General features: G+C 40.2%; 4 protein-coding genes across 5 annotated transcripts in view; 1 reads left to right on the top strand and 3 right to left on the bottom strand.

Annotated features, from left to right (window-relative positions):
* The window catches only part of PLEKHM1 (pleckstrin homology and RUN domain containing M1), a 44133-nt gene extending 38814 nt beyond the window's left edge, over positions 1 to 5319 (bottom strand). Inside the window, exon 1 of one of the 2 annotated variants that reach the window (XM_027872778.1) lies at positions 5211 to 5319. The gene's annotated coding sequence lies outside the window, so the exon portion shown is untranslated. The remainder of the gene's footprint in view (positions 1 to 5210) is intronic. The other variant, XM_027872779.1, reaches the window with a different exon arrangement.
* A 12439-nt stretch (positions 5320 to 17758) lies between these two features.
* Positions 17759 to 95513, bottom strand: LOC114050915 (leucine-rich repeat-containing protein 37A2-like). The gene is made up of 12 exons (XM_027872964.1): positions 93952 to 95513; positions 90775 to 90846; positions 87861 to 87932; positions 74978 to 75049; positions 73937 to 74017; positions 64745 to 64816; positions 63239 to 63313; positions 51481 to 51599; positions 49035 to 49125; positions 47402 to 48026; positions 46744 to 46848; positions 17759 to 17839 (listed from the first exon to the last, which is right to left on the bottom strand). The coding sequence occupies exons 1-12, from the start codon at positions 95511 to 95513 to the stop codon at positions 17759 to 17761; spliced, it is 3027 nt and encodes a 1008-aa protein (XP_027728765.1).
* A 147-nt stretch (positions 95514 to 95660) lies between these two features.
* Positions 95661 to 111961, bottom strand: RDM1 (RAD52 motif containing 1). The gene is made up of 7 exons (XM_027873166.1): positions 111863 to 111961; positions 110358 to 110537; positions 107587 to 107709; positions 107013 to 107178; positions 105539 to 105637; positions 98229 to 98305; positions 95661 to 96185 (listed from the first exon to the last, which is right to left on the bottom strand). The coding sequence occupies exons 1-7, from the start codon at positions 111956 to 111958 to the stop codon at positions 96108 to 96110; spliced, it is 819 nt and encodes a 272-aa protein (XP_027728967.1). The 5' UTR covers positions 111959 to 111961; the 3' UTR covers positions 95661 to 96107.
* A 31116-nt stretch (positions 111962 to 143077) lies between these two features.
* RPRML (reprimo like) lies at positions 143078 to 143937 on the top strand. Its single transcript, XM_027872625.1, has one exon. The coding sequence runs from the start codon at positions 143078 to 143080 to the stop codon at positions 143432 to 143434; it is 357 nt and encodes a 118-aa protein (XP_027728426.1). The 3' UTR covers positions 143435 to 143937.
* Positions 143938 to 144179: the final 242 nt, after the last annotated feature.

Consider the following 144179-nt stretch of genomic DNA (forward strand, 5'->3'; position numbering starts at 1 on the left):
GTAGTCTATGAGGTAATAGAACTCCAGGGGTGGCCAAGGGAGAATGGAGCCTAGACAGGATTAAGGGTGGGAAGTGGCCATAGGGAGGTAAAATGAGGGAGGGCTAGGCTAGATTGGGCACAGCCACAAAGAAAGGCCAGTTGATGAGATTATAGCCTTTATATATATATATATATATATAATTATAATAAGGCCAGAGATTTAGCCATGTGGGAAAGTGCAGGCTTTTTCCTTTTTGAGGTCTAGATCCTATTCTCATCATTCCCCCCTCAAACAAATGAGACCCAAATTCTTTTGGGGTAAGGGGCAAAGGTCTTGGCTTCTGAAACTGCTTCTTGCTGGCAAGGGGCATAGAGCTGTCCCTGCCTCGAGGGGGTCCCAAAGAGGAGGTTGACTAGAACGGAACACAGGCGGCATCCAGGGAACGATGGGGGGATATTGGCTGGTACCTGCTGTTTGCTACCAACAGTAGGTGAATGGCCTGTAGTCTGAAAGACATAAATCTGACAGAAAAGACTGCAGTGATGAGGATGGGAGCTAGACCCCCAAAAAGGAAAAGCCCTGGACTTTCCCACAAGGCCTAATCTCTGGGGTTCCCCTGAGGCTATGATCCCATCAACTGGCCTTTCATAGTGGCTATGCCCAATCTGTTATCCTTAATTTAGCCTGGTCCTCCATTGTCTCATCTCCTGCCCCCGCCCCCATTTCCCACCCTTAATCCTATCTGGGCTTCATTCTCCCTTGGCCACCCCTGGAGTTCTATTACCTCATAGACTACTTGGCCACTCCTAGATCCCACCCATAGTCTTTCTGTATATAAGGCCCATCTTCTCTCCATTAAGATGCTTGGTTTTTTTTGTTTTTTGTTTTTTTTTGTTTTTTTTTAGGCAATTAGGGTTAAGTGACTTGCCCAGGGTCACACAGCTAGTAAGTGGCAAGTGTTTGGTCTGAGGCCGAATTTGAACTCAGGTCCTCCTGACTTCAGGGCCGGTGCTCTATCCACTGCGACACCTAGCTGCCCCAAAGATGCTTATAATCTAGCCACCACTCAGATTTTTACAATCTAGCCAATAGCTCACATATGCTCCGATTCCTTAAGACTCTTGTTAATATGGCAGACCTTTAATAAACCTTGTTTTTGGCTGAAAAAAGGCTTAGGTCGAATTCTTTCAGGCAGGACCCACATAGGATTATAGCACCCCTCATCTCTAGACCTCATCAGCAGGGCCCAGATATAAAGCAGGAACTAGATTTAGGGCCCAACTTTGAGAGGATAAAACATCCTTGGCTCTGTTTGGATTCAGATAATTCAGTTTTCCAACTAGGCAGTATCAAATCCACCTCATAGCCAGACTCAGGAATAGCCAGGTGGGTAACGTTCTCTTTCAAAGGAACATAATGGGGAAACTGAGCCAGGAGGATCCCATCTTAGACTGAGGCTAAAATTGTCCTGTCAGCTTTTCCCTATGCTGGCTTCTAAAGAGGCAACAATTTCTAGATAACTCTCACTGGCCATTTCAGAGCTCCTCCTGAACTACTTCTGGAATCATTATGTTCCCCGTGACATCTGGTGAAAGGAAAAAAATAACCCAAACCCAAACCTCACAAAAAGAAGAACTGATCTCCAGCAGTCTCTCCGCCAATACAAGTTTCCATTTCCACAAGAGACTAATCTACAGTATGAACTACATATATCACTGTCTTCGGTATTCATCATTTCCCCTATTATCAGTGTTTAGACTCATTTTTATTCACTACTAGGTTGGCGGGGAGTTGGTGCGGGGTGAAGGCTAATTCGTTAAGCCAGAATGATGAACAAGTCGATAAGGCACTTTAAAATCACTCCTGTGAAATGTAGGCACCCCTAAGATATAGCATTAGAGTAATCCTTCCATATACCACCCAGATGCCAGTCAATAGGAAGTGAGTGACAGCCTGGTTTGCTGCCCCAGGCAGGGTATGCGTGACATGCTCCATGCAAAGTATTTTGATGACACCTGCCTTTACAGTGATTGAGACAAGAGATAATTTAGCCAGAAACACAAATCCCAGGACCAAGCAGATAAGAACTAATGATAGGTCAAACCCTAAAGCCAGTGCCCAGCTATGGTAATTTGACTGTTCTGGACCTAATCACAGACACAGCTGGGGTGGAGAGCAAACTTCAGGGACTTATGAGCTAGGATCAGAGCAAGTGTACAGGTGTGCTGGGGTAGGCAGGAGTTGGGAATCAGGAAATCTGTAAAGGAGAGCCATGAGGAAGGCAAGACTTAGCACGTATAACTGGTAGACTGACAAAATGGAGCAAGATGGGACTCCCTGGGTCTAGGCCAGCAGTCACATAAATTGATTCTCTTTTTATTTATTTTGAATATATTTATATATGCCCTTGTCTCCTCCATTACAATTTAAGTTCCTGGTGAGTCAGCATTGTTTCATTCTTTGTATTTATATCCACACTGACTAGCACAAAATAGGAATTTAATAAAAACTTGTTAACTGACCAAGTGATCTGATACAGAGGTTGGAAGGAGAATCAACAGATTCAGTACTGACTGAGGTGCTGTAAGTAGTGTTGGGTTTTGGAGAGAGTGATCTGAAATAGAGGTCCTAACCAGGAACAGAGCAAGGTAAGAGATGGGGAGTTTGGACCAAAGAAGGAAGGGATTTAAGTGGTTTAGATGGGGGGTGGGGGTAGGTGTGAAGTCATATTTCCAATATCATTCAAATGAAATTGCTCCCTCCAAAGTTCTGAACTCTTAATTGCCAAATCTATTGTCCTTTTCACAGTCCCCCGACACCATCCCCTTTTAACTTCTCTGAAACATTTGGCACTGCTGTTGACCACCTTCTCCTACATATTTCTCTGACTTTCTGTTTTCTTGCTCTCTTTTGGTTCTCTTCCACTTGTCTGACAGTTTTATTTCAATATATCACGCAAAATCTGTCTGCTGGATTTTTATCTAAGTCAAACCTACTTAACTGTGAGTACATTAAGTTTTCTTCTTTTCCCTTTATATTCACTTGGTGATCCCTCAGCTCACATGAGTTCAATTATTATCTATATGCAGATGAATATATATATATGTACATACATACATACATACATACATATATATATCTCCAGTCCTAGTCCTTCTCCTACACTGCCTATTGGACATCTTGAACTGGATCTCAAATTCGACATGTCCAAAACAGAATTTGTTCTCTTTCCTCTCAAAACTATTTCTCTTCTGAATTGCCCTATTACTATCAAGGGCACTACCATCTTTCAAGTAACATAGGTCTGCAACCTCAATGTCATGCTTTTGTTGCTGTTATTCAGTCAATTTAGTTGTGTCTAACTCTTAGTGACCATATATGGGGTTTTCTTGGCAAAAGTACCAGAGTGGTTTGCCATTTTCTTCTCCAGTTCATTTTACAGATGAGGAAATTGAGGTAAAGAGAGTTAAGTGACTTGCCCAGGGGCACACAGCTAATGTCTGAGGCCAGATTTGAACTAAAGAAGATGAATCTTCCTGACTCCAGGATTGGCACTCTATCCATTGCACCACCTAGCTACCCCAATGTCCCGCTACATCCCCTCATTCTCACTCACTCCCTCATATCCAATCAGCTAACAAAATCTGTCATTTCTATTGTACAACATCTCAGGCATAAATCCCCCTCTCTTTATTCTCACAAGCACCACACAAATTCAGCCCCTCATCATCTCTTGCTTGATTATTGCAGTACCTTCTAATCGGTCTCCCTGCTTCACTTCTCTCCCCTCTCCCTACTGATGTCAAAGTGATTTTTCTAAAGTGCACGTCTGAGCATATAACTGCTCTCACCCATCCCCCCAAATCCTTTGGCTTCTTATTACTTCTAGGATCAAATACAACATCCAATTTGGAATTTAATTCTCTTTATAACCTGGTCTCTTTTAATCTTTCTAACATTAATAATAGCTAACATTTACATGTGCCACAAGAATCCTATGGGAAAAGGTGCTATTATTATCCATATCTGACAGATGAGGAAACAGAGGTTAACTGACTTGTTCTAGGTCATGTGGCTAGTATCTGAGGCAGAATTTGAACTCAGGTCTTTGAACTCCAGATCCAATTCTATCTACCATGCCACCTAGCTGATTTTGATCATTATCTTTATCCCAAAAAAGCCCACCCCTCTTCCAAACTTCCCTTTTACTATGGAGGGCATCACTATATTCCAGTCACCTAGGCTCCCAACCTCAATGTCATCCTCTACTTCTCACCTATCCCACATGTCCAATCAATCAGTTGCCCCATTCCACCAACTCTACAGTCCAACCATAAGGGCCTATTTGCTGTTCTTCACACATGTTCCATCTTTCATCTCTGTGCCTTTGCCCTGGCTCTTCCTCATGCCTGAAATCTCTTCCTCCTCACTTCAGCCTCTTGGAATCTCTGGCTTTTTTCAAGACTCAGCTCAAGCTCCACCTGGGAAGGCAAGAGGCCTTCCCAGTCCAGTCCAGTCCTGTCCAGTCCAGTCCAGTCTCATCTTCATCCCTTCCTTCTCATCCCCCAGAAGCAAGTACCTCTGTATCTTGTATATACCCATATACTGCACATGTCGCCCCTATTAGAATGCGAACTCCTTGAGAGGCAGCCCTGTTTTTGCTTCCCTTCTCCCCAGCCCCAGCGTTTAGCGCTTAATAAACGTTTGGTGATTGAATTATTTATGAATGGGAGAATGGAGAACAGTGGTTGGTTAGGTTTGGAGGCTGAAATTGGTGGGGTTTGATAGGTAAGGTAGAAAGGGTAGACTAGACAGTGAAGAGTTCAAGCCTGTGTGGGGCGGGGGGAGGAACAGAGGGATGAGGAGGCTGAAAGAGCGGAAAGAGGAAGATGTGGGAACGAGGGTGCCGAGGGCTGAGGGAAACTGAAGGGAGGGATCACAGTGGGGAGGAGGTCAGGAAGGCAGGTCTAGGGGTGGAAAATCATGGGGGGGGGCGTGGTAGAGGCTGGAGCATAAGGTGGGGGGCTCGGGCATGAGGATGCGGGGACAGAGATGGAGGGACGGACTAGGGGGGTCCTGGGGGAGGTCCGGGATAGGGGCCTCGGCAACTGGGGAGAAGGCCAAGCGAGGACTGGGGTCCTGGACGAAGACTTTCTCTGGTGGCGCCGGAACCCGGTCTGAGCGCCCTCCATCCCCCGACCACAGCCCCACTCGAACCCCAGACTCACCTCAGGGGTAGATGAAGAGCACCAGAACTTGCTTCGGACTCTACCCTTCTGCCTCTGACCGGAAGCTGCGGCCTCCTGGCCGGAGATTACAGGAAACTACTCCGACCGATGATGACGCCATCACGTCATCCTTGCGTGAGCCCCACCCCCTGCCCCGTGCAGCCAATCCCCGGGAGCGAGGGCCCGTGGGGGTGTGGTCTGCGGTTCGGGAGGCCTCACGTGGAGGTAGGGAGGTTCAGTCTAGCCTGGGGCTCTGGGTGGGTTGGTGTCCTGCAGTGGTCGTTTGTCAGCCCCTGGGCCGGGAGAACCTCCGCGGAAAGGGCTCTTCTCACCCACTCCTGCAGACTGATTCGGCTGGAGCCGAAGAGCCTGCCTCGTCCCCTTCCCTTCTCAGGACCTCAGTTTCTTTCTGTTCAAATGATGGGGCTGGATCTGCCAACCAACCTTAATTGATTAATACCAACCTTGATTGATTAATTCTTTTTTTTTTTTGACTAGTCAATGAATGGGGTTAAGTGACTTGCCCAGGGTCACACAGCTAGTAAGTGTCTGACACTGGATTTGAACTCAGATCCTCCTGACTCCAGGGCCAGTGCTCTATTCACTTCGCCACCTAGCTGCCCCCGATGTAATTCTTTAGAGAAGCAGCCCTATGCAGTGGATAGGAGTACTGGCCTCAAAGCTAGGAAGACCTGGGTTCAAGTCACACCTGTGACACAGGCTGTGTGACCCTGGACAAGACACTTAACATCTCAGTATATATAATAAGGGTCAAGTCAACGAGAATTTATTAAGCACCTGCTGTGTGCCAAGCACTATGCTAAGGCCAGGGATACAAAGAAAAGCAAAATAAAACAAAAAACAGTCCTGCTGTCTTGCAGGTCCCAGTCAAATGGGGGAGATGGCAAACAAACTATGTGCAAAGAAGATACAGACAGGACAAAGTGGAGATAATCTTATAGAGAAGGCACTTTTAAGAGTTCTTAAACTTTTATGGCAGTTTGAAAAACCGAACCCTTACTCGGCTTCCAACTGCCTGAAGCTGACTTCTTTAGTGGTTTTCAAACTGGTTTGGTGGTGACATAGCATCATTCTTTGACATGAGGAATCACGGCACGCTGAACTTTTAAGTTAGAAAGACTAGAGATCACCAGTATAAGTTACAAGTTCTATGCAATTCTATAAGTTTCTCAGTGAGAAACTCATGTCACATCCTTTGAGAACTTTGAGTCTAGCAACTGCAATTGGCAGTCATTCCGGGACACAAAGAGACTGTTCTTAGTGTAATAAATAAAGGAAAAAAGTGTACCTCTTTGTATTTAACAATACAGTATTATCAGTAAAGACAACAACAATAACAACAACAAAACCCCAACCCTTGTAACAAGCATAGTCAAGTTAAACAAATGGACTCCTTTGGCAGTCTGGTGAAGACTTTGGAACCCTTCTCAGAAAAATGTTTTTCAATGCATAAGAGAAAATACACAGGCATGTAAAGTCCCTTCAGGACAGGAACAGTTTCACTTCTTAATTTGTTGTTGTTCAGTTGTTTCAGTCATGTCTGACTCTTCGTGACCCTATTTGGGGTTTTCTTGGCAAAGATACTGGAGTGGTTTGCCGTTTCCTTCTCCAACACATTTTACAAATGAGGAAACTGAGGCAAACAGGGTGAAGTGACTTGCCCAGGGTCACACAGCTAGTAGGTGTCTGAGGCCACATTTGAACTCAGGAAGAGTCTTCCTCATTCCCAGCCCAGCTCTCTGTGCACTATGGCACCCCCTAGCGGCCCTCTGAGCCTGATAGTAGGTATTTAATAAGTGCTTATTGGCTGACTGACCGTTTCCTTACCTATAAAATGATCTCTAGATTCTCTTCCAGTTGTAAACCTGATGATCTTATGATCTTTCTAGCTCTGGTAGTTCTATCAATCTAATATTAGGGACATAATCTAATAATGGGGAATAAAGGTTATCCTTTAACACCTCTATTGACCACCTGCTCTCCATCCTCCATCTTCTAGCCTGGTCTAGCTGTGCCAGCACTCCCCAGAGGTGGCTGCCTTTGAGCAGATGTGGAGGCAGAGAGGGAGGGGAGACTGAGGACCTTGGGCAATAATATTGTCAACTGGACCGAACCAGCCTCTAACCTGTGGATGGCCAGACCCTAGCAGAGCAGGCTAGAGACAGGAGAGTCAGGAATCAAACAGAAGTTTAATTTCAAAGTGAGGGAAATGGCTTGCAAGCAGGGACACATGTGCCAGGGCCCTGACTCTAGTGGGGGAACCCGAAGCAGTGTGGGGAGGTTTCATGCTTATACCAATGACTATGCAGTGAGCTGTAGCCCAAATGATGAGTGGTAACAGCAACCATGAGACAAGTTTGATCCATAGCAGGGCTTCATGACTGGAACATGGATACAGCAGGTGCTTGTCTAAGCTCAGAGAACACCTGGTGCTGGTCAAAGCAGTACAATAATTGTATGATTTTGCCAGAGGGTGAGATCATCCAGAGGGTGAGCTCAAAGGATTGTTGTTATGCCAAGCTCAGGGCACATCTTACTTACTGGACCTTAGCTCTGGAAAATAGGATGTCTCCTAATATCTTGACAATATATAATAATATAATATTCATTCTTCTAATTGTTAACCAATCAGAGTTCATTCTTGCCTGTCAGGAACACTAACTCTTCCAAGGGCATCAAGAAGCCGCCATGATCAGTCTTTGGTTCACAAAAGATGGCCAAATGACCAATCCTTTTATTAATTATCCATTAGCAATAATTAATAAAATAATTAATTACCCAGAAACCATGTCTTTCAAAATTTTTAGATGTCACACTATCTGTCTAAAGCTCCCTTTAGCTCTAATAATATTCTATGATTCTGTATTGAAAGCCAAGGAAAAAACTAAGTTTGTGTGACTTGTTTACAGCTAAAATTGCACATCAAGGAAACCTAGAGGGTAGGGGGTGGATACCATTTGGCTGGAAATATGGAAGCCCAATTTATTGGAAAGGGTATTAAGAGCTCAATCATTTCAAAAGCTCTGAACCTGAATGAAAGGGTTGGATAATACCCCCTCCTTTGTGTCTGTTGATAAAAATCAATCCTTTTAGTTACTCATAGAAAATCTGGGAAGGAAGTTTAACTCTCATAGAAACTTCCTCTTTTAGAGGGACTAGCTCAAAATGAGAAAACTAAAAAACATCATCTGTTAGTGAAATCAGCACCGACTGACCCAGTGAACATCACAGCTTTCCTCAGCCACACATAGCACTTCTAACTGAAGCTTACAAATGCCATTAGTCAAAGGAGAAAATGGAGGAGAAAATGTGGCTTATTCTGTGTGCTTTACTCCCAATACTGGAAGGAAAAAACAAACAAATACAAGTCCTAATGATAGCATAGCCCGTAGCTGAAAACCAGCTCAATTTTACCAACAGAAACTTCTACCAACCTTGTCTATGGTCCTTTCATTAAAGTCTCTGCAAAAGGGAAGACAGTTTCAGGAGAATAGTGCCTAGATGCTATTTATAAAACCCACAAATGATCGTTTTTTTGGACTATAATTTCTAAAGCATCTTGGTACTAGACCATTAATTTATCTTGAATGAAAGGGTGAAGAAGAGGTGAAGACCACTAGTAATTAACATTCCTTATCTTGACAACCGGAGGGACTAATATAGTTACTTCCACAGTGTTATTCGTCCTTCATTTTCAAGGAGAACAAATGACATCATTGAGTGATGTCTTGATTTGCTCATGAATTGGATTTAAGTGAGGCAGATTTGCAAAAGTTGTCAGCCTTTCTCTTCCTAAGTCATCAAAGTCCAGTGGCAGGACCAAAGTCAAGATGACTGTCGATGGCCTGAGATGCAGTGTGTGACTTTGATGTCTTCTACATCTGACAAAGCTCTCAGTGTTCTACAATTGCCTACTTAAGCCTCCCTCCTCAAAGTGAGAACAATTTGTTCACATCTGCCTATTCTGCCTGGGAAGTCTTCACGTGCTTGGTTAGATGGGTCTCAGGCCTGCTGGTTACCCTCAACCTGGTTTAGCCCATCTACCCAGCCGGTTTACCAGGGTGTGGCTACTCCAAAAGTACAGTTTCTCACAGCCGTAGGTGAGACTCGGGTAGCAGGTGGACACCAAAGGCAGATAAGCAGCTCTGAAAAGGACTTGGCAAGCCTTCACACCAGAGGTGCTAGACCTCCTTGAACACCCCATTGGTTGTTCAGTTGTTTCTGACACTTCATGACCCCATTTGGGGTTTTCTTGCAGAGATACTGGAGTCGTTTGCCTTTTCCCACTTTAGCTCATTTTACAGATGAGGAAACTGAGGCAAACAGGGTGAAGTGACTTGTCCAGAGTCACACAGCTAGTAGATGTCTGAGGCCAAATCTGAACTCAGATATGACTCCAGGCCCAGTGCTCTATCCACTACATCACCTAGCTGCCCTCCATACACCCCATATTTCTATATTAATATTATTGTTATTGTTATTGTTATTATTTCTTGGCTAGGCAATGGGGTTAAGTGACTTGCCCAGGGTCACACAGCTAATAAGTGTTATGTGTCTGAGGCCGGATTTGAACTCAGGTCCTCCTGAATCCAGGGTGGTGCTCTATATTAATATTATTAAGTAGAGTGGAGGAAAAACTCTGTGCTCCTGTCAGAGATAATTTATTAATACAGAAGCTTTTCTACTTGGAGAGAGATTCAAGCAAATAGGCAGTTTCCTTTTGCTAATTGGAATTATCTCTGACCCAGAGTTAACTTTTTGTTTTGCTTAAAGAGAACAATAGTTCTGTCTATGTCAGCACCATGGGGTGGGGGTGGAGGTGGGGAACAGCTTCAGAAACCAATCACTCCCTCTCTAATCACTTTCCTTTCTGGTCTGCAGTGAAAAAAAGTAATACTGCTCAACTGAAGTAATCAAAAGACACTGTCACTCTTAGTTTGGTCACCACAAACAAAGTAACTCACTCTAACCATCTTAGTTTTAAAGCCTCAGGATCCTTCACAGAACTGCAGTCTTCTATTTTAAAAGGTTTTCCTGGGGCAGCAGTGGCTAGAGTGCCAGCCTGGAGTCAAGAAGACTCATCTTCCTGAGTTTAAATCTGGCCTCAGAGGCTTACTAGCTGAGTGACCTTGGGCAAGTCACCTACCTCTTTTTGCCTCAGTTTCCTCACTTGTAAAATGGAGATAACAATAACATCTACTTTCTAGGGTTGTTATGAGGATCAAATGAGATCTGTAAAGTGTTTTCCAAAAAGCACTTCTTGTTCATTCATTTTCAGTTCTGTCTGACTCTTTGTGACCCCATTTGGGGTTTTCTTTATAGCTATTATATATTAAATGCTAGCCCATATATACTGACTAACCTCTGACCTTTCTACTAGGTTGTTGACCAAATTATAATTAATTACATAATTACTATAGAAAGCAGGGGGAGTTTCCAAGTGCAAATGGATACAGTATGCAGCATATACTTAATGCTAGTTATTATTTTATATTTATAATATAATTATGCATAATTATATTATAATATTAGTATAAGACCAGCCTATCTCATCTTAAAAATAGAAACTGAGGCCCAGATAAGTAAAGCAATCAGTAGGTGCTTCTTTCTTGCCTGTAGAATTATCGTGAGGAAACTGCTACGTAAACACGAACCACTATTGTTTTTCCATTTTAGGCAGCTATGTATAAAAAGAAAAGATTGTCTCCAAGAACCCCATTAACTTCTGGACAACAACTTCCCTTGCCTCAGATTGCACCCTTCAATATCACAAATGCATGCATTGGTCACAAGGTCATCAGCTGAGAGTGTGGACAGTTCAGTACCCACTACTGTGAAACTACTCAGAGCACATTGATTCTCATTTAACCAATACTCTTTGAGCACCTACTATAGGCAGCGGCAAGATTAATAAAAGATCTTCTACTTCTATACTATTTTAGGCTTCAGGAAGAAGGAAATGTAGACAAAAACACATAGAATGACTAATGAATTCATGAGTGCAGTCCTGACACCCAAAGAGGTTTATCAACACTCCCTCATCCACAGTGTGTATCCTTATGGGATGTGCTCAAGATTGACACATTCAAAAGTGCCTGGTAATCTGCTTCTCTTAAACTGATTCGTTTTATTTTCACTAACATCAATAAACATAAATTTCAATAAATACAGCGGATAAGAAGATTGTAAATGAAAGTGTGAACTGTTAGCATATGGTTTTTAAAGTGTATACTGAATGTGACACAACATTTAACAAATCAGTCCGGTTTACATGTGTCCCCTTCTGAACTTGCCCTGCTCTATATATCTGCAAATGTTTCATTGACACTCTTCTTTGCACAATGATCAATACTCACCAACTCCTTTTCCCAATCTCCTCTTTCCTCCTACCCCCAATTAGAAGTCCTCCTTGGCAACAAATTGTGTAGTCTAGTTAAACAACAACACATTGGTCATGTTTGAAAATATTTGTCTCATTATATACTCCTAGTCCATCACCTCTCTGCCAAGAGTTGGGAGGCAGGCTTCATCATCTCATGTATTGTAATAATATCCTATTATATTCAAAGACCATAATTTATTGATTAGTACATTTGTAAAAGGCTCTGGTTCCCTTTGTCTATCTTATTTTAGAGTCCAGACAGGCCTCAGTACACTAGGGTCACTCATCATGGGTCTATAATCTTAATAGAGCTGACTTCTTGGGTTGTAATTTCATGTGTGGCTTCATTTCCCAAAATAAAACCAAGACTAGTGCCCAAGGGTGGTGGTGGGGCAGAAGCTTCTATCTCCCTGTACCCTTTTTCTGTGAGTGAATGTTCATTTGTTGAGTTGTATGCTATCAACAAACCCTACAGTTAGATTAGGAATGGGTGTGGTTGTATTTCTGTTCCTTAAAATCCAGACATAGAATAATACAAGGAAGATAAAACACACTCAAAAGTAAGTGTTGCAAAAACAGCGGTTAGTGCGGTAAAAGAGATACTTACAAATTGCCCTAGGAGTCAGAGTGAGAAATGTTGTCCAGCTAGGGAGATCAAGGAAGGCTTCATACGGGAGGGAAGACGGCATTTGAGTTGAACCTTGAATCATGGGAAGGATTTTGACAGACAGAAATGAGGAAAGGGGGCATCCTAGGCAGAAGCAACAGAATTAGCAAAGATATAGAGGTGGAAAAGCCCAGGTCAGTTTTGGTACCTGCAAGTATTTCCACTTGGGCTGGAATGTAGTGCATGTGTGAGTAGGGCACAGGAGGTAAAGCTGAAAAGGTAAATTATGGCCAGATTGTAGAGGACCTTAAATGGCCTTTATTTAACAAGTAAAGAAATATCTTAGAGACACAACCCATACCTGAGAGTTTTCTTCCATCTGTAGTAGGACTGAATCTCACCTTTGCTAAAGTAGTAGCTCACCCAGTACATTGATACTACCAATCCCTCCCTAGCCCCAGGGAGTACTGTCCCCACCATCCCCAGGTCTTCTAGTCTGGGTAAGAGTTAAAGGCTTTCTTCCCTTAATTGCACTGAGACAAAGACTAAAAGTTGTCCCTGAAGGCAAAAATGACAACTGTAGGCATAAAACTTAGAAACAATCACATTTTAAAAGTCATTGAATTGTTAGCTCCTCTCTCACACTCTTGGTGATATCTACTAGAGAGATCAAACCTCTGCCTCTCAAACAGCACTTACTATGTGCCAGGTACTGACTATGCTAAGGTCTTTATGATCATTATTTCATTTGACCCTCACAACAACCCTGGGAGGTAAGTGCTATTATTCCCATTTTATGCATGAGGAAACTGAGGTAAACAAAGGTTAAGTGACTTGCCCAGGATCACATAGCTAGTAAATATCTGAGTCTGGATTTGAACTCAAGTCTTCCTGACTCCAAACCTGGCACTTTATGCACTGTGCTACCTAGCTGCCTTAGCACTGGTACCACCAAGATCATGTCCAGATATGCCATGACTTCCAAATGAGCACTCATCTCAGCTACCACTGAAATGGAGTCCAAAGGTCACTCCCCAAAGTCAGTTCTTGCTCTTCAGGGTAATGATGCTGGCTCTATAACCTAATCTCTAGAATGTTGGGATGTTGGAGCATTCTTCTAACCTTTCAAACTTACGAAGTTGTAGACTCAACTTCTTTCACTTAGATGAGAAAAAAAGATGAATTCAGAGGCCAAGAACTGAGGCTTATTTCATAGGGCTAGGTGGTATCAGAGGAAAGAAGATTCCTTTGACAGCATGGTTTTCTCACCCAGTGCTATTGATGGGGTTGGGATCTGGGCCCCAGAAAGGAAAAACCCTGGACTTTCCCATGTGGCCAAATCTCTAGCATTCCTGAGGTTATAATCCCATCAACTGGCCTTTCATTGTGGCTACACTCAATCCCCCTCCATTGTCTTAGCCCTATGTATGGCCCCCAGCCATTTCCCACCCTTAATCCTAGCTAGGCTCCATTCTCCCTTGGCCACGAGGTCCAGGTCCCAGGAGTTCTGTTCACCCCAGCTTACTGGCCAGTCCTAGGTCCCTCCCACAGGCTTTCTGTATATAAGGTCCATCTTGTCTCCATTAAGATGCTTAGATTCTTATAATCTAGCCACTGCTCAGATTCTCATAATCTAGCCACTGCTTACCCATGTTCAGACTCCTTAGGAGTCTGCCCAATATGACGAATGTTCTAATAAACCTTGTCTTTGGCTGAAAGAAGGCTTAGGTTGAATTCTTTCGGGCAGGACCCACATGTTACAATTTTGGGGTCCCAAAACCTCTAAACCGCATCACTATGAGTGAAGGAGTCACAACATCAGAAATAGAGCAGTTGAAAGGACTGAGACCCGAGAAAGATGGTGGACACCAGCTAGACAATCTAGAACCTCCCTCCACCTTGTGGTTAGCTGAGGGGAACATAGGTCACTCCTGTGCAGTTGAAGCACCCTCTAGTGAGCAGGAACAAAGACTGTAGCCTTTAGGAAAACCTTGCCCATGAGCACTAACTAACCTCTGATCCATGTACTAGGTGGGTGACCAAATTATATATTATATAACCACCCCTCCCCAAGCTGGTTAATTAATTATTTGATTACTAAGCCCACTACACTTTGTAGTGTGCAGACAGCAGGGGGAGAATCCAAGTACAGGTGGATATAGCTATGGTAGTGCTACCATACATACATGTCACATAGATCTCTGCCATTTTATCATCTCCTATTTTTCACCCAGCAGGTGAAAAATCTCTTGTCATGGCTTATTTGGAACTATCAAGGAACCAGGGGTACTTTCTATCAAAAAGTGAAGTGGTATGTGAATATATCCAACATGGAATTCTACTGAAGAGTGTCTTTCCTTAAAGACAGTTTGAATGAAAGGTTTGTCTATCTCTGACATGTAGTGACCTTCTCTTGGACCTCGCCACCGGAATTCTCTTATATACAACCAAGTGCTAAACCATTGAGTGACATTTGTGCAAGACCCAAATGATGATCTGGTTTCCAAACAACTCAATTTCATATAAAAATATTGCTCTAGGGGACAGGGGTTGGGGGTGGGGTGAGTAGAGTCAAGATGGCAGCAGTTTTACCATAGATCCTTCAGATCCTCCCCAACAATGACTGATAAAGAGCACCAGACATCAGAAAGCCAAGAAAAGTCTTGCTCTGAAGCCACCTCTACCCCATTCTATTGCAGAGGTGGGAGATGTACACAAGTGTTGTACATTGCACATATTTTCAGACTTCTTCCAATATATTGATCAATTATGCTAATTTTTTCCCTCTTTTTTGTCTAAAAAATACTATTTGTTATATGGGATGTTATATGGGATGATCTCTGAGGTTGGAAGAATTGGAGGAGGAACACTGGGACAAACTGTATTGATATAAAAACAAAATGCATCAATAAACACTTTTTTTTTTTTTAAAGTATTGTTCTGGCTTAGGTCAGTCAGGCTTTTATACAGATCAAACCAATGTTGCTGGGAGCTCTCCATGCAGCTGGCTCATTCTGCCCTGGTGTTATTGGGACCTTCTATTGCTTTAATAACATTCTTTTTGTTATTACTATACCAGGTTCCAAGACTGGACATTTGCGTAAGACTGTCCTCATTGGTGGAGAGAATGATTAGTCAACATTGTGAGCCTCTATGAAAAGCATAGTTAGCAAGAGATTAGGAGTAGAAAGATCCTTTTGCTTCAGAATTCTAGCTTCAAGAGAACACATACACAGTTCTAGGCTTTCCTCAAGGATAGGCCCCCTGGAGAGAGAAAAGGATTAGGGAAGAAGCTGTCATGGAGAAGAGACAATATCTTGAGCATGTCTATGATTTCTCCATCTTGCCACACTAGAGACATTAGAGAATTCCTCCTTAGATGAAATCAGGGACTGTCTTTTGGGTGAGCTAAGATTTCTCATCCACAGTGGGAGAACTTACTCAATTCGTGTTGTCTGGCATATTTTAATCTATATAATTTCTCTGATTTCCATTTACTATCAGCTTAGATAAAAGGGTTTATTTGCTATTCAATATTTGGAATGATCTTTGTGTAAATAGCATTTGATGGGGAGTCAAGTCTTCAGATACAGCTTGGGATACTCCTTTCCCATTAAGACATTGTGACCAGAAAAAAATCGCTTGAACCTAAAAATCATTTCCCCTAGACTAGGAATATTTGTTGTTGTTGTTGTTGTTTTTGTAGGGGTGGCAGCTCAATATAATTCTAGCCCAGGATCACCTCTCTGAGGAGAGCAGAATGGGCTAGGCTCAGAACCTCAATCTCCTATTCCTTTCTAGGCAAGAAACAAAATAAACATTAGAGAGAAAGCAAAATTTGAAAGCTATCCCTGTAAGCAGCATTAAGGCAAACCTATGTGAACACAGGCAAGGCAGAATCTATGCTACATTGTGGCTCTCATTGCTATGGTGTTCCTTATGATCCCGAGTTTAGCTCTCCCATGGTTTACAGTGAGGTTGAAAAAAGAGTCTTGACAGCTGCCTGAGGGGCCTGTATAGTCTAGATGTTAGGGGAGACAAGCTGTACCTATAAATACACAAATTAATAAAAGGTGGGTTGTGTTTACTCCCCCTAGCCACATGGAATGGTTCTTTGGTATGATCTAGTCACTCAGCCCTTCCATGTCAATTGACTTAATTTTCCTTCGGCCACAACCAAACTTCATAGAAAAAAGGTAATCAATCAAGGTTGGTGAGTTTTGCTGATTTGATATGGGGAGGTACACTTGTCAATGATGTATCTTACACAATCTCATAAGCTCTCCAAGGCTCATAGAAGGCATATTTCCATGTTGCTTCAAAACTGTGTTTGGATGCCCCAAGGCTTCACCAGTTTTCTGGCTTACTGAGCTCTGCTGAAGATTACTGTGCAGGGGCCATAACCACACTGAGATGAGGTGGGGCATTACTCCTATTAAGGAATGCCTGGCACCCAGTAGGAAAGTTGCCCTTATTCCCTGATCATTTACATTTTCATGTGATCCATAACTATTTCTGGTGTCAGGTACTGCCCCTTTCCTATATAGATTGAAAGGGCTGAAAAAAAGAACATTTGTGGAAGGAACACTGATAAAGACCGTTCAAGAAGAAATAATGCCTCTTAAATAAATTGTTGAGGGGAGACATAAATTGTTCTGAGAAGCTGAAAGAGAATCGACCCTCAGATAAATATACTGAAGAGATGCTGTTTGGAGGCAGAGCACTGAGAGAGGTCAAGACAGCTACTGTGTGCTATGTGGTACATCTTATTGCTTACATATAACTTGTTTCAGAGTTTTGAAGGTTATAATTGGGAAAGTATAAATAGAACAATTGTTTGGGAACCATGGGAAGATTGTATAAGGACTGGTAAGGCTATACCTAACAGAAACTGAATCTTTTGGTTTTTTTTTTTTTTAGGCAATTATTAAGTGACTTGCCCAGGGTCACACAGCTAGTAAGTGTCAAGTATTTAGTCTGAGGCCAAATTTGAACTCAGGTCCATGCTGATTTCAGGGCCGGTGCTCTATCCACTGCACCACCTAGCAGCCCCAAAATTGAATCTTTTCACTTTCATGATATGTTAGACATTTGTCCCTGCTTGCAAGGAGGCCTTGATTTGAGGCCTTAAAGGATAGGGGAAGAGTAAGAGATGACCAGATGAAGAGAAAAGCAGAAGAGGAAGCTAAGTTCAGGAAGAATTAGGGAAAGAAGGCATAAGAGGCAATAAGGGCTGCTTACTGAAAAAAGAAAAGAGTGGCTGATAGGAACTGATCAAAGTTAAGAGTCAGAATCTGCAGCTGTTATTCTGAAAATTGCACTGTTTGAAGAGCTGATTAGGAGAAGGCTACATGGCTCTAATGCTATCTACAGATTGAGAAGGAAACCCTTCTCAGAGCCTCCGAGCTTATCTGAAGAGTTTGGCAGTACTCCATATTAAGAGAATTGTTAGGGCCCAGCTCTGGACCGTGGCCTCCTGTGAGGGTAGTGAGACGCCTGGAGGTGCGAACCTGCCCCTTCCGGGGTACTGGGAACGCCTCAGTAACAGACGCTGGCTCCACCCACAGGGAGGAACATGGGAGGAGCTAGGGCGAGTATAAGAGCAGGACCCGGGGGTGTCTGAGAAGAGTTGAGTCGGAGGAGTCGGAGTTGGAGCAGGGGCCCGGACCATGGGAGGCAGGAGAGCATGTAACCAATAAATTGTGTGCAGCTGCCAGCTCGGGTGTTCTGTCTAGTCATTCCCCTCCACCCTCGGAGGGGCCGGAGACGTCCGAAGACCAGGAAGGGTAAGTATCCAAGCAATGGTCTGGGTGTAGAGACCCCGGACAGAGAATTGCTTATCATTGAAAGGGAATAAAACTTCAACACCCTGCCAACGGTAGCTGTGTGATAAGAGAGTTTGCCAATGCTTTAGTGTCCTATGAGTAACAGAGAAATGGCTTTGTCTTGTAGAAAGGGAGTAGAGTGAGAAGTGGTTTTGTCCAGCTGAGGTCAAGTGGTACAGCCTCTTCTCTATAGAGACCTAAGAAAATGAGGTAAGCTGTCCAAAATAGTGAATTACCCTGGGCACACGGGTTTTCCTACTTATGTACCTCCCAGTTAGGCTTCTTCTGTGTGTGCCCACTCTCCTTTACAGATGCTGTAGGCATTGGTGGGAGAATGTGACCCAGGATTATGCATGGACTATTATATTTTGATTGTTGCTGATCTTTTCTATTGAACAACTGTTATAATTATTCTTTCTCTTGCTTTATCATTTAGCAAATGTTTTATGTTTAAGAGTCAACAGTGTCAGGGTAGCTGTGTATAAATAGGAAACATGTTATTGGGGGCTACAGAGGTACAGTGATAGGGTGTAGGCCTGTGTCCTCACTATACAGGGTTATGCCGTGGACCCTAAGAGTTTAGTAGTAACCAAGTGGCCATGACTGCCGTCTCTCCCCCCCCATCCCCGAAAAACCTTTTGACCTGCCAGCATGAGGGCAGGTGAAGGTGAGTGAACCAAACTCTAAAGAGGACAAAAAGGAGATATAGGCACTATGATAGACTACACTAATTTCATGAGTTGCCCAGTGCCATGCCTAGGCTACCCTGTAGGGGCTGGGGCAGTTATGAGGAGTTTGTTAGTACTCTGGCTTCAGGGAAGTGCTTATCACTGAGAGAACATAAAATTTTTTCAGTACTCTAAGGGTGACTGTATGATAAAGCCTCTCTGCTTTGATGGCCCTAGGGGAATAGAGAAAAGAATTTGCCCAGCAGGAGAACTGTAAGGATCAGATGAGGAGCAGATAAAGAAGCAGTTTGACCCAGCAGTGGACAGGTAGTGCAAATTGTTCTGTAAGGAGATCCAGGATATCAAGGCCTGATGTCCAGGGTTGTAAGTTGCCCTAAGCACATGAGTTTCCTTACTTATGTTCCTCACTGCTAGATTTCTTTAAGTATGCCTGCTTTCCCCTATGGACACTGAACATGGGTGGGAGAGTGTGATACAGTTTTATGGGTGGACTGTTATTTCTGCTCTTTTTATTGAGTAAATGTTTTAACTATTTTTGCTGTTACCTTATATTGTATAACTTGGATGATTATATTTGTTTTGCTTTCTATTGAGTATATGTTATGATTATTCTTGCTTTTAAGCCTGATCATTTAATAAAATTTCCATGTTTTGAGTTGATGGTGTCATGACTGGTTTTGTATAAATGGGAAGCATGCTCCTGAGGTCTCAGAAGCTCCATTGATGAATAGTGAAGTAGATTGCTGCTTCTGCCCCCAACACACACACACACACACACACACACACACACCAGGGTTATCACTAAGACTCTAAGAGAATACTTGAGTAGTAGCCACGCGGTTGGGGCCATAACCGGCCCCGCAATCTTGGAAAATCCTCTAGGGTACAGTGTGAAGGCAGGTTGGGGTGAATGAATCAGTTCAGAGAGAAAGAAGTATGCATGTATTGGTGGGAAGGGGGGACATGCTACGTTGGATATCATGCATAGGTTACACTGGGATCTCATTCTCAGAACTGTGCCAAGGTATTTGTATACCATAGACAAACTTCCTCACGTCCCCTGCCCCCACTCCATAACAGTAAAAACATAAATTTATCACTTAGAAGAATAATTAATTTCATTTTACAGGTCTGGCAGTGGCAGTGGCAGCAAACACAAAGAAACAAACATTATAGTTATGGATCCCTATGAGTACAATTGTAGATTTAAGAATGATGGCCATACAGCCCTTCTGTCTTTAGGGGTTGATTACATCATCAAAATTAAGGTGTTTTGCGGCCTCACAGCCAATGGATACATGGCCAGCACTCCTTTTACTTTGCTAAATGGACAATGAAATTTTACTACCTTTAGTACCTTGTATTCACTATATATACTTTAAATAACTATGGTTTGTTTTCCTTTTTTTTTTTAAGCAAACCTGTTGCTAGCTCTTCACTGCCTCTAAATTAAAAAAAAAGGAATTAAAAAAAAAGAAAAATAAAACCCTTGTAACAAATATGCATGGTTGAGCATAACATTTCTACATTGGCCATGTCTGAAAATATTTATCTCATTATGCACCTTGATTCCATCCTCTCTCTTTCAGGATATACGTGGAATGCTTCATCAATGGTCTTTTGGAATCATGGTTAATCATTGCATTGAACAGTTCTTAAGTCTTTCAAAGTTTTCTTTGTTGTTATTGTCTAATGGGGGTGGGAGTGGTTCTTAACCTGGGAACAAGAATTTTAAAAAATATTCTGATAATTACCTCAATATAATTGGTTTCATTCATAATCCTTGTGTTTTATTTTATGCATTTAAAAACATTATTCTGAGAAAGAGTCCATAGGCATCATCAGACTGCCAAAGGGGATCCACGACACAAAAAAGTTTAAGAACCCCTGGTCTAAACCTAATTTCTGCTTTCCAATTTTCTCAGCAATATTTATTGAATACTGAGTCCTTACCTCAGTAGTTGGGTTCTGCAGGTTTATTAAGCAATATGCTGCTATGTTCATAAGCTTGTACATAGTAGATATGAATTGACTTTTCTGCTTTTTAACTAGTACCAAATAGTTTCTGATGATTTCTGCTTTGTAATATTGTTTGAAATCTGCTATTGCCAATCTTTTTTCATTTTTCCTTTAAGATTTGTAAATATTTTTGTTCTTCCAGATGGATTTTTAAAAAATTATAGTTTCTGTGTCTTGGTAGGTAGATCCCCAAATATTTTATGCATTTTGTAGTTATTTTGAATTGAATGTCTCCATTTTTTCCTGGTGGGTATTGTTAATAATATATAGTTAGAGTATGTTTTGGGTATATATACATATATTTTATATTCTGTTGATTTGCTGATACTTTTTTGCTGTGTTTTTAAAATTTATTTTTAAATAAATTTTTTATTGTTTTCTGTTTTTTACATCATCATAGTTATCCCAAACATCTCCCCTTCTCCCCTTCCCAAAGAGTCATCTTTTATAAAAGTATTTTTTAGAAAGAAAAAAAATTAGCACAACTGATGAATACACAAAAAAGTTCAAAAACATGTGCAAAACACTATATAACCTATGGGCTCTCCTACCTCCATGAGGGGATGGGTTGGGGAATGTCTTCTTATATGTCTTCATTTGATTCTTGCTTGATCTTTAATTACTTTATTACCTTCACTTTTGATTTTTTGGCATAGTTTTTCTTCCTATTTACTTTGTTACAATTATCATGTATATTGTTTTCCTGACTTCAGGTGTCTGCCTGTGGGCTCTAGATTTCACTAGACTGCCCCGGTCTATATGCTGGAAGTCTTCCATGTGCTGGACTTGTGGGCCAAGCTTCTCTGATCAGATGCTTGATACAATCACATCTGCCATTCTGTGACAACCCTCCCTCACTTCACTTCTCCCTGCACTCCAAGATCTCAACCTTTCCCCCCTTTCTGAACTAGGCATCAGTTCTTTAGGATAGTTATAGCCCAACCACTAGTTGGGCTCCATATTGACTCAAATTTATAAGAATAAGAACCCTCCCCAATTGATAAATGGTCAAAGCTATCAATAGTCATATGAAAAAATGCCTCAAATCACTAATAGAGAAATGCAAATTAAAGCAACCCTGAGGTTTCACATTACACTCATCAGACTAGCAAAACTGACCAAAAAAAAGATGATAAATGTTGAATGGGCTTCTGGAAAACCAGCACGTTGTTCTATCGGTGGGGACCTGGAGACAAGAAGACCCAAGCTCAAATCTGGTCTTTGACACTGTCTCAGTGACTCTGGGCAAACTTAACTTCTGTTCTCTTGTTTCCTCAACTATAAAATGTAAATAATAATGGTACCCAACTTTCAATGTTGTGGGATCAAATGAAATATTTGTAAAGCTCTTAGCATAGTGCTTGGCACAGAGTGGGAATTTAATAAATCCTTCCTTCCTTCCCTTTTTTCCTTCTGCCATACTGGCATACTTGCTGCTTCTCACATATGATGCTTCATCTCTCATCTTTGTGTCTTTGTACTAGATAATTCCAAAACTGGGAATTCTTCCTCTTTTCACCTCTCCTTTTCAGAATTCCTGGCACCCTTCAAGTCTCATCTCAAATCCCACCTTCTTCTGATCTTTCACAGTCTTTGAAAGAGCTAGTGGCTTTCATTCTAATGTTCCCTTCCATATATTCTATACCTTGTACCTATTTATATACACAGACTCTCTCTCCATTAGAATGTCAACTCCTTGAGTTCAGTTGCTTTTTCTTTGCATTTCTCAGCACTTAGCACAGTACACAGTCAGTACTTAATATAATACTTGATTAAATAAGGTTATAGTACCTGTGTACTCTGTCTCCATCAGATCACATTTGTAATACTGTGTTCAGTTCTGGCCACCACAGTTTAAGAACTTTTATATGGATGGAGATCATTCAAAGGATAGCAACCAGGTTGGTGAAGAGCCTTGAGCTCATGTCATGTGGGGACTCACTAAAGGACAGTTAGCCTGGAGAAGACTCAGAGTGGACAGGGTAACTATTTTCTTTCTTTTTTTTTTTTTTGGCTAGGCGATGGGGTTAAGTGACTTGCTCAGGGTCACACAGCTAGTAAGTGTTATGTGTCTGAGGCCACATTTGAACTCAGGTCCTCCTGAATTCAGGGCCGGTGCTCTATCCACTGTGTCACTTAGCTGCCCCCAGGATAACTATTTTCAAGGGCTGTCATTACAATTTGTTCTGTTTGGCCCCAGAGGTCAAAATCAGGAGCAATCAACAGAAGTTGCAAAAAAGGCAAATGTAGGTTTGATAGAAAAAAAAACTTCCTTACAGAGAACTAAGTCAAATTTATAAGGCTACATGTCATTCCCCAAATGATAAATGGTCAATGGATATGAACAGGTAGTTTTCAGATAAAGAAATTAAAGCTATCTATAGTCACATAAAAATGCTCTAAATCACTATTAGAGAAATGCAAATCAAAACAACTCTAGGTACCACATCACACCTATCAGATTGGCCAACATGACAAAACAGAAAAATGATAAATGTTGGAGAAGATGTGGGAAAATTGGAACATGAATGCATTGTTGGTGGAGTTGTGAAATGATTCAACCATTTTGGAGAGCAATTTGGAACTATGCCCAAAGGGCTATAAAAAATGTGCATAGCCTTTGACCCAGCAATAGCACTTCTAGGGCTGCATCCCAAAGAGATTATACAAATGGGAAAAGGATACACATGTACAAAAATATTTACAGCAGTTCTTTTTGTGGTGGCAAAGAATTGGAAATTTAGGGGATGCCCATCAACTGGGGAATGACTGAACAAGTTGTGGTATATGAATGTAATGGAATACTATTGTGCTATAAGAAATGATGAGCAAACACACTTCAGAAAAACCTGGAAAAACTTGTATGGACTAATGCTGAGTGAAGTGAGCAGAACCAGGAGAATGTTGTAAATAGTTTACAACCACACTGTGCGATGACTAACTTTCATAGACTTAGCTCTGCTTAGCAACGCAAGGATCTAAGACATCACCAAAAGTCTCATGATGGAAAATGCTATCCACATCTAGAAAAAGAACTATGGAGTTTGAATGCAGATCAAAGCATACTATTTGCTCTTTTTTTCCCTTCTGTTTTGTTTTGTTTCCTTTTTCTTGTGGTTCCTCCTATTGGTTCTAATTCTTTCTTACAACATGACTAATGTGAAAATACATTTAATAGGAATGTATATGCAGAGCCTATATCAGATTGCATGCTGTCTTGGGGAGGGAGGTAGGGAAGGAGAGGGAGAGAAATTTAAAACTCAAAAGTGTGTGGAAGTGATTGTTGAAAACTAAAAATAATTAATAAAAGAAAAAAGAAAAAATTTCCTAAAAGAGTTTAGAAATGGAATGATTTCCCCCTAACTGGAGGTCTTCAAGCAAAGAGTCTAAAAGTTGTATCATACTCATAGGTTTCTTATAGTAGGGATTCCTTTTGAGTCTGGGTAGGATTAGATAGCCACTGAAGTCCTTACTGACTTTAAAATTCTATGTTTCTACCCTTTGAGCCAGCAATACCACTACTAGGTCTGTATCCCAAAGAGATCAAAGAAACAGAAAAAGGACCTATATGTACAAAAATATTTATAGCAGCTCTTTTTGTGGTGGCAAAGAATTGGAAACTGAGGGGATGCCAATAGCTGAACAAATTATGGTATATAATTGTGATGGAATACTATTGTGCTATAAGAAATGGAGAGCAAGATGCTTTCAGAAAAACCTGGAAAACTTACATGAACTGATGCCAAGTGAAAAGAGCAGAATCATGAGAACATTGTGTACGGTTACTGCAAGTAACTGCAAGTTACTTTTACGATGATCAATTGTGAATGACTTAGCTATTCTCAGCAATACAATGATCTAAAACAATTCCAAAGGATTTATGATAAAAAATTCTATCCATCTCCAAAGAAAGAACTGATGGCATATGAATACAGATTGATGGATACTTTTGAAATTTTGTGGGTTTTTTTGTCTGTGTTTTCTTTTGCAACATGGCTAATATGGAAATGTTTTGTATGACTACACATGTATAATCTATATCAAATTGCTTGCCTTCTCAAGGAGGGGTGAGAAGAAGGAGGGAGGAAGAGAATTTGAAACTCAAAATTCTAAAAAAAAAAAGAATGTTAAACATTTTCTTTATATGTAATTGAGAAAAACTAAAATAAAAATTAAGTGAAAAAAATTATGCGCTCCTATGACAGAATCTGCTCTCAAACTGTTTGTCTCCTTTGTGGGATCATCAGCCATGTACAGCTACCTATTTGGAGATGTATCCCAGGGCTGTCTTGAACCCTCTTCTTTCCATCCCTATACTCTGTGATCTCATCAGTTCCCATGGATTCAACTATTATTTCTACGAAAATAACTTCCAAATCTCCATAGCCAATTCTCATTTCTCTCCCGAGCTCTCGGCACTTACTACCAACTGCCTGCTCAACATCTCTGCCTGGGTGTCCCATAGGCTTATAAAACTCAATGTGGTCCAGACCAAAATTAGCTTTTCCTCAAAATCTCCCCTCTGTTTCCCCTCTTTCTATTGATAGCACCACTATCCTTCCAGTCACCCAGGTCACATATCCAGAGCCATCCTCAGTTCCACTGTCTCCCTCATCCACTACATCTAATCACTCATCAAATCTCATTGATTTTACTCCCACAACATTGCGAGCATCTCCCCTCTCCATTTACATATCCACTACTCTAAGACCTCCATCACCTCTTGCTTGGACTATTACAATTGCCTCCTAATTGTTCTCCTGGCTGTCCTTCCCCTTTCCAATCTATCTTCCATACTGCTGCCAAAGTATATTCCTAAAATACAGGTCTGAGCATGTCACTACCCTGCCCAAATAGCTGTAGTGACTCCCTCTTGCCTCTATAATAAATCAATGCATTATGCATCTATGATCATATATTTAAAGCTAGATTTAACTCTTCTGTTTGGCATTCTGAACCTTTTACAATCTGACTTCAGCCTCCCTTCCATATATATTCTTCCCCTTCATGTACTAAACTGATCTACTCACTGTTTCTCACCTAGGCCACTTCATCTGCTATCCCTGTGTCTACAACAACTTCATCTCTTACAATCTCTAGCTTTCTTCAAGGCTTAGACTCAGTAGCACCTTATGTACAAGGTCCTTCCCGATCTTTCCAACTGCTTGTGCCTCTCCTCCCCCAAATTACCTGATCTTTGTTTTTACTTATGAAGCAGGTGTCTTCCTCTCCTTTTTCCCCAACTTGTGCAGCCAACATTCCAGTGGATCAATCCGTGAGCCTCCTGATGGGCAGCCAAGCTGAGAGAGCTAATGAAGATGGATGCCATCCCTGGTAAAAGAGGTAGTGGCTTCCCTCTGGTGTTCCTTTCTTGGCTATAGCCTTCCAAATGACAGAATGTGAGAGGTAATGGTGGCAGTGGCTGTTGCTGCCTGTGTGGAATGGGGACTCAACTAGCTGGACTCATAATGGGGTCTTTGCTGCCTTTATCTTTTCTGTGTGTTTCCCTCCTATAGCATCAACCATGTGATTATTGAAAAGTTTGAAGAGATTGTAGCAATAGCAGTGTTTCCCTGGCACCTGAGCAGCAGTGGAGAGAGTACCTAATTAGTTGCCAGAGTGGGCTAGCGCCAAGGTAATAGTCAGAATTAGACAGAGACCTTTGAAAGACTCAAGCAAGGCTGAAATGTAAAACGTGGCTAATTAGCAGTTTTGCAAAACTGTTTCATGTCCCAAAGCTTGAATATTAGCCTCTCAGCCGATGATGCCATTAGTAAAAAAAAAAAAAGTTAAGCTACTGAATTTTGTTCTAATCATTCTATAATGTACTCTATGATTCTTTTATGCTTAAGCATTCCCTTTTCAGCATAAGAACAAATGACTTGTTTCATATATGATTCACATTTGTACCCTGGTTATCTCTTTTTGTTTCTCCTTTCTTTTGGGGAAAACCTAGAGTCAAAATCAGTAACTTTTCCTGAAGTAGCCAGAATAGGGATAAGAAGCCAATGGATGTGAGATTGGGGAGCTTACTTCCCCCTGTTGAAGTCATGATTGCCCTAGCAATAAATTCAGTATACAATCCTTTAGCTGGTTACATATCAAGTGCAGGTGGCCAGCCTGGTGACCCACAGCTGACTGGTTGCATCTATACATGTTTTTTCCTGAATAAATTTGCAGTTCCTTGAGGGCAAGGATCCTTTCACTTTTGTCTTTTTAAACCTATTTCCCAGCACAGTGCCTAGCATGTAGTAGGCCCTTGAATAAATGAAAGTGATTGATTCATCCTTTTCAGGAATGGTAGAATTGATTCGATTACTATTTCCCAGAGTTAGAAAGGTAGAAACTGGGAGTGGTGGGGCAAATGAGGGGGAAGGGTAGAGTACAGGATCAGATTAATAAATACTTATTGATTGAAACTGATAAACTAAATTCCTTCTTACATTGGAACCAAAGTTAGCACTGACCTCAGGAAACACTGTGGGATATTTCAGTAAGACTAAGAACAGGCCATGGACAACTCTGAAGGTAGTCTTTGCAATGTTTTTCTTATTGATTCAACTGTTATGTCTCATTTACTGCTAATCCAATGTTAGCGTACTATTTATTTTTTGTCACTGATTGGATAAAATCATATTGAAGTGTTGCTTATTCACTGTTTATTTTCAAAATCAAAATGCCTCTCTCAGTGATGTGAATATTATGGTTTGATGTTTTTGTTTTGTTTTGTTTTTAGCTCAGGTTTTATTAGGTGTTTAAAGAGGTAACCACTTTCTTCTTTCTTATAATAAGAGATAGCTGGTCCATGCTAGAATCCCTCCCTTCCCTTTGGAGGGCACCAAAGGATTCCACTTTCCTTTTTACTTAACTCCACTTGATGTGAGGAATGGAAATTGAAAAGGATTGTTATTAGTAGATGAGGGTAGAACTAGCATCAGGCCAGAAAAACCCAGGTAAAATGAAAGACGTGGAACTTGGACCAACTTATTTTTAAAACCTCTAAACATATGATATCCAGACAAAACCTTGGGTTAATTCAGCTCCTCTACACATTCTTTTTAACTCTATCCCCCTTTCTCATTTTGTGCTTCTCATAGGTTGGGCTACTGAATCCAAGATGGGATGTGTGGGAAGCAGATGATAGTACCTTATACATAGGCATTTCAAGGGCCCCTGCCTTTTCTTACCCTGATCCAAAAAACCCCTGACAGATTTAAAAACAATCCCTTCTTTTTATTGAAAAGAAATAGATGTGATTGTTTCATTTTGTTTTCTGATCACATGACTGGAAGTAGGTGTGAATTGTATGCATTTAATATGATAAAAAATAGAATTTTACAAATATTGTTGAGAAACCAATATTCACAAAATAATGTTGATGAATTTCTGTCTGAGGCTTTAATCTTCATTTTTTTCCTTTCTCTTCTTTTTTTCCTATTATTTCATTCCTAGGACCAAAAAAAGATTTTTAAAAACACACTATTTCTTTTGGTCTCTAAGGGAATATTGTCTCTCCCTTTTCTGATTATGTCACATATGTGGAAACTCACTGAACGTACCCATTATTAAGAATTTGCCTTCCCTCGTTGTTGAAAATGTCATCCTCATCAGAGGAGTCCTGGTCACGTAGCTTTTGAACCATGTTCTTTTTTCGTGTAGCATCTAGTGGATGATACATATCCCTAAGCCAGAGAGGTTTTCCTTTTCTGTAAAAATTCCCATCCTAGAAGATACAACAGAATTCACTTTGCACGGGGTTTTTCTTGCTGGTGGCCCTTGCTAGGTCAATAAATACTCAAGTTTACCTCTTTATGACTTTTTCCAGAGGATTTCTTGTGCAAAGATGTTATAAAATTCCTTGAAAAAGCACAAAATGGTTAGCCATTCATATAATCTTTTAGTAATTCAGTTTTTCAACTTATTGATCAAAGGGGTGCTGAAGTTTCACTACCTACAAGATAACACCTTCCACTTGACAGCAGGATGATGAAAACAAGTGCAATGCAAGGAAGTGGCCTGGAGTATTGGTCACTTGCTTTTTGGTCTGGGACCTCTGAATGTCCCCAAAGAAGTCCTTAGATGGAGCCTTTTTCAGACAGGGCCTAACCCTAGGCCAAGCTGGATCTCCTACAGATACTGTAAAACAGTTCTTGTTAAACATAATCCAATCCAAATTGCATCTTTAGTGCTCAAGCCAACTTTCTGAGGTGGGAAGTGGAATGCCATTTACTTGGCTACTTTCATCAGTTCACAATCAAGCAGATGCCAAGATTCACTTAGCAACAACTTCCATGATAATGTTTGGCATTAACAAAGGGAACCAGAAAGAGCACCCTTTGTGGAGTCCCTTCACCTGGGTTCTTATTTCAGCTCTGCTACTAATTAGCTGCTTAACTTGGGGCAAGTGACTTAACCCTTTCTGTAATTCAGTTTCTTCATCTGTGAAATGAAGGGGTCAAACTACATGATCCTTTCAAGCTTCAACATTCTATAATTCTAACCAAGTCTTGGGAATAAAAAAGCAGAGAATAAAAGCTGAAGGATGAGATTGGCTTACCTTTTATTCTGCTGAACCTAGGCCAGGAAGGCTCCTCTCTCATCTTTGGCAAGGTTAGCTTATGGCCCATTTTACTGGAACAGCCCCAGCCTATGGCTCTGTTTGATGCACTCCTCCCCATCCCCTCTTTAAGGCCCAAATTCTATCCCCTTCAGACACACTGAAGTCCAAGTCCCTGCAAGGGTGTGTGGGGGGTGGGGTGGGGATGGAGGTGCGATTTTTTTTTAAAGCATTGAGGGAGGGCAAATTCTTAATGATAATAAGACTGATTTAAAATTAACTCAGTTTTGACTGATTTTGCTAGAGCAAAACACAATATCAAAATGAATGTATGAACATCTATTTCTTGTCAAATTCTGAGAAGTGGAGGGGAGCAAGGGCAGACCCTGACAGTAAAGCGGCTGTGAGTTTCTCTTGTTAGAGGCAAAGGATCACTACCAATCTTTCAGGCCTAACAGGCCTGTTAGACTGCCAAATGATGGTTTTTTTTCCTTTTCTTTTTTTCCTTCTGGCATCCAAGAACAGAAGAAGAAGCGGAAACTGAATGGGGGACTTGGAAAGGCAAATGGGACCTCTCTCCTGATAGGTGATAAGCAATAAGTAGCAATACAGTCTAATCTGAGAGTCAGTAGACCTAGGTCCTATCCCCAATTTTGAAACTAGTTTGATGTGTATTTGTAGCCAAGTAATTTCCCTAGCTGGGCCTTGATGAGCTAATCAGTGAAGACAGAGGAGGCTGAAGAGACTATTTTCCAGCTTTAGCATTCTATTAAAAGTATTTACAGAAATCAGCATAATCATCTTCTGAAGCAGACAGTGATATTTACCGTAAGTTGTATAAATATTTTTTTTCACCTTTCGAAGTTGTTGGTCTATGGGAACAAATCTGTTTTGGAATAAAATACCATTATCAATTTTTATTTCATTTTTAATAAGCATTTGTCAAATTGAATAAATATTAATTTCTGACTGATTTATCAAATGCCTGCTGAGAGCATGTCAATTTGTGTGCCTGTGATTGCAGATGGGTAGTCCTTGCCTTCTCTGAACTTCCATTCTCTTTTTAAGAACAGCACAGAATAGTGAAAAAAATGGTCAGTTGGAATCCAGATTCAGACAGAGGTTGTGTGACCCTGTACAAGTCAATTGCCCTCACTGAGCCTCACTTTCCTTACTAGTACAATGGAAATAATACTAATACTTGTATCACCTACCTCACAGTCTTATTGTAAGGATACTAAAGCATACACTTATTATTTCCCATGGTTTTTTTTTTAATAGCCACTTAAGCAACTAAAAAAAGTTTTGCTGTGGCCTCTTGTTTTAAATGCCACAGTTATTTCCCCTTACCTTAACCTACTTCTTCTCTTCTGCTTCACTCTCTTTGTATCCTTCCTCATAACAAGGAAAAACATCCATTTTCCAAAAGTAGAATTCCTGCTTCTCTCTTGACAGGAGGTAGGTGTGTTTCCTTGTTAGTTCTCAGGAGAAAGATTGCCCATTCCAATTCGTTGGACTTCAAATGCTTTTTCAGTTAAAACAACTTTCCAAAGGAAAAAAAAAAAAGGAAAGAACCTAACAAAGATTAACTATTATATGAACACTTTCCTTCACTCTAAGAATGGGACAAATTTAGAGCACTAAATTTTAGAGGGAGCAAAAATGATTTTTAAAGTGTGCAATTTAAAAATTATTTAAATTATATTTTGACAGTATTTATAGTAACTTAGCAGTATAGAAACAACTGAGCTTTAGAGTCAGCAAGAATAATTCATTAACACTTAAAGTTGCTAGACACTGATCCCCTGACAGCAGCCTCGAAGTGTTTTAGGACTGGTGTTTCAAAGTCTTTGTTCTCCCTCCCCACAAGGCCAGCATTAAGGTCTCCCTTGCCCCTTGGCAGACATTATCCTGGGGTCTTCCCCTATGGGTCTTGTACTCCCATAAAGATATCCTTTCCTGTTCAAATGAATCAGTCTTTATTGTTTTTTATATTATATTCATATAGCAAATTATAAAATAGATTTGGTGGCATGAGATAATTTAGAGATAGAAGGGACACTTGAGGTCAACTCTTCATTTTACAGTTTTGGAAATTGAGGCCCAGAGAGGTTAATTGTTTAAGATTACACAAATAGGAAGTGGCACAAGTGCTCTTATTCCAAATCCAGAAGGCATCAATACTGCTAGTTACATTTCTACCTTATTTCGTAATAGATATTTGTTAAAAGCATTTTAATTACCTCATATCCTCTTCATAAATTCTGTGACCCTTTCAAAATTTACCAATCCATGAAAGCTCTCCTGATTTCCTTGGTCTCTCTTTGCAGCTTAAACCACTTTGACAATGGTCTCACTAGCAATTTAGGATTCCTCACCACCTTAACCTTCCACCCTAATAATTCCCAGACCATGGGAAACCTCCACCATTCAAATTTCTTGCTTTTGCTCCATGCAGGTTGTTATCATAGGAGTTCTTGAAACCAATACAAATTTTCTTTATAAAACCTTAGCTACATTATTATTCACTGCATGATAATCTTTTTATTCTTCTCATTTATCCTCCCACTTATTATCTATGTTTCATTTCACACAGTGGCATTACAAATACTTTCCATTCTTTTCAAATTCTTGACCCAACCCCATCTCCTTTTGTGTCTCTTTACTAAGATCAAATCTGACAGTGAACTGCCTTAACTCTTCACCTTCATGTACCAACTTTCTCATCTTTTCCCTCTAGTCTCTTCTCCCCTTGAGAGGAAAGTGTGGCCTACCTTCCTGTCAAGACTAACCCCTTCTCCTTCCCCAATTTCCTTGATCCTATTTCCTGCCTCCACCAAGACCTTGTTCTATCAATCACTTGCTGGGTCTCACATCTTTAGTCTCTCTTTCTATAGCTCCTTTCCCTCTGAATACAGACATGCTCAGATCTCCCCTATGTTAAGACATGCCTCATCACACCCTCCAAAGTCTTGCTTCCTCTCTTTTATTGCCAGACTGCTAAATAGAAGTCTAAAATTCCTGCTTTCATTTCTTTACCAATCACTCACTCTTAAAACTTCTTATAATCTGACTTAAACTTTTTCTTAACTACTCTTGAGCCCTCTCTTGAACTCTATTGAAATGACTCTCTTTAAGGTAAAGAATTACTTTCTAATTTCCATATCCAATGGCCTTTTCTCAGTCCTGATTGTTCTTGACCCTTCTGCAGCATCTGGCACTGCTGACCACTCTTCTTTGATAATCTCACCTTTCTTGTTTAACCACCAGAGACAATGCTGACCACATGTAGGATTCTGTGCTATAATTAGAACCAATCACTACCCATTAAGTGCTAGCTCCAGTTTTTAAGAACTTCCCTTAACACCAGAAGGATATTTTTCTAGTTCTCTATAGTTCTCAGAAAGCTAACTGCAGCTACCCCCCTAGCTTTTGTAGGTGGTTACACTCTCTTGTTAGTGTAGAGAGATGTGTGTGTGTGTGTGTGTGTGTGTGTGTGTGTGTGTGTAAATTTGGCACTCTTACCCCATGTCCCCTCCTCTGTATTTGCAATTCAAATTTTGTGTGCTCACCTCCTCTTTTGTCACTCCTGACACATTAGGCACGCTCAGTTCCTTATCTCTAACTCCCAGTATTCTCCTCTTGTACATATAACTTAACCATGTCCCAGAAGGAAGAAGGGGGCTACAAGAGTGAGAGGGGCTAGACTAGACTTTCATGACATTGTATCCTCTTCTTGTCATCCTATTTCCTACCTCCTACCTGGTTCCTCATTCTCCCTGGATGGATCCTTTTTTCTTGTTCCTATCCCCATAATGTAGAGTGGTTCTCAAACTTTTTAGTCTCAGAACTCCTTTAAACTCTTAGAAATTATTGAAGCCCCTCCTGGAGAGTTTTTGTTTATGTGGGTTTAATCTCTTGCTATTTACTGTATTAGAAATTGACAAACATCTTAGTATTATTACAAAAATAGTTTTGTCCTCATGGACTCCCTGAAAAGGTCTTGGGGACCCCAGGGATTCCTGGACCACACACTGGGAACTACTGATATAGACAATCCTTAGGACTCTGTCCACGTTTTTCTTCTCCTTTATACAATCTTGCCCGCTACCATGGCTTTGACTATCACCTTTACATGGAGATCACCAAATCTGTCATTATACATTTCCACTATCTCTTTGGAACTCCAAAGCTGTGTTTCCAACTGACTATACAGAGCAACTGACTGTACAGGGCATCTCCACTTAGATGTGCAACCAAGACTTTAAATTCAACATGTCCAAAACTGGACTCACCCTTCTCTCTCAAATGTGCTCCTCTTCCTGCCTTTCCTATTTCTGTTAATAATTTTCTCAGCCACAAACATTCAAAATCTGGTATCATCTTTGATTATTCTCTACATCTAATCCATCACACTAATTCCTGTTAATTTTACTTCTGTGATACTTCTTGCATCTGTCTCCTCATCTTAATTTCTGCTGCTCCCACCCTAGCTGGAGCCTCCCTCCTGTCTCACGTAGACTTCTGTATCAGATTTCTAAATAGATGTTCTAATGGCCAGCCAGTCTCTCTCTTTCCCATTCATCCTACATGCTTTTGCCAGGTTTATCTTATCATGAGGTGATGAATGTTTTTGGCCACAAGAAACTAAGATATATTATCTGTCTTAACAGAAGTACACTGATCAATTCATGAAGTTTTTGAAATATTCAAGTATTCTATCATGTTAATATATTTCATGGTGGTTTAGCCATTCCTTTATTGTTGGATTGTTTCACCATTATAAATAAGCTTATAAGTCAGTCAGCCAGTCATTATGTCCTTATTACGTGCTAGACACTGTGCTAAGTGCTGAGAATACAAAGAAAAATAAAACTATAGTCCCTACTGTAGGAAACTCTTATTCTAATGTGGGAGACAAGATGTAAACAATAATGTACATACAAAACAGATATGATGTAAATGGGAGGTGATCTCAGAGGGCAGGCTCTGGGGACTGGGTGGAGTAAGCAGAGATCCTTTTGCAAAAGGTAGGATTTGAGTTGAGTCTCAGTCATGGAATCCAAGAAATGGAGCTAAGAAGGGAGAGGCATTCGAGGCTTGGGAGACAGAAAATGCAGATGTATGGAGGTGGGTGATGGAGTGCCGTGTGTAAGGAAGAGCAAGCATTAATAGCCACTGTAGTTGGATTGAAGAGTGTGGGAGGAGAGTAAAGTATAAGAAGACTATAAATGTAGAAAGGAGTCAGCTTGTGACAGGCCTAAAAAGCCAAGAAGAGGATTTTATATTTGATCCTGGAGGTAGTAGGAAGCCACTAGAGTTTACTGAGTGTGCGTGTATGGGGGTGGGAGAGTAACATTATCAGACCTACACTTTAGGAAGATCACTTTGGCAATTGAGTGGAGGATGGATTGGAGTGGGAAAACCATGTCCCAGGTGGCAGGGAGATCAGCCAGCAGCCTATTGCAATAGTCTAAGCATGAAGAGATAAGGGCCTATACCAGGGTGGCAGTTATGTGAGAGGAGAGAAGAGGACACGTGAAAACATCGCTGAGGTGAACACACCTAGGGGAAAAAAAGAGGAAAAAAACCATAGCTTTTCTGTGGCAGTTCTACTAACCTTTTACATCAAAATGATCTGTAGAATTAGAATCTTCTTTTGAATACTTTTTACAACCCAGAGACTAGTCTAGGCAAGATGAGAGGGGTCTGCACTAGAGTGATGGCAGTGTCAGAGGAGAGAAAGGGTTGCAAAGGTAAAATCAACAGACTTTAGTTAACAGATTGGATATGGAGATTGGATAAGGCGGGTCAGAGCTGGTGATGAGAGATACTGAGGAATTCAGGATGACTCCTAGGTTGAGAGCCTGAGGGACTGGGAGGATGATGTTGCCCTCTACTATACTAGGGAAGGTAGGAGTGGGGTGGGGAGCATTTAGGGAGAAAGATAACTTGTTCTCTTTTGGACATCTTTAACTTAAGTTGGACATGCCAACTTAAGATGTCTACTGGACATCTAGTTCAAAATGTCTGAAAGGCAGTTGGAGATGTGAGATTAGAGGACAGTAGAGATAATGGGGCAGGATAGGTAGATTTGAGAATCATCAGCATAGAGATGGTGATTAAATCCATGGGAGCAGATGAGATCACCAAGTGAAGTAGTATAGAGAAAGAAGAGAAGAGGGCCGAGGACAGAACCCTTGAGGGACACCTATAGTTAGAAAGTATGCTCTGGATGAGAATCCAGTGAAGGAGACAGAGAATGAGTGGTTAGATAGGATATCACAAAAACCTAGAGAGAAGAGAATATCAAGGAGAAAATGGTGATCAATGGTACCAGGTTTCAAAAGCTATTTTTACTGTGAGTAATTATTTCTTCCAAGACCATATAATTGAACACTGCCTACTTCAAAATTGTAGGGCAGGGTGTGTGTGTGTGTGTGTGTGTGTGTGTGTGTGTGTGTGTGTGTGAAAGAGAGAGAGAGAGAGAGAGAGAGAGAGTGTGCGAGCTCATGAGAGCCCACAAGCCTGGCTGACTACAGGTTAGTGTGGGAAGTCTACATGCAATGGATAGCCTACAGGAATCTACCTCACAAAAGGCTAAGAAAGATGGCGTTAGGAAGGTTTTGGTGAAGACATCTTAAGTTCTTAGAGTGCTTTTTCCTAAGTAGGTAAAAAAAAAAATGAAAGTTTTCTGAAGTTCTTAGGGATCAGTGAGGTGGAATGTCAAGGAAGAGAAACTAGTGACAAACCCCAGCAAAACTCAAAAGACACTGAAAGTCTGACATTGTTTGAAAGCCCTGCCATCTAGGATTCCAACCTAATTATCTGGCTGCCTATGACACAGTCTCAATTCCAGTTTTTCTGAGCCAAATGAGCATTTCTTGAGCTTAACAGAAATTTGCTGCAGCTGATAACCGTGGAAGCAGCAAAGAATCAAAACATCTCAGATTTGGAAGGGATTTCAGAGATCACCAAATCCAACCCATTTCTGAACAAGAATCCATGTTACACCATGCCTAACAAATGGGCATCTATCCTCTGATTGAAACCTCCAGTGAGGGGGAACCCAATACCTCCTGAGGCAGTCCATTATATTCCTGGACAGCTCTATAGGAAACTTTTCCTTACCCTTGCTCCTAGTTTCTGTCCTCTGGGTCAAGCATGAGTCTAATGTTTCTTCCAAATGATAGACCTTCAGATACATGAAAGACAGATCTCACTCCCTTGCTACATCTTTTAGACCAAGCATCTCCAATTCTTTCAGTTAATCCTTGTCTCCAGTCCTCCTCTACCTTAGCTGCCTATCTCTGGATGTGCTTCAACTTACCAGTGTGTCCATTCCAAAATGAAGAATCCAGAATTGACCACACTATTCCAGCTGGGGTCTGATTAAGGGAGGCTAAGTGGGATCATCCACTCCTTAGTACTGGATGTTATACTTCTCCTAAAGTAGGTTCACATTAGGTTTTGTTTTGTTTTAATGCCATGTCATGCTGTTCATTGAACCTCCAATCTAATAAGATCTTCAGATCTTTTTCAGACAAACTACTGTCTCTGCCTCCCCTTACCTTGTACTTATGAAGTTGATTTTGATAACTGAAGTATAAAACTTTATATTTCTCTCTATCGAATTTAATTTTAGCCTGTTGAAATCTTTTTGGATCTTGATTCTGGCATTTAACATGTCAATTATCTTGCGCAATTTTGTGTCATCTGAAAATTTAATAAGTATGCCTTCTACTACTTCATTAAGTCACTGATACAAATGTGGGATAGCAGGAGGGCAATGACACATCTTTGGGGCACCGCACATTAGAGACTTTCCTCCCAACTGGCATTGAGCTATCAGTCACTATTCTCCATATGCAGTCATTCAACTAGTTCCAAATGCACCTAATTATATAATCATCTAGCCCAAATCTCTTCATCTTGCCCACAAAGATAGAATGAGAGATTTAGTTAAATGCTTTGCTGAAATCTAGGCCAACTGTGCCTATTGCATTCTCTTTATTTAGCAGTTGATTATCTATCCAAAAATAAATGTGCTAAGTCTGAGGTGATCTCCTCTTAATGAAGTCTTATTGGCTCTTAGTTATCATTGCTTCTCTTCTAATTTCTCATAGACCATCTGCTTAGTAATACATTCTAGAATTTTGCAGTTGAAGGCAAGTTCACAGATTCCATTCTCTCTCTTTTAAAGAAAAGCAGGAAATTTTCTCATCTCTGGTCTTTGGGCACTTCTCCCATTCTATACATTCCTTTGTGGATCATTGATGTTTCATCAGTCACACAGGTCAGCTCTTTCAGTAGCTTATGACACTGTGTCTGATTATGATGACTTTGCAGGAGCAAATGGATGCCCTCTTATCACATCTTCCCTGATCTTGGACTTCAGCTCTAACTCCCTCTAAACCATTTTCCCTGTAGTTTTCTTAGTCTAAGGGTCATTCTTTTTTAGTAGAGAAAGCAGAAGCAACATGACTTGAGTAGTACTGAATTCTTTTCTAACACCTGTTAAAACATCCCATCCACCCTATCTCATCCTATCCCCTTTGGATGATCTTCTGTTCACTACCCTTTCTTCCCCTCCCAAAGGCTTTCATTCATTCATTGTTACCCCAAGTTCATACTACGCCTTTTTTTTAACACTCAAAGTACTTTAAACATTTTCTTTAAACATCACTTTAAACATTTCCTTTTCTTTTGTCTTTTCTTTACTCTTCTATACATGTATTTTAAAAATCTGAGCTGGTTAGTGAATTCCTTTCGCATTCACTTCAGTTTCTTTATTTTATTTTATTTCTTTTAGGCAATTGGGGTTAAGTGACTTGCCCAGGGTCACACAGCTAGTAAGTATCAAGCGTTTGGTCAGAGGCCGGAATTGAACTCAGGTCCTCCTGACTTCAGAGCCGGTTCTCTTATCCACTCCGCCGTCTAGCTGCCCCCACTTCAGTTTCTTTATTGTTTGATTTTTGGTGGGGGTGTCCAGGCAATTGGGGTTAAATGACTTGCCCAGAGTCACACAGCTAGTGTTATGTGTCTGAGATCAGATTTGAACTCAGGTCCTCCTGACTTCAGGGCCAGTGCTTTATCCACCGCACCACCTAGCTATCCCCACTTCAGCTTCTTTAGACCCTTCCCTCCCACCACCCCTCCCTTTCTTTCTTATTGGGATTGTTTTGGATTACATTAGAATTTCATTCTGTCTCTTGTCCCTCTCAGACTGACTTTCCTTGTAGAATCCTTTGGACCTGGAACCTTACCTATCCTTTTTCTGAGCTCTTTAAAATTTGCTCATCCAAAATCTAAGGTGTGTGTCAAATAGCTTGGCTTTCTATTTCTTTTCTATTATGAATTTGAAGACGCAGTGGCCAATTTCCTTCAAAGTTCCCCTCATTTCTATTTGAGAATTTACTTTCTCCTTGTTGGTCAGAAGCACAAAAGAAGTTTCCCTTGTTGTTTCCTCCACCTTTGAAGAATGAAATCACTATTAAGTTACTTGGAAAAAATATCCACAAGGACTTATCACCTGCTTTGCTTTTAGTGATGAGTAAGCTATAATAGATGTCAGAATAGAGGAAGTTCCACTACTACATCATACTACATCACTACTATTTTATAACTCCCACTCAGGTTTGGAATCTGTTTACTGAACTTATTGTCCACTTCTTTTTGTACAGGTGGTCTGCGCATCTCAAAACAATATCATTTCTGTTTCTTCCTCTGTTGCTCTTCACCAAATTCTCCCCAACACGTTCCTCCCCTCCCTACTCTTGGTTTCTGTATTTCCTTACATAAGCATATTTTCCTAATATACAATGCTACTATACCCATCATGTTTATCTACCACTTCCTTCAGAGGCAGTATGATATAGTGGATAGAGCATTGGACTTGGTGGTCAAGAAGAGATGAATTCAAACTCTGCCTCCAATTCTTACTAGTTGGGATCCCGGACAAGTCGCTCAATCTTTCTAAACTTCAGTTTCTTTATCTGTAAAACAGGCGTAACCCAATCGGTAACACTTACCTCCCAGTGTTGTGGTAAGGATCAATGAGATCACATATATAAAAGCATTATACACAGTCCAGTTAGTATTCCCTTTGCTAAATCTCCTTCGATAGCCATATGCCAATCATGACTCCTGTCCTACCAAGTCTCAGTATTTTAAGGTAGAGCTCGCCTCCTTGCATTTGAATCTCTAGTTCATCGTGCTTAGCCGTATCCTGTGCGTTTTTGTACAGACTTTGAGTCCATTGTTGTTATTGTGTCACTTCAGTCATGCCTGACTCTTTGTGATCCCATCTGGGGTTTTCCTGGCAAAGATACTGGAGTGGTTTGCCTTTTCCTTCTCTAGCTCATTTACACACGAGGAAACTGAGGCAAACAGGGTTAAGTGACTTGCCCAGGGTCACACAGCTAGTAAGTGGCAGAGGCCAGATTTTAACTCATCCAGCACTTTGTCTGTGTTCTTGGTTAGTGCTTCCTAAGGAGTAACTGGCTCTCTCCACTGAGAGTCTTTTTTCCCTCTGTTGTGCCTTCTATTCTCTCTACTATCTGGCTGGACAAGATATATGTGGGCAGTTTTCTCCTTCTCTTCCATTTTAAGTTGAAGGTCCTCTGGATCATATTTATACAACTTTGGGCAAATATGTTTTTATCAGACCTCATTAGGTGCACTCTATCCCTGGTCAAGGGCACATTATTCTTGTGTTTTAAGCCATGGTCCAGCCATCCAAATCAATATTTTAGACATCATATTAGCCAACCATATAATGGCCCTATAATTGCTTGGCCTCATCAACCTCTTCAACTCCCGCAATCTGCTCCTTCACTCTACCTCAGCCACAGACAAAGATGTTCATGCTCTTGATCTGATCATTGCCCAGAAGTGTTCTGCCTCCACAATCCATAACTCTGACCATAATTTCCTGTCCTTCCATCTCTCCCTGTGCTCCACTTCTCCTAAACCTACTTTCCATCTTCACCATGACACTGAGTTCATTAAAATTTTGTATTATTCAATATCAGTTGGGTCTTGACTATTGAATGCCAATCTTTTTACTCTTCCCTAATTGGCTGGAGCTCTATTGCACTCCCATAGCATCTGTTCTAAGACGGCTTTTCCCTCCTCAATCCATTTATACAACTTTCTCTCTGTAGAAGACCTCACTTCACAAAAATTGAGGCAATTTTTGGAAGCTCCCTTTTCTCCCCAATTCCACACTTTAAATGACCTCAAAACAATATTGGCATTCTTTCTTCCTGTACACAGATCTTGGTGAATGAGATAGCCCTTGTCCTTGCTAATACTAACTCACTTCTGGTCTTGATCCTGTCCCCTCCTCTCTCCACCAGGAGCTTGCCTCATTGATCATCTCCCTCTCTCATCCTAATTTTCAATCTCTCCTCCAGACTCCTTCTCTGCTGTCCAGGTCTTCCTCGTCTTTATTTGGGTTAAGAATGGCTCATTACATTCTCATATGCCCTCCTCCTTTTCCCCTTCCCAAACTGGGGAAAAACAATTTATAACTTTGGCTCATATCTAAGGTATCCCTAAGAGGGTGAGGGTGTACTCAATGTATATTAGGAATCAGCCATAGAGACATTATATAATAGTAACTAAAAAGCAAGTAAGATCAGCGTCAAAGGGCCATTTGACATAAATTAGCTGTGTGGCTCTGAGAAGGTCAGTTTATCTCTCATCATTCTAGGTGAATCTCCTGAAGAGAAGGTGCCAACCTTGTCAGAAGAAATTTCCACACCCAAGAGTTCACTATGCCAATGGACTCTCAGGCCACTTCCCTATCCCTAAACAACAAAAAAAAATGCTACTCTGATAGAACATTTGAAACAGGATACAATTAACTCACGGCTACTGTTATACTCCCTTGGCAAGTTGAGACTTCAATATCAGACTACAAAGCAGCAAGACTGCATTTGACATTTCAGTTCAGCTCTGCAATGATCCCACAATTCCCTCCAGGTCCATATCTTCTGGGAAGTCTGGCCACTGATTAAGGGCCTCCCCCTGTCAGGAGTCTTCTTCTCCAATGCAAAAATTCCCTTTGCCACCTGTCAGCTCTGACCAAGGAACCCAAGATCTCTGGACTTTGCAAATGCTGACATTTATCACAGGATTACTATTTTGTCATTTACGCTTAGGAAAGAAATAAAACAAGAGGCAGTCAGTTGCTCAGGCTCAGGCTTTGGCGAGCTTATGGTATAGCCTGTCATGACTGACAGAATCAAAGGTCTTGGTCAGGGCCACGAATGTTGTATACAGAGCTCTGTTCAGCTCCTGGCATTTCTCCGGGAGCTGTTGGGCAGCAAACACCATATTGACTGTTCCTCGGCCCTTTCTGAAGCCACACGGGCTGTCAGGTAGATGGCTATCTGCCAGGTGAAGGAACAACCTATTAAGGAGGACTTTGGAAAGAATCTTGCTGGCAATGACTAAGAGAGAGATGACCCCTCTCCCCACACCCTGTGATTGTCACACAACAACTATTTCCTTTTTCTTCATAGAAATGGACAATGGAGGCATCCTTGAACTCCTGGGGAATGACCTCCTCATGCCATATAACCTGGAAGATTTCGGTCAGCTTTCGTATGAGCAGTGAACCCCCTGCCTTGTAAATCTCAGCTGGAATAGAATCAGCACCAGGTGTTTCGTCACACAAGAGGAGCCTAATGGCATTCTAAACCTCTTCTTCAGTTGGAAGTTTAGCTAGGGATGGATTGACTTCAACCTGAGGTCTGTGGTCAATAGCTTCCACACTGGTTGATGATGGTCTGTTGAGAATGCTATGGCAGTGTTTAGCTCATCTCTCGTCTCTCCAGTATTATGTCCTTATCACTAATCAACGTGGCTCCAACAGTGCTGAGTAGTTGAGATGCACCATAGGTTTTTGGCCCATAAATAGCCTTCAGGGCATCATAAAAGCACTTGTTACTATCAGCATAAAACTGAATTTCAACTGCCTTCTTACTGATCCAAGAATCCTGCATCTCTCTAAGCTTTGCTTGTACTTTACTTTTGGTGGAGCTAAATGCTGCCTTCTTAGAGATGAATGAACTATCCTGCTGGTAAACCTATGGAGTTCTTGTATTTTTGTCTAGCAACCTCTGAATTCTCTCATAATTTTTGTCAAACCAGTCTTGATGTTTGCAAGTGTTCTAACCCAGATAAGTAAATGTGGTGCTCTAAAACCAAATCTCTGAAAGCTGCTCACTCCTTTTCTGCTTCAATGTTGGCAATCATGTATTGGTTCAACTTACCCTCCCCCTTAGCAACAATCTATTTGCTGGGAGAAGTCCCCTAATATATTGATATTAGGCCTTCTGGTAGTCATCCCGACTTGGGGGCCTCCGCTTTTGTTGAATGAGAACGTTTAGCTTGGAGAGGAGAAGTCTATGAATGGTTGAGCACTCTGCACCACGCATCACCTTCATCAGTCTTGAATCCTGTCTGTTTTTTCTCCCTACAGTGACATGGTCTATTAAATGCAAATGTTTGCTCTGAGGACGCATCCATGAAGTTTTGCTGTGTTTAGGTAAACAGAAGACAGTGCTGGTGATGAGAAGGTCATGAGATGCAAAAGTCATCAGTAGTAAGTGACCACTGCCATTGCTGTTTCCAACTTTATTCGTCCCAAGGACTCCCTGCCATGTCTGATAGTGTGTGCCTACTCTGGCATTAAAGTCACACAAAATTATAAGCTTGTCTTCTTTTGACACATTGATTATGAGGGTCTCTGGCTCTTCATAAATTTTTTTTCTCTGACCTTATCAGGGCTTATCATTGTGGGAGCATATGCACTGATGGTAGTATGGTGCCACTTAGCTAGTAAGAAGACATATGGTGCCTAACTGGCAGCCTCCTTGGATGCAGCCCTTTGGGTGACAAAGTGTGATTCTAGTGAGGTAGAGGATGATGACCTTTCTCTATCCCAACAGAATGGTAGTGGAAGTCATTGCTCAGCGTATGGACTGTGGACTCAACCAATAGGGCTCATCCCAGGAGAGTCCTGGCTGCTGTGCTTGACTTTAGTATATGATCTTGTGAGTACTGAGATGATCCTGGAAGGCCTGCAAGTACTGGCAGCAAGGGCAGCCTCTAACAGGGTGATTGCACTTGTAGCAGCAGCAGTAGGGTCAGTCTTTTGACAAAGAAAGCAACAGTTTCCGAGGCTGCCAGAATGAAGATCAAGCATGGCCATTTGATCAGACAACTGCCTAATAGCCAGAAAAAAATGTGAAATGGCTAATTAGCATTCCTGTAAAAACTATTTCATGTCCTAAGGAGGCTGGAATACGAATGTCCCAGTGGACTCTACTGTCAGTACTAAGTTACCGAATTCTGTTTTTATCCTGTAAAGAGGCTGGTAGATCTGCCACTTCTTGGGTGACTTTGGGTAGGTTACTGACTCTTTGGGGCCTCAGTTGCCTCATCTATAAAATGAAAGGGCTAGACCCCTCCTATCCTCATCTGTGAAATGGGGATAATGATTGCACCACCTCAAAGGGTTGTTGTGAGGATAAAATGAGATCATATCTGTGCTTTGCAAACCTTATTTGGAGTGCTCTATGAATGCTAAAATCATTCCCCATCATATTGGGCTATATTTGGAGTTAGTGGCAGGAATGGGGAACAAAGGGGCTGTGGCAGAGTCTTCCAGCTTCCACCTTTTCCCCAAATGCCAACTCCATTGATCTGCAGGGCAGACCTTGAAAATTTTGGGGACCTGAGGTAAGCCCATTGCCTCAGACCCATATAGTCTCTTTCTATTTGTTGGCATGTAGCCCCTCTCTGTTTAGATAGGTTTGTTTGTTTGCTTTCAGAGGAGGAGGGTGATGCAAGTGGACAGTCAGAAACTTATCAGAAGTAAAAGATTTTTGTTGTTTTGTTTTAACCCTAAGTCAGGCAGAGGCTAGGGACAGGAACATCAATCCTGTTAGTAGGAGAAGACATTCAAAGACAGATTAAATGTATTTTGATTCTATCAACCAAAAAGCAATTATTAATCAGCTAAGATATGCCAGGCCTTGAGCCAAGCACTGGGGTTACAAAGATAAAAAGAAAATTCTCCTTCCTTAAGGAATTCTATTGATGGAAACAACATGTACATATGTAAGTATATGCAAAATGCATGCAAAGTAAATACAAGGTAATTTTAGGGGCAAAGTATTTGCAGTTAGGGCTATCAGGAGAGGGCATGTATAAACTGATCTTTGAAGAAAACTAGGGATTGTAAGAGTAGGTAAGGAGGCTGTGCATTCCAGGCATGATGGATAGATTTTGGACCTGGTGCTACGAATCAGAAAGCTAACCAGTTTCTATTCTAATGTTGAGGACAGCTGTTTTTCTCCAATCCTCAACAACTAGGTGTGTAAGTATTGGCCTTCCTCACTAAAAAGAGCTAAAGCTTAACACCCCACCCCCATGCTCCCTCAGGAGGGAGAGGGAGGAGGAACAGAAGGGGAAGAAGACAGAGCCAATTTTCCTCCTATGAGTAGGAGGGAGCACCTTTGCTGATATCTGTAGCTGAGGCCCAATAGGTGGCAAGCAGTAATACCAAACTGCCTAGTTTGGGAATATCCAAGCCAGAGTACCCAATGTTCAGAGTAGCTGGGGCAAAATGGTGCCTTGGACAGGGGGTATGCCCAAAGATCAGAAACAGTGACCTCACCAGAAGATATTGGCAATCCTTCAGTATCACAGATAATGAATTGCCTCCCCGCGTGTGTGTGTATGCGTGTGCTACTCCACATATTCAGACAAGGACCACGAAAAGCTCTCTGCAAAGGTATTCTCCATTTATGATGCCTATTGTATGGTCACTCTTCCTGCAGACAATGTATGTATTTGTGGGAGAGGGCGCCACAGGTTTATGGAGGGAATATTCTACTTTTCTTACTATGTCATTTTTTAATGCTATCCAAGGAATATTCAATTTTTCTGAATGAATTCCTCCTCAGGTTGACTAGTAAAAGTAAACATATAGTGAAATTTTAGTTTTCAGTGGTTGTGAACCCCCAGAAAACCTACTCTGTGCTAGTTTTTCTGGGAATCTCAGGAATGAGAGGGAGTGCCTTAGTTGCAGTGGTGTGTTGTACCTCGCTTGTATGACTAGGGAGAGTGGATTGCTAAATTTTCAGTGTGACCATTTACACCTCAAAAATGGGCAAAAGCTACAAATCAGGCATTGATTTGTTGTTTTGTTGCTTGTCTAGACTTAAGAGGACCTGAGTTCAAATTTGGCCTCAGACACTTGATACTTACTAGCTGTGTGACCCTGGGCAAGTAACTGAACCCCAATTGCCTTACCAAAAAAAAAAATGCAGCTTTTACTAAAAAGTATGTTGTGGGTATTTTTTTTCTTCTTCTGGAAAGCTGGTTGTTAAACATTTATCAACACATCCCTGCCTAGTTGCTACATTAGTTACTGACTTCAGATGTAAAAACAGTCAGACCACCTAGTGTAGACAGGATTTTTGATCTTAATTACTTCAGATCTGAGTACCAGAATTTTCTAATTTCTTTACTTCTCTTTTCTAATAGTACATTTCAAGATATATTACACAAATCTCACTCAAAGCTTATATGAAGGAAGCCTTTACAAACTTAAATAACCACAATTTACTTCCACACTGGAGGTTGTTTCTGCTAAAAATTCTGAGCTGAAGTTTATAATTAAATTGATTTTATCAGTGAGGCCTGGCAAGAGAAAAGGAGCCCTCTAAGGCGTGAAAAACATTGTCATGACAAAGCCCTCTTGGCAATGGTGCAGCCCTACTCTGGAAAGACCATTACTTTGAATCATTCAGATTCCCAAATCTAAGGCAAAGGGAGCAGAAGGTTTTCAGAAAAACTTCAAAAGACTCTACCAATATAGGAGTTACTATAGCAATTCAAAGAGGATATCCAGAGTGTGAAGTACAGGGAATTTGTGTGTGATGACCTGGGCACAAACTGAGAATGACCTATCTTTCCATTTGATGCCACCTCAAGTGCCAACTTCCCCTCTTTCCTCCATCAGCAACAACAGTCCTCTATCCCTTCCTCCGGGCTTGCCTTTGCTGGCCTTGGCTTCTGGTCTCACCAGCACACTATTCCTCTACTTCTTCCCTCCTATGGCTAACTTTTGAGGCCTTTCCTCAGGTTCCTTCCAGTCCCCCACATAACCTCTGACTTTTAGAGGCTGAATACCCCATTTAGCCATATTGGGTTCTTGCTTCAATTCTAAGGGAGTGCAATGCCACTTCCAAAGTTCCTGGCATAAACAGATAGTACCCAGAAATTCCCAATTCCTCCTAGGTACAAGAAGGTATGAGTGCCCATAACAGTTTTGATTTCTAGTGACTGGGTTCTGAGGCATTATAAAAACAGCATATATTTTGGAACCTTTGAATAAAGTACTTTTCTTACCTCAATGAGACAAATCACGGCAATAATGATCATTACCACTACTGTCACTGATATGGACAAGAGAAGTTTGTTGTTATAGCCAAATTCTGGAATGTCTTCTTTCAGCTATGAAAAAAAGAGCACTTTTTAAAAAAAACAAATAGAACAAAAAATGAATGTCAATTTCAAAAAAAAAAAAAAAAATATATATATATATATATATATATATATATAGTATATATAATATACTATATATATATATACATACACATATATATTGGATCCTGTCCAATTTACCTTCTAGATCTTTTGGTTTCTTCTTGAATATGTGTTCATGAGAAATTCCTTATGAGATCTTACTTCCAATGTGCAATATATGTACTGTTCATATTTGTTACTTTTTATACTTACCCTGGGATTAACATTCTTATTTTATAAATGAGCAAACTAGGACATTCACTACCTTTTTCAGGGTTACTCAGCTCTGTAAAATTATGGGACTGGACTACATACTCTCTAATGTCCTTTCTAATTCTTATATTCCGTAATTCTAATTCACAACCATGACCACCCACCTGCTCTTTAAATCATCAATCAACTCTAGCTGTCTTAGAACTCTACTATTATTTTTTTTAAATGGACAGAAAAATGGTATCTACATTTCAGATGACAAATTTACCTCTTCTGTTTGTAACTGGACTAGGACCTTTTGCAGGGTGGTATTGTCATCGAGATCTGTCTCATGTTTCCAGGGATCCGAATTGTGATATGCAGTTGACTGTTTCCTCTTTTCTTGCTCACTGAGCCGTTTCATCAGGAGACTTGTTCTTGAAATGAGCTTGGCACAGGCCAGTTGCACCTTAGGCTCTGAGCAATACTTTTCTAAAGTTCGGACAACATGGGAAACTAGGCTTCTCATTGCACTGTTGGGGATGAGGCGCTCTAACTGCTTGTTCAGTTCAATTTCAAACGAGTCAGCTGAAGCCGATAAATTAAAAAAGGAGTTGCCATTGGACTTAGGTAGAAATATAATATTGCCTTGATCTCTCCAGTGTGTTTTGCTGGTTTGTTGAACAGTTGGCAAAGAATTGTCTAAAGTGAATTTTTTCTTCCGTTTGGAAGAAGTAGTAGTATTTTCCAAAGTGGTGCTTCTCATAGGGGGTGTTTCAGGAGCCTTTGCTAGGCTGGTCATTTTGGAAGCCTTGCTGGAGATACTTCTTTCTGGAGAAAATGAAATAACTTTTTTAGAAGGATTATTTATAAGGCTTCTTATTTCTGTAAAAACAGGATTTTCAAGTAACCATCTATTTTGTGAAAGTTTATTTTTCATCTGCTGGCTCTCCTTAGCCTCAGGGAATATATTGGCTTTGCGGGGTTTTGCTTTATAGAACAAATGATTTTTATTAGAATCTATGACTGGAATATGATCTTTTTGAAATGTTGTTCCAATTTCATGTTTTTCTTTTTGTCCCTTATATCTAAGCCTTTTGTTTACATTTTTTGAAGCAGAAATTGGATATTTTAAACCATCCGGCTTGCTCCTGTCCTCTAATGAGGCTGCCAAAGGACTGGCGGTTGAAGGAATGCCTCCATGATGCCAGCTTGGTTTCCTTAGCCTCCTCATGGCCTGCCCTGAAGCTCTTGTCCTTCCTTTGGCAATGTTTTCCAGAGAAGATCTGACACTTTCTGAATTCCCCTGAATGCTCTCCTGGTCAGTCCCTTCAGAATGCTTTTTTTTCATGCTCTTCCTGTTCCTGCTGACCTTCCCCACTTCTCCTAGCTTTACTTTTTCGCAAAAGCGTCCCTTGCAGGCATCCACTCCCGGGGCCACTGCCTTCCTGCTGCTGCTGGCTGGGGGCTGGTTGCATTTCCCAGGAGTCTCGCCACACTTCCTGCTCTTTTCCAGGAGGAAGGTTTTCCATTTCTTTTGAAGTGTTGGATGTTTGGCTTTGACAATTTTTTCATGCTTGTTTTTATAATACATTTTTTCTCGAAGATAGGCTTCTAGCAAATTTGTCACAAAGTAAAGTTTCTTTAATTCAATTTCATCAGTAAAATCGATCCGTATTGGGCCAAAAGAGGACCACGATGTTTTAGTCATTGAAGGACCTGAAGTTTTTTCTCTATTTCGCAACTGGGTATTAAGAAGTCTAATAAATGGGAATAATTTCAATTCTACATTTTTTACTTTTCCCCTTAGGAGTTTTGGCAACAAATACTTTGCTGCATCAAGAAGATCAATTTCGCCATTAGAACTTAATTGTTCATTTATCAAATTTAAGGTATCACTATCTATATATGCTCTCCCAGGCTGTAGGCTTAGTTCAGTACTTGTAATATTTTTTCTGGATTGAAATGTTTTTATGAACTCTTCTTGTATATGGTCTATGGATTCTTTTTGATCTGTCAAGAAACAAGAGATTAATTTATGAAATGAAAAGCCAGTGCATGAATTTGGAACTCGAAACTAAAGAAGGGGAAAACAAGGAATGTGAAAAATTGTTTTTACATGTAATTGGGGGAAAATAAAATAATAAACAAAACAAGACAAGAAAGGTCAGTGCATGCATAGTACTGATTGGTGAGGGTAGAGAACTCTATTTGCTCTCCCTGGTGGGTTAGAAAACTATAGCAGCAACGCTCCTGCTTTGGGACTCCTTTTAGCCTTTGGATCCCTGCCTTGTGCAGGGTTTTTACCCCTCAGCATGAGGAGAAGCAACTTACATTTTAAAAGTTAATTTTAGGGCTAGCTAGGTGGCACAGTGGATAGAGAGCCTGGAGTCTGGAAGACCTGAGTTCAAATTTGGCCTCAGACACTTGACACTTACTAAGTTGTATGACCTTGGGCAAGTCACTTAACCCCAATTAAAGAAAAAAAGCTAACTTTAAATTGGGTAGAGGTTTTGTCAGCTATTTTTTTTTTAAGATATGGTATTCTGAGAAAGGAATATTCCTTCTGAAAGAGATAAAGGAGAATTATATTTTGTTCATTTCTGGGTGTTATACTTTAGGACATTGATCATCCAGAGACAGGCAACCTGGATGGTTAAAGGTTTCATTTTGTGATACATCAAGATCATTTGAAGGAAACAAAGATGTTTAGCCTAGAGAAGAAAACACTAATGAAGTAGATGATAGCTGTCTTGAAGTATTTGAAAGACTGTTATATGGAAAAGGGATTATATTTATGTCACTTAACCCCAATGGGCAGAACTATGATCAAAGAGTAAACATTACAAAAAGGCAAATTTAAGCTCAATAGTGGGGGTAGTCTGGGTAGAGTTGAGTCTCTTTGTCCAAGAGTGACATAATCAGAGTCTCATAACCAGACCCTCATTAGAATAGGCCTACCTCTTATTATATTATTCATTCTATGATTGTTAACCAATCAGAACTGATTTCTGCCTTTGGGAACATCCAATCTTCCAAGGGTATAAAAACATTGGGAATGGGGGGGGGGGAGAGAGAAGGTTTATTTTTAGTTTCAGAGAGTGCCACTGACCTTAATTAATAAACTGATTATTAATTACCCAGAAATTATGTCTTGGACTTTTCATTCCTCATATCAAGCACTTTGGATACAAAGATATAAATGACACAGTTCCTCTATAGCAGGAGATATGACACATATAAAAATAAGAATAAGGCATGGAGTGAAGGGGCAAAAGAAATATCCATTCAAAATGCTTTTGGAATAACTGAGAAGGGCAAGAACACCTTTCACTGAGGAAGGCCACATGGAGAAAGTAGAGTATTAAGTATTCTCCTCAAGGATAGGGATTGTTTCTTCTTTCTTTTTAAAAATTCACGTCATTTAGCACAGTGTTTTGTATATACCAAGTACTTAACAAATATTAGTTGAATTTCAACTTAATTGAGCTAAGCCCCAAAACAGAGGGTTTTATCCTGGGCTTCATGAGCTTAGATTTTTTTTTTTGATAACTACTTCAATATAATTAGTTTTCTTTATAATCCTCTGTATTTTATTTTATGCATTTAAAAATTATATTCCAAGAAGGGCTCCCTAGGCTTCACTAGACTGCCAAAATGTTCCATGGCACAAAAAAGGTTAAGACCTTCTAGAATTTATGAATACATGAAGCTTGGTTATGGTATGTCAAATTCAGGGAACAGCTATTTTCTCTGGAATATAAAGTGTATGAAGAGCAGTCATGTGAAATATGACTGGAATAGTAGGTTGCATCCAGATTGTAGAGTGCCTTAAATGGAAAGGTAAGAAGTCTGAAGTTTACCCTAGCAAGGGTTCTTAACCTGGAGTCTATGAACTTATTTTTTAAAAAATATTTTGACAACTATTTCAATATAATTGTTTTTTTGTAAGCCCATGCATTCATGCATTTTAAAACATTGTTTTATATATTGCCAAAGGTGTCTATGACACACACAAAAAAATGTTAAGGCAATTGAGAGCCAAGGAGATTTTTTTTTTAAACAAAGGAATATCATGGTCAGACCTGTGCTTTAGGAAGATTATTTTGGCAGCTGTACCATCTCAGAAAATCTGTACTCAAGTATACTATTTCCCCAAATGCTCAATAAAATCAAGAGGCCATTTTAGAAACATATTTAGAAAGGGAAATTTTTCACAGAAACATTTATTGCTCTTGGATTTTCAGGCAAATATGGTATATTACCTGGTTCATTATTAGAACTTAAAAGAGCAATAAATAACATTAAACATGAAGAACATTTACATTGCCTAGTTTAAAATTTTATAATTTAGCATCTCAGACATACCACAAAGAGAGGAGTCAGCGAAGCACTTGCTTCCACAATGTAGCTTTATTGTCTTGAAGGTACTTTCAATATTATTTTTAAACTGACACAGGCAGCAGGCAATATTGCTAGGTAAGATTCTGAAAACAAGAAAAAAAAGTTAAACTATAGTGGAAATGGAGATTATTAGTCCTGCAAGGCAAGATAGCTCTGTGTAACAGAGTTCTATGGGTTGTCAGAAAAGGACAGTGAGGTATGGATCAAATTATTGACCTTGAATCTGGGAGGCAAAAGGGAAAGGGAAGAGAAAAAACAGCCAGCAGTGGAACCAGACCAGTATGGTCACACTGTGCAGTGTAAAGAGAGATGTGATGGGCATGGAGGTGGGAGTCACAGCTTAGAAATGTCAGACTTATATGCCTCCCAATCAATCAATGATAAGCCTTTATTAAAGACCTACCATGCGCTAGGCACCATGCTGAGCAATGGGAGTATGAGACAATTCATACACTCAAGGAACTTACATTCAAATGGGGGAGACAGTAAATATCAATATAAGTATATAGAATATAAAGAGAATAAATACTAACAAATATAAAGTAGTTAAATACAAGGTAGTTTTGGAGGGAGGGAACCAGCAGCTGGAAGAAAAGGATCAGAAAAAGCACATCCCAATATAGATATCTGTTTCTTGGCCTGAAAGTCACAAGTTTTAGTTGAAAATTCATTTATAGGTTGGACTTCTAGGTAAAGAGACATACTTCTAGACTGGAAGAAGCCCGCTCTTGGAATCCCATCCACCTCTAAGCAATCAGCTATTCCTGTTTTGGAGACAGTTCTTGGAATTTGCTGTAGGTATAAAATTAAGTTAATTATGCTTCTGGTGCTAACACTCTTAAGGCCAAAAGCTCAAACTATATCACTAGACTAAAGAGTCTAACTCAGGATAGACTTATTACAAATTTTCTTTTTTATTATTTTTTCCTTCCAAATACTCTCTCATTCTCTCCTATTGAACAAATGAAAAAGAAAGAAAGAAAAAACAAAGTCCTCAGTACATAGCTATATAATCCAGGAAACCAAATTCCCACATTGGCCATTTTTGAAAACGTATGTTTCTTTCTGCATTTCAAGTTCATTACCTCTTTGTTAGGAAGCTGAGGGGTGTGTTTCATCTTCATTCTTTTCAGCTCATGGTTCATCATTGTACTGTTCGGCGTTCTGTAGTCTTTCAAAGTTATCATTGTATAAATTATTCTACCTCTGCTCACTTTGCTTGCATCATTTCATAGAGGTCTTCCCAGTATCCATCGAAACTGTCCATTTCATCACTTCTTGTGGCACAGTAAGAGTTAATTTGTTTAGCCATTCCCTAATGGGAGCATATACCCTTAGTTTCTGTGCTTTGATTACTATGACAGGAGGTACTATCAATATTATTTTTTTTGTACATGTAGGTCCTTCCCCTCTTTCTTGGATCATTGAGGTATAGGCCTAGCGGGAGATAATAGCTGGATCAAAGGGAATGCACATTTTAGTAACTTTTGGGGTATGGTTCCAAATTGCTTTCCAGAATGGCTAGACCAATTCAAGCTCTACCAATAGTGTACTAGTCCAAAGTTGCTTTAATTTGCATTCATTTCTTAATAATTTGGAACATATTTTCATATGGTTGTTGATATCCTGGATTTCCTCCTTTGAAAAATGCCCTTTCATATCCTCTGGCCATTGAATCAGTTCTGCATATATCTCGGATATGAGATCTTTGTATGTGTGTGTGGGGGGGGCAGTCGGGATTAAGTGACTTGCCCAGGGTCACACAGATAATAAGTGTCAAGTGTCTGAGGCCAGATTTGAACTCAGGTCCTCCTGACTCCAGGGCCAGTGCTCTATCCACTGTGCCACCTAGCTGCCCCTTGGATATGAGATCTTTATCAGAGAGTTACTGCAAAGATTTTTTTCCCCAGTTATCTGTTTTTATTATATTAGTTTGTACAGAAAACTTTTAAATTTTATACAATTAAATTTGTCCATTTTATGTTGTGGGAACTTCTTTATAATTTGTTTAATCATGAAGTCTTCCCCTCTCCATAAATCTGAGAGGTAATTTCTTCCTGGCTCCTCTAATTTGTTCATGATGTGACATTTTATACCTAGGTCATGTATCCATTTGGAGTTAATCTTGATATATAGTGTGAGGTATTGGTCTAAATCTAATTTCTGCCACATTGCTGTTCAGTTTTTCTAGCAGTTTCTGTTAAATAATGAAGAGTTCTCTCAATACCTGTGGTCTTTGGGTTTACTGAACATTATGCTATTGTGTTTGCTTCTGTATGTTGGGTATATAATCTATTCCACTGATAGACCTCTGTCTTTTTTAAACCAGTACCAAATTCTTTTAATGATTACTATTTTGTAAAACAGTTTGAGATTTCTTACTGTTAAGATATCCCCATTCCTACTTTTTTTTTCATTAATACCCTTTAGATATTGCCTATTTGCTCTATAAAATATTCTTTTGGGAGTTTGATGGTTACTGCATCTGATAAGTAATTAATTTAGGTATTATGTTTATTATCAACTCAATTTACCCATGAGTAGATGTCTTCAATTATTTGAGTCTGCATTTCTGCAAAGAGTGCTTTATAGTTGGATTCATATATTTCATATTTTATCTAGGTGACTCTTGGAAGATGACACTCCCAAATACTTGATAACTTCTGGAGTTTTTTGGTTTTTTTTAAACAGAATTTCTCTTTCTGGATCTTGCTGCTGGATTTTGTTGGTGATATATAGATATGCAGAAGATTTATGTGGGTTTATTTTTTATCTTGTAACTTTGCTAAAATTATTCTTTCAATTCATTTTATTGACTCTGTAGGGTTCTCTAAATATACCTTCATATCATCTGCAGACAGTGATAATTTTGTTTCATCTTTGCCTATGTTTGTTCCCTCAATTTCTTTTTCTTTTCTTATTGCTATAGTTGTACCTCTAGCGCTATGTTAAATAAGAGTGGTAATAATGCACATCCTTGCTCACCTCTTAGTGGAAAAGATTTTAACTTTTCTGTTATATATAATGTTTGTTCTTAGATTTAGAAAGATATTACTTACTATATTAAGAAAGGGTCCATTTATTGCTATGATTTCTAGAGTTTTTAATAGAATTGAAGGATGGATTTCATCAAAAGTCTTTTCAACATCTATTGATATGATCACATAGTTTTTATTATTTATGTTGTTAACATAGTTTATTTTATTTATGGTATTCTTATATTAAAGCAACCCTGCATTTCTGCTATAAACCCAACCTGGTCATAATGTATAATTTTTCTAATATGTTATTGTAATCTATTTGTTATTTTTTTATTTAAATTTTGCACCAATATTCATTGGTGATATTCTTCTGTAGTTTTTTTTCTTTGCTTTGTCTCTCTCTAATCACTGACATGATTACTATTTTTATTGAGTTATGTTTATAAAGGATATATTTACTGTTTTTTGCTTTTTTACACTTGTTTGCAATATCACTGTACCCTAATAAATGGTAAATTTTTGTAAAAGTTCCATTTGGTACTGAGGAATACGTATATTTTTAGCAGTCCCTTTTAGAAGTTACAATAGGTCTTTTAGTTTATTTCTGCAGCATTTTGTTTAGTTCTATAGTTTCTCTTTTGTTAATCTTTGTTAGATTCATTCCAGAGCGATATTAAAATCTCCTATCACCATTTTTTTTGCTGTCTGTCTTCTTGGAGTTCAGTTAATGTTTTGTGAATTTAAATGCTAAGGCATTTGGCAGATAAAAGTTTAATACTGATGTTGGTTTACTGTGGTTCTTTTCAGTAAATATAGGGTTTCTTTTTGTTTATCTCTTTTTATATTTTGAAAATTTGTTTTTGCTTTGTCTGATAGCATGATTACAACTTCTGCTTTTTTGGATTTACTTGGTGCATGGTAAATTTTGTTTCCAGCTCCCCATTTTTATTCTGTGTATGTCTCTGTTTTTTTAAGTGTATTTCCTGTAAGCAATAAATTGCAAATTGGGATAGTTTTATCCTCTTTACCTATCTTTTCTCTTTTACTTACCTTCACTTATTTTATCCCAGTTGCTAGGATTTTCAGAACTATATAAAATAGTGGGGAGAGTGGGCATCCTTACTTTATTCCTGTATCTACTGTAAAAGGTTCCAGTGTATCTCCATTGCATAAAATGCTTGCTGTTGGACATATATATATATATATATATGTCTGTCCAAAAAGAGAGAGAAAGAGACAGAGAGATGAACACCTTCTAAAAAAGTTCTTTTATGCCTATATTTTGTAGGGTTTTTAGTATAAAAGAGTGCCATACTTTGTTAAAGGCCTTTTCTGTATCTATTCAGATGATTAAGTGGTTTAGGATGTTTTGGGTTTTAATATGACTAATTATGCAGTCCTAATGTTTTCCTAATATTGAACTATCCTTGCATCTCTGGTATAAATCCTGCTTGGTCAAAATGAATGCCTTCTTGGATAAATCACTGTAGTCTGTTTGCCAGGATTTTGTTTAAATTTAAATTCTTGAGTCAATATTTATTAAGGATACTGGTCTATAGTTTTTCTTTTGTGATTTAGGTATTAAAACTGTATTTGTCTCATAAAAGGATTTTGGTAAGGTGCTTTCTTTCTCAATTTTTGAGAATTATTTGTGAAATATTGGTATTAATTTTTCTTTAAAAGTTTGACAAAATTCTCCTGAGAATCTATTAGGACCTGGAATTTTTTCCTTTGGTAGTTCTTTTACAGCTAGATTTCCTTTTCTGAGATTGGCTTACTTAATATCTCTATCTGTTCTTCTGGTAGTTTAGGCATTTGATATTTTTAAAGGTATTCTTCTATTTCCTCTGTGTTCTCAGTTTTGTTAGCAAATAGTTGTACAATGTTCTGATTGTTCTTCATTTACTATTTTATTGATTTCATTTTCTGCTCTCTTTTTAATCAGATTAAAGGTTTGTCAATTTTATTAGTCTTTTCAAAGAACCAGATTTTACTTTTATTTATTCTTTCTGTTTTTTTTCAATTTATCTATTTTTCCTCTAATTTTTAGCATCTCATTTGTGCTTATTTTAGGTTTGCTTTACTTTTTGGCATTCTAATTTTTTAAAATGCATATTCAGTTCACTAATCCTCTCTTCTTTTATTTATTAATGCATGTTTGTAGGGATATGATTTCTCCAAAGGTTTGCTTTAGCTGCATCCTCAAAATTTTAGTATGTTGTTTCACCATTATCATTTTCTTTCACATAATTATGATTTCTATGATTTATTCTTTGATGCATTCCTTATTTATATTTTGTTGTTAAATCTCCATTTAGGTTTGTATCTTTTTTTTTTTTTTTTTTTTTGGTAAGGCAATTGGGGTTAAGTGACTTGCCCAGGGTCACACAGCTAGTAAGTGTCATGTGTTTGGTCCGAGGCTGGAATTGAACTCAGGTCCTCCTGACCCCAGGGCCGGTGCTCTATCCACTGCGCTACCTCACTGCCCCTTTTTTGCCCCTAGGTTTGTATCTTTTGTTTGTGATGCCTGAACCAACGATTATTTTTGTTTCATTATGATCTGTAAAGGCTGTATTAACCTTCTGCCTTTTAAAATTTATTTGCAATATCTCCATGTTCTAATACATGGTCAATTTTTGTAAAAGCTCTAACTGGTGCTGAGAAATATGTATATTCTTTTGCAGTCTCATTTAGAAGATACCATGTCTTTTACCTCTAGTCAGTTACATATTTTCCCTTTTGTTTATCTTTCTGTTAAACTTATCCAAAACTGAGGACATTGAAGTCTCCTGTTATGTCGTGTTACTGTCTATGTCTTCTTGTAGCTCAGTTAATGTTTCCTATATGAATTTGGATGCTAAGGCATTTGGAGATTATAAATTTAGTACTGATAACTGGTTTTACTGTCTATGGTTCCTTTCAACAAAATGTAGTCTCTTTATTTTTTGAATGTTTGTTTTTGTTTTGTCAGCATCATTGCAACTCCTACTCTTTTTTGGGTTAATTTAATGCATAGTAAAATTTTTTACATCCCTTGTTTTATTTTGTGTACGTCATTTTAAAAATGTGTTTTTTGCAAGCAACATATTACGGGGCTTTGTTTTCTTATCCAATCTGTCATTCTTTTCTATTTTATTGGATAGTTAATTCATTCATATTTAAAGTTAAGAGAGATTTATGTTTTCCTCCATTTGTCTCTAATATTGGTTTTTCTTCCAAATTAGGATTTTCCACCCTCTTCCTCTGAAAACACAGTGCTATATCTCTTTAGTTATTTTATTTTAATCTATTTTAAGGTAACCTTATTTCTATCAGCTATATTCCTCTCACACTAAAGCCCCTCTCCAATTTCTATCTTTGCCCCTAGTTCAGAAATGTGCTTATTAGTTCTCTTGGACTTCATCTTGAGCTCCCTTGCTCTTAGGAACACATTATTTCATCCCCTCCTGCAGTTTATGGTTGGTACAGAATAGTTTTATGTTATTCGAATTTTCCTTCCTTTATATTTGAAGGTCTTTCTCATGGTCACTTGAAGAATTTGTTTGGAATTGTTAAACTTAACCATTAAATGTCTTGGAGTTTGAAGCATGGGGTTTTTATTTTGTTTTGCCCTTGAGGCTGTCTGTGGAGTCTTTCAATTGACACTTTGTTTTCTGTGTTCAGAAGTTTTGGAGGGAGTTTCCTGTTTTGTTTCTTGCATTATAATGTTCAGTTTCTTTGACTTGTGTTCCACTAGGAGCCTTACAATCCTTAAGTTGCCTCTACACATCCTGTCCTTGAGATCAATATGTTTTGCTTTATGGAGATCATGCAATAGCCTTTTGCTTCTGCCAGATTGTCTTTTACTTCTGTGTATTTCAGTCCCAATTATCCTTTCTTTTGTTTCTCTGGTGAGACTTGCTGCTTGGATTCAAGTTTTTCCTATTCTGCCAATCATTTCTGCTATGCAGGCCATAAATTCTGCTTTCTCAATTCTCATTTTCCTTTTAAACCATTTGGGGACATCCTGTTGTGGTTCCATATTATCCTGAGAATTGACAGGGTCATTCATTTGCCTCAGTAGGTATTGAATCGTCCTCCTTTCACATGTAATATTTATTCATAGAGGCCTGAATTTTTTTATCTGATCTGATTATCATATTCCCTTCTGCTATTAATATCTTCTCTGTAGGCTTATCTGCTTATCCTCAAGGCCCTTGAATTTCCTTCTTTCTGATATTTGGTAATTTCAGACTTATTTTTGCCTACTGCTCACTTTCTGACTTTCTCTACTTTTAATGTTGGTTTCCCTGGGGACTGAATCTGAGGTGTCTCAGCCACCTCCCACAATGGGTGATTCAAGATTCACCAGCCTCAGTCCCTACATCAGGCTCAGTCCCTGCTGGAGGACAGATCTGGCTCTAACTAGATGCTGGGCTCTTTCCCTCTTCCCCTTAGTGGAGAACCTCATAGCCACAATGTGCTTAGGGTCTTTTTCCTACAGCTGGGATTTGGCCTCTAGTACCACCTCTCTGGGACACTGCATTATGAGCTTAGAGGAGGCTCTGGCTGGGCTCTGGGATTGTTTGACTCAGGTAGGGAGTGTGACACTGGATCCACCCAGAACACTCTGGTTGCCACAGGCTTCAGTGAAAGGTCAGTGTTGTCTGAATGAAGCTTCCAGGGATTGCCCTGGCTCTGCCCAGGATTTACTTTTCCTGGCTTGTCTATCCCAGGATGACATCAAGACTCCAGAGTTCCCTCTGTGGATTTCTGAGTTGAGCTAGGAAGTCTAAAGGTGATTTTTTTTCTCTCTCTTTCTCTTCCTAGAACGGTGCATCTCTAAGCCTTGGTGGTATGTCTGAGAGGGGGGGAGCAGGGGTTGGGGGTAGAGATCTTAGTCTTAGTTATCTTCCCACAATCAAGACCTATACATCTTAACTTAGTTGTTTCTGTTGGACAAACCAATTTTGGTAGAACATACCAATTTTAATGTTTTTATTATAATAACTTGGTTCTAAAGTGTTGTTAGTCTAGGGCACTATTTAAAATTCATTTTTATCTTAGGATCATAGATTTAGAACTGAAAGGGCCTTGGAGAATATGCAGTTTAATCTTCAACTCATTTTACAGATGAGAAATTAAGGCCCAGAGAATTTAACAAACCTGACCGATGACATAGGTTTTTTTTTTTAAGGCAATTGGGGTTAAGTGACTTGCCCAGGGTCACACAGCTAGTAAGTGTCAAGTGTTTGGTCTGAGGCCGCATTTGAACTCAGGTCCTCCTGATGTAGGGGCTGGTGCTCTATTTGCTGCGCCACCTAGCTGCCCTCCAATGCCACAGTTAACAAGCAGCAGAGCCAAGATTCAAATCATAAAGTGATAGATCACTCAAAGGTAATATAATCCAACTGTTTCTTATACAGATGAAGAAACTGAGGCCCAAGAATTTTAAGTGACTTTCCCAAGATCACATAGTTAATAAGTTTTCTGGTCCTAAATCCATGCACTTCCTACACCATGGTGCCTTTCTTTTCTTTCTTTTTTTTTTTAATACTACTATATAATCTAATACTATAGAATGTTAAAAATAAAATGTAGAGCAATTTTAATTTATTCATTAAATGCAGTTCTTGAAATATATTACATGAAAATATGCACAGGGAATCTCATTTCTTTAACCTTTACATTATATAGATAGAAATATGTGACCCTAGAGGGAAAAATTTGTTTCTAAAAAGTAATTATAATTATGCTTATTAAGATTTCATATCTGGAATACTAATATTAACCAACATAATACAACATAGAATAGAAATAATAAGCCAGGACACATGATGAAATATATTCCAGCAAAATACAGAAACGGATAAAATAATGAAGGCTAATGATGAGGTAGAAAATATGCTTGAGGCAGATGGAGCAAGCAGAACTTGAGATAGTAGATGGGTTGCAGGATGTGACCAGCCGGACAAGTGATCAAAGAAGACTATGCATCGAAGGCCCCACGTGGACTTATCTGTGTGCTTTCACAAAGCACCCTCAATTCCAGAACAACTCTTCCCCTCCCCTTTCCCCTAGGATATCACCTCTGGACTACTTGATATCTCAGGCATTTTGGAGCCATGCTTACTCCTCCCATTCTCTTGTCCCCTTCCCCCTGTTCCATAAAATTGTACACCTTTGACCTAGCTAACTGGCTTTGCCTTCTGTGGGAAGTAGGGGCGGGTCTGTTCCCTTAGGAGAGCAGGGCCTGGGCCTATGCTCTGCCTCCCACGTGGAGTAGAGCCCACTGGGGTTCTGCCTCGGGGGAGCAGGCCTGCTTAGGTACATCACCCCAGTAAATGCCTTTCTTTAACTTGGAGACTGTCCGAGTGAATTCTTTCAGGACACTGAAAGCTATAGTGATTTTAAGATAATTTTTGATCTTATTCAGGACACAGGCACGTCTACTCCTCATCATTTCAGGTAGCACCCCAACATTCTTGGGGTCCACTCTGAACTCATCACCAGTGGCTACAGGGAAGGCCTAAGTGCATTCTTTCACATCTGAATCAGGTCTCCCAAACTCTAACCTCAACACATTCTATACTCAATAATTAATTCCTTCCTCAGCTCTCTTCTGGGGATTATCTTTAAATACCAGAAAATATTATCAACCAATCAACGGCAAAATTTAGTTCAGAGGTCTGAAGTCACTGGTTCACTTAGGCATTGATTTTTAAACAGCTCTACTGAAAAACTTTTAAACACATACATACCTTTTTTCCCATGAGTTATAAGGTAAAAGAGAGTAGTCAAGCAATTCAGCTTTACCTTGAAACCAAAGAAATGACAATACACACTCCATACATATACTTAAAGACTTTTTAGGTAGTTAAAACTATTCCTGTGTAGGATAAACCATAAGTGACCTATGATGTCCTTCCTTTTTATGCATTCTTCTTTTAATAACTGCTTCACATAATAACAATTGTCTGTGTTGATTGCCAACAAAGTCCTCACATTTCCTGTAAGTATTTATTATCTTTGGGCATCTTACCTCTCTTATGGTTGCATTTTCCTTTCTTGCTTAGTTAGATGTATATGCTTTATGTCTATATATTTTCTTTTCACTTATTTCATTATTTTATGTTAACTTTTTTTTTTTTAATCAAAACTGCTTTTATCTTCTTCCTTTGCTTTCTTTTATCTTGGGCTTTTATCTAACCAAATGGACTTGCTAAGAAGTTCTCTACAGGTGGACTCTACTTAATGCTGCCCTCAAGCAACACAGTTTTAACAAAGCTCCACTATGATGATCCAAACATTGGTATAAAGATGTTGAGGCAATACCCAAGACCAGACCACCTCAGGTCCCATGCCTCTCCCATCCTAGTCTGGCTTCCTTGCCAGTTTAGGGAAGCTTTATTCCTAAGGAAGAAATCCACCTCTCCTCACCCTCCTAAGTAATATTGTTTCACCTAATCTTGCCCTTTCTTTGTATGACTCAAACTTGTTCATGGCTCACAATGACTTAATTTCCCCTACTCTCTCCTACATACATGCTCTCTCTGTGGACAGAACTTCAATAATAAACAATGTCATGTAAGTGAATTAAAACTATCTTTATACCTATAACAGAGGTTTGAGATCTGACTGGCATTCTAAAATGTGTAGTTCAGAAGGACAGGCATCCCTGCCAGCACTGAGACAGAATAGATTAGATTACCTTTGAGCTGGGAGATGGACTTCACTTGTGCCTACATTTCCTGTACCCTTTTGAAAGGGTACAGGTGCAACACAGCACTTAATCTGGCAGCTAGCCTGTGGAAGCCTGCCACCAAACTGACAGAGGAGCCAGACAGCAGCACCAGCACAATGGGGGATATTTGGACTGGGGATTAACAAGGGGTGTGATAGGAACTTCTACTCCAGGGCTGCTCCACCTACAAAAGAATGTGGCAGAACTGTTTCTTCTCCTAGAAGCTGCCAAACTGGTGGTGTGTATCAACCCTCTCTTTTCCTTTGTTTGTGAGTGGTGGTGATGGGGTTGGGATCTGGGCCCCACAAAGGAAAAACCCTGGACTTTCCCACATGGCCAAATCTGTAGTCTAGTGTGGCTGATCAACCTGTAAAGGCCTTAGGCATAAATTCCAGTCCCTGGAATGACGGGGAGGAGGTAGCAAGTAGAAGTGGAAGGGAAAGTCATGCCCCTAAAATTGCCAGTTGAGAAGGTATGGTTTGGGAGGATTCAATTCCTCCCCCTTTCCTATTGGGAGGGTGAGTAAAAGAGCCAGTATTCGGTCAACTTTGCTCCACAGTGATCCCTATTGGTCACATATCAAATGTTTTAAGATTGAAAATTGATTAACAAATAAGCTCTCAACAAGAAATAACTGTGGAAATATATGCCTGGAGGCACAATATTGTTTAAACAAACACATTGATCTGGAAGTCTGGGGACTCACCAGTTTTGTGATCTTAGGTAAATTAAAATCTCCTTCGACCCCATTTGTCGGTCTTAAAAGTTTCCGATTCTAATAAATGACAATGTCACTTTGTAAGTATACTGTATCAGATACTATGTACAGTGGAATGCATACTGATGTTGAAAGAGAGGGCATCACACCAAATTTCGACTAACTTTAGTTACTGTTTTCTGACCACAATTTACTGCATAATATATCCGAATCTGTGTAATAATAAGCTATGTCATAAGTGTCCTAATGAAGTATTTTAAAGAAATGCCTAACGAAAAATAAAATTCACATAATACTTACAGTGTTTGTAGTTTGAGGGCCATCATCAGGATATTCTTGATGGCCACAAGTGGTACTTCTGTTCTTCCTATATCCCTAGAAGAAAAACAAAACTACAAATCTAAATATGGAAATTCTGTACTTTTGGCAAGATACTTAGGAAAATATCATTGTCTCAATTGCTGATATTCTGTAAAACAAGCAGCTTCAAGAGCTTATTTTCTGGAAAAGATATTCCTAGATATAGCCTGTAGGCTGTACTGAGGAGATAGAAGTTAACCAAAATAATTTTAAGTTTAAAAAATATATAAATATTTGCCTCTTTACTTTGAAATTACATATGAATAGCCTGGACATAATTAAAGCAACCTGCAAATGCCTCAAATTTCTCATTCCCTATCATTTTCCTCTTTCCTATGTTGAGGGGTATTATTTTTAGAATCTAAACTTCTTCCCCGTTATAATGACAATTTCTCCATCCACTTGGTTTCCTTTCCATTCCTATGTCTCAACATATTCTTTAGCACTGCTTTCTTTATGACCATCCTTCCAGTTGCTGACATTTGCAACCTCAGTGATATCTTCATCTCCTTCCTCTCCCTCACCTCCCACATCTATTGATTTGCCAAGTCAAATGGTTTCTATCTCCACATCCCTCCATATTTCCTCTTCTTTCCACTTATATAGCCACGACTGTAGTTCAAATCCTCCTCACTTCCTGCCTGGACTATTTCAATAGTCTCCTGCCTCCTCTTTCTCCATTCCTACCTATCCTTCACATAGCCATGTAATTTTCCTAAAGTACAGGTCTGACCATGTGATGCCTCCTCTCCCCTTTAATAAATCCCTAATAGGGGTAATTTATTATTAATAGGGCTCCCTCATACCTCTAGGTTCAAAAATAAACTTGTCTGCTCAACATTTAAAGCCCACTTCATAACCTGGTCCCATCCTCTTCTCCTAGACTTATTACACATAACTCCCTTCTACATGCTCTATACTCTAGCCTGTACATGGTCCCCTCTCAATGCCTTTGTATAGGCTTTCCCCCATGTCTGGCATGTACTCTCACCTCCACCTCTTCAAGCTCAAGCACCACCATGAGCTTGTATGAGGCCTGCGGGGCTCAGCTGCTCACGTTCCCTTTCCCCAACCCTTCTACAGTGTTCCTTTATATCTGTTTTGTATTCACCTATATATGTCAGGTTGTCTCTCGTGTTTATGCATACTTCTTGAAAGCAGAAACTAATTCACTTTTATCTTTGTATCCGCAATGCCTGGCATAGTGCCTGGCAGATAGCAAGTGCCTATTAAATGAATGTTGACTGATAGCTGTTTTCCCTCTAAAAGCTACTCTTTATTAATATCTTTAATAAGAGTATTATTGAATGCCTAGTTAAAATTTTACAAGGTTTGACTTCTTAGCTTATGTACAGGATAAATTTGTTTTGGTGCTTTTATAAAGCAAAGAATAATAGAATCCAAGGCAAAGGTGATTCATGAGTTTATGTCCCATTCAATACTTACAAATACTTCAGTGATGGCAATTGGAAAAAAAACTTGTCTTCAATGGCTGACAAAGGGTTATGACTGAGCATTCTGAAAAAATAAAAGAAGAAATAAAAATGAACAATTTCAATAATATTAATACAATGTTAGAATAATTAAACCCATTCAGGGAGGGTGCAGTACAGCACTACCATAGCTGCCTGAATGAGAACGTGCTCTACTCACAAGAAATCTCACAATTACTTTTTTGCCCTTTTTTTTTTTTTCCTGCAAGGCAAATGCTAGTGAGGATCATGTGTCTGAGCCGGATTTGAACTCAGGTCCTCCTGACTTCAGGACCCACTGTGCCACCTCGCTGCCCTTTTTCTGCCCTTTTCAACAAGCCTTTTGCCTCCAGGAGCCATCTTAGTCTTTAGAAGATGTTGAAGAGAAACAGAAGAGAAAAAGGAGAGAGGAGGAAGAAAGTAAAGGATGAGAAGAATGATTAAAGACTGTGAAGAAGATGGATGCCAGAAAGCCCATGCCATAGAAAAAAAAAAGGTTATAGAAAATTATATAAGGGTGAACTCACAGCCTTTTCAGATTTTCAATTTGTATCTACATATGAAAGGCCATGAACAGATTGAGGCCGGCACAAGAGACAAAGACCTTACTTCCTGGGTTAGCTTTGTCTTTGTGACTTTTCCTTGCCCACTAATCTCCATAGGAGAAAAGAAGGGGTGTAGAGTTGAAAACTGGGGAACTCTGAATTCCAAAATTGAAAAAAAAAATGAAAAAAAGGAAAGGCAATGACTCAAGATTTTTGGGCAAATAGCTATTACGCAAGGAAAAGCTCAGGCTTCAGAGAGTAAAATCAGGAGGTATATGGAATGTTGACTGTGAGTTAGAATATGATCACCCACAGAGACCCATGGTCTAGTAACCAGGAAGGTCAGTCCAAAGAAAAGATAGAGGAGCCCGGAGGCACTAGGAATGTCTTTGTTCATTGTTCTAAAGAGGTTGTTGCAGGAGGCTTAGAATCTCTAGCTGGAGAATCTTGTAGCCAAATCACTGAAGAAAACAAGACAAGTCAACTTTTAAAAAGAAAAAAAAAAGTTGAGAATGAGCTCCAGGTGCTAAAGTAGGAAAACACTTTGCTGGCAGCCCAACAAGAAATACACTCTTTTTCCTTCAGAGCACAGAGATACATTTATTTTTATCTTTAAAGAATTTTACTATTATCCATTGATTAACTCCAGGAGAATATAAGCTGCATCTTACAGGCTAGGACAATTTTGTTTCCTGATAAAAAGCCCCTCCTCCCAAAAAAAAACCCCTGCTTCTGACATTATTCAAGAGGTAAAACCATTATAAATTCCCTTAAGGAAAACATCATAACAATGGGGTTTAGGTGGTAACTTCAATTCTGAGAATACTATGATTCAGAATTAACTGGTTTTCATAAAGTCACCCACCCATTTGGGGTATCCTGTGATCTATTTCATTTGCTGTCTTCATTTTTCTTTCCCATAATTATCTATTATCAAATTTTTATACACGATCATTTATAGATTTAAGAAGGATGGTTATAGTCCTATAAGAATATAGAATGCTAATTAATCACTGGAGAATTAAGCCTTGTAAATGAGAAACTATACACATAGGTAAAGCTACTTGCCTAAAGTTAAAGCATGTCATGGGGGTGGGGGTGGGGAGTGGGGGCTATCTTGTAATGTTTCTATCCCACCTACCATGCCTTTCCTAGGTACACTCTTCCAGAGATCTAAACAGAACTACTTTTGCTTCTCATAATACTGTTAACTTCTGAAAATCTAGATTCTTGATGTTGTTATGCTACCTTAGGAAAGAGCATTATCTTGCCACGTATTTGTCAAAGCAGTTTCTGCTCTAAATATCTTTTCAGCGGCAGCAAGTCCTTCCAGACTCTCTTTGGTTTACGTCCAAGGTGCTGTTAGCCAGTTCCCTCTATGTTCTTGGTCCATCCCCATAACCACTTCCAGCCCAGGCTTCGAGATCTCTTTGCTGCTCTTCCTCACACTCTGTTAGCTGCACAACCACCACACTCCGTGCTTCATCTTCTGCATACCCATTCCTACCAGCACATTATTCCTTCTTAACTAGCCTTTCTTCCACTTTATATTGAGATTATGGAATTTAAAGGGACCTTAGAGGCCATTTAGTCCAAGCCCCTCATTTTACAGACGAGGAAACGAAAGTCCAGGGAGGTTAAGTGCTACCCAAGGTCAAGCAGGCTGGCAAGGGATGGGAGCAGGGATCTGAATCCAGATCTTCAAACTCCAGATGCAGCAGGATCTCCACTGCTTTGTTAGGAAGCTGGGTTTCTAAGTGTAATGCCTTGTACTTTTTTCATGGTAAATTTCATTCCTTTTGGGTAAGACTTTTCTAGTTTGCCAAAACGGTCCTGTAGTCCAGAGTAGAATATTAACAACCCCCTCTAACTGAACATTCCCTGTATGTTTGATTAACAAAATTTGATGATTTTTACCTAGGCTATTAATAAATGTAACTGACTGTAGGACTTCAGGCCTGAATCTGAGAGCATGCAAATGGACTGCTTTGGGTATGATAGGGAGAATGGATAAAAGTGTGGGTTGTTATCATATTTGCTATGCCTACAGAGAAGCCTAGGATCAACCAGCTCTGGGAGAGCATCCTGGGAAGGGAGTTCTCAGGGACAAATGAGGGATCCAGAAGATGTTTCTGATCTACTCCTACCTCGGGAATAGTTACCCAAGAAAGTCTGAAAAGGTAGGAACTAGAGGTAGGGCAATTCAACCTCTAGGAAGCAAAGTTATCTTTACTAAATATATTTATCAAATACTACTCATTAATTAAAACAATTCTAAGGTACCAACCCCTATTAGATTGGCTAAATTGACAAAAAAGAAGATGACAAATGCTGTGTGTGTGTGTGTGTGTGTGTGTGTGTATTGTGTGAACACTAATGCACTGTTGGTGGAATTGTGAATTAGTCCAGCCATTCTGTAAAGCAATTTGGTACTGTGCTCAAAAAGTTATCAAACTTTGTATATCCTTTGACTCAGTAATATTGCCATTAGATCTATCCCCCCAAACAGATCAAAGAAAGAAGAAAAAGACCCATATGTACCAAAATATCTATAGCAGTTCTTTTTGTTGTGGCAGAGAACTGGAATCTGAGGAGATGCCCATAGATTAGGGAATGGCTGAACAATTGTGGTATGTGAATGTGATGGAATGCTATAATGCTGTAAGAAATGATGAAAGGAATGGTTTCAGGGAAGGCTTGTATGAACTGATACAAAGTGAAGTGAGCCTAACTAGGAGATTACTCTATACAATAACAACAATATTGTAAAGATAATCAACTTCGAAAGACTTAGGAACTGTGATCAACACAATGACCATCCACAATTCCAAAGGACTCATGACGAAATATGCAACATATCCACCTCCAGATAAGAGAGCCAATAGACTCAAGAGTCCAGATTGAAGTATATTTTCTTCTCTTTTTTTTTTTTTTGGACATGACTAATGAAGGAATTTATTTTGCATGACCATACATACTTGTTATGAATTTTGCTTTTCTTGCTTTATCAATGGGTGCAGGAGGGGGAAGAAGAAAGAAGAAAATTAGGAACTGAAATCAAAACTGAATTTTAAAAAAATCAAATACTATTCATTATATCTAATGTTAATTGTTTAAATAATTTAGCAAAAGACAAAAATCAAAAATAGAAGAACAGAATATGGTCCTATTCCATATTTCCTTGTGTTTTCACCAGTGACTCTTGTATATTTTCTCTTTTGCCAAGATTTAAGCTAAGCAAAAGGTAGAATGGGCTGCCCACACTGGGAACTACCTATGCATCCTGGCTGCCTAGACTCTAACTGCTGCTGTCTTCTGGAACTCAAAAGCTAGTGAGTGATGGGTTTAAAGTCACAGAATAATAGACTCTTAGAGCTGGAAAGAATGTTAGAGAATATCTGTACTGACCCCCTCATTTTACCAATGAGGAAACTCAGGTCTAAAGAAGTCAGGTGACTCAGCCAAGTCACATAGATCAGTTCCGTGTTTCTTTTACTAGACCCCAGCTGTATCTTTGTGAGAGTGACCTGTATCATACATTTTAATCCAAACACAAAGAATGTTCCAGATTTTCAAAGATGAAGAAATTCTCTCCTAAATTATTTTTAAGTATTTTTTTTAACCTGGGACAACTAATTTTTGTTTTTCTTTATGTCTTCTACTGCATAATATGGGAGCAATTAAGTGAGGCAGCTCACAAAATAAGGGAACGTTTCTTACCTGCTATTTTTTTTTTTTTCTCCAAATCCTTCTACACAGGTCCAGACAGATGGGCTACATTTCCTCTCTATTAACTGAGGAGACAGAAAAGAATTGAGGACTGAAGCATGTCACCACTGTCCTGCATATATTGAAATCCTGACAGCTTCAGCTGAAAAAATGTCCAAAGCAGGTAGTGACTATCTATACTAACATTTAAGGGGCAGAAAAAATTGGAGACAGGTGGTCAAAGAAAGAGACAGAATGATCTCAACATAGCTGAAGTATATCTAAAAGTATCAGAAAAAATTAACCTTTTCCCTTTTTTTGTCTATGTAGCTTCTCACACAAGATAACATTCTAAGAGATGATTGCCTTGTTGTAAGCCCTTTCTCAGGAAAAGAGGTTATTGAATCTGGAATGATTATCCTACATTTTAATTACTTCCCTGGAAAGAACCCGGGAAAACCTTCTTGTTGAAACAAATTGGTTGATTTTCTAAAGTTTTTAAACTTTTTGGGGGGGGGCTTTGTTTTTTAGGCAATCAGGGTTAAGTGACTTGCCCAGGGTCACACAGCTAGTGTTAAGTGTTTGGTCTGAGGCTGGATTTGAACTCAGGTTCTCCTGACTTCAGGGCCAGTACTCTATCTACTGAGCCACCTAGCTGCCCCACTTTTTTTCTTTTTAATGGTTCCTGATCAATGAACAGAAACTTGGAATGTACAATGATCATATGACTTGGAAATTTAATAGCTTTGGGCTACTTGTGATTGTACTCAAATCATCTCCAGGAGGAGTCTTTGTTCCCAGCTAAGAGCTAATTCCTAAATATTCAAATAACATGAGGGTAGAGAAAAGGTTACAAAAAAAGCTGAAATGCCGATGGTATTTGGACACTACAACAAAGGAATGTATAAAGAAGCTGCATGGGAAATGGCTTGCAAAACTGTATTAAAAATTTTGGGCTAATTTGTAGTGGCCCAGGTATATTGTCATTTCAAATTGTGTGTGAAGTTATCACAGATTCAGAAGGACCATCAAGCCCATTACAGGGACTGATAAAACTAAGTCTTAAAAGTTGTATTAAATATGGCGGTCAGGGGAAAAACCACAAAAGACTACAAAGACTTTTTTTTAAAGCTGTCATGTTAAAGAAGTTGAAAGAATGAAATGCAACTGAAGAAGAAAATATGAATCTTTCCTAACATTAATATATGTTAGCAAATTTTAGTTACTTGGAATAATCACCAGGTATTGGCAACACTGGGGCTTCCAAGTCATTACAAATGAAACAAAATAAGACTTTTAAGGTATCCTACACTATACTGACGGATAGACTAGACCTTGGTCATTCATTTGTAATATTCATGTTTTACTGTATATATGCAGAAGTTGCCAGGATTCCATTTCATAACAAAAAGTAATTTCATTACTTCTAAAGTTTTTAACCCTTATGTGTTTCTACTGCTATCCAAAAGGAAACTGACACCAGGTAGACTGAACTAGGGTTGGAGTATCAACCCAAATGCAGCTCAGTTTGGCAAAAACAATAAATTAGAATCATTTGATGTCTGGTTAGTGGCTTTGTAAAATAAAATGCCTTAATCTAGATTCTGGAGATACAGCTTCAAGCAATGTCAAATGAGAAAGATGGTAAAGCATTGCAAAATAGTTTAAACTTTAAAAACACTATCCAAATATAACATATTATTAGTATTACCCAGCATAGTCATGGACTGCTGGGAAAAAAAAAAAAGTAGGGGGTAGCTAGGTGGCGCAGTGGACAGAGCTCCAGCCTTGGAGTCAGGAAGACCTGAGTTCAAATTTGGCCTCAGACACATGACACTTACTAGCTGTGTGACCCTGGGCAAGTCACTTAATCCCGATCGCCTCACCAAAAAGCAAAAAAAAAAAAAAAAAAAAAAATAGCAGGCAGGCCAGCCTGTTGCCTGGCAATCAGACAGAAGAGAAGAAAGGGAAAATCTTTTAGATCCTGCCTTAAGGCAGACTGAGGTTAAGAGGCAGTCACAATCATTAGGCTTCTTGAATAGTAGTTACAGTCCAAAACTAAAAGACTATCTTTTATGTCTATACATTATGAAGTCTTGCATTATGGAAGTCCCTTCATCTACACAGACACAGGCACAGATACACACACACACACACACACACACACACACACACACACACACACCCCCTTCTGTCCATATATCATTGTCAGAGAACTAGGGGGACAAGAAGAGATCAATAAGAGTCTAAATTATCACTTTCACAAAGTTGCCACAACTGTTGGACTGGCAATCTTAATAGAAAGAGGCAAAGAATTATAAATGAGAATGTTTTGAATTTTCTCTCATTTTCAATGCTCAGGGATTAGGGTGCCACAGAGAAACAGCATGGAACCTGGACGTTTGCAAGGCAAGGTGAAGTAGCAAAAAGAACACTAGACTAAATCAGAAAGAATGGGTTAAAACCCCAGCTCTGACCTATATTACCATAAATGTGGTCCTTAACTTTTCTGAGCCTTCGTTTCCTCATTAGAAAAATGGGAACATAATAATACCTACGCTATATACCTGACAGGGTCATCTCAAGGATTAAATGGGACAAATAATTTCAAAGGACTTTGAGAATTATAAAGTATTATATAAAAGCAAGTAGTTACTATGCCTGTATATCTTTTCAAAGTATCAGACTTTAGTTTTTATGACCATGAAGATCACTCTTCTAAGAATCACTACATTAACTGAAAAATTCAAAAATAAGTCATCAGTCTGGGCCTGTGTAGGTTAATAAAGGAGAAGTACTTTAAAGCCAGGAAAAAAAATATACTCAATATTAAGGAATAACAAGTACTATAGGTTTTGCATACCATATTTCAGTCCTGACTTCAGTTGAAAGATATATGATTATTGCTACCATTAAAAGAATGGTATTTTACTAATTTACTAAGCTATTAAAGTTTAAAATGGCACTAAGGATTTTGGGACACTGTATATAACTTGACATATATTTGATTTGGGTTTCAGGCACCTATTAAGATGCCCACCGAGATGGCCTCTTGGCTTATGTAATTCTAACTTGTTAAGATGACATTTGCTATTCACTCATGCCAGGTGATACATTCATGATACTGGGTGATAATTACTTAATGCCTGATTATTGCCCTTTTAAGATACTAAGAAGATCATATTCTTCTACCTTTCAAGAAAATCTCTCATGGTGCTAACCTGTGTGAGAAATTTAGGCTCAATACAGCCTCCCTTGGAGGTTTATCTGAGGAAAAAGAAGCAATAAAACCTCTCATTTCACTATAGTAAATGAAACCATGTAAGGTAAATTTGTGTCTATTGTTTTGGCTGCAAGCCAAAGTAAGGATCACCCCTCTGTTATGTCTTATTTGATTTTACTAATTTAATTTACTAATTTGATTTTACTAATCCTTTGCAGGTAACTGACATTAGCTAGGGATTTAGCTTTCTTTAGACCGCTAAGTCCAAGAATCAAGATCTCTTTCTCTCCACCATAGCTAGTCCTAATCCTTGCCATTGCAGTCTGGCAAATTTGCTCTTTTTCCATTTCGGAAATTCTTTATAAAATGAAGGCAGAGACAATAGATGTACCGTTGGGTCCCCCTCCTGTTACTGTGTACTTATTGAATGTGATCAAATAACTCCTGTAAAGATATCACAAATAAACTCAGATTACAGACTCAGAATTATCTGGGATACTGGGTAATGGTAAGGCAAGTTTTGAAGACATCAGTGTCAACAGCTTCTTGGTAGAGTGTGAAGAAGATGTGGTATTTAACAACAGAGAAATATAATCCACTTACACCATGTAAAGTTTTTTTTTTTTAAACTCCTTCTTCTCAGTACACCAGAATCTTGATAGCTGATTAAGAGGGTATAGCATGTGGCCGTCATTTCAGTCAAGCATTTCATGTACACTTAGCAAGCTTTGTATTTTTCAAACATATTTGCATACAAATAGCTTTGTATTTTGCATTGGACCAAATAATGAGATGCAAAAATATGACATACAAAATGTTCAGCTTCTCTGAAGCCCACCTCAACTCCTTCCAACCTGATCTAGTGTCATGGAGTCAGAAGTTGAACTTCTAAAATGCCACAAATGTGTTTCAAAAAAGCAAAACTTGATCATTACTACAATACTGTAACTAGCATGGGAGGATGGTTCATCAATTCCAAAGGTTTGCCCTAAGCTAAAGCAGGTATTGATGTTTTATATTAATGGAGATTTAAATTTATGAATTGGGCAAGTCTATTAGCCTCTTTGTACCTTAGTTTCCTCATCTGTAAAATGTACATCATGACAGTCTACCTCTCAAGGTTCTTGACAGTGCTTCTCAAACTTTTTCCACTCATAACCCCTTTTCAACCAAGAAATTTCTATGCAATCCCGGGTATATAAGTATATAAAATAGGTATACAAATCAAACATTTACTGATAACAAATCATAAAGAAGTTTATTTTAAAACAATTATTTGGCATACATATAATTTGACCATTTATTAAAGACAATAGTATCGAATCTGAGCCGAGGTATTTCTGGAGATGTTTGTTGGTGCTGCGTGGCATGATGGCATGTGCAGTGCAAACTGAGCATGTTGTATGTTCAGAACCAAGGCTGCAGGGAAGCCATGTGCATGCAATGCAACATGGGCAAGTACTGCCAGAAACACTTAGAATTCATTAGCACTTGATTTGGAGTTAGTTGTTCGTCGTTGCGCATTCAGAAACCTTTTACTGTTACCATATTTTTTGCAACCCCCACGTTCAGTTACATGACCCCATATGGGCTCTCGACTCACAGTTTAGGAAGTGCTGGATGAAAACATAACTAACAAAGGTGCAAAATCTAGTAAATAATTTTTACATATCTATTTTATTACACTTACAACTTCCGCAAAAACTGCATTTCGTGCCAGGCTTGAAATGTTCCATAACTGAGTTTTTTGAGTAAATTGCAACTAAGGTTTCTATAAAAAGATAAAAGCAAAAATATCTTCTTTCAGTGCATTTATTGGTGTCCTAATTTATATGTGAGTGTAGTAAAACATTTACCTACTACTCCATAACATTAATTTAGTTGATTTAATATTTAATTAGTATCCACTGGACACATGCTACTGTACAAGATATTATTCATTTATAATAATCTTAACTCTACAACTAACTAGATATGTAAACAGGGCAAGTCATTTCACTTCTTTGGTAAATTCATTTTACTCTACCAAGAAGCCACTGAAATAGATGACAGTCTCTTTGGGACCATATTTTCTCACCTCTGAAATAAGGGGAAGGGATAGAGTGGGCTGGATAAGGTCAAAGGTCACTTCCAGTTTTAAAATTATATGATTTGTATTTTCATATTCACACATATACTTTAGTGTTAGACATAGAATGAATACTCCTCTATTCCTGGAATGAACTCCTTCCTCTGCCAGATAGAAACCTTCCTTCCTCAAAGGCTTGGTTCAAGTACCACTTCCCACTAGAGAGAGTCCTATCCTGATCTCCCCAGTTGCTAGTGTTCTCCCCACTGCAGAAAATATATTTCTATATATTTTGCATTTACTTATATTTATATTGTTTCTTCCCAATCAAATGTAAACTCCTTGAGGCTAAGACAATTTCATTTTGGTCTTTGAATTATCCCAAGTTCCTAACATAGTGCTTGGTACACAGTAGCCACTTAATAAATGCTTGTTGAAAGAATGAAAGCACTAACTAAATTATTGTTGATTATTTATTAACAAAATAATTGTTGATCTTTGTTTTTCTAATGTAATTTCTCCAGTCTACATTTTTATTATAGATTTTTTTTTAGTAGTCTACTAGTTTTCCAGTAACAAAATTTTAATTCTCTTTAAAAACGAATGCCAAAGATCATATTACATGGAAACATTTTCAATATAAAATAAATATTTGTTACTTACAAAAATTGCAAAAAAGGTAATGGTTCAAATGTATGTCTCTCAATAACATGGATTTTATTGCAGGATAAATCCCTACAAAAATTAAAAGGAAAACAAATTCAAATTCTAACATCTTTCAGTAGAAATAATTAAGCTACTGCTTCAATTAGCTGGTTATTTTTGTTAGATATCTAATTTAAATTAATGTATTATATTATTTAAAATATTGTCTTCTTAGTCAATAAGTAACTTTCATTCAATAATTTTATAATTGTTAGCTTATTCTTCAAGGACTTGTCATTTTGACCACCTTTTCTCCTTTTTTATCTCTTTGAATATCATCAACAGGATTTGCAAAAAAAAAAAAAAGTTTTAAACTGATAGAGATGGTGATTACATGAAGCTAGGAGAATGAAACAAATGACATCTTGAGGTATCTTTCCAGTTATCAAATTATATGAGTCAAAGAACTTTTATTCAACTATGCAAATCTGACTTATTGCCCTTAAAGATAAATTTCCAAGTTATTGTTCCATCAGTTTCTCTTCGTGTAGCTCCATATGTCTAGGCGTATGTGATTATCAGAAGAAATAAAATGGAAAAAAAGTTACTTTTCCAACTACTGATGGGTATTTTTCACATAGAATCACAGAAATTCAAAGTTGGAATGGAATTCTGTGGTCATCTAATCAAATCTATACTTGAAAAAGAACTACAACATACCCAACAAGTGGTCATCCTTTGTGTGAAGACTTCCAATGAAGTCTTCAAAATTTATGACCTTTCAAGATAGCACATTCCACTTTTGATTAGCTATAAATGTTAGAAAATGTTTCCCACATCAAGCTCAAATTTGCCTCTTTGGAACTTCTGCCCATAAATTCTGATTTCATCTGTCCCCTCTTGCCCCCATCCTGGGGCCAGAACAGAACAAAACTAGTATCTCTTGCACCTGACACCCCTTCAAAAAATTGAAGATAGCTATTATGTTCCCCCTAAGTCTTCTCTTATTTAGTATAAATACCCTCAGTTCCTTCAACTAATGCTCATATGGAATGGACTCATAGCCCAACAGCATTTTGGTTGCCCTTCTCTGAATACTTTCCAGTTTATCAATGTTCTTTCTAAAATGTAGTGCCCAGAATTGAATAATACTCCAGACATGGCTATGTTAGCATATAGCAGGACTATTACCTATTCATTCTAGGATGCTCTACCTACCTGAAAACAGTTTAAGATATCACTTCAAATTTAAACTGGGGCCTGGGAAACGACCTTAATTCAGAAAGGTCAAAGTCATCCACTGCATCCTGGACCATTACCAATTATTTGACTTTTGTTCTGTCACTAGACTTCGATGACTCTGGAGGAAAAAGTGAGGCTGACAATTTTGTGAAGCTTTGCCTCACTTAAATCCAGTTCACTCACAAGTCAGGACATTATTCTTGTTATGTCTTTGGTCCTCTTCGAAAATGAAGCACATTCATACTGTTGGCTCACATGGAGCTTACAGCATACTAAAACCAAATTAGGATATTTTTCGGGCAAATTTCTATTTAATCATGACTTCATCTTGAATTTATGAGGTTAATTTTCTTAAACTAAGATTTTATATTCTGAATAACTCTAATTTTGCTATTGCCTAGTCCACAATTTTTCATCTTTCCCCACAAGAATAGCACGAGAGGCTTCGCCATGAGCTTTGCTAAAATCTAGGTAAATTTTAACTATAGCATTACTGATTTATCAGTTTAGTAATACTGTTTTTTAAAAAAGGAAAATAAAAAGGTTAGTCTAACATAAACTGTTCTTGATGAGGCTAGGCTGCTTCTTTGTACAGCCTTTTTCTAGGTGTTCACTAACTATCCCTTTGATAATACAGTTAAGAATTTTGCCAATAGTTGAAATCAAGTTCACTGGTTTATACTTGGGACACTCCATTTTCTCTCTTTACTTGAAAATTCTTATGGCATCTCTCTTATTCTCTGTAATTTTCAAGAAAGCTAATTTCTGGATTTCTGGAGCATAGATTAAAACATAGCAAGGACAGTCTTCTGGGAATGGAGCATACCTAACAAAAGGAGGTAAGAATATATTTGCCTGATGTCTTAAATCTGTCAAAAGAACTTTAAATTGAAAAAGAGGGAAAGAAAACTGCCTGTGTACATCAACAAAACTACACACTTTAGAGATTAGTTGCAATGAGAAGAATAGCTGTTGAGATTTATTGACGTTCAAAAGATAGGAAAAAAAAAACAGAAAAAAAAGAACCCATAAATTCCAATGTTTATAAATAAATGCACAAAGTTAATGCAGCAAACAAGAAGAACAGAGGTTCTAATGCCAGGAGGAAAATCTAATCTCATAGATATTATATTGTATGCATTATTATGTAATAGAGTTGTGCTTGGATTATTATGGAATTACTATAGAAACAGGAAACTCAAGTATACCCTAGATACTTTCTTTGAACTTGGCTTTTTTGGTCTGTTCTGTAATACAACTAGGAAAGAAAAACCAGAAGAGAAGAATTTGTCCTCCATATTGCTTGGGGGAAGAAGTGCATAGGCAAAGTCAAGCAGGGTACCTGATCTCTTGGCTCCCCTATGAACTATCCCTAGACTTAACTGATATAAGAGGTAAAAGCCAGCCAACCATGGACAAGACCAGTATCTCCAAGGGATGATTCTGCTGCATGTGGGGCACATACCCCTTAAATGTGCTTCAAAGGAAAAAAAAACCTGTAAATGGGAACCAATAAACATTTCTTACATCTGGGGGTCCCAACACAATGCAGGAATTAGTTTTGCTTAACTATGCATATTTGTCACAAAGGTTTTGCTTTGTTTTGTTTTAAAGGGTAGAGAAGTGGAAAAGAGAAAATATTTTTGTTAATTAAAAAACTAAACTGAAAAAGAAAAGAAGGCAAAAGGAAATTTGTTAATTATGGAGCAGGCATTCCTGGGGGTATAACAGAATAGGCAGATCTGGAGTGCAACAGCCTTGCTGTTGTGCAACTTTTCATGTTTACTATTTAAGTTAACATTACCCACTCTTGCCTACAGGGAAAATGTTTTTCTTAGAGTTAAACATGGCTCTCTGTGAGTGTGCCTTCTTTTTTCATAAGAGCTTCTATTTTTTAAAACAGCTCCTCCTCCTCAGAGAGAAAAACACATATTAATTCTCAGATACTATATCCTAAGAGATAATTTGAATGACCCTATTCTTCCTGAGTGGTCTCCCCTGGCTTAATTTTTTTTTGCAATCCTCCAAGTCTTTTACATTTCTTTTCAATGTTTTATATCATCAGACTTATGCTCTATGTCTACACCTAATAGACCTCTGTGCATTTCAACACCTATTATACCAAAATACTTTTCAACCAATTCAGCACTCAAATTTTCAAGAGATTATTCCATGTTTAAGATATCCAAAAATATGAGTAATGTTAACTTAAATACACCATCCTGAAGCTCAAAATTAAGAGAAGATAGACACTCAGGGGCAGATGTAAGGGCAGGTGGGTGGAGCAGCACTGGGGGTTTTAAGACAAGCCCCTGATCCAGCCGTGCTCTCTGTGTCCATTCTTCTGTTTTCACATCATAGTAAAAATCACAGGGATCTTTATCACTGACCTTGAGTTGACTACTGACACCAAAATCAATTGAGGTGTGGCATATACTAAGGGACAGAGAAGTGTAGTACCTCTGCAAAGAAGGACTCAACCTCTACTGCTCCAGTGTGGGCTATGGAAGCAAAGCCAGGGACCTAGACTTCTGTCCTGCTACTGGACTTCGATGGCTGTGGAAGAGAGAGGCTGATGACTTTGTGCAACCCTGCCTCATTTAAATCTAAATTCACACGAGTCAAGACTTCACCCTGCGATGTCATGTCATGTCTCTTTGTAAATGAAGGACAAACAATAACAATAACAAACCCTGCAGATGCAGATTTGAAGGCAGAAGACCACAGAGGATTTGTTGTTGTTCAGTTGTGTCTGACATTTCGTGACCCCATTTGGGGTTTTCTTGGCAAAAATACTGCGGTGGTTTGCCATTTCCTTCTCCAGCTCATTTGACAGATGAGGAAACTAAGGGAAACAGGGTTAAGTGACTCACCCATGGTCACACAGCTAGTAAGTGTCTGAGGCCATATTTGAACTCAGGAAGACTTATTTTCCTGATTCCAGGCCTGGTACTCTATGCATTGCACCACCTAGCTGCTCCAGTATAGAGGATTAGGCTAGAGATAGAACAGTGGATAAAACTTTTTTCCTTAGTGAGGTAAAGGACCAAGCGAATGTAGACTATGAAGGCTAGATACAAGAACACTTCCACTAGAATATAAACCAGAGAAGGAGACTCATCTTCTGTTATAGTTGTAGATTAGGTAGCCATATATATATGTGGAATGCACTAGTGAAAAAAAATGCAGCACTAGTCCTCCAGAGGCTGGAACCAGCATTGGTAAAAGAAGATAGGGTCCAGGGAAGGAGATTGCCTCAGGCCCCAAGACTTTACCATCAACTCATTTTGGATCTATTCCACCTGAACTCATAAGACTCTATGTTCAGGTGACGGTGAAGATAGATAATTCAGACAATGCTATCCTTGATAGAGGATCTCAAATTACTATTATATCTTAATCATTCTATGAGAATTTTTAAGAAAGTACCTTTACAACCTATGAAGGAGCTTGGACTTGGTGGACTGATTAACTAACTCATATTTGGGATAGGTCAAGGTGAGCTTGAAGTTCCCCAAGGAACATTTGTTAGTGTCAGTAGGAAAATGGACACCTCAGCTCTACTATGACCAGATCCACCTACTTTCACTAAAATGTCAGCAATGAATGGAACCAATTTCAGCGTATTCAAAATACTAGCAGGATACTACAAGCAACAAGCTGGGACCTAATACCTTTACACTTTGATTATTCATGCATCCTGTGTAGAAGCCTAAAAGAGAAGAGAAATAAGGAATGGCAGTGAGAGCACTGACTTTTCAAACTCAAGAGTAGATACTGAGTTATTTAGTTTTGTTGACTTCTGAGTACTGTGGATGCACTGTAACTTGACTCCAACATAGTGATGTCATTTTGGTCCTCTTTAAGAACGAAGGACAACAATCAAGTACCAGAAGACTGGAAAGATGGTTTGAAGACAAATGTGTACTTGATGCATGGATGACATACGGACTATTCCCAAGTGGCAACCTCTAGAATCCAATTCACTAACTCACATTCCTGTACTAGGAATCATCTAGGAAGATTCCTTTGTCTTTGGTGGAAGATCTTAAAAACCATCTGAAAGAACTGCTACTTAATGGCATCATCACAGAATCCAGTAGCCTGAATGTATCACCTCTGGTAGTGGTAAAGAAAAAGAACTGAAGAGATACAAATATGTGTATACTACCAGAATTTGAACAAAATAAGAAAAGCAGGCTAGCAATTATGGCTTGCTTTCAAAATTACTTGGATTATCTGATAGGCAGCCAGTGATTCTCAGTTTTACGTTTATATAGTGGATTTTATCATATTCCAATGGCTGAGGAAGATAAAGACTGCTTTCATATGCCTAGATGGATTTTTTTACCAATTTGAACATATGTCCCAACACATATTGGGAACATCCACCACTTTCCAATGGCTGATAAAGTAGTCTGGGATATGAATTACCTGGAGGCACTGATGTACCTAGATGATCTCATTGTCTTTGGAAAGATACTAGAAGAACATGAAGAGAGATTACTGAAAGGGGGTATTAGATTGGCCAGAGAAAGCAGAACTGAAAGCAGCAATTGATGGATGCCATTTTTGAAGATACTCATTGACAGATGCATTTTTGCAGATTCTCTGTGTAACATAATATTTCAATAAAGCACTGACCCAGAGAAAATAGAAACACTGTTGAATTGGCTACATCTACAGAATAGTTGAGATTTAAGAACTTTTATAGTTTTGCTATTATCCCAAGTTTGTTAAGACCAATGTTGCTATTTTTGCTAATCCTCTGGCCTCATTTGTGCACATGATTGTGCAGAATCAGAAGGTCAAGAAATGTGAAATTCTCTGAAAACCTACAAAGCCATTTGGAGATCAATGGGTAGACAAATATGAACAAGGATTTGGAGATTTAGTCAATTGCTTCATATATCTGCCAGTGTTGTTCTGTGTAGACCCAAGCAAGCCTTTTGTCTTACATGCAGATGCTAGCTGGGAGGACTTGGCAGCTGTCACGTATCAAGAAAGTGATGATGGTCCCCAGTAACTAACTGCAATCTCACCAACACATCCCTTTAGTTCTCAGCCAAGGTAAAGGCTTATTACTCAGTTTCTGACTCTCAATTTCTGCTCAGAAACTTTCAGGGTTGCAAACAGAGGAGCCAGTGCTCAGACATTAAATGTGCCACACAACTCTATTCATCACATTTCCTCCCCACATGGCATGAAATAGCAAGATGGGGTACAGACTTTAGGCTTTACTCTGCCAGAAGCAGGCCCAGAAATCAAAGTTTAAAAAATGTCACTAAATGATAAACTCTGGATTAGTGTCTATATAGCCTAGATTGCCAAAAGGGGACATCCAGAAGTCTAAAAAGCAACTAAGGAAGGAGGTTCACCAGAAGATCCTGGTGAGGCAAGTGCTCTAGCCAGGAAGCCCCAGAGCATTCAAGGAGGCTTTGGCTGTGGAACCAGAAGAACTTAGTTAACATTCTAGAGAGGAAGCCCTAAGGTGGTTAAGGCCCTGAATGGATGTGGGAAGGATAGCCAGCAAAACTCCTCCTAAGAAGGTATCAGTTATTATAAATGTTCTTCTAGGGGCTATAAAAGTATGCAACAAGCTGACATAAGCCACGCTTGCCAGTCTTGAAGAGATCAGCTTCTGTATTCAGAGGATATAGATAAGCCTAGGACCTGCCAACACTTTGTGCAAACCAGACACCAACAGAAGGCAAGTCCAGCAGCAGGTCCCCAGACAACCACAGACACACCAGGACCATATAGGAGATTATCATTCCATCCAAGGGTGCAAAAGTAGTTGAAGCATGGACCTGACCAAAAAGTTTCAATTCAAGAAGTAAAGCTGGAAATATGAATAAACAGAGAACATTGATGATAAATAAATTTTATGGATTCGAGGATGTAAAAAAAAAACCACCCAAAAAAACACACTCTTAGAGGGAGAGAATAACTTCTATAAGGAGCGTGTCAAATAAAGGTATGTCCATAAGGTCTAACAGAATTCCTGGAAGAGAAGAAATAAGAGGTAAAAAGGGTACTATAAATGAAATGAGAGCTCTAAAGGAAATAATTGGAAGAAGAGGAACTTGGTATAGGAGAGCTGCAACAGACTCAAAATTTACCAAGTTACCTTTTCCCTCCTACCCTACACAAACACCATGAATTAGGCTGATTTTCCTTTCAAAGGCAACAAATCTGTTCCCAGGACTTGACTGGCCCAGGGTTAGGGCAAGGCTCAAGCAGCACTTCCCTTGATGCAGCTTCCTAATAGCCTCTGGGTATATGACGTAGTTCCCTGGTTACTTGGGGGCCATAAAAAGACCCATCTATATGTGGGGTTGGTGCTTTTCAGAGTTAGTGGATGGTCCAAGATGGTAATCTCATCCTGCCCTGCTGAACAAGGCACATTTCCATATGAAGACAAGCTACATGTACTCAAAGTGCTGGAGTATCCTTGTTGAAGATAATTTATACACTACGGTCAAGTAAACCTTTTGTTAACTATAAAGCAATGAACACTTATTAAGCACCTACTATGTGCCAGGTACTATGTGATAAGCACTAGAGATACAAAAAGAGGCAAAAGACAGTCCCTGCCCTTAAGGAGCGTATAGGCTAATGGGGTAGACAACATGCAAACAAATATATGCAAAGCAAGCTATATGCAAGATAAATAGGAAAAAATTAATAGAGAATTAGATTTAAGAGTGGTTGGGAAAGGCTTCCTATAAAAGATGGGAAGTTGAGACTTAAAGTAGAGAGGAGTGAGAAGATTCCAGGCATAGGGAACAACAGCCAGAGAGAATTCCAAGAGCTGAGAGATAGAGTGTCTTGTTGATGTAACAGTAAGGAGGTCAGTATCCTTGGATCAAAGAATACATGGTGGTGAGTAAGGTGTAGGAAGACTGGAGACCTAGGAGAGGGCTCTAGCCCTCTATGAAGGGCTTTGAATGCCAAACAGGTCATTTTGTATTTGATCTTGGAGGTGACAGGGAGACACTGGAATTTATTGAGTGGGGAGATGATATGGTCAGACCTGAGCTTTAGGAAAATCGCTTGCGTGGGTGAATGGAGGATGGACTGGCATGGAGAGAGACTTGAGGCAAGGAGACCCACCAGCAGGCTATTGCAACAGTCCAGGACTGAGGTGATGAAGGCCTTCACTAAAGTGGTGGTGGTGTCAGAGGAAAGAAGAAGACATATTCAAAAGATGTTGCAGAGGCAAAATTGACAGGCCTTGTCAATAGATTGGATATGGAAGGTGAGAGATAGTAAGGAGTCAAGGATAACACCCTAGGTTGCAAGCCTGAGAGAGGGAGAGGATGGTGTTGCCCTCTATAATTACATGAAAGGTAGGAGGGGTGAAGGGTTTAGGGGCAGATAATGAGTTCTATCTTGGATATCTTTAGCTTAAGATATCTACCGAACATCTACTTTGAGATGTCTGAAAGGCAGCCAGAGATGTGGGACAGAGGAGGCCAGTCAGTGAAGAGATTAGGGCAGAATAGGTAGATTTGAGAATCATCAGCATAGAGATGGTAATTAAATCCATGGAAGCTGATGAGCTCACCAAGTGGAGTAGTGTAAAGGGAGAGAGAAGAGGACCCAAGATAGAATCTCTTGGGACACCTGTGTATAGAGGGTATACTTTAGATGAAGATCCAGCAAAAGGAGACAGAGAAGTAGTGATTACATAGGTAGAAGGAAAACTAGGAAAGAGGAGGAGATCCTGAAGCCCAGGTGGTGGAGCAGGCAAACACCAACACCTGGACCCAGGAGTGCCTCATTGAGGGTGGGGAAACTGGTAGAAACCAGCTCAGAAAACCACCAGGTACCTGGGCATTCTACAGCAACCAGCTCTCCCAGTGCCTCAGCAAAACTAAGGGAAGCAGTGCTGCAAGGGGCCCCAGGCGGATAAACACCCTACAATATCCATCTGAAAGGAGCTGAAGAAAGCCAAAGGAAGGAAAGGCCTGGGTAAGCAGGAAATCTCCAGGAGCCACACTACCCAATCCTACCCCTAGAGTTCCAGTGTTGCTGATTCCATTCCAATACCAGGTAAGCTGCCAGAATCCTACAGCCTCCAACTGCCAACACTGGAGACCCTAGCACACAAAGCCATAGACCAGGCCCCAGGCTCCCAACACAAGAAGCTTGGGTCAGTGCCCTCTGCTCCCCAGAAGGAGAGCCCAATCTCTTTAAAGGCCAGGAAATAAGCAAACACCATGAGCAAAAAGAAATGTATGATAGATTTTTATTATGAGAAGAGTGAAGATCAAGGCAGAAATTCTGAAGAGGACAACATTGTCAACAAATCCACATCTGGAACCTCAAAAGGGAATATGAACTGGTCTGAAGCCCAAAAAGCCTTCTTAGAAGAGCTCAAGAAGGATTTTAAAAGTCAAATGAGAGAGGTAGAAGAAAAAATGGGAAAAGACATGAGAGGTATGCAAGAGAGAGTCAATAGCTTGGAAAAGGAAGGACAAAAATTAACTGTAGAAAACAAATCCTTAAAAAATACAATTGGCCAGTTGGAAAAAAGTCCACTGAAGAAAACAAGTCCCTAAAAAATACAATTGGCCAAATGGAGAAGGAGGTACAAAATCTAATAGAAGAAAACAACTTGTTAAAAATTAGAATTGGGCAAATGGAAGCTAATGACTCTATGAGAGAGCAAGAATCAGTCAAACAGAAACAAAAGAATGAAAAAATAGATGAAAATGTAAAATATCTCATTTGTAAAACAACTGACCTGGAAAATCCATCCAGGAGAGACAATTTTAAAATTATTGGTCTACCTGAAAATCATGATGAAAAAAAGAGCCTGGACAATATCTTTTAGGAAATCATAAAGGAAAACTGCCCTGAGGTCCTAGAACCAGAGAGTAAAATAGCCATAAAAAGAATCCACTGATCACCTCCTGAAAGAGATTCCAAATTGCAAACACCAAGGAATATAGTAGCCAAATTCCAAAATTACCAGGTCAAAGAGAAAATATTGCAAACAGCCAGAAAGAAACAATTTAAAAATCATGGAACCACAGTCAGGATTACACAGGACCTTGCTTCTACCTTAAAAGACCGTAGGGCATAGAATATGATATTCCCTAAGGCAAAGGAGCTTGGATTACAACCAAGGATCAATTACCCAGTGAAAATGAGCATGATCTTTCAAGGAGGGAGATGGATATTCAACAAAATATGGGACTTCCATCCCTTCCTGATAAAAAGACCAGAGCTCAACAGAAAATTTGATCTTCAAACACAAGACTCAAGAGAGACATAAAAAGGTAAACAGGACAGAAAGAAACAACATGTTATTAATAAGGGCAAACTGTTTATATCCCTACAAGGGAAGATGACACTTGTAACTCTTAGAACTGTATTGTTATCACACTATGTTAAAGGGGTATATATAAAGGAGGTAGGTATAAATTGACTTTGATATAATGATGAAAAAAACTAATCAAGTGGGTTAAATGGATCCAAGTAAGTGGATTAATCTGATCTAACTAAGAAAATGTGCTGAGAAAAAAGGAAAGGAGGAGGCAGACAAGGGTAAATTATATCACAGGAAAAGGCACAAAAACCCATTATAGCAGAGGGAAAGAAGGGAGGGAGATGAGCATTGTTTGAACCTTATTCTCCTCAGATTTGGCTCAAGAAGGGAATAACATAATCAATTAGGTATAGAAATCTAACAAGGCCTATAGGCAGTAGGAGGGAAAAAGGGAAAGAAAAGGGACGGGCTAATAGAAGGGAGGTGGGACTGAGGGAGGTGTGGTCAAAAGCAAAACACTAGTGAGGAGGGAAAACGAGAAAGGAGAAAGAAACAGGGGTGGGGGGGAAGGATAGAGAGAAAGACATAGATAGTAATCATAATTGTGAATGTGATATATGAATGTAATGGAATTGTGCTATAAGAAATGATGAACAGGCAGACTTCAGATAAACCTGAAGACTTGTATGGTTCGATGCTGAGTGAAATGAGCAGAACCAGGAGAACGTTGTACACAGTAACTGCCACATTGAGTGATGACTAACTTTGATAGACTTAATCCCTCTCAGCAATACAAGGATCTAAGACATCTCCAAAGGCCTCTTGATGGAAAATGCTAACCACGTCCAAAGAAAGAACTATGGAGTTTGAATGCAGATTGAAGCACACTATTTGCTATTTTTTTTCTTCTGCAGTGTTTTGTTTTCTTTTTCTGGTGGTTCCTCCTATTAGTTCTGATTCTTACTTACAACATCACTAATGTGAAAATATGTTTAATAGGAATGTATATATATAGCCTATATTAGATTGCACACCCTCTTGGGGAGGGAGGGGGAGAAAAATTTAAAACTCAAAAGCTTATGGAAGTGATTGTTGATAAATCAAAATAAGTTAATTTAAAAAAAAAAGAGGGGTATCCCAAAAAAAGCTGGAGAGAAGACGATCAACAGCTAATCTGATAGGTACGAAGTGATACCTCATAATTGTTTTAATTTGCATTTCTCTAATTATTAGTGATTTAGAGCATTTTTTCATATGACTATTAATAACTTTGATTTCTTCTTCTGAAAACTGCCTGTTCCTATCGTTTGATCGTTTATCAATTGGGGAATGGTTCTTATTTTGATATATTTGGCCCACTTCCCTATATATTTGGAAAATGAAGCCTTTCTCAGAGAAAATGCTGTAAAATTTTCCCCCTAGTTTCATGTTTTCCTTCCAATTGTAATTGCATTGGTTTTATTTGTGCAAAATCTCTTTAATTTAGCGTGACTTTGTGACATTTTTCATTATTTTCCTTGAGATTGTTAACCTTTGTTCCTCCTGATAAATTTTCTTTTGTTCTTCTTTGTATTCCCAGTGAAAAAAGGTCACAAGGAAGCAAGCCTTCATACAAGAAAGTACCAGATATCAAACTATACTACAAAGCAGTGATCATCAAAAATATTTTATTTGATAATACTGGCATTTGATTTAAATAAATTTTTTTAAAAAATAGTTATTATAAGTAGTAGAACAGTACACAACATATAGAAGCAAATGATCCCCTACAACTATGGTAGGGGATCACTATTTGAAAAAAATAAAACTGCTGGGAAAACTAGAAACTATTAAGGTCAAATTGTGCTTGATCAAGGTTTGAATAATTAATAAACACGAATTGTAGACCAAATGAAGTTTTACTCTATTTCCTGGAAAAACTTGTCAAGCAAAATTATGGACTTAACTTTCATTTCTGCCTTTTTTATTAAAGTTCGCACTTTATAAATCCCCCCAAAATCATTTCCAGACACTGACAAACCAGTTCTCTTGTGGACATGGGAGACAACACAAACACATGGTCGAGAGGGCCCAACTGTGAACCCTTGCTTTTCCACTCATGCCTGGATGACCTCAGCTGACACTTTACTTTTGACAGCTTCAGTGCGCTTATATATAAAATAAGCAGGACTGGACTAGATAATCTTTAGTAGCCAACTCTAAATCTATAATTTTTTTTCCTTTGAAGGCTAACTACAATGTCAAGAACCATTCATCACACGTGTCCATGTCACTGAGGTTTTTCCCTGTGTCTTGTCTGTTGTCTGATTTAGATGGAAATTTCATAGACATTACATGCCTAAAACATTATTGGTGCTCATTAAATATTAAGTGACTTACAAATACTGGAGGGACAGCAGGCCTTCAAAGGAATTCTTGTGTAGTTTGTGCAAAGCATTATCCTTGAGATTTCTGGAAAATGAAGAGGTTATCTTTGGGGGCAAATATCAAATTAGGACACCAATTTGTTCAATGAGACCCGCTTCCTTTCTGAAAGGCAGCTACCAGAAAGAGTGATTGTCAATCTGACTTTTATCTCTCACCATCTGGTTGTTCTAAGTTAAATATACTTAACTCTTATGTTTGAATTTTTATTCAACCTTACTTGTATCTTTCTAGGTGTGTCTCCCAGAGTTCTCTTCTCCCAAAACCACTTGACTTAATTCTCACTTTCCATTAATGGAGCTAAATATGATTCTCCTTACCATCTATGCCTGTTGTAAATTTATATGGATTCTATTTGAAATTCTTAAGCAGAAATGGTAGCTCATTAGGGACAGCAACTGAAGCCAATGTGTTGTTAGCATTAAAGGGAAATACCATTTCCATACTCATTAGCCGGTAATAAACCTTATGATATACCTTCCTAGCTTGACCTAGGTAAGCTCAGCACTCATTAGCTGTATTTACAAGCCATCTTCCTGCTGCTATACCTATTGCCATTCTTTTCCTTTTACTGCAGAACCAAAGAAAGGGTCTGCAGAGAAGCAGGTAGGAATAGCAGAAATTATGACCTTACTTTTTCTAGTCCTTTTAAGACTCAAGACACCTCTGACTTAGATAATGTTTTCAAATTTCAACAAAGACCAAAGACAAACTAGGAATAAGAAGCTACAATAAAATAACCCTAAAAGGAAGAATTTGAACTAAAGCTAATTGTATAAATAAAAACTAGAGTGAACTGCACTGATCTGTTGAGCCTCAAATACTATTTTAACCCATAAAATTAATAAAAATGAAAAAAATATATAGGTGGTACAGTGGATAGAGCACCAGGCCTGGTGTTAGGAAGACCTGAGTTCAAACCTGGCCTCAGACACTTACTAGCTGTGTGACACTGGGTAAGTCACTTCACTGTTTGCCTCAGTTTCCTCATCTGTAAAATGAATCAGAGAAGGAAATGGCAAACCACTCCAGTACCTTTGCCAAGAAAACCCTGAATGGGGTCAAGAAGAGTTGGACACCACTGAAATGACTGAATAATAACAAATAAACCAGCTTGAGCCAGAACCAAATCTACATTCTTTCTAAAACTGCTTAAAAGAAAAACACATGAAGTAAATATTCCCTAAATCAGAACTGAACTAACATTTCACTGTTGTTAGTTGGTGGTGTAGCAGAAAAAGCATTGGCTCTGGAGTCTGAAAACCTTAATTTGAATCCCAGCACTGCTAATTAACTAGCTGTATGAGCTTAGGCAACTCCATTCAATTCTCTGGCCTTTGCTCTTTTCCTCACTTGTAAAATGAGAGGCAGAATTGGAGGATTTCTTAGGTTTCTTTCAGCTTTAAATCTTTTATGGTTCTATGGCCAAAATCTCTTTCTTCTACCTCACAATCTAATCAATTGCCAAGTACATTTGATTCTGTCTCCTTAACATCTCTTGCATTAGCCTTCTCTTCTCCACTAACAAGCCAACTGGCTTCATCACCTCTTGACTGTATTATTGTAATAGTTCCCTAACTTATCTCCCTGCCTCCAGTCTCTTTCCTCTCTAATCCATCCTTCACACAGCTGTCAAAATGATCTTCCTAATCCATAGATTGAAGCTACCACTGCCTTGGGGGTTCCTGTGTACAGGATAAACTCTTCAGTGTCATATTTAAGGCCCTCCATAATTTGATTCCAACAGATCCTTCTACCCTTATTTCATACTATTCATGCTCATTCTATTTCAGCTGAACTGGACTGCTAGATGATGTTTCTTGATCTTTTCCTGTCCTCTCCTGTCTCCATATGCATTTGTGTGGTCTGTCCCTACTACTTACAACATAGCTCTCTCTTTCTTTGAGGCCCATTTCAGGTAGTCTCTCCTCAATGAAGTCTTTCCTGAAGGTTCCTCACTCTTTAATGTTATTTGTAATGTGTATTTGTTTCTCTCTAATTTTCTTCTCTAATATTTTCGTGAACATCAAGATGATATTGAAATCCTCAACAGGCTCCTGCTGTAGGACATTTAGACTATATGTATACATACATGCATACATATACACAAACACACACACGTATCTATATATAGATATAGATATAGGTATATCTACATGTATATGTCCCCATTTGAGGTTTTCTTGGCAAAGATACTGGAGTGGTTTGCCATTTCCTTCTCCAGCTCATTTTATAGATGAGGAAACTGAGGCAAACAGGGTGAAGCTACTTGCCCAGGATCACACTAGCTAGTATCTGAAGCCAGATTTGAATTCAGGAAGAAGAGTCTTCCTGACTACAGACCCAGCACTCTATCTTCTGTGCCACCTAGCTGCCTCACATACACATATCTACATATATATATACTCCAGTATCCACATGAATATCAGTCTTATCAATCTAATACAAAGGGAAGCTAAATAAATACAGTTGAGTCATTCTCCCTTTTCTTAAATGGTTGACTTTTTATTTTAATCAAATTACTGTATTGACTTATTTTTTTCATTCCAATCACCACCTTCTTGATTAAATTTGCTAAATTGCTGTTATGACACATAAACCAGCTTGAACAAAAGGAAAAAAAGTGCTGATTGTGTTTCAACCATTTTTCCTTCTCCCATAATTTGTATACATAGAATTCATAGTCTAAATGCAACCCATGAGACAGATTTTACAATATTATTCCAACAGAAAGTGACATTAATTCAAACTGATTTGGATCTAAAGGAAAATCTCTGCTTCTCAGAGATCCTAAACTCAATGCTACAGATCAAAATTGATTTCAAAATGTGGTTAGCTCTCCCCGCTTGCCTGATAAAATTGTACTTACAGAGTCTTAGCCCAAGGGTATGACTTCCAGATACCTTTCTCAATGATAGAAATAGAGTTCCCATGGAAATCTCTGTGAAAAGATACAGTTCATGTCACTAAATAAAAATGAGTACAGTTATGAAATTCTCATAAAAATATTTCAACTAAAAAACCCATGATAATAATTTCTAGCTCTTAATTTTCAACTTCACAATTAACACAAGGAAATTGGTAAAAGAAATTAACACAATCCAGAGGCTAAGTAACAAAGAGAGGTAAAGCCATCTCCAGAAAAAATGCTCCCTGTTCCTTTTCCTATTTCTTCTTTCCCTCTCCGGATCCCTCATAGCATATTATTTGTACCTAACTTATGAAGTTATAGCTATTTTATTTCATAGTTGTCTTTCTATGTCACAACTTGTTGACTAAATCATAACTTCTGTGAAGGCAGGGACCAAGTCTTACTTATTTTTATCTCAAGTGTCTTTGTACACAATAAGTACTTAATAAATTTTTGTTAACAAATCAGTATTATCAAGCATGTATGAAATCACAATATGCCAGGCAATATCAAAATTTTGGACAAGTACCTTTTGGGGAATCTTTTCATACACATTAGTTGGTTTGGTAGGGTCTAGGGACAACTGGAGATTAAAAGAATGGTGAAAAAAGTGGGAACTGATGGGGAAAGTTGCATGCAAACAAATTTCTATGGCTCTAGGATACCCATGTTAAGGCCCTTCCTCTTCCATTTTCCCAAATGGAATTTGTCTATATTACATTGAATTACATACAAACTAGGGGCAACTGGGGTGGGGGGAAGGGGAGAGATGGGAATCAGCATGTTCCAAATAAATTATTGTTGCTCCACGAACAACTACAAAGCAACTGATTGATAGACAACTAAACAATCCCTTACATAATGAAAAAGATACAGCATGAGAAAACCCCCATAAATGATAAGAGGAGATGCCAAGAGGCTTCAAACTTCATACATTTATTAAATACCTATGATATATTGAACACTGTGCTGGGTTCTTGGAAAGATACAAAAATTAAATAAGATACAACTTCGGCTCTCAAAGAGCTCACAATCAAGGAGTGGGTAAGATACATCAAAAAAAATAAATAAATAAATAAATAACCATGACTCAAAAGGCCCAAGCCTTTTAGACCAGTTTCTGACTCAAGATGCTTTAGAAACAGGTCAGGTAGGCCACTGAGGTACCAGAAACCAGTGCTTGGAAAGCAGTTGTGTCTGTTTCATTTTCCCTCTTTTTATTCAATAACAATGGATAACTAATTCCTCAGATCCAGTTTTCTCACCCACTGTGCTCTTTTCTATACTCTGCCTCATAAAATGTACTCACACCACTTCAAATATTTCCTTGATCCCAAATCTCTCAGTCCCTGGTTTCTACACTGAAAAGCCCCATATCTCTTAACTACCTAATGATGCACATTTTCACTTGGATGTCACATCACTCAAACTCAACATATAAAAACTAGATTAATTTTCTGTTCTTGACATGGACTGTCTCCCTAACTTCCTTATTTCTGCCAAGGATACCATCACTCTTCCATTCAATATGAAAAATCTTCATGTAATCTGTTATTTTTCCCTGGTCATTTCCCCTCTCCTCAATAATATCCCCAGCCCATTCATTCACAAAACCCAGAATTAGGATGCTACTGCAATGATCCAGGTATAAAGTGTTAAGAGCCTGGAAGAAGATGGGAATGGCAATGAAAAAGGATATACTTCCAAAATTTTTAAAGGAATTATTTAAATAGAACTTAATAACTTTTTGAATATGAGGATAGGAAAAAGTCAAAGATAATTAATTGCCTCCTATTTTCCATATCATTTATTTCCTACCGTGTGGTGTTGCAAACAGCCATCTGGTTGGATTCCCTGCCTCATCTTTCCATACTTTGGTTCATCCTTTCTACTCAGCCATCAAATTGATCTTTAAGTACAGGTTAACTATGTTATCTCCTTATTAATGAACTTCATTGGCTCCTTATCCCCTCCAGGATCAAATAAAAGTCTTCTGGAGAGTAAAGCTATTCATAATCTGGCCCCTTCCTATCTTTCCAGTCTTCTTATACCATTTATTCCTCTACATCTTCCCCCCATCCCAACACTTTGCACAAGAAATCTCCCTACTCCAGACATTTTTATTGGCTCTCCTCTGTGTTTAGAATCATCTCCCTCCTGTCTCCTGGTTTCCTTCAAGTCCCAACTAAAACCCCAACCTGCAAAAAGTTCTAATTCCTCTCAATTTCAGTGCTTTTCCTTTGTTGATTATCTCTAATTTAGCCTGTATATCTTGTTTGCACAAAGCCATTTGCATATCATCTCCTCTTTAGATTGTGAGCTCTTTTTGGCCTTTCTTTGTATCCTCAATATTTAGCACAATGCCTGACACATAGTAGGCATTTAATAAAAAATAGTGGATAGAGTGCTATACCTAGAGTTAGAAAGATGAGTTCAAATCTGGCCTCAGAAACTTAATAGCTGTGTGATCTTGGGTGTCATCCATTTGCCTCAGTATCCTCAACCGTAAAATGGGAATAATAGCACTTATTTCACAGGGTTGTTGAGAGGATCAAATGAGATATTTGTCAAGGGCTTAGCAACGTCTGGCAATAGTGTGCACTTAATAAATGCTTACTGACTTGTCTGGATTGTATTATTTAACTTTTATGTATGTTGTATTTTCCCAACTATTCCTGTAGGTTTCTCCTTCCCCACCCTGTCTTATATTTGTCTGTATCCCTCACCATACTTAGTGCATAATAAATCAGTAAGTAATTGTGAATGATAGGAGACACAGGGTAATATAATTGTTGAGCCAAGCAGGTACAAAAATGAAGTCTGGATACAATAAATGAGTAGAGTTTGAAGTAAATTGTGAGAGAGAAAAACAGACCTGTGGAAAGGAGTAAGAAAAATAATATGGGTAAGATGGAAGTTTACCACATGAGGAAGAAAGAGATGAAAAAAGTTAAAGGAGAAACAGAAGCACAGGTAAGGCAATGGAATAGAAGAAATGGGAAAAGGAGAAGAGTGGGGATGAAAAGAAGTTTTGTGAATGAGAGGAATGTGATGAAAATGGGGTGAGGATGGGGCAGGTAGGAAGAGTTAAGAAAACTACAGTGTGTTTGTCGTATTGGGCAGAACAGGCCTCACAGGGAAAAGAAGGTGAGGTTTCGGGCCTTCGGTCCTGGCATTGGCACACTGTGCAGGCGGAGTTCAGGACTGAGGCCAGTACAGGAGAGCATTTCATCTTTGCAAGTGCAGGGGCCCAAGCAGAGAAAATCGATTTCCCAGATGTTCTTCTGTGACCCTAAAGATAATGGTATTGTAGTATGAAACTTTAAGACTGAAGGCGATGGAAAAGTGTTGTTTAGAAGCATAGTTGGAGTCTGCATTGACTTAGAAGACAGAACTGAAACTGGAACCTGCTTTAGCTCTGGAGATGGAGAATAAAGCTTTGTTGACTCTGGAGGTGGAGTAAGAGTCCAAGGCAGTATCTCCCCTGGAGTTAGAAATTGATATTGTTCCTGAGGTACAGGAGGTGGGGCTAGAGTTTGGGTGGGCAACAGAGCCTGAAGAAGTTGGTGTGGAGCTTTACCAGAGACAAGGGACAGAGGCAGAGTCCGAGGTAATTGCACAAGAGGGGTTGGAATTTGAGTATGCTTCAGGGTTGGAGCTAGAGTCGGAAGTGATGGCAGAGTTTGAGCAGGCATTGCAGTGTGCATCACGGGTACAGCTGAAGTCTGAGATGGCTTGGAAACTTGGGTGGGCATCATGTTCACGGTTAGATTATAAGGCAATACTGGAAACAGGGTTGGAGTTGGCGGTGGGTGCCTCGTGGGTGTAGCCTGAGGCAGAAATGACACTGAAGTCTGCATAGGTACTAAGCATGGATGGAGAATCTGAATCGATTGGGAAGTCTGAGTTGGCAGCAAAGATGCACCTAGAAACTCAGGTGATGATGTTAAGGTTTGGGTGGGTACAAGGGATGAAATCGGAGAGGACATTAGAGTTTGAGCTGGCACCAAGGAGGCAGCTAGTGCTTGAGTCGATTTTGACGCTTTGGCTCCCTCTAAGGATGTAGCAGGTATTTGAGAAGACAACAGAATTCGAGACAACATAGAAGTTAGAGTTGGCACCAAGGATGCAGCTGATGTTTGAGGTGCTGTAGGAGCTGGGGCTGGCACCAAGGGTGATGTTCGAGGTACTAATGGAGCTGCGGCAGGCACCAAGGAGGATATAGCCCGAGTCTGAGACGCTATTAAAGCTGAGGCCGGCACTAAGATCGCTGGTAGTCGTGTCTGAAACAATTCTGAAGGCAGGATGGGCGCTCCAGTGGTCTCCACAGGAGTTTGAGGTGCTGTCTTAACTATGTAGATCAGAGTTGGCTCTGGATCTGGAGTGGGGGTAGGCTTGGGAGATGCAAGAATGTCAGACACTTTCGGAAGCACGGTCAAAGCACGGGACAGAACCGGGGTCTTAGTGAACACTTCGCCCAGGCCCAGAACCGAAGCCCGCACAGCGGCTGGATCCGGAAGCACCGCCAGAGCCCGGGCCACGACCCCAGGCTGAGCCCTGCGGCCGCCCCGCTCCCGAAGCAGGGGAGTCACCTTTTCTGCCCCAGATAATCCTGGCGCAGAGAGAGGAGCCCGAGCCGCCAGGGCCAGCAAGGGCAACGCGAAGAGCCAAAGCCGGCACAGGGGCCGCCCCGACATGCGGAGGTTCTGTTGTTGCAGCCCAGCCTGGCCAACGGGCCTTTTCCTAGCCAGGGCGCCAACCGACCACCGTTAGAGAGCCTCCCCCGTTGCGCAGCAACGGCTTCGTCCCGCCCCACAAACCCCGCCCCCGGCCGAACTTCGAGGAAATCCTTAATCTTTTATTTAATCAATGAGGGCAGGGTGGAGGGGGTGGGGGCCTGCCTGGCTGCCACAAAGCGCAGGGTCAAGCCTTCTCCCTGGCACTCCCAACGTCACACATTCCTAGTAAGAGCAGTAGGGGAGTCTCCACGCCCCAAACGCCCCACTTCAGTGGAGGTACAGGTCAACTTCAGTCCTCCTCTCAAAGGGGGGGCGGCAACCTTGGCCCCACTCCCACACCTCTCTAAAAAAACCCAAACAGGCACAAGTTCTATACCTCGGTCCATCTCTCCCGCCCCCTCAGCTTCATCCTGCTGCCCCGATGACAGGATGGGCTAGGATGCAAGTGTGTCCCCATCCATGCCTCGTGAAACCCCACGGTGTGTCGGGGGTGTGCTGTGCCCAGCAGGGACGGGACGGGGAAGGGCAAATTTGCCTCTAGCTGCGGTTTGATCAGTCTTCATCCAGGCTAAAATCAGAGAGACATTCTTCTTCCCCTTGGTAGGACTGATTCCAAGAAACATCATTGACCTTAATGAAAAAAGAGAGTGATAAACAGATAGTGTAAACAGATAGGATCATAGACCCAGAGCTGAATGGGGCCTTAAGAGGCCATCCAGTCTTGCCCCTTTGTTTTACAGGTGAGAAAACTGAGGCCTAGAGCACTTGTCACATAGGTGGCAGGGTCAGAACCTGAATTCTGGTCCTTAAGGTTCAGAGCACTTACTACCATATTGTATAGGTTTAGGGGAGGGGGTAAAGGTATAAGTGTGTATATAAATATGTATACACACACACACACACACACACACACACACACACACACACACACACATATATATATGCATACATTAACCAGAATGTCATATTTATAAAATTGCCACACCTTCTATATATTCATCAACTTCATGCTTTTGTTGTCCTAGAGGATTCAGTCATTAAATGATAGACTAGATACAGGGGTGTCAAATATTTTGGTCTGTGAAGTTTGGATTCCGTCAAAGAGCCTCACCTGAGGGCCTAGAGGGTCACCTGTGGCCTCGAGGTCACAGGTTCCCCACCCCTGTACTAGGATATACCAGTAATGCAAAGAAATTAAGATGGGACCTCTAAAAATTTCAGCACTATTATAAGCACAGTAAAGCATAGCTTTCTTTTCTATTTTTTTTAATCAATATGTGTGGGTTTTCCAGGTTATTGTTTTATATAATTAAAATCCTAGAGTTGGAAAGATCTTAAAAGTCACATCTCAGACTAGTAGATGAAATCCCTACTTTGATATCTTTATAATTTGATTATCCAGTCCCTGGCCTAAACATCTGTGATAAGAAACTCCTCACTATTGCACTGCTGTCCAGAAATGGTCATTTTAAAAATCATTCATTACGTATCATTCTAAAACCCATATATTTAGTATTAAGCATGGTATTTACTGTCAATGTTAAATCTCTTTTTCCTCAGAATTTCAGTGCAAATTATCCTCATCATGCCCCAATCTCTGTTGAAGTCTAAAGTTCTGGTGATTGGCCATATTTGTGCTGAATTAAAAACAAATTTACTCTACATGGCAACATTTTTCAAGCATCAAAAAAGTGAAAAATAAAAATGAACAAAAAACCCAGCCACCTCACCCAGCTTCTCCCCTCCAAAACATGGTACAGCTCTGGAAAAGGATAAAATTAAACTCCCAAATAGTTCCCCAAAAAGAACAAATTTTGTGTGTGTGTGTGTGTGTGTGCGTGTGTGTATGTGTGTGGCTGCAACACATCAACATGGTCTAATGCACAGAGAGCTGGCCTTACAGTCAGAAAGACTGAGGGTAAAGTCCTGTCTCTGATACAAACTGGCCGTGTGACCTGAACACTCGAGGCATTTGACCTCTCAGTGGTCCAGGAAACTTTCTAACATTATACATTTTAGAGAAAGGGTCTGACTTGTAATGGAAGAGGGAACTTTCTCCCTGGAAGCTCCTTTAACTTGTGAACCTACGTCTTTTGTGTTACCTCTCTGACAAACCAAGCAGCCCACAACCCACGTCTAAACAGGACCAGAAGGATTTTCTCCCCAGTAACTGCAAGCCTGTTATGAATCCCCAGAAGTTCAGAATCTATGGGACATAGTTCAGATAACAGTATTACTCTTTTCCAGGGAAGAAAATGATCCCTCATTTATACCTCTAACTGTAGGAACACTATAAGCTACCCCTATCCTGTACCCTGAACTGAAGTGAACTTCTGGAGAAACTTCAGGTGGGATCCTCAGGATGGGGAGAACCCCCTCTGACTGCTGGTCTCCTGGGACGCTGTGTGTGGAGGGCTCAAAGGATTCAGTTAGGGAATCAGCTCTCCTTCAATCTGTGGTTGTGGGCTACAGGACAAGCAACAACATTTCCTAGAATTCTAAAGCACTTCTAAAGCTAGGATTATAAACCTGGGACCCCTAGCCCTGCCTCCTTCCCCTCCTCCCCCTGCCGCAGGCCCCCTCCCACTGCCACAAGCCCCCACCTCCCCACTTCAGATGAAAGAGTAATTTGGAATTCAGCCAGGAATCACACCAGCCTGAATTTTCACATACTTGAACCAAGTCCTTGAATTCTTCTGCTGCAGAATCTCCTTCGGTGGGTCTGTATTCCACAGCCACTTTACCACTCTCTGAAACATAGTTAAACGGGTTCAAGTCAGAGTTATCTAGACAATATAAATTACTCCTCCTTACCCAGTCTCCTCAGTGTAACACACAACAGTTGGGCAATAAGCATCTTTAATTTCTAAAAATAAAAAGTATAGGGCTTTTCTTTTAAAAGGATATCCAGTCTTATCACCATCGTCTAAACTCCTGTGCTAGGTGTTGTACAAAGAACTAGCCTGGCGACAGAAGTAGGGACAGACTGTGAAGGAGAGAACTTGGAGCAAACACATTTTTCTTTGAGTTGGTTTTATTGTGTATCAAGAGGAAACATGAAACAACTTCATGGGATGTATGGTCCTCTTGCTTTACGTTCATGACAGGCCTAAAAAAAAAGGATCATTGTGAAGATAATTGCCATTTATTCACCAACACCTAATGTAAAGGATGAGGAAGAAGAGAAATTCTATGAAGAACTTGGTAAGACCCCCTTAATTAAATCAACATAAACATATACTTCCACACTTGGTAACTTCAATGCAAAGCAGGCAAATGGTAAAAAGTGGTTAAAAAAAAGGTGGAGAATGGTAAAAATTTCATGTTGAAAAATAAGGATTAATAAACCATAGATAAATAAGGCTTCCAGACCATATGGACGTCTTATTTCTATTATACTGAAATATCGTGCTCAGTTCTTTTTACTACATTTTAGGAAAAGATGCGGATAAGGTGGAGGGGCAGGGTGGTACAATGGGTAAAATCCTGGATTTAAGGTTAAAGGACCTGAATTCGAATCCATTGGGCCTCAGTTATCTCGTTTATAAAATAAGAAGGTTGGACTAGGTGCCCTCTCAGGTCCCTTCGAGCTCTGGATCTGTGGTCAGTCATTCAAAGGAGGGCAATCAGGAGGGTGGAAGACCTTGAGCTCGTGTCAGAGGAGGACCAATCGAGGGAGTCAAGGCTGTTCCGGCTTGGACAAAAGATTATCCAAGGTAGACATGAGAGCAGTATTTAATGTTTGAAGAACTATCACATGAATCAGACTTTTCTATTTGGCCTTAGAAAGAGGAATTGCTGGAGGTCAGGCTGAGTTTTGAAGTAAAGTAGGAATTACAAGAGGCAGCAGTGAGGAGGAAGCACTTTCCAGACAAGGAGTCTGGAATCCCTGCCCTGCCTGGACTCATCCAAAGGCCTGGAGATGGAGGTTTGTGTGTATGGAACAGTACAAAGGCTGGTTTGGTCGGATCAAGAGTGTATGAGAAGGAGTTACATACGATAGCCTGGAAAGTTAGGTTGAAATCAGGTAGTGAAGGGCTTTAAATGCCAAAAAGGAGTCTGTATTTAATCGTTCAAGTAACAGGGAGCTGTTTACTGGCATTCAGATCAGGGGAGTGACACGGACAAATATACAGTTCAGGAAAATCATTTGTGCATATATATGGAGGACTGATTGGTATGAAAAATGACTTGAGATGGGGAGAGCAAATAGTCCAGGCAAGAGGTGATGAGCACTTAACGTAGGGTGGTGCCTATGTGAGTGGAAAGAAGGAGACGGATTTGAGAGTTGTATAAGTAGAATCATTAAGACTTGGCACCTGAACGGATATGTGGGGTGAGTTACAGTGAGGAATGTGGGATGATTCCAAGGTGGGTGGCTGGAAAGGTGGTGGCGTCTAGATCGAAACAGGAACAATCATAAGAGGACAGGTTTGGGTGAAAGACAAAAGTCCTATCTGAGTCATGTTTCATTTGAGATGCATGTGGGACATTCATTTTGAAATGTCCAAAAGGCAGTTGGTGATGCAGGACTGTAAGTCATGAGAGGCTAAGGCTGGACACATCTGCATGGCTGTGGAAGTCAATGAGGTCACCAAGGATATAAAGAGAAGAAGACCCATGACAGTCTTAGGGTATAAATATAGTTAGGAGACGTGTTGTGGATGACGACGAACAAAAAAGCCTGAGGACTGGATCAGACAAGTAGACAATCAAGAGAACAGTGTTATAAAAACTCCAAGAAAACAACTAGGAGGAGAAAGTATGAAATGATGACAAGAGGTCAGAAGGATGAGGACTGAGGAAAGGCCAACAGATTTAGCTGTTAAGAGATCTTTGGTAACTTTGGAGAGGTCAACTTCAGTTGAGTGATAAGCTCAGACGCCAGAATGCAATGGTATGACAAGCGACCGGAAATATCAGAAAACTTGAGAGCGTGAGCTCTCTTTCTCTTTTTTTCCTTAAGGATGAGGGAGACCCTGGGATTGTTTGTAGGCTGCAGAGAAGGAACCAGTAGCTAAGTAGAGGTTGAAGATTAGAGAGAAGGGATAACTGTTGGGGCAATCTGCTAATGGCAAATGAAAGTAGATAAAGGGTACATAGAGAAGGATTGGTCTTGGTGAGGAAAAGGGATTCTTTTTTCAGAAGCTAGAGGAAAGGAGCTAATGTGGGATGATGCTAAGGGCTTTTGAAGTACAAAGGAGAGAAGAGGGAGTTCACAGTGAATAGCTTTTATTTTCCGAGTAAATTATGGGTTTTTGCTGAGAGGATGCAGGACAAGGCAGTGTGGGAGGACTAAAGAGAAAGAAGTTTGGAATAGGTACGTGGGGAATATGATAGATAATCAGGGAAGAAATTAGGAGGATTGAAGGATAGGGAGAGATGGAAGGATAACCTGTTATGGTTGAATGACATTAGACTTCTTGATCATGGAAGTGGAACACTTGGGAGTAAAGGTCATCAAGGGTGTGATCGTTCCTGTGTATAGATGAGGTGAAGTGAAAGAGTTGATCATGGGAGTTAAAAAGACTGAGAAATCAAGACACCAGGGGATGTGAGGAAACATTGACATGTATATACTGAAGTCCCTGGGTATAAGGGCAGGAGTTGGGAGTGGGGAGGAAGACAGTGAAAAAGGGGATAGAATGATCTGGGATCAAAGAGATAACTGCCACCAGAATTTGGATGAGATGATATATTTAGAGTGAACCTCAAAGAAGTAGAGATTGTTGAGTAATGGCAGGAAGGGGAACATCTGGGAGTGGCAATAGTTGTATTCCAACAGCCCCTCTAGGACTCAATGTGTTGGGGAAGGTACAACCAGGATTGAAAAAGGTGGTTAGGGATGAACTGTCTTCTGGCAAAAGGCAGGACTACATGAGCACCAAAGGAAGGAAAGTAAACAAGAGGAAAAGGTAAAAATGAAGAGAAGAGTTGTGGTTTTTTTTAAGCTGATGGAATATGAAGAAAGAGAGAGAAAGAGAAAGAGAGAAAGAGAGAAGAGAGAGAGAGAGGGAGAGCTAAGCATTAGAATGAGGAAGACCTTGGTTCAAGTCTCACCATCCCATCTGTGTGTCTATGAGCAAGTCATTTAACCTCCTGTATCCCAAGAAAACATCTAAGACTGTAAGTTATATCTGCATCAGTGGAGAGACTTGTCTAGTTTTAAAATGACAAGTTTTCTATTCTGATGAAATTAAAAAATACACAGTTAATAATCATAACTGTAAATGTAAATGGGATAAACTCTCCCATAAAATGGAAGTGGATAGCAGAGTAGATCAAAAACCAGAATTCTACAATATACTGTTTACAAGAAACACAAGTGAAGCAGAGAGACACATGGAGTGGGTAAAGTGCTGGAGCAGAATCTATTATGCTTCAGCTGAGGTAAAAAAAGGAGGGGTAGCAATCATGATCTCAGACAAAGCAAAAGCAAAAACAGACCTAATTAAAAGAAATAAGCGAGGAAATGACATCTTGCTAAAAGGTAACATAGACAATGAAACAAATGAAAAGGGTGAATTTACTACCAATGAAGAGGAAACCAAAGTAATTATTAGGAGCTATTTTGCCCAATTATATGCCAATAAATCTGACAATCTAAGTGAAATAGATGAATATTTACAAAAATATAAATTGCCCAGATTAATAGAAGAGGAAATAGAATATTTAAATAACCTTGTTTTAGAAAAAGAAATTTAACAGGCCATCAATGAGCCTCCTTAATGAGCGCAGTGGATAGAGCACCTGCCCTGAAGTCAGAAGGACCTGAGTTCAAATCTGGCCTCAGACCAAACACTTGACACTTACTAGCTGTGTGACTCTAGGTAACTCACTTAACCCCAATTGCCTTAATAAAAAAAAAAATCCTCAGGACCAGATGGATTCATAAGTGAATTCTACCAAACATTTAAAGAAATTCTACCAAACCTTTAAAGAAAAATTAATTCCAATACTAAAGAAAGGGCTATTTGGGAACTATTTGGAAAAATAGGCAAAGAAGGAGTCCTACCAAATTCCTTTTGCAACACAAATATGGTGCTGATATCTAAACCAGGAAGTGATAACAGAGAAAGAAAACTATAGACCAATTTCCCTAATGAATATTGATACAAAAACTTTAAATACAATACAAGCATGATTACAGCAAGATATCATATATTTATAAATATATCACATATTAAAAAAAAAGAAACAGAACCAATGATACAATTTGAGCAAGAAGTGAACCTATGTGCTTTTGATAATAATTATAGAAGAAAACAAGATCATGACATTCTCTAAAGAAATGTAAGAAAAAAAAATAATGCCTACCTCCTAGAGTTGTTGTGAGGATCAAATGAGATAATAACTGTAAAGCATTTAGTATAATGCCTGGCAAACAGTCAGTGCTATATAAATATTAGCTATTATCATTATTGCCACACAGAGGCATTTCAGCGAATTTGTGATTTCATCTATATTGCTACTTCCTCTACCAGTTCAGATCAGAACTTATCCATGCCAGCTCAGGGCAAATTTGGAGCAAAAAACATTTTATATCTAGAATTTACAAGGTACATGGCACTGTATTGAGAAAAGAAAGAAGAGAAAATGATGGTCAGCCCTCTTTAGTTCTCATAGGAGCCATGTAAAGCCCTTAATCCACTAGTCTGACTGTGCCACTCCTAAGCTCACTACACTTAGCTGGATGCCCATTACCTATAGAAAAACATACAAACTCCATACCTCAACAGTGAGAGCTCTTCACAATCTGGCATCCACCAATTTTTTTGAGTATAAAACTCCACTTCATGGACTGGAATGTAAATTCTAGTTCAAAGAACTTCCTCATTGTTCCCCAAATTCCACTCATTTCTCACTACTGTGTCTATGCATTTCCTCAAGCTTACACTGTTTTTCCTCTTTACTTCCATTTCCCAGTCACTAGCATCCTTCAAATTTCAAATCATGTGCCATCTCTCATGGAAAACCTTTCTAGATCCTCTTTTTTATTAATGTTTTCTTCCTCTTCCTCATATTGTCATGTATATAGTTATGTGTTTATACATTGTACCCTCCCAGGAGTGGAAAATATAAGTTTCTTGAGACAGGGACTGTTTTCCACTCTGTCTTTATATGCCCAGTACCTAACACACAGTGCCTTGTGCTGAAAAGGTCTAGACAGAAAGGAGAATATGCTCCCCAACTGTGGGACTGCCCCAGGTTTCTGGGCTGGGTGCCCTTCTCTCTTTATGTTCTCAGTGATCCTAACAGTTCCCAAGGGTTTAATGATTCCTATGAGGATGATCCCCAGATCTTTTTATCTTGCCCCATCCTCTCTCCTGAGCTCCAGGCCCACATGACAAACTGTCTACTGAACAATTTGTACTGTGTTCCATAGGCATTTCAAATCCAACACGTCCAGAATTCAACATTCTTCCCAAACCAATCCCACTTCTGAATTTCCCTATTCTTTTCCCCCCCAATTGAATTCAAATAAATCACCTGTCACTTGGACTACTGCAATAGTTTCTTAACTGGTTTTCCCACCTCAAATTTTTCCTTCTTCAATCCACTTTCTACAAAGCAGCAAAAGTGATCTCTGTTTTGCAACCTGGCTCCAATCTACCTTTCCAGCATATTATATATGACTCTCCTTCATGCTCTCTTTGGTCTAGCCAAGCTGGCCTTCTTGCTCTTACCCACAGCTGCCCATTTTCTAACTCTGTTTTGCTGAAACTGTCATCCATGCCTGGAATGCATTCCCTTCCTCACTTCTCAGAATCCTTAATTTCCCTGAAAGATTAGCTCAAATGATGTCTCCTATATAAGGTCATTCTTGGTCTCCCTGTTTGCTATTGCTGTCCCCTCAAAACTACCTCATATTTATTTTTGTATAGACTTCTCTGCATGTGTGTCTTTCTGATACAATATAAACTCTTCGAGGGCAGAAACTGTCATTTAATCTATGTATCTCCAGCTCCTAGCATAGTGTCTGGAACAAAGCAGACCCTGAATAAATATGTGTTGATTGAATTTCAGTTTCTCCATCTAGAAGGTGGCAGCTCGGTGGCACAGTGGATACAGCATTGGACCTGGAGTCAGGAAGACCTGAGTTCATATCTGATCTTAGACACTTACTAGCTGTGTGACCCTGGGCAAATCATTTAACCCTGTTTGCCTCAGTTTCCTCAACTGTAAAATGAGCTGGAGAAGGAAATGGTAAACCACTCCAGTATCTTTGTCAAGAAAACCCCAAATGGGGTCACGAAGAGTTGGACAGGATTGAAACAATTGACCAACCACAAATAAGAAACTTATAAGTTTTCTAGACCAGTGGTCTCAAACTCAAATAGAAATAAAGGTCACTAATGTTTTTCTTTTTTTTGGTCTGTATTTTCTTTCACAAGATGACTAATATGGAAATATGTTTTGCATGATTGCGCATGCATAATCTATATGAAATTGCTTACTGTGTCAGGGAGGAGGGAGGGAAGAAGAGAGGAAAGATAATTGGAATTCAGAAATTTTAAAAAAAGAATGTTAAAAATTGTTTTTACATTAATTGGGGAAAAATATTATTCATAGTTAAAAGAAAAGAAATGCAGGCCACTAAACCATATATAAGAATCCCTGCATATTGACTCAGAAAACCACATATTAACATTATCTATATTCTGTTGTATTTTCATTGGTTTTGCTAAAAATTTCCAACTTCATTTTAATCTAGTTTGGGCACACCAGAGAGTGTTGCAGCCCATGTGTCTGACATCTCTAACTTAGACTAACCTCATTTAACACATGAAAAACTGAGACATAGAAAGGTTAAATGACTTGTCCTAGAGTTAAAGAGCTAAGTAAGAAAGTGGCAGAGCTAGAATTTGAACCCAGATTCTGACTCCAAATCCTACATCCTTTCCACTATACCACACTTCCTCCCTCTAGTCTTTAGGCCCACTGATTTAAACTGATGTACTTAAAGGCTGATGAAGTCTTACCTAAAACCACCATCAGGAATTTTTGAAATGCATCTGATAAAGCTTTCTGAATGGCCAGCTTCTGAGTTTTCTTCTTTTTCATAAGAAACTCTAATGGACCTAAAGACATACAAAAATCATATTAAATTACAAATTTCTAAGTGAATGACAGTAAAATATTTATGCTCAAACACAGAGTTAAATATTACCAAAATAAAACTATCTTACAATATATTTAGTCTTAAAGACTAAATTTAAAAATTAAGGACAGTACAAGAGTATGACTCATTTGTTTCCTGCTGTGTGTATATTTCTGGGAAACCAGAAATATACTATTACTCTCCACATGTTATATGGACGTTGCTAGGGTTACTGAAAAAGAGATAGAAAATAGGAATGTAGTTCCAAATTGCCCCTAAACCTTTCAAGCTGTGGCATTAAAATTCCAACCTAGAAGACTCCAAAGCCCTTTTGTCAAGGGCTGGAACTGGGGATCAGAAAAGAATTGTTGGTGGCACACCGATAGTCAAGGCTGGCTCCTATTTCTTGGGTATGACCCTCAGCTCAACCATACATCTTGACCTTAACTTAAGCCCTAAATTTCAGGGCAGTAAAGACAACATTGTACTGTAGTATAATTCAGGCACTAAATAAAGCAGTCCTCCATAACTACACTTATTTCATTATGTTTCCTTTCAATTTCTGCTCAAAGTTAGCAAAATTAATGAAAAAAAAGTCTGTCTAGATTTTTATAAATCTAACTAATTTTTGCTGAGTCAATAAAGACAGCTATAAATCTACATACAAAATTCATAAATTTAAAGCTGGAAAGGAACCTAGAGGCCATTGAGTCCACCTCCACTTTACAGAGAGGAAACTGAGGCTCCAGAAGGCTAAAAGACTTGCCTAATGTCACACAGCTAATAAGTGACAGAGGTAGAACCTGGACCCAGGGTCCTCTGATTCCCAAACCAGTCCTCTTTCCACTGTATGCTGTTAAAGTGCACTTCAGAAGCCTCAAGGCAAATATTACCTCCTTCATTAGGGCCTTAGGTAGGGCCAGCTCATTTGAGATTTTTTTTAAGGGATAAGAGAGAAAGAAGAGAGCAAGAGAAAGCTCTGTTTGATTATCCCAAGGGCAGGAAATGACCAGTAATACTCCAGAGGTCCTTTGCAAGAAGTAGTCACAACACCATGTCTGGGACAAGTTAGTTCACAGAATCACATGTCATCATTAGAAAGGACCTGAAAGGTAATCTAGTCCAATCTGTGCATGAACAGGAATTCCCTCAACAACACTTCCAGTAAGTGGTCACTGGCCTCTTCTTGAAGATTTGCAGAGGGGGAACCTACTATCTTCTGAGGCAGCTTGGTAGTAAATTTTTCATTTTATCAAGACTAAGTCTACATCTCTAAAACTCCCCCTTACTGAACCCAGGTTTCTGCCTTTGTGGTCGACCTTCTTCCACCAATGGCATGAAGTTTGGAAACAGACCTTCTTGTTGCTCCAAGTATTCTTCTGCAATGCCAGCACCATGACTTCGACACTCGTAGGCTGGAAACACCACTTCTAAAGCACAGAAGTACTTTAGACTTTGTCTTGCCGACGACTTGGTGGGGCTTGTGTTTTGCTTTACTTTGAAGTCAGAAAGCTCCTGCAACTATAGAATTTTCAAATTCTGAGATACAGGATCTTAATGTAGACTTTAAAGTAGTTGTTGGTAATCACAAATTTTTTTGTCTTAAGGCCAACAATCTCAGCTAAGGCCCATGGCACAATGCATCTGAATTCAAACTATAGTTTTCAAAAGAAATACTGGCAAGGATAATCACCTCAACTCACAGTGCAAACGAGATAGAAAGCCATAAAAAAGAGGTAATCTCCAAAGATTTTCTCTGAACAATCTACAGTCTTTCGATGAAAGATTCAGGCATATGATCTGGTACATATTTTCCTCTTTCAAATGACCAGGCAGCCTGATCTCTAACCCCATTCTAGTTCAGTATGTAGCCTAACTAGGAACTGAAGGGAGACCTTGACCTGTCAAACAAAAATCTACAGAGTTTACCATGATGATTCGTTTTGACCATCCATTGAAACCTAAGTAGTAATTGGCCAGCTCCTGGCATTTGAAGCTGCTGAGTGGATAGGCGGGATACTGATGCATCTTGCGTCTAGTGCAAAGACGGACCTGGTGAAACAAGAAAGTGGATTACAAACATCAGTACTTAACAAAGATGTGACAGCAACGCCTTTCTGGAGATCTACTATGCTAGAATGCTTGCTCTGTACAATGAGTACCAGGTTCTACAATGGATAGGAACTACTTCTGACTTCTTATCCAGAAGCCATGCAGAATGAAGGCAAAGATGTACTCTGGGGGCTTAAGTCATTTATACAGGGGCTGCTTTCCTCAAAACAATCCTGAGTTGGGCAATGTATCTTTACCTCCATTTTACAGATTTACAAACTGGAATATTTTCTTGAGTGGGGAAAATTCAGAGAAAAAAGGGCTATAAATCCATAACATAGGCAATTATTTTTTCATGAAAATATAATTTTTTTTTAAAAACGATTAAACTACGATGATGGAATTCAAAGTTGGAAGAGACCATCTAGTTAAATCCTCTCATTTTATAGGATGAGGAAACTGATATCCAAAGAAGTGAAGCACCTTGCCTATGGTTTCACAGGAACAGAATACAGATGAAATGAACACAGTGAAGCATAGCAAGGATTGGCAAACTTTCAGGAGGGGTGCCAAGTTGTTAAATGAACTCTGTTCTTTTGGGGGAATGTCTAAAGAATTTACCATATATTTTGTCAACAGAAATTCATAAGAGCTAACAAGTCCCTCTATTAAGAGGCAAATACTTCCTTAAAAGGATTAATTAGATAGCTCCTTCATTTCTTGATGTGAATTTTAGGGAAGATGATTTAATTATTAAGACATACCAAATAAGAGCTGTTCTTGTCTTGAAGAAATGTCAGGTGACATCCTCAGCTGGTGACAGGTAGTGGTGATGGAGAAAACAGAAGGCTAGAGATAGGGCTGGAGACAGTGAACCAAGAGAGTCACTTGTCAATGAGGTCCTCAGAATAATTTTTTACAGCCATGCCTCATTTCATTTCCTATTTTTTCCAGTAATTTAAAAATTACTTTTAGTTTAAATGATCAGCTCCAGTGCCATTGATTGGATAGTAAAAGAACTAGAGGAAGGCCTCTAGGACATTAAGTGCAAACTCTGTAGAAGATTTATGGAAAGAAACACAAGACTCAACAGGATGAGAAAGCAAGGATGGGGAGCCATCTGCATAGCTGGAGGGTGTACTCACACCCATGAAATCATAGTTCCTTTGAAAACTCCCTTTAAATATAGACTAGTATTTTAAATATGGCTCAGTTTGAGAGATAGTTTAGTTCAAATGTATGCCAATGACTTCCAGAATGAGGCAATATTTGAAGACAATGGTTCTTGGCCAGATGGCATAGAGAAACCTTTCAAATATTTACATTCACAGTTGCCTACTGGCGAATGTCTGCCTTTAATCTAACAAAAAACTGCAAGGTTATGCTTTGTGCGTTTTAATGATAGCGGCTTAACAAGCTAAGTTAAGGCACTGTTGCCTAGTGGCTACAAAGCTGGCCGTGGAGTCAGGAGGACATGATTTCTATTCTGACTATATGAATTTGGGGAAGTCACTTAACCTGAATGGCCCCAGGCATCTCTACAAGACTATAAATTGCAGAATAGTTTCCAATCTGAACTCATAAGGGAGTTTCTGGGTTAAAAAGAAAACCACAGGGGCAGCTAGTGCAGTGGATAGAGCACCTGCCCTGAAGTCAGGACATGAGTTCAAATCCTCAGACCAAACACTTGATACTTACTAGCTGTGTGACCCTGGACAAGTCACTTAACCCCAATTGCCTAAAAAATAAATAAATGAATAAATAAAAGAAAACCACAAATCTGTTAATCTGCCAACCAATAAATTGCTATTTTTAAAGGTTAAAAAAATGGAGAAAGGAAAGATGGATTATGGAAAAGGTTGGAAAAAATAGCTTAGCAGAACACTGGATTTAGACTCAAAGGACCTGGGTTTAAATCCCAGCTCTGGCACTTACTCCCTGTGTGATTTTGAAAAAGTCACTGATTTCCCTGGGCCTGTTTCCTCATCTGAAAAATGAGGGCATTGAACTAGATGTTCTCTAGGGGTCTTCTTAGTCTGAAACTTGTGATATGATAAACAGAGTTTTTGGAGAGAGGATTACATGGTGAACAAGGTGGAAAATCTAAGCATTCTTGTTACAGGTGGGAAAAAGGCCGAGTGTATAAGGAAGCTAGAAACCATAAAGACAAGACCTAGTAGTGGAGACAAGCAAAAGGTCTCATCTGATACCAGATTAATGAAAGTATAAGGAATATACTTTCAAAAATATGTATTATGGTTGATTTTCGGCCATCTCCTTGAGTTAGGATTCATGTTTTTGGAGATTGGCAGTTTAATAGAAAATAAGGCATTTCTAATATTGTGCCTATCTATAGGAGATGGCTAGATTCTCTTGTGTTCACCTAGTAGTAAAATGTAAGCAGACCATTGTTTTTGGGGGCTCTTATGTTTGCTTTCTGCTTTCTATATAACATATAGGATAAACCCTTGAATCCTCAGTGTTGACATACTAAAGAGATTACTGGGATCCCATATCTACTACTTACTTTAACCTCTAAGCCTCAGTTTCCTCATCTGTAAAATAAAGATGAAGTTTGCTATCATTCCCATTTTTTATTTTAGATAGTTTGGGTTAGAACTTCTTACAGTGGAGGTAGGCATACTCACTTTCACAGGAGATTCCTGAAACAGTTGTTTCTGATCACATGCCTTTTGAGCTCTGTAGGCATCTCTTGCTGAATAGAACTTGATGATGGCATAGAATCCAGGAGTGACCTCAGGAGCATTTGGAAAGACACGGACTGAATAGAGAAGGCCAAACTGAGAGAACACTGTGAACAAAGAGTGCTGTGGGAGAGGCCCACGGGAAAATTATGAAATGTTTAGCCCAGAAACCCTCAAATGTGCTCCTTCCAAAAGCTGTTACTCATGCAACCAACACCCCCAAATTTACATTCAGTCTTTAGACTCTGAAAACCCTCCACCTTCCCTACTCTCCCCAACTCCCACCCTCCCAAAACCTGGAATACACTCCCTCAGAATCTTTAGCTTCCTTCAAGGCCTGGCTCAGGTGCCACCTTCTATGGGAAGCCTTCCCTTATTCCCTGTAGTGATTATTGCTCTTCCCCTCAAGTGGTTAATTTACTTATCTGTTCTGGTATATTCTTCTCCAGAGCAAAGTGAGGTCACAGCCCTTAAGGTGAGGGACTGTTTTTTGTCTTTGGACATATGGGCTCATAACCCCAGAGCCAGAAGGGCCCCCAAAGGAAATAGACTCCAACTCCCTTCCCCCTAATTTTACAAATGAAGAAACTGAGGCCCAGGGGGTTTAAATGATTTTGCCAAGCTAGGCAGCTAGGGGGTGCAATGGAGGGAGTGTTGGGTCTGGAGTCTGGAAGACCTGAGTTCAAATTCAGCTTCAGACAACTCTTAGCTACATGACTCTCCTTGAGTAAGTCACTTAACTTGTTTGTCTCAGTTTCCTCAACTGTAAAATGGAGATAATACCTGCTTCCCAGGATTTTTGTGAGGATCAACTGAAATGATTGTAAAGCACTTAGCACAGCCTATGGCACATAGTAAGGGCTATATAAACGCCTATTCCTTTCCCTTCCCCCACTTCCAAGGTCACACAGGCAGTAAGGATGGGAGGCAGCATCCCAACCCGGGGCTTCTGACTCCCAAGCCAATGCTCTTTCCACCAGGGCTTTGCAAGTGCTTGCATCTGTATTCCCAGCCTTTGCACTGTGCCTGGCACATAATAAACTTAATAAGCCACTTAATAAACGCTTACTGACGGACTGACTGCCTTGAGTTCAAGAGAGGGCAGCGATTTAAAAAACAAATGTCCCTTCGTGTCTTTGAGTAGGGACAGCAGTGAGGCAGCGGAAAGAGCCCAAGGGCTGGGGTTCGAGTGCTGCCTCTGCGGTACATGGCCAAGCCCCTTCCCTCTCTGAGTCTTTTTCCACAGCTGTAAAATGAGACTGGTCTCTATCGTCCCTTCCAGCTCCGACACTCTACGATCGGCAGCAGAGGTGGGAAACGAGGCGAGGGTCCGGGGAGAGAGGGAAACTGAGGCAGGGGACGAAGGGGCCCGGATGTGGGAGCTATCTGACAGCCATCTGCATTCATTCCGCCTTCCCTCCCTCCCCGCGGCCCCAAGCCTAGCTCACATGCAGGGCCTCGGCCCCAGGCCCGGGGCTCAGCTCCCACACAAACAGCGTCTTGTCAGAGCCGGCAGGCACTGTAAAGCTCACCACTTCAGCCATTCCCGCCTGCAGACTGCGCCTGCGCCACCCGAGGGGCGGGGGCAGGGGGGGCGGGATGGGGTGGTGTTGTACTCTCCAGACTGCGCCTGCGCACCTCAGCCACCACCAAGTCGGCCGGAGAGGAGGGCGCGAGTCGTCTTACCCGGGATGTATTTGTTCTAGCGCCTCCGCTGGCCCTAGGCTGAAGTCCGCCAGTGCCCCGAGCACCCCGACAGGCACCGGGCGCTGTCCCAGCGCTCCCGAGTGACCTCCGCGTGCCCTGGGCGAGCCACAGCCGGGGCTTCTTAACCTTCATTGCCCCGTGAACCTCAGTCTAATGAAGCCTATGAACTCTTTCTCAGTGATGTTTTTAAAAGCATCAAATAAAATATAAAGGATTCCGAAGGAAACCAATGAGGTTGAAATGCAGTTATGAAAAAGAAGTTCAGTCTATCAGTGAACATTAAAGGGCCTACTATGTGCCTGGCACGGTGCTAAGCTGGGAATGCAAAGAAACAGCCTCTGCTCTCCAGAAGCTCCCAGTCTGGGGTGGAGACCGCATGCAAACAGCTTTTTCTTGTACAAACAACTTTGTACAAACCAGATATAGACAGGATAAACCGGGGATTTAATCTCAGAAGAAAGCAGCAAAATTAGGGGAGACCAGGAAAGGCTTCCAGTAGAAGGTGAGATTTTAGCGAGACTTGAAGGAGGCCGGGGAAGCCAGGAAGCAGAGCTAAGGAGAGAAAGTATTCCAGGCACGGAGGACAACCAGAGAAAATTCGTGGAGTCAGGAGATGAAGTGTGTTGCTGGAGGACATCAACGCAACATGTCACTGAAAGGACAGACTCCAAGTTAAGAACTTCTGATTTAATGCGACCTCCTCATTTTACAGATAAGGAAATTGAGGACCAGAGAGGATAGATAATTTACCCAAGGTCACCTAGGTTAGTAGCAAAGCCAAGATTCATTCATTCATTAAACGTTTATTAAGCACCTACTTTGTGCCAGGCACTCTGCTAAGGTTACCTGAGGATACAAAGAAAAGCAAAAACAAAAAACAAAACAAAACAAAAAAAACCAGTTCCTGCTCTCAGGAAGCTCATAGTCTAATGAGGGATAGAATATCCAAACAACTATGTACAGACAAGCTATATATAGAATAAATTGGAACAGAAAGAAGGCAATAGAGTTAAAAAAGATTGGGAAAGGCTTTTGTAGAAGGTCATATTTCAGTGAACTTGAAGGAAACCAGGGAAGCCAGAAGTCAGAGATGAGGAGAGAGAGCATTCCAAGACTGGGGCACAACCAGTGAAAATGCTTGGAGTCAGAGGATGGAGTGTCTTGTGTGAGAAAGAGTCAGGAAGCACAGTGTTGCTGGATCCAAGTATAAGTGAGGTGAGGGGTATAACAGTGTAAGGTGTAAGAAGACTGCAAAGGTAGAGAGGCTGTGAAGAGCTTTGAATGCCAGATAGATGCTTTTATATTTGATCCGGAAGGTGTGATAAGCAGCCACTAGAATTTATTGAGTAGGGGATGATATAGTTAGGTCTTTGATTTAGGAAGATCATGATGATGGCTGAATGGAGGATGGATTGCAGTGGTGGGAGATTTGTGGTAGGGAAACCCGCCAGCAGGCTATGGTGTGACTTCCTCCTATCTCACAAACCTGGATCTTCTGACTTCAGTTATCAACTTTCCTCCTTTTACCATGCCACACACTCATTCAAATACCTCTGAGGCTAAGTTTCCTCCTCACAGTCCCACCTCTCCTTCATACTCAGGAGCCACTGCAGATTCTTCATTTATAGGGAGGAGAGCTCCACATACAAAGTTAGGCAAATACCCTGGTGCCAGACAGTTTTCAAGGGTCACAGCTGCTTCTCTCCCCTCTCCTCATTCTCACAGATTTTCCAGACATCCTGATATTCTGAATTGGTCTGGAGTTTCATGGTCTGTTCCATTTCCAATATGAGTACCTACCCTCAAAATATGTCCCTCACTAGCCTGCCACGGTGCCTGAAATTCCACTATGAAAAGTGACCTTCCTGTATCATTGTTTTATTTCTCTGAGGACCTGAGACATCTGGAAATATCCTCAGAAGGAGAAATAGAATAGAATTTTTGAGATACCACAAGAAGCGAACATACCTTGATATTATCTAGGACAAAGAAAGGACAGGGAAACTGCACTGTCTAAACAGAGCTTTAGGGCCTGAAGCCATGCCAGAGAATAGAGGGAGTCTAACTGAGCCAAATCAACAAGCATTTGTTGAGTACTTAATGTGTGCAAAGAAGGAAATGGCAAACCAGTCCAGTGTCTTTGCCAAGAAAACCCCAAGAAAACTCTGATGAGAATGAGCAACTTGTGCAAGGCACTATGCTGAGCTCTAGGAATACAAAGACAGACAGAGACAGTCCCTGTCCTCAAGAAGTTTACAATCTAATTTGGAGAGACAAACAACATATGTACAAAGAAGACATATAAAGAATAAACTGGAGGTAATCTCAGAGGACAAGCACTAATGGCAAGGGGTGGGGCAAGAAAGACTTCTTGTGGAAGGCAGAATTTTAGCTGAGACTAGATGAGGCAGAAATGAAGAGGGAGAACATTCCGAGCACTTGGGACAGCCAGTGAAAATGCAAGAGGTCAGGAGATGGGGTGTCATCATGTTTGAGGAACAGCAAGTAGGCCAGAATCACTGGATTGTCCTAGAACAGAACTTTGTGAAAGGGATTAGCTGCTGCTTTTCCTTTTTGGCCTCTGCTCTTGAGGTTCAGGCTTTTTGATCACTGTGAAAGGTCTTTGGTGAGTGGTGGTTGGTGTTGGAGTTATATTTGATAATAGCCAGTAGGTGAACTCAAGTTGACTTTGGATACTTCTAGGCTGCCATATTGAGGATGATAGCAGCTGATGATAACACTGTTACCACTGGGATCTGTGAACTTGTTTAAAAAAAATTGATAATTGTTTTTCACTATGGTTGGTTTCCTCTTTAATCCTATGTATTTTATTTTACCCTGTTAGGGATAGGCAGGCCAGTATCATATTAGTTCAGATTAAAAATTAGGACAAAATGAGACCTTTGAACCATTAACCAAAGGTTTACTTAGCCCTAACCCAGAAAGGATATTCAACAAATATACAATAACTCTTAGGGTAGATGAATTTTCCCCTCCCAACCTCCAGCCCCCCCACCCCCACCCCTTGCCTCCATATGGAAACAGGTCTGGATATCAAAGGAGAGTGTGGTTACTCAAATGGTCTTCTGATATACACCCAAGTCTGAAGGGTCCTGATCTCATGTGGGTGGGTCTTTTTATGCCCTTGAGTAACCAGGAAGCTCCTATCAATTCAGCCAGAGGCTAACAGGAAGTGACAAGCCATATGTAGCTTAAATCTTACTCCATCCCCAAGCAAATCAAGTCTCAGCACTGTTTCCTTTTGTAACTTAACCCATGTTGGGGGAGTTTGGTGTGGACAGGAAAACCTTCGTAGATATTGGAACTGTCACATATATATTTAAAAACATTATTCTGAGAAGGGGCCCATAGTCTTTATCAAATTGCCAAAGGAGTTTGTGACACAAAAAAAGTTAAGAACCTCTTCCCTAGAGGGATGTAAGGGGCTTCTGTGTTTGTATCCACATCACCAAGCATAGAATCTTTTACATAGTAAGTACTTAATAAATATTAGTTGATTAGTATACCACAGTTGGCTTTGTCATTCTTCAGTTGATGGGAATCCCCTTTGTTTCCACTGTTTTGTTACCAAAAAATGCTGTAGTAATGGCGGACTTTGATTGCATGATATAGGAGACGCTGGCAAAGGACTGCCTAGTGCAGTGTGCCTACATCAAAGACGACACTATACTCTATGAGTGAATCAGCATTGCAGTAGCTCAGAAGAAACGTGAGATGCAAAAATTTAGAGACATCTCCACCCCAAATGTTCATATGGACTATTTGTACCCAACCTGTGGCAGACCATTCTGAGCTTGTATTGGTCTGATCAGCCATAGCTGGACACACTGTGCCTTGTATTGTATCCAATGTGGTGTATCATTTCGGTCCTCTTCTAGAACAAAGGACAACAATCAACTAGGCACCAGGTACTGTGCTAAGTGCTGGGGTTATAAAGAAAGGCAAAAGACAGTCCTCCAATCAGAGAAGAGAGGAGGCTGAGCGTAGTGGTATCAATTAAGACTTGAGTTAACAGCATGACGGTAAGTTTAGGTGTGATGAGCTTATCCTGGAAGGGGCATCTTGTTCCATGGAGTTGAAAACAAGCACCCTTCAAGGTAGGTGCTATTAAGATCCCCAGTTTACAGCTGAGGAAATTGAGGCAGATAGAGGTTAAGTGACTCGTCCAGGATCACCCAAAGAATAAGTGTCTAAGGCCAGATTTGAACTCTGGTCTTCCTGATTCCAGGCCCAGTACTCTATCCACTGCACCTCCTAGCTACTTAGGAACATGGGAAGACATATACAATGATGTATGATGAACTATGTAGAATGAGGAAAATACCATACACACTGATAAACAACAACATAAACAGAAAGAACAATAAAACACAACTGAATGAATCATATTTATAATGACCAAGCCTGGCCCAAGAGAAGAGAAAATGCACTTCCTTCCTTTTATTGCAGAGGTGAAGGACTGTGGGTGAGACATATTACATATATTGTCACATGTGGCTCATGTTGGTATTTTTTACTGTACTGTTTTTTTTTTTAATTTTTTGTTACAAAGGAAGCGCACTAGATAAGGGAGGGTTGTAAGGATGTATTTGGAAAAGAATATGATTTAAAAAAAAATCAATTAACAAAATAAAGAATTTCCCCCTATTGTTAAGAAAGACCTTTTCTGTTTACTAATTAATTTTCTATGATGTTACCCTTTATATTTTTTTTTCTTTTAGGATTCATCTTTTTATATTTGTCCTGACCAGTCAGTTGAGATAATATTGGATCCCAACTATGTTGGCCTGTGTGTTAGCTATGTGTCCTAGCTTGTACTGCAAGTTTGACAATCATATCATTTATGCCTTTTTCTAAGTCATTGATAACAATGCTTTTTAAAAATTTTTATTTTTTATCCTGAATTTAAACACTAAAAAGAACATTTTGATACATACAGCAAGACACACAAAAGAAGATTCTGGGTTGGGTCCCCCAAATCATTTCTTCATCCTTGGAGCATAACAAGTTTGTAGCTTCCAATCCTTCACTCCAAATGGAAGAAAACAAAACAAGCAAAGAACTAAGGCCCATATCCAGGGAGTCATGTGCTAGCCTCAGATGGGAGAGGACCTAAAGCTTCTCCCCTGAGAACATTATTTCTTACTAGATACTGATAGTAAAGGAGTCAGGCCAAGAGCAGAGGTACAAATGAAAGAAAAGCAGTGGAAAGGCTGAGTGCCACAGACGCTATTCACAGTAGCAGCCAGTCAAAGAGGCTGTTGTCCGCCTACATTATAGTTAGCAGATCAGAACTGGTTATAGAATGTCTACACATGCTCCAAAGTCTTTCCAAGACACTTCCAATAAATGTCATCAGAGACTCTCTCAGAAGCAGGCTCCTGTGGGAGTTTCATTTGGGGAATTTCATGAGCCAATCATAGACAAGTTTAGATCTCAATGGAACTACTGACCCAATGCCCCAGTTCTGCCTCATGACCCAGTGCTTAATTACAGGTAGCTGTATCTTTGCACGGGATATGCTTTATTGAATATATATTAAATGTACAAAAATCATCCTACTCTTCTAGGTCTGGCTCTCCTGGTCTGTAAATGATAGGGCCTCTGGAAGAAGAAACCCAGAGGTGAACTCCTTTATTCCCAGGGCTCCACTTCAGCCATAAACATGGGGGAAAGTATCTCAATTCTGTTTTCATATCTGAGTGAAGAAAGGATGAAGAATGGAGCATCAAGAATAAGAAACAAAAGGAAGAAAGGGAAAGGCCCCAGGTATAATGGACTCAGCCCTAGTGTGTACTCCATAGCAAGCAGGCTAGGGCGTGTCTCCCGTCAGAAGTGACACTGTTAGCCAATAGGAGAGGTCTTGATCCCAGCAGTGTATCCTCTACTTCATCCTGGGAAAATCAGAGTAGAATGAAGTTAATGGGGATTTTCTTTTCCTTTTCTACTCTCCACCAACAGCAACACTAACATTTTATAAGAAGCCAGTGTATAGTTACCTTCTGAACCTATTTCACTCACTGTCTAGTCTTGTCCTTTTAACCTCCCTTTAAGCTTATTTCAATCCCTGGCTGGCCACCCCTTCACTCCCGACTACTTGCTCCAACTTATATTCTCCTCCTCATCATGTCCCCCAAAGAGGGAGCTACCCTTTCTATCACACTACATTCCATTATGATTCAATTGAAACACTAGATGATAAAAGCCTCTTTGCTTCCTGCTCCTTCATCCTACCATGGATTGGAAGCAGTTTCCCGCTCTAATAAAGTAACTCTTCTTCCTAGGGTAGAAGATTAACTCTCTCCAGAGCAGATGAACCTCTAAGTCACCACCAGGGTCACCTTTGATCCTTAGTTCCTTCATACTATCCAATGCTATGGCTCTTTCAGCCCATTCCTGCTCCTTCTTCCTCTCTCCTTCTTGGGAGTGGGGATGAGAGAGGCTGAGGTTCCTCCTCTTCCTCAGCATCCTTCTCACCAGTTGGCCATTCCTCTAGAACTCAACACAATCTTCTTGACACAAAGCATGCTGAGAAAGATGTAGTTACTCAGCTGTTCTGAAGGAGACAAAAGATAGATTGCTGGGTCTGAAAGGTCAAAGTGCAGCCCCAAGTGCTCAGACAGAAACCACCTCTTTCAACTGCAAGTGGAGAAGCTGGGAATGGACAGACTGTGTATTTCCAGTGTTTAGGAGCCCTTCCTTACTCTATACCTCCATTCACCCTAGCTGGAGTCATCATTGTCTACTGATATTCCTGAGTTCACAACTCTGGCTGCTCGACCATAGTAGGTGGGTTTGGATTTGGGATGTTTCTTCTCACATTTCCTCTTTGGTAAAGAGACTAGAAGCTGACTAGAAGCTTGGGGGTGTGAGAGGGTGGTCTTCCAGGGAGAATAAGCCCATGAGGGGCGAACACATGAAACATCACTTAAACTCCAGCCTAGGGAAGAATCCCCAGCCAGAAAGGTCTCTGACCGAACAGCCCAGAAACCTTAGGGAAAAAGAATGGGATGAAGATGAGGGGCTGAGAGCCAAAGCAGAATCCTGTGGGGAAAAACAAGCAACAGAGCATAGAATGAGACCAGGGAGAGACAGCTCGGCTTTTTAGAAACCTCAGCCCTCAATCTTTTCCTGCCTGAGACATTCTCTAAGGAATTTCTGGAGGTAGGAATCAGAAGGGAGGCAGAATTTTCTCAGACTATTCCAAGGAAGTGTCTATACCAGAACAGTTCATGTGGTAGCGGTTTTTGGAGTGACTCTGATCATTGTTGCACCAATAGTGGCTGTTGATCATTAAGACAACCATAGTCTGTGCTGCCATCAGCATTTTCGTATTTCTTCATTGTACTGAACTGGCTTCCATATATGCCAAGCATATCCCTTAGATTGAGGAGAAGAGTGTCAGGATCCAGAGAGGGCCTCGATGAGAGATCAAGGAGGAGAAGAAAGGGAGAAATATGGAAAGAAGAGATGGAGAACAGGACCAAATACCTAATGGTATTAAGAAAGGAGATGGAACACATGTATAACCTGTATTGAGTTGCTTGCCTTCTCATTGAGGATGGAGGGGAGGGAGGAAGGGAGAAAATTTGTAACCCAAAGTTTCAAAAACACATGTTAAAAAAATTGTTTTCACATGCAAACCATGGAAAATAAGATATACAGGAAATGGGGTATAGAAATCTATCCTGCCCTACAGGAAAACTGAAGGGGAAAGGGATAAGAGAAGGAGGGAGGAGAGATAGAAGAGAAGGCAGATTAGGAGAAGGGGTATTCAGAATGCATGCCATCTTGGGGTGGGGGGAGAGACAAGATGGGGAGGAAATTTGGAACTCAAAATCTTGTGCAAGTGAATGTTGAAAGCTAAAAATAAATAAATTGAAACAAAAAAAATAAAAAAAAGAAAGGAGATTGAAAAGGGAAGGCATAGCTTTGGAAAGCCAGAGAAAGGAAAAAAAGGGCGGAGTCACTTAACAGTTACCTAAGCTAATGCCTTCATACCTGTCCAACTCTGCTTTATGCATCTCTTGGGCCAGCTTCACAATATCTGAAGATTTTGGTCTGATTTGCCACAATGAGACAGCTGGTAAAGGAGAGAAATAGAATCTTCTTCATCTTCAGAAGGGTGAGGAATGTAGTTTAAGGGCTTGGTCAGTAGTTCCCAAAGACTCACAAACTTCCTGCTATTGTTAGCCCAAAGACTAAACAGCCTAGCAGGAAGAGACCAAAACACCACGATCTAGGTTGGAGAAGGTCCTCCCTCCCATTTGCACATCTCTATGTTTTCTTTACCCAGTCATGCCCTGCAAGAAAATCTAACTATAGAAGATTCTTAGTCATCAGTTAGAAATCAGAATTGGTGCTGAGGGTGCAGGTGGTATGGATTGTGTGGCCTGGAACTTTGACAAGACACATCTACTTTAGCCTCAACCTGGCCTGGGGGATCTGGATGACTCTCCAGGGATCTAGAAATCCAGGTGGTTTCTGTGACAGGGAATGGTCAAGGTCAAATTTTCACCTCCTCAATATTTTACATCCTCCAACTTCCCAATCAGTGACTTAGAATTGCCATTCCTTTCTTTCCCTTCTTTCAAGAAAGGCCTAGGCAGAAAGTGACCCCTCTTTTCCATGGTATGTAAAGGGTTACTTTGATATCTGGGCCAATAGACACCTAGAGGTTTAGAGGTCTATAGGATAGATATCTCTGAGAAACACCCAGAGACCTCCTCCTACTAGTCAGTGCAGGAGATACCCAGGTTTGAATCCTGTCTCTGATATTTACTACATATATGACCATGGGCAACTCACTTAACTCATCTTCAAAATGAGGATGAATACTAGCTCCAAGGCAGGGGTTCTTAACTTTTTTGTGTGTCATAGACCACCTTTGACAGTTTGGTGAAGCCTATGGATGCCCTCTCAAAATATTGATTTTTTTCCCCTCAAATATTTTATTGTTTCCTCTTACATGTAAAAAGTTTTAAACATTTGTTTTAAAAAAAATTTGAGTTCCAAATTTCATCCCTCTTTTCCTTCCTCCCCACCCCCCATTAAGAAGGCAAGCAATTTGATATAGGTAATCCCCGTGCACTCATGCAAAACATAGAATAATGTTTTTAAATGCACAAAATAAAATACAAACAATTACAAGGAAACCAATTACTGTATAGTGAAATGTAGTCATTAAAATATTTTAAAAATCCAAGTTCATGGCTGTTGGTCAGTTGTTTCAGTAACATCTGACTGTGACCCTGTTTTGGGGTTTTCTTGGCAAAGATACTGAAATGGTTTGGCATTTCCCTCTCCAGCTAGTTTTATAGATGAGGAAACTGAGGCAAATAGGGGTAAGTGATTTGCTCGGGATCACAGAGCTAGTAAGTAGACTGAGGCCTAAAGTCTTCACCTTGCTTAGAATCATGCCCCAACCTCCTTCCAAACAACCACTCTGAATACTGAACACTGATTAGTAGCTGAACAAAGAAAATGGAGACCCAGGATCTACCAGCCTACTGGGGGGAAGATACTAAGCTTCCAAACAATTCAAGCATTCACCATCCTGTCGTCCTGTAGCAAGCACTTTGACTACTCCCTTTTCTTTTCTTTTTAAAATTTACTTATTTTTAGTTTTCAACATTCACTTCCACAAGATTTTGAGTTCCAAATTTTCACCCCATTTCGCCCCTTCCCCACCCCAAGATGGCATGCATTTTGAATACCCCTTTGCCTAGTCTGCCCTCCCTTCTATCTCTCCCCCCCTTCTCTCATCTCCTTCCCCTTCTATTTTCCTGTAGGGCAGTATAGATTTCTGTACCCTACTTCCTATATCACTCCCTTTTCTTTCTAACCAAACCCAGAACAGAGTTCTCTTCCAAGATATTCAATGCTGCTTCAGTCTGGGGGGCAGGTGTCTTTCTCCTTTGTTTTCAGCACCACTCCCTCAGGACTCCACTCATCTTTCCCTCTTTCCAGATAGTACCGCACCAGCAGACTAGTGCTGGATTTGGAGTCCAAGGACCTGATTTCAAATCCTGACTCTGCTGCATATTACCTTTGTGGACTTAGACAAGTCACTTAAACTTTCTTAACTGGACCTTATTATAAAGTGAGGGGTTTGGACTAGATGGTCTCCAAGGTCCCTTCTGGCTGTAGACCTATGATACTATGTTAGGAAGCAGGTCATTCCCTCCTGGCTTCCTCGCCCCCTTTTCTTTTTCAGTCATGTCTGATTCTTTGTGATCTCGTTTGGAGTTTTCTTGGCAAAGACAGGACGACCTGATCTTTCTGCCTATGAAGATCATTCCTTAAGGGGTGCTAAGAATGGTAAAACCATAACAGCAACAACTCTATTAGAATGCGTCTTTCCATACCATACCCTCTTCCTACTACACTGATCCCTCTTACCTGCCTCCTCTAATCTGTCTCCATCCCACAGGTCCCACCAGGTTGTGATGGAAGACTAGAGTGTTTGGAAGAAGACATTTCCTCCAAAGACAATCTGGCAGTTGCAGTATGGGCTAGGTCTTAACTCAGAATTTATACCCAGACTCTTTCCAGGCCATAGCTCTCTCTATTCCAAGAGTAGAAGCATTAAAGTATCCTGGCCTTCTGAAACCCCCAGGGGCTCTGTGACATCACTCTTGGGGAAATTTACTTTTAAATTTGGGTAGTTGTTGAGTCTAAATCTAATTCTGAAGTATTAGTTAGAAAAGTATAACAGGTATGACAGGTAAAAGATGAAATGACTGAGGAAACAAAGATTTGAGCTCCTGAGCTATTGATTAGTGAATCAATGCATGCCAATTGCATAACAAATTGTCCCGGGCCTTCTTCAGCTTTGGCACTGGACCCCTGAACACAGGGAGAGACAGATTTTTATGCATTAAAAACAATCAAATAAGACCGATTCATCCAGGATAAAAGTTAGGTAATCTGACTTCTAATTAGAGGAAAGATTAGGAACTTTCCAAGTTGGGAAGGGGAGAGCAAATAGGTGCAGTTCCCTGAAATCAGAAAAAAGAGGTATCCCACTCTCCTCAAGCATCGATGTACAATCAAAGGAACATGGAAATAATAACTGATTAACCAGTTTAAGGCTAGTTTTCAGATAAGGCCTATGGGTTGCTTGAGATGTATAATTGTGAAAAAACTCTTTGCATTAATCTTCAGATCTGACTGGGTTTATGGTCATCATAACCAAGGTCCTTAGTGAAGGGTCTCTAAGCTACTGGAAGAGGTGGTCCAGCTTTCCAGCCAAGTAAGGCTAGGTTCAAACAATTCAATAAAGTCCTCTCACTTTGAATAAAGTTTTCTCACACAAGAAAATTTAGATTAGACCCATAATTGAATAAAAAGGGAACTGAGCTAGCTCCAGAATTGAATTAGAAGATGGAATCATTGTGGTTCATTCAATTCCCACAATTAACCACTTGGTGCTCCAATTCCCTTACAGGTATGTACAGATGAGTGACTGAACACCCATGGCTTCAACACAACTTCACAACACAGACTCTGATAGAATAATGCTTACAGGCTGATCATGGACAGTTTAATTTAGTTTTCTAAAAAGCTAATAAATCTAACATAGATCGGGGGAACTATGACGCCCCAACTCTATCCCTGACCCCATAATTCAATTCAACAAACATTTGTCTACTATGTTCAAATCCTAGAGACTCAAAGAGAAAAATAAAATAATCCTTGCCCTCAAAGAGCTTACTTGTAAATACAAAGTAGATTCAGAGTAAATTCCAGGAGGGAGACAGCACCTGAAACAGAAAGAATCAAGAAAAGTCCAGTGTAGAAGGTAATATCTGAGATGAATCTTAAAGGAAGTTTAGATTCTAAGAGATGCATACAGATAAAAAGGGAGTGCATTCCAGGCATGGGGTACAACCAGGGAAATGGCACAGCCATGAGTTGGAAAATGAGCTCTGAGTCTGTTTTGGAGCAACAGGAGCAACCCTGGGCATGAATGTGTGTGTGTGTGTGTGTGTGTGCGCGCGCACGTGCGCACATGTGTGTGGGGACATTTATTGATAATCAATAATGATTGTAAGGAAGATACAATATTACAGCTAAAATAATTAAGCATCCTTAATTATTTTCACTAATGTACTTCCAACTACAGGAGAATTAATTGCCAAATGTGTCTTTGAGAACACACACCAAAAAAATGGAGAAAAAGAGGATTGGGGTGTAGAGCGTTGGCTACATGTCTTTCTTTTTTATATTAATTTATTTTTAATTTTCAACAATCATTCCCATACCTTTTTGATACATTGTTGGTGGAGTTGTGAACTGATCCAACCATTTTCAAGAGCAATTTGGAACTATGTGCAAAGGGATATAAAAATGTGAATACCTCTTGACCCAGCAATAACACTTCAAGGGCTATATCCCAAAGAGATCATAAAAATAGGAAAAGGACCCACATGTACAAAAATATGTATAGCAGTTCTTTTTGTGGTGGCAAGGATTTGGAAATTGAGGGGATGCCCATCAACTGAGGAATGGCTGAACAAGTTGTGGTATATGAATGTAATGGAATACTATTGTGCTATAAGAAATGATGAGCAGGTGAACTTCAGAAAAACCTAGAAAGACTTGTATGGGCTGATGCTGAGTGAAGCGAGCAGAACCAGGAGAACATTGTACACAGTAACAGCCATGGTGTACGATGACTAACTTAGATAAACTTAGCCCTTCTCAGCAATGCAAAGATCTCCAAAAGTCTAATGGAAAATGCTATCCACATCCAGAGAAAGAATTATGGAGTCTGAATGCAGATTGAAGCATACTATTTGCTCTTTTTCTTTTTTTTCAGGTAGACCAATAATTTTAAAATTGTCTCTCCTGGATCTGTTTTCCAGGTCAGTTGTTTTACCAATGAGGTATTTTACATTTTCGTCAATTTTTTCATTCTGTTGTTTCTGTTTGACTGATTCTTGCTCTCATAGAGTCATTAGCTTCCACTTGCCCAATTCTAATTTTTAATGAATTGTTTTCTTCTGTTAGATTTTGTACCTCCTTTTCCATTTGGCCCATTTTACTTTCTAAGGAGTTCTGCTCAGTGAGTTTCTGTGCCTCCTTTCTATTTAGTCAATTGTATTTTTTAAGGACTTGTTTTCTACGGTTAATTTTTGTCCTTCCTTTTCCAAGCTATTGACTCTCTCTTGCACACCTCTAATTTCTTTTCCTAATTTTTCTTCTACCTCTCTCATTTGACTTTTAAAATCCTTCTTGAGCTCTTCCAAGAAGGCTTTTTGGCTTCAGACCAGTTCATATTCCCTTTTGAGGTTTCGGATGTGGGTTTGTTGACAATGTTGTCCTCTTCTGAATTTCTGCTTTGATCTTCCCTTTCCCCGTAGTAAGAATCTATGGTCTTTGTATGTTTCTTTTTGCTCATGGTGTTTGCTTATCTCCTGCCCCTTAAAAACAAATTGAGCTCTCCTGCTGGGGAGCAGGGGACACTGACCCAAGCCTCTTGTGTTGGGAGCCTGGGCCTAGTCACTGGCTTTGTGTGCTGGGGCCTCAGATGCATTTGGAGGCTGTAGGGTTCTGGCAGCTTACCTGGTGTTGGGCTGGAATCAGCAATACTGGAGCTCTAAGGGTAGGGGTGGGGAGTCTGGCCCTTGAAGGACGCCTGCTCACCTAGGCCTTTTGCTCCTTTCTTTGGCTCCTGCTCACCTGGGCTTTGCAGATGGATGTTTTGCTGCTGCAGGATGTTTCTCCGCCTGGAGCTTTCCCTCTTGGAGTTATGCTTCCCAGAGTTTTGCTGAGGCACCGGGGGACTTGGCTGCTGGAGAATGTTGTGGCAAGTGGTGGTTTTCTGAGCTGGTTTCCACTGGTTCCTCTGCCCGTACTGAGGCACTTGGGGATCCTGGTGTTGGTGCTTGCCTGCTCTACAACTCTGGGGTTTAGGATCTCTCCATGGTATGCTGAGGTGGGGCCTCCCACTGGCTTGCTGGGATGCCTCCCCTTCTGTACTGCTTTCCCTCCCCCAGAGAGGGGCCTTTTACATTACTCCCCCAAGCTTCCTGGGCTACCAGACTGCAGCACTGCATCCTTCTGCTAGTTCAGCTGTTCTAGGGTTTTACCTGGGTTGATATTTTCCGGGCTTTCAGAAGTCAATAAAGGAAGGTAAGAGCAACTTAATTCTTACTCCGCCATCTTAGCTCCCGGAAGCAGAACCCCTACATGCTTTTCTTTTCACCTTAACTCCTGCCTCCATATTAGAGGACTTCAACATACACTTTGATACTCACTCAAACACCCTAACTTCCCAGTTCCTCAATCAACTCAATTCCTATAACCTAATCCTCAACTCCACTAACTTGTACTTTAATGCTATAATGCATAAGTATGCCATTTCCATGTTCATAAAGCCTGCAATTTCTTTATCTGATTGTGATCTTTTATCGTTTCATCCTTCCCTTTGCCTTATGACCCCCAATCCTCCTCTTCATCTTCACTGTGCCCTCTAATCCCTCCACTTGTCAGTTCTCTTCCAGGCTAACGCCTCTGCATTGATTACACACTCCTTCCTTCCCTATCTTGACCTTTTGGTGAACCAGTTTAACTGTATGGTGTCCTCTTGAATATGTTGTCCTCTTATTCTTCTGCTGTTCTAGCCCTGCCAAGACTTAGTGTTGGATTACTCCCACCATCCAGTTGCCTTAACTCCTGTCTAAGAGCTACTGAACTAAATAAATCATGAAACTGTGTTGAGTCCATGACAAGTACATGCTAGAATTTGTTCTGCATGCTAGTTTTTGTTTTGAAAGACTTGGACTCAGTCAAAAAGCCACACCTGAGGACCTAGAAGGCCACACACTGCCTCAAAGCCACAGGTTCCCCACCCCTATGCTAAATAATCTCAGCTGAGCCCTTATGTAGGAAAGCAATCATTTTACATCTCCCTAATGGATTCCAGTCACTCTAGTGACTATTCTCAAACCTTTTCATCCCTCTTTAACCCTTCCACAGCATGCCTTCACTCCCCTCTCTCAGCTGAGGATTTTGCTTCATTGAACAAATGGAGGCCATTTGCTGAAAGCTTCCTCTTTTCCCTTCCTTCTCTTCTCACATTGTTCAGACATATTCTTCCACTATCTCATTCTCTACACCATTTCACGTGAAGAGGTGGCCTTTCTTGCCAGGGCAAATCCCTCTGCATACACTGCAGAGTCCTCCTTCTATTGTCCCACTCTCTGACTTATCTTTCATCTCCCCCTGTCTACTGGCTACTTCCCTACAGTCTACAAAAAGCTCATAGATCACCTGTCCTCAAAAAAAAAAATGCTCATTTGATCCCTTCTAGGTATTGTCCTCACTTGATCCCTCCTAATTAGTGTCCTATATCTGTCTTTTTTTTTTTTTTTGTAGCTTCACTGCTTGAGACAGTCATGAACTGGTGCCTCTTCTTCCCCTCCTCTCCCTTCTAAATCATCTGTAGTCTGCCTTCTGACCTCATCATCATTCTGCTGAAACCACTCTCTCCAAAATTATACTGATCTCTTAATTGCCCAGTTTCATGACCTTTTCTTAGTTCTCATCCTTCTTGATCTCCCTTCAGCCTTTAATGCTGTCAGCCACCCTCTTCTCCTTGATACTTTCTCTTCTCTAGATTTTTGTGACACTGTTCTCTCCTACCTCTTCCTACCTGTCTTGCTGCTCCTTCTCCATCTCTTTTGCTGAGACTTTATCCATTTCCTGCCTACTAAACTGTGAGTGTCCCATATGACTCTGTCCTAGACCCTTTCCTCATCATCCTCTCCATTGTTTCACTTGTTGATCTTCCATAAGTTCATTATCATCTCTATGGAGATGATTTTCAGGCTATTTATCCACCCTTATTCCCTATGGGCAGCTAGGTGGTGCAGTGGATAGAGTATTGGACCTAGAGTCAGGAAGACTCAACTTCCTGAGTTCAAATCTGGTCCCAGATACTTACTACTTGTGTGACCCTGAGCAAGTCACTTAACCCTGTTTTCCTCATTTTCCTCATCTGGAAAATGAGCTGGAGAAGGAAATGGCAAATCACTGCAGTATCTTTGCCAAGAAAACCCCAAATGGGGTCATGACAAGTTGGACATGACTGAAAATGGCTGAACAACAAATTCTTTCTCTAGACCATGATTTACCTGTCACCAGTTGCCTATTGGCTATTTTAAACTGGATGTCTTGTAAACATATCAAATTCAACAAGCTGTAAACAAAGCTCATTCTCCTCTTACCCCACCCCAACACTTCCCTATGCCCTTCTCCCTTCCAAACATCTCTAATACTGTTGAGAGTACCACAATCCTCCCAATTACCCGAGCTTAAAACCTAAGTATCATCCTCTAACCCTCATTTTCAATCATCCCACATATCCAATCTGCTGCCATCTTGTTATTTTTGCCTTTTTAACATCTCTCATGTACATTCCCTTCTCTTCCCTCACACAGGTACTGTCTTGGTATATCCCTTTATCCCCTCACGTCTGGAGTATTGAAATTGGCTTCTGTTTGGTCTTCCTGCCTCAAGTTTTCCCCCACTCCAGTCTATCCTTTACTTGGCTGCTAAAGTGATCTTCTTTAAAAAAATTTTTTATTTTAGATAAATACTACAACTTAAGTACATAATAAGAAAAGAAAAAGAAACATTATAACCTAAACATTAAACTTAAATATAAATTAAGAAAAGAAAAAAAATGTCACATGTACAGCAGAACATAGGAGAGGATTCAGAATATATAGTAATAACTTTTAATTTCAAGAAAGCCTATATATGAAATACTATGCATTAGGTTGAAAGCTGTCCATCTTTTCTTTGCTTCCTTGTAGGTCTTCTTTTGTTCTCTGCTGTACACTTTTTACTTTGTTTAAAGTGATCTTGAAGTTTCTTAAAGACTCTGGTCATGCCACGCCCCCTCCCCCTCCCACACTCAATAAACATTAGTGGCTGCCTCTTACCTCTAGGATAAAATAAAAAGTTCTTTATTTGGCTTAGAAACCAAAAGATGACATCCTCTCATGTAGTAGCTTAAGTAAGGGAACCCAGGTAGATGAGCTTGTGTCTAGGTCTCTGGTTACCTTTTCTACTTTTTGTATTTCCTTTATTCAGTAGGCCACCAAGCATCAGTATTGAGATGTACATGTGTAGACTTGGAGGTGACTTTATGAGTATAAAAGGTCTGAAGGTTCTCAGTACATCGAAAGAAGCTGATTGATGGCAGGGGGAGTTTATTTATCAGAAAGCATCACCACTGAAAAAAGAAGGTTTTCAAGCCCAAAGAGATGGACTTTGAGGGAGACAGTGCAGGACCCAGGTGAAATATAAAGCCTAATCATCAGCTTTTCACAGCTTGGTCCCTTCCTACCTTTCAGTCTTCCTACACTTTACTCCCCTTCTATGACCCAGTGTGACTGGCCTTCTTCTTCTTCAAACATGACCTTCTTTACTCCAGTACCTTTTCACTGTCCTTCATGCCTGGAATGTTTTCCCTCCTTTTCATTCTGGCTTCCCAGGCCTCCTTCGAGACTCTACTTAAATCACATTCTACAAGAGATTTTTTTCTCAGTCTCCTCTCCCCACACTACTAATGCTTTTCCTTTGAAATTACCTCCCATTTATACTGGATACATGTATCTTGTGTGTACATGATTGATTCTATGTTGTCTTCTCCATTAGAATGCAAAGTATTTGAGGGCAAGGACTTTTTTTCTTTCTTTGTATCTCATCCCTAAGCCCAATGCCCGACACAGAGTAGCCACTTAATGCAATTTGGCTTTCTGACTGGCTCCACGTGGAGAAACTTGTATTTTTGGAGTCATTTTCACATGGGGAGCAGGGGTTCCACCTAAGCTCCTGGAAACTGGCTTGGCGTCCTGAGGACGTGCCTTAGTGTGCTCAGGTGTAAGTGAATGATGTATTGCTCCATCTACATCTCTGCATCGTGGTCAGACCAAGTTGTAGCTGAGCAACAGCCAAATTATGCCCCTACGACCCATGAGTCTATCCTACTTAGCCAAGGCAAACGCATGGTTGTAGTTTGGCCTCAAGCCACTAGGGGGAAGCCCCAACACATCCAAGTGTGTCTGAGCATCAACTCCTGCTCAGACTTTTCAGGGGCAATGTAGGAAGGCTGATTAACACCTTATGGTACAGCAGTATTTAATATGGATCTTGTGCTTGCCATTCTCATTTGTGTATTCTTAGTAGGAGGTCTACTCTGAATTGAAGAGGTGACTGAAAAGGCCTACTCTGCCCCCAAACTTATCACCATCATCATCACCACCACCACCATCATCATCATCACTGATGTGTTATATATATGTATATATATCACATATGTATATATAGTTATACATAATATAATATATGTATATATGTGTGTATGTATGCATATGCATACATATATTATATTTTTGTTGTTGTTCAGTCATTTTCAGTTATGTCCAACTCTTTGTGACCCCATTTGAGGTTTTCTCGGCAAAAATACTGGAGTAGTTTGCTATTTCCTTCTCTAGCTCATTTTACAGGTGAGGAAATTGAGGCAAACAGGGTTAAGTGACTTGCCCAGGGTCAAATAGCTAGCACATATCTAAGGCCAGATTTGAATTTAGTAAGATGAGTCTTCCTGACTCCAGGCCCAGCACTCTATTCACTGTGCCACCTAGCTGTCATCAAAATCATTATCATCATCATGAACTTTATGAAGAATTTTATTTTTGGTTTTCAACATCACTTCCATCCACTTTGAGTTTCAAATTTTTCTCCCCTTTCCTCCTACCTCCCTCTCCAAGACGTCGTGTAATATACAGGCTTTACATGTACATTCCTATTAAACATATTTTCACATTAGTCATATTGTAAGGAAGAATTAGAACCAATAGGAAGAACCACAAGAAAGAGGAAACAAAACACAACAGAAGAAAAAAAAAGAGCAAATAGTATGCTTTGATCTGTATTCAAATTCCATAGTTCTTTCTTTGAATGTGGATAGCATTTTCCATCCTGAGACTTTTGGAGATGTTTTAGAACCTTGCATTGCTGAGAAGGGCTAAGTCTATCAAAGTTAGTCATCGCACAACGTTGCTATTACTGTGTACAGTGTTCTCTTGGTTCTGCTCACTTCACTCCGTCTCAGTCCACATGAGTCTTTCCAGGTTTTTCTGAAGTCCACCTGCTCATCATTTCTTATAGCACAATAGTATTCCATTACATTTATATACCACAATTTGTTCAGCCACTCCCCAATTGATGGGCATCCCCTCAATTTCCAATTCTTTGCCACCACAAAGAGAGCTGCTATAAATATTTTTGTACTTGTGGGTCCTTTTCTCAATTTTTTATCTCTTTGGGATACAGCCCTTGAAGTGTTATTGCTGGGTCAAAGGGTATTCACATTTTTATAGCCCTTTGGGCATAGTTCCAAATTGCTCTCCAAAATGGTTGGATCATTTCACAACTCCATCAACAATGCATTAGTGTTCCAATTTTCCCACATCTTCTCCAACATTTATCATTTTCCTGTTTTATCATGTTGGCTAATCTGATAGGTGTGATGTGATACCTCAGAGTTGTTTTGATTTGCATTTCTTTAATCAATAGTGATTTAGAGTTTTTTTCATGTGACTATGGATGGTTTTAATTTCTTCATCTGAGAACTATCTGTTCATAATCTTTGGCCATTTACCCATTGGGAAATGACTTATATTCCTATAAATTTGACACACTAAAAATTAAACAATCTGCTTTCACAAACCCTATAAGCTGGTCCAGCACACCCCTAGGGACACTTGCCTTTAGCAGCCACAAACTGGGTGAAGATTCAGGAAGGGAAACTGAGAAGAAACAGTCACATAGGTAGGAGGAGAACTAGGATAGAGTAGTGTCCCAGAAACCTAGAAGAAAAAGATATCAAAAAGAAGAGAGTCATTGGCAGTATCTAAAAGCTGCAGAGGAGTCAAGAAGGATGAGGATTGCTGGCCACCACCAATTCACCTCCATCACACTTGCCCTCAGGTGACAGGGGTGTTAGAAGAACAAGAGGATGACTTGTCTTGGCAAGGAAGAGTGCTGATTCCTCAGCTGGCCAGAGGGCAGTGCTGCCCAGGAGAGAGGAGAAGGAAGAGAAGAAATGTCTTCTCCTAAGAAGGGTTCTTGTTAGCCATCCTGAAAATCATATCAGCACTCACCAGGTATCATCCTTGCTTGGACCAAATACATACCAATTTAGAAACAAGAGGCTTCTATCTTTGAAGGGCTCCCAAGCATCTGCCAGTCCCCTTTGTGTGACCATTAGGTGATGAGGCTGGGACAGGTTGGATATACACTTAGACATCCAACTGAATGTTGGCTGAAGGCTACCCATTTACCCCTGCTTGCTCCAAGGAATTGGAGAGCACCTGTCCAAAAGGTTCCTCAGATACATGGATGGAGCCTTCTTACAAGTCCACTCCAAGTTTGTGTCTACAAGGGGTGCTGATCTTCCTGATTATGCTCATTGTTCACCATTATTTGGCTCTGATCACTTCATGATTGTTTCCTAAACATTCTCTTGCAATTAGATGAAGACCCCTCTGCATGAAGAAGAGTTGATTCATTCAATGTTATTGTACTTCCTTATGGCTGAGCCAAAGGCAGCCATTGGCAAAGCTAATGCAGGTGACTACCATGATGGTGATCATGCTCTTCCAGCAGGCCAAGTTCTTCCATGCTTGGTAAAATGTCAGCTTCATTGCTCATCTTCAGATCTTGTAAATAGCCATCCTGCCCCAGGAGGCCAGTGCCCATTTTTGTATCTATTCTGTTAGCTTCAGATATGAAGCACAGACTTGTCCACTGTGTGGAACTCAGTGGGGTCCCTGGGGTAGGGGTGTGGGGAGCATGCCTGAGATTTCTCCTTTTTATATTTATGTAGGGTAGCTGATAAACAGCCATGGCTGGCACACTATTCAATTCCATCTATTCTGAGTGTCATTTTTAACTGCATGAGGACTCAGATCCAGAGCTTAATAAATTTAATGGAAGGGAAAAAAATGGGAATTGAAAAAACTTAATTTGATGATTAAGAGATCATTGGTAACTTTGGAAAGTGCAGTTTTGGTTGAATGATGAGTTTGGAAGTCATGCTACAGAGTTAAGGAACTGGAAGGACCTATTATAGATGTCCTTCTCAAGGAGTTTAGCCACAAAAGGGAGAAGTGTACAATGATTGCTAGTGGACATAGATGGATCAAATGAAGGTTTTTTGAGGATAAGGGAAGCATCGGTATATTGATAGGCAATAGAGAAGCAGCCACTAGACAAGGAGAGATTGAAGATGAGTGAGAGAGTGGGGATGGTAAAGGAGATCTTCTGGAAAAGATCAGATGGAATGGGATGGTTTATGCATGGGATCTACCTTAGCAAGGAGAAGGATTAATGCAACATGTGAGACAGATGAAGGAAAAGATAGAGGCAGATGGCATCTGGGTGATGTGAGATGAGGATGAGAGAACAGGGAGTGCTCAGTGAATGACCTCAATTTTGACAATGAAATATGAGTCAAGGTTCTCAACTGAGAAAGTGGAAACCTTGGGAGATTTGAGGAAGAATGAAAAGGTTTGGTAGAACTGCTATGGTTAAGTGAAATGGTGAGTTAATTAGGGGAGTAGAGATTGCCTTGCAGCAGTGAGGGCCCAGTTGAGATTATGTTACATAACACCTCCATTAGGGGGTGCTATATATAAGGTGGGCCAAAAAACAATTACTGGGAACTAGAATAAGCCTTACAACACTCTCTCCTCCTCTTCAATATTCAATCAGTTGTAAGCCTAGTTTGGACTCTCATTGACTTTTTCTTAGACTATTTTTTCATTGGAATCCTTTCTTTCATTCTCTCCTTTGTTTGATTAATCTTCCATATGTCTGCTAAAATATTTTCCCTAAAGAGATAGGAGATGGTGCCTTGCCTCACTCTTTTGCAGAGATGGGTGGTCCATGGGTGTGGAATATTGCATATAATATTAGATTTTTTTTCAATGTATTGATTGGTTTGGCTGATTTTCTTTCTCCCTATTTTTCTTTAAAAAAAGTTTTTTGTTGTTCTTGTAAGGGATGGCTGTCTGGGGAGGGGAAGGAGAGTCATACAGGAAAAAATTTAGGCAACGTGAAAAACAAAATATAACTATAAAATTTTATTTTTTTAAAAAAGCTATTCATTCTCCTTAAAGCGGAGATCTGGTCAGATTGTTGTTGTTGTTGTTGAGTCACTTTTCAGTTGTGTCTGACTCTGTGACTCCATCTGGAGTTTTCTTTTTTGGGGGGGGGTCTTGGTAAAGATACTGGAGTAGTTTGCTATTTGTTTCCTTCTCCAGCTCATTTTACATATGAAGAAACTGAGGCAAAGTTAGTGATTGCCCAAGGTCACACATCTTTTTTTTTTCCCCCCCAGGGTCACTTATCTAATAAGTATCTGAGGTCAGATATTAACTCTGGAAGATGAGTCTTCCTGATTCCAGGTCCAGCACTCTATCGACTGCGCCACCTAGCTACCCAATCCTATCACTATCCTGCTCAAAAATCTTCAGTGGCTCCCTAATACCTGCAGGATTAATTACAATATCCTTATCTTGGCATTTAGGTATCACTGTGGACTGTATATATATATAGCGAGGAAGACCTGAACATTCAGAGTAGTGGACATACATACAGTCAGGAAGACTTGAGTTAAAATGTGACCTCAGATCCTTATTAATCCTGGGCAAATCACTTGAACTTTTTCTGCTTCAGTTTCCTCAGCTATAAAAAGGGAATGTTAAGAACAGTGTAGTGGATAGAGTGATGGGCCTGGAGTCAGGAAGTCCTGAGTTCGCAGATATCTACTAGTTGTGTGGCCCTGGGCAACTCCTTTTGTACCTCAGTTTCCTCATCTGTAAAATGGGGATAATAATAGCACCTCCCTCCCTGGATTGCTGTAAGGATCAAATGAAATAATAATTGTAAAGCATTTAGCACAGTGCCTGGCACAGAGTAAACACTATACAAAATATACTGTTGTTTAATAATTATTATTATGAGAATAATAATTATTATTACTTTCCCCATGATAATGAAAGTCTTTATAGACATTTTGGAATTGTTTCCAATCTTCTAACCACCTGGTGAATGGCAGCCTCTTTGATTAGTTAAGTAGCCTTTCTTTTTTCAGGCAATTAGGGTTAAGTGATTTGTCCAGGGTCACACAGCTAGTGTGAAGTGTTTGGTCTGAGGCCCAATTTGAACTCAGGTCCTCCTGACTTCAAGCCTAGTGCTCTATCCATTGCACCACCTAGCGGCCTCAACTAAGTAGCCTTTCAAAGATCACCCTCATCTTCTTTCTCTTGATAGATCTCTGCTCTTGGTTTGACTTCTTTGTTGACGGTGTTCAGTGAGAGACAACGTAGTAAAGGAAGGGTCGTTTCCATGGCTTGATCCCATGAAAACAGGCGTCTGTCCTTTGTTCTTTCATTTAGGTGGAGATTGGAGACCAGGATCTTGTGAATTTCAAAAGGTGAGGAGAGCTAGCTGTCCAGGACTCCAGGTGTCTAGAAATAATGAATTGAAGGTTGGTAGAAGAATCTCTGCTGGGCTTTGCGGTCAGCCCATCATCGATGAACCAAGGAGCCACCTTGATCTCTGGTAGAGAGAGGGACCAGACCAGGAAGATGGCAGATGCTCCAATCAGTTAGTGCCTTTTGAAGGCACTCCCAGTTCTTGCTACTTAGCTGATCCAAGAGGCTGTCATTCACCATGTGATTAGCAGATTGGAACCAGTTATGGGATGTCTACCTGTGCTCCAAAAGTTATCCAAGGCACTCTTGTTACCCATATCATGATTCTCCCAGAAGCAGGCTCTGCAGCCTCTTCCATGCCTAGAGTAGTATCAAAGGGGTATATGGAGCGTTCAAGGAGGACTAGCACCTCTGGCATGAGGGCTTCCAGAGCCCTTTTTGGGGCTGCTCATTCACCTTTAGTGTCCACCTGCCACCCAACTCTCACCTGCAGCTCCAAGAATCTGTATCAAGTGCAGTGGTTACACCCTGGTAAACCATCTTGGTAGATGGGCTAAACCAGATTGAGGGTAACCTACAGGCCTCAAACCCATCAGTGACTTAGGGAGTTGTCTACCCCAAGCACATGAAGACTTCTCCTAGTGAAATGGGTGGATGAGAACAACTTATTCCAATCGCCATGAAAGCAGCTGAAGGCAAGCTGAAGTGCTGTGGAGCACTTAGAACTTGGTCAGGTGTCAAAGAAACTAAGGTTATCCACTGCATCCATCTTGACTTTTGTCCTGCCGCTGGACTTTGATGACCCTGGAAGAGAGAGTGAGGCTGATGACTTTGTGCAACTCTGCCCCACTTAAATCCAGTTCACTAGAAAGTCAAGACATCATCCGTCATCCACTATTTTACCCCAACATCATGGTGCCATTGGAACTCTTTGAAATGACAAACGAACAACAACAACAGCCCCCATTACAATAGATTCATATTGTTGTTCATCCTTTGTTTTGGAAGAGGACATTACAGAGTGATGTCTTGACCTGTGTGTGAATTAGATTTAAATTAGAGATCATAGATTTAGAGCTGGAAGAGGCCTCAAAGTCTTTCTAGTTGAAACCCCTTATTTATAGATGAGGAAACTGAAGTGAAGAGAAGTGAAGTGAACTACCCATGGTCACAAAGTCATTGTGTCACAGGCAAGATGTGACCCAGGTTTTTCAGACTCTAAGTTCAACATTCTACTACTGCTACATGCCGCCTCTCTAGTCAACAGAGGAGTCTTTAGGCAAAATTTTCAGACTATCCATTGTAAAAATGCATAATGTAAAAATGTAAAAATATCTTTCAGGACTATCAAGGTGAAATCACATGATTTCTTACCTAGAAGTAAATATTGTCCCTCTATATTCAGAGCACTTCTTCTAGTCTCAGCCTCTTTGAAGCAAGCATCAGAATATCTTCACTAAAATGTCTTCGCTGAAAACAGTCAGACCCACTCCAGATGGAGCCTTCCTTCCCATAGCCGTAGAGATGCAGACACGTATCTTCAGCAGCGGATAAAAATAATTACCCAGGATGGGTGACAGATGGGCTATGTTCCAACTCCTCCCAGAAGGGCTATGATATCAACATCCCAGCATCCTTTATAGTGGATCCTGGTATGAGGGTAACTCATTCCTCTAGAGAACGGTTTGGCAACTATTATATAGAAACTCCTGGGTGGCACCCAAGGTGCCTGCTAACCCTCAACCCTGTCCTCTCCTAGAATATTCAATTCAACAAACATTTATTAAGTAGCTACTGTATACAAAGGCCTGTGCTAGCTGTTGAGGGAGACAAAAGATAAAAAAGACATAGTCCCTTTGATCCAGAAACTACAGCCAAGTAGGGGGAAAAACATGTAGTCAGTCAATCAACAAACACATGTAACTAACTGTAATTTATGATAGAATAAAATAATTGATGAGAAGTAAGGGTGTGCCACCCTTGCAATTCCAGGATATGTACCCCTTGCTTTTTCAACTCTGTCTTTGCTCACCTTGATCCCTGGGCCAAAGTATCCTCCCCTCCATCTCTGACTATTGAAATCCTGCCCAGCCTTCAAGGTCAGGCTCCAATATCAGCTCTTGTATTAATCTTTCCCTAAGACAACGCTGCTCTGCAGGGTCATAACTTGACTCCTCTACTGGACCTCCTATGTAGCATCCTTGCTCTTCCTTGTGACCTGCTGCTCATTGCCGTCTCTTTCACGGCTTTTCCTCCAGATGAGAAGAAAAGCAACAGTGTCCATTTAAGACCTAACACTTCTTTAGTCTGTGAGTCACCAATTAATGCATTTCCATTCTGACCAACAAAATTTTTATTCCTGGCTATATTTGTTTTGAGCATATGGGATAATCTTGAGCTGAGATTATTGATTAATTTGTGTATTTGATAGGTTTTTTCCAGAGAAGCTGTGGGTTACAGATCTAGACAGTCAAGTCTACAAATATTATTTAAGAGTTTACTATATGCAAAGCTGTGGGAATAAAAGCACAAGTAGGAAAAAAGACAATCCTTAACCTCAAGGAATTTATATTCTAATAGAGCAGCATTTGACAGAAAAAAAAAAAGGAAAACTGAGAGGGGGAGGAGGAAAGGAGAAGGTGCCCACAGAGCATGATGGAGAAAGTCTGGAGCCAGATATGAATGAAGATTTGACAGACCTGGGCACTTAAATTAAAATGGAGATTCCGGGAGGAAAACAACCAATTAGAGAAAGGGACTGCAACAGTGATTGAAAGGTTCATAGATGTGGATTAAGTGATTCTAATTACAGAAAAATAATCTGTGTCCATAGTCACTTGAAAATCGGATTTTTGCTTCATGTGATTCCCTCTCCTTGTATCTTAGAAAGGGAACCCGGGGGTGGAACAGTGTTGAGCCAATCCTATTTGTGCCCAACACTTACTGAATTCTCTCTGTGGGCAGAATCTTGGACCAAGTGCTGTGTTTAGGGAGATCCTGGATTCTAAATGCTAAAGAAAGAAACCTAACCTGAAAGGCCTTACATTTTAGGCATTCCAAAGATATTTCTCCTCTATAAATTTGAGAGGCAGCATGTAGATATATATAGTGGATAGATGGAGAGCCTTGAAACCCAGAAAATTTGGATTCAAGTGTTGCCTCTAATAGGTGCTGGTTGTATGAGCCTCGGTAAGTCACTTAAAAGTCCCTGTATCTATAAATTCTTTGCAGGATAATGTTGGGGAAATGTATTTACAAATGGGCAGGACTCGATGATCTCTGATCTCTAACATTCTAAATTCTCGGTCAGCTCTTTCTCTTCTCTGTCCCCTGGTTCTCATTGACTTCATATTCTGTTGTGCAACTAATGTGGAACCTGCTTGGGCTGGGGTCAAGAACCCAAAGCCTCAGATCTTCCCTTATCCTTGTGTTTTTGGGACCTTCTGAGGGACTTCCAAGGTGCAGGTCAAAGCCTCCTGGGACTGGAAAATAAGGAGAATCCTTTAAGGGAAGATTCTGTCTTAGAGAAGAGCCTAAAACATTAGATTTGACATTGAGAACCAAAGTTTGTTCCTTGGAATTTGAGCTACTGAGCTGAGGGGACAGAACAGGAGTTATCTGCATCAGAAGCAGGGGTCTTACCTGATAGGCAATGCAGTATTATTGATAAAAGCTGGCCTTGGAGTCAAGGTGACCTGGGCTCATGTCTTGCCTCTGAAGCATACTGACTGAATGACCCTGGGCAAGTCAATTAACTTCTCAGTGTTCTTGATAATTCTCTTAGGCTATTAGCTGAAGAGAACATGCTGATTTACATTAGAAGAGTGATTGCAATGTACATAACATAATTGTCCAGACTTAAAAAAAGATGTAATTGCCTTGACCAGGGTCACTCAGTCAGAATGTGTTACTTTCCCCAGGTAAGCACTTGACATGCCTTCTGGAAACCAGATCTTTGCCCAAAGGAGTTGAGTTTGAAGTATTTTAGTGGTGTGTGTGTGTGTGTGTGTGTGTGTGTGTGTGTGTGTATGTAATGGAGTCTGAGGAATGTGTGAAGTGATATGCTTTAGGACTGGCTGAAAGATTTGCTACCAGTAGAATAGAGATGATCTGAGTTCCACATAGGGTGGACACAGTTTGCAGAACTCAGTTTTTTGTGGATGGGTGTTTATGCTCAACTGAACAAGATCAACTTAACTTTCAGCTTCCTGTAAATTAGTTGGGGCTAAATAGCTCCCTGGTGTCAACAACATTTTTCTCTAGGGAAATAGCCATCTCTAAGAAGCAGTAGACTACAAAAACCATACCTGTCCTATTGTGAAGCATACCTCTTCTTTTACTTGGGGCAGAAGATGTATGTGTGCGTCATCATATTTCAGACAGATGTGGTTAACTTTTAAGTTTTTCCTAGTGAGAAGGAGGAGGGGTATGACAGGGCATCACTCACTGGAGAAGTGAGCGATGGTGTGGCAGAAGTATGGGCACTGAGAAGCCCGATCCTGGAAGTCAGTTCTTTGTTCCTTAACCTTTTACAACTGAATATGTACTTTTTTGTTTATTTTTCATAAAGTTTCTTTTTTTAATTATGAATTGAACAAACAGCAATAAACAAACATTTCCATATACAAAGAACATAACAGAAAATGCATATGAAACTTGGAATCCTTTATGTATAGCTTATTATTTTAAAATGGATATGTATATATATGTGTATGTATGTATATATGTATATGTGTATATATGTATATATACAATATTTAACACGATAGTATCAAAACTCAATACTGTCCAGCTTGTCTGTGCCCCATTCTGGATTTCCTTTTGCTCTTCTCTCTGCATTTTTTTTTCATTAATTCCCTCCCTTTCTTTCCCCTCTTCTCCACTCCCCTTCTTTCCCCTCCCCTCCCTTTCTTTCTCCTCCTTTCCCTTCTCTTCCCCTCTCCTCCCCTCCATTTCCCTTCCTTTCTCTCCTTCCCTCTCCTCTTCCCTCCATTCCTCCCCTCTCCTCCTTTCCCATCCCTTCACTTCCACTGCTGCCTCCGCAAGACTTCTGGCATTTCCAAGGTTAAGGATGTCCAGTAACAGTCCTAAAGCCATTTAAGTGAATGAATGAATAAAAATGCATTTATTAAACACTTTTGTTGTTCAGTCATTTCGCTTATGCCTGACTCTTTGTGACTCCAGTTGGAATTTTCTTGGCAGAGATACTGAAGTGGTTTGCCATTTCCTTCTTCAGTTCATTTTACAGATGAGGAAACTGAGGCAAACAGGGTGAAATGACATGCCCAGGCTCACACAGCTAGTAAGTGTCTGGAGCCAAATTTGAACTCAGAAAGATGAGTCTTCCTGATTCTAGGCCCAGCACTCTATCCACTTTGCCATCTAGGTGCCCACAGATCTAGTAGCCATCTTCATAGATGATATTTTAGCCCATGGGAGCTGCTGAGAGAGAGAGAGAGAGAAAGAGAGAGAGAGAGAGAGAGAGAGAGAGAGAGAGAGAGAGAGAGAGAGAGAGAGAGAGAGAGAGAATGAGAGAGACTGTTGGGAAAGCAATCCCCAATCCCCACAGAGGAAACTCTTGACAAATTCAAGTCCAAAATAACTGAATAAAGTTTATTGTTGTTCAAGAAGAGACAGATTTCCAGAATATATGCATATGGGTAGCCTACAAGAGACTGCAAGGAATGCTACCATGAGTTTTTTCTTTATAAAGGCAACAGAGCGGCAGCATCAAATAATCCCTGGAAAAATCACCCAGATGTTTCATTAATGACAGAACACTTTGTCTGGGGAGTTGAGGTTGATGTATGAGGTTGATGTGCATTATTAATTCACATCATTAGTTCACATCATCAGTTTGCATCATTAGTTATGATAGAGCAATATGAGGTTTAGAAGAACAATCCACTTTGCTCTATCATGAATTAATCACACGTATCAAGCCTTGCTGGGAACTGTGGAATATTAAGCAACTATGTCCTAGAACTGCATGGATTACTTATTATTCAACAAAGAGAGGCGATAGACAGTAGAGAGAAGAGGGCTAAGGAACAGTACAGCATCTCCAAGGGGGTGGGACATGAGTGTTGATGCATAGGAGTGGCCAGACTTGTAAGGAGGAGATTCAGGATAGAGCAATATCATGGAAAGCCAGAGTGTAAAGAGTACCAGAGAGGAGAGGGTAGTAAATGGTGTCAATATATAAGAAAGGTCAAGAAGGGTGAAGATGGAGAAAAGGCCATGAGATTTGACAATTAAGAGATAATTGGTAGGCAACCATTTCAGTTGAGTGAATAGATGCAAGGCAGCAATAAGTTGAGAAATGAATGAGGTGATGAGAAACTGGGGCAAGAAATATAGACAGCTTTTATTAGGAGTCTGGCTAATAAAAGGAGGAAAGATGTAGGAGATGATAGCTTGAGGATATCATAGGGGTCAAGTGAAAGGATGCAAAAATATGGGTATGTTTTTAAGCAGAAAGAAAGGATTCATGGGTTTTGGTTGGAAAGGATTCAGATGTTTTAGCCTGGAATTAATTTTTATCCAGTTCTATGAGTGTCTGAATGAAGGTGAACATGAAGCAGTGTCTCTGTCAGCAAAGGACTGAAGATGAACTAGATATTAGGAAGGAGAGATTTTGGTTAGACTTAAGTAAGACCTTCTCAACTGTTAAGGATGGATCAAGAACTAGAATAGAATAGGATAGAGAAAGGCTCAGGCCCTAGAGATCTTCCAGGAAGGAACAGATTACCGTGTATGTGTAGGACGCTTTAGACTTTCTCCTGCCTGAAGTCAGAGGGCAGAGCCAGGCGATCTCTCCAGGTCCTTCCTAGTTCTAAGACTGTTTTCGTGATTCTCAGATGCCAAGCCGACGTCCCCTAGAGACCCAGCAGGCCGCCAGCGGGGGGAGGGGGAAATAGCTGTTGCTAGGTTGGGCGTGTGTGTGTGTGTTGGGTAGTGGTGGGGAGGTGGACGACGGACTGCTCTGTGAGGAGAGGGGCGGGGAGGGGAGCTGCAGTCTGGGTGACTATTTCTCCGGCTCCAATTCTAGCTCGTCCCCGCAGCGGGAGGCACTGAACGTTCCAGCCTGTTGCTCGCATCCTCTGGGGCCGCCCCCGCGGCTCCGTCCTGGGTAGAAGGAAATGTGAGCCAGTTCTCCTCCCATTTCTTTTTCTCTTCACCCACCCCCAGAGCTGTTCTCCGCCTCAGTATCCCGGCCAGCCTCCCCGCCCCCACCCCGACAGCCTTCAAGTCTCCCCGAGCTCTTGGCGGCTCAGCGGGTCCCTACAGAGCCCAGACCTGGGCCCCGTGGGGCGGCCGATGGGAGAAGGGACATCGAAGAGACAGTCTGCGGGAGGCAGGGACTGCGTGCAGCCGAGCCCCATCGGTTGGCGGGGCGCGCTAGGGAGCCAGATGAACTGGACCTTCTTGAATCAGAGCGCCCTGGAACCGGGAGGCAGCGGAGGTGGAAGCGGCGCCTACGGCAACCAGAGCCAAGGGCTGGACACGTGGCTGGGCTGCTGTCCCGGAACCCCCCCGCTGGTGGCGAGCGACGGGATCCCGGCGGGTCTGGCCCCTGACGAGCGGAGCCTGTGGGTGTCGCGAGTGGCGCAGATCGCAGTCCTCTGTGTGCTCTCCCTCACCGTGATCTTCGGCATCTTCTTCCTGGGCTGCAACCTGCTCATCAAGTCAGAAAGCATGATCAACTTTCTAGTGCAGGAGAGGCGACCCTCCAAGGACGTGGGCGCGGCCATCATGGGGCTTTACTGAGGGCGCCCCGGGGACCCTGGCGCGAGCCCTTCCCTCCCCGCCCGAGGGCGCCACTCGGGCTGGCTCGGGCACCTATGAAGTCCGGGAAGATTGCTTTTTGAGGGTGGAGGAGCAGCAGCAACCGGGCGGTGGGAGCGTCTTGGTTGAGGGGACCTGAGCCTCCTTGCAGGGGTGGAAGAGCACATCCTTCAGGTGGTCGTGTGGGCAAACCCAGAGCCCAGGTGCGCTCGCTTCCCGCTGTGGGTGCTAAGTGACTTGTTCAGTGCCAAGCGGTCCGTTGGGAATGTTGCCTTGTAAAGTCCTATCTGCCTTAGCGGCTAGGGGGATCGTTTGTAACAATCGTTATTTGAAAAGAGAAAGAAAAGGAGGGAAAAGAAGGTCGGATGTGGGTGGCAGTAGAGAAGAGGGACCCAGCAACTGTGTTGCTTCCTTGGAGGTGGGGGTGTTCGTTTTGTTTGGTATGGGGACGTAGGGTGGAAATTTGGGTGTGGGTTGCAAAGGTATCTGGGTTCGCAATTGATTTTTCCATTTGCAAAGAAATCGTGTAATAAAACCCTCCCCACTGTCGGGGCTCTCAAGTTAGCTTCCTCCAGTGCATCCGTGTCAGTAAGCTCTCTCTCTCTCTCTCTCTCTCTCTCTCTCTCTCTCTCTCTCTCTCTCTCTCTCTCTCTCTCTCTCATAATTTGGGGTTGGTCCTTGTGGAAAACTGCTACCAGAGGTGACTCGGAGAGCCAACAGGGGATGG

Source organism: Vombatus ursinus, unplaced genomic scaffold (assembly GCF_900497805.2).
Source record: "Vombatus ursinus unplaced genomic scaffold, bare-nosed wombat genome assembly UNPS02014801.1, whole genome shotgun sequence".
NCBI lineage: Eukaryota > Metazoa > Chordata > Mammalia > Diprotodontia > Vombatidae > Vombatus > Vombatus ursinus.

What these genes read in the sequence shown, in the direction of transcription:
- LOC114050915 (XM_027872964.1), bottom strand. Translation starts at nt 95,513, where the DNA reads ATGTCGGGGCGGCCCCTGTGCCGGCTTTGGCTCTTCGCGTTGCCCTTG. An exon ending in TACCCTTGGGCTAAGACTCT is followed by an intron (nt 87,933 to 90,774) that starts GTAAGTACAATT and finishes TTCATTTTCCAG; the next exon opens with AAATCTCAAGGATAATGCTT. An exon ending in CGCTGACTCCTCTCTTTGTG is followed by an intron (nt 49,126 to 51,480) that starts GTATGTCTGAGA and finishes GTTTCTTGACAG; the next exon opens with ATCAAAAAGAATCCATAGAC.
- RDM1 (XM_027873166.1), bottom strand. Translation starts at nt 111,958, where the DNA reads ATGGCTGAAGTGGTGAGCTTTACAGTGCCTGCCGGCTCTGACAAGACG. An exon ending in TTCAGGAATCTCCTGTGAAA is followed by an intron (nt 107,710 to 110,357) that starts GTGAGTATGCCT and finishes TTGTTTCACCAG; the next exon opens with GTCCGTCTTTGCACTAGACG. An exon ending in ATTCCTGATGGTGGTTTTAG is followed by an intron (nt 98,306 to 105,538) that starts GTAAGACTTCAT and finishes ACTATGTTTCAG; the next exon opens with AGAGTGGTAAAGTGGCTGTG.
- RPRML (XM_027872625.1), top strand. Translation starts at nt 143,078, where the DNA reads ATGAACTGGACCTTCTTGAATCAGAGCGCCCTGGAACCGGGAGGCAGC.